The sequence below is a fragment of the Ursus arctos genome, unplaced genomic scaffold (assembly GCF_023065955.2).
Source record: "Ursus arctos isolate Adak ecotype North America unplaced genomic scaffold, UrsArc2.0 scaffold_8, whole genome shotgun sequence".
NCBI classification, from domain to species: domain Eukaryota; kingdom Metazoa; phylum Chordata; class Mammalia; order Carnivora; family Ursidae; genus Ursus; species Ursus arctos.
This window is the reverse complement of record NW_026623100.1, coordinates 85297707-85441302: the sequence shown is the minus strand read 5'-3', so window position 1 is coordinate 85441302 and position 143596 is coordinate 85297707. Positions and strand designations below refer to the sequence as shown.

At 44.2% G+C, this 143596-nt stretch overlaps 4 protein-coding genes, 1 long non-coding RNA gene and 1 pseudogene across 9 annotated transcripts; 3 read left to right on the top strand and 3 right to left on the bottom strand.

Annotated features, from left to right (window-relative positions):
- Positions 1-50384: 50384 nt before the first annotated feature.
- Positions 50385-89175, bottom strand: SH3YL1 (SH3 and SYLF domain containing 1). The gene is made up of 10 exons (XM_026517894.4): positions 88492-89175; positions 74755-74865; positions 71966-72079; positions 69914-69978; positions 66906-67018; positions 65884-66012; positions 64125-64293; positions 63383-63461; positions 57649-57705; positions 50385-51229 (listed from the first exon to the last, which is right to left on the bottom strand). Coding segments are annotated over exons 1-10 (1029 nt in total). The 5' UTR covers positions 88493-89175; the 3' UTR covers positions 50385-51038.
- A 208-nt stretch (positions 89176-89383) lies between these two features.
- Positions 89384-106386, top strand: ACP1 (acid phosphatase 1). 3 transcript variants are annotated; one of them, XM_026517932.4, is made up of 6 exons: positions 89384-89491; positions 94982-95055; positions 95304-95417; positions 103687-103748; positions 105881-105986; positions 106144-106386. In XM_026517932.4, the coding sequence occupies exons 1-6, from the start codon at positions 89449-89451 to the stop codon at positions 106219-106221; spliced, it is 477 nt and encodes a 158-aa protein (XP_026373717.1). In that variant the 5' UTR covers positions 89384-89448; the 3' UTR covers positions 106222-106386. The 3 variants fall into 3 exon arrangements, with proteins under 3 accessions (XP_026373717.1, XP_026373710.1, XP_048078621.1); XM_026517925.4 differs by lacking the exon at positions 95304-95417 and adding an exon at positions 95143-95256; XM_048222664.1 differs by lacking the exons at positions 105881-105986; positions 106144-106386 and having other exon boundaries at positions 95143-95417.
- Positions 95424-103663, top strand: LOC130543131 (filaggrin-2-like). Its single transcript, XM_057309156.1, has 2 exons — positions 95424-100053; positions 100194-103663. Exons 1-2 carry the CDS (start codon positions 99224-99226, stop codon positions 100357-100359), a joined length of 996 nt encoding a protein of 331 aa, XP_057165139.1. The 5' UTR covers positions 95424-99223; the 3' UTR covers positions 100360-103663.
- Positions 95633-96021, bottom strand: LOC113269209 (60S ribosomal protein L35a-like; annotated as a pseudogene).
- A 1574-nt stretch (positions 106387-107960) lies between the features above and the next one.
- Positions 107961-116404, bottom strand: ALKAL2 (ALK and LTK ligand 2). Of its 3 annotated transcripts, none has more exons than XM_057309158.1 (6): positions 116094-116404; positions 115101-115387; positions 113675-113728; positions 113515-113595; positions 110695-110760; positions 107961-108620 (listed from the first exon to the last, which is right to left on the bottom strand). In XM_057309158.1, exons 2-5 carry the CDS (start codon positions 115351-115353, stop codon positions 110696-110698), a joined length of 453 nt encoding a protein of 150 aa, XP_057165141.1. In that variant the 5' UTR covers positions 115354-115387; positions 116094-116404; the 3' UTR covers positions 107961-108620; position 110695. The 3 variants fall into 3 exon arrangements, with proteins under 3 accessions (XP_057165141.1, XP_026373698.1, XP_057165140.1); XM_057309157.1 differs by having other exon boundaries at positions 107965-108623; XM_026517913.4 differs by lacking the exon at positions 116094-116404 and having other exon boundaries at positions 107964-108623; positions 115101-115595.
- On the top strand, positions 115684-123575 carry LOC130543132 (uncharacterized). The gene is made up of 3 exons (XR_008958213.1): positions 115684-115844; positions 121945-122058; positions 122505-123575. It is a non-coding gene; the product is annotated as an uncharacterized LOC130543132 (long non-coding RNA).
- The last annotated feature ends 20021 nt before the right edge of the window (positions 123576-143596 follow it).

Here is a 143596-nt window from a genome sequence, read left to right as displayed (position 1 = left end):
GTAGAGCAGGCACAAGAGAGATGATAAATTGTGACCCAGGATGTGTCAGGTCTTGAGGTAGATATCATGGGATACCGAGAGGAAGACAAGACAGAATTCTGGAAGGAGTTTCAGCTGTGGGCCGGCTTTCCTAGGCTGTGCCCGAGTGTCACCGAGAACAGTAAAACACTAAATGACCACAGGTTGCCGTGACTCGCTGTGTATAAAGAAATTGCTTAATTGAAAGAAGATTGTGCCAGAATTCTCAGAGACAGTCCCTTTCAGCAAGAGGTTCGAGGATTTGCTTACCCTTCTCTTCTTCACTTTAACATCAATAAAAAAGTCCTTCCAACTGATTTTTAGTTAACGTTGTTAAAGGCCTAGAACTTGGAAAACGAGGAGACCTCTGCAAAAGAGCTGCGTGGAAGATGTGCTTCTCGGAACAATCGACGGAGGGCAAACTCTCCTGATTGTAGACCCAGCTTTGTCTCTAAATAATTACAGGACTTTGGAAAACCCCTTGGCACTCCTCTGTTAAAGGAAAGAGTTGAATCAGATTTTCCTCACCCTGTCCTCCTACCTAAAATTTCTGGAATTATTTGACTGACAGGCTTCAAAGATTACCTATTAAAATGGCCAAGGGGACTTTGAAAAGAATGTTTGACTCTGGGTGTTGAAAAATCAGAAATAGCTGAGCTGGCAGTTCTGTTTTGTTTTGTTTTATAATAATATTTTTTATTATATTATGTTAGTCACCATACAGTACATCCCCGGTTTCCGATGTAAAGTTCGATGATTCATTAGTTGCGTATAACACCCAGTACACCATGCAATACGTGCCCTCCTTACTACCCATCACCGGCCTATCCCATTCCCCCACCCGCCTCCCCTCTGAGGCCCTCAGTTTGTTTCTCAGAGTCCATAGTCTCTCATGCTTCATTCCCCCTTCTGATTACCCCCCCTGGCAATTCTGAACTACAAAACCGCCTTCTGTGCTGTCCCCACGAATGCGGGTCTTGTAGGTGTCACTGAATGAAAACAGTTTTGTTCTTTTTATGGTTCTCTGATTCTACAAAACTCCTTCTCTAGATATGAGCCACATAAAATCAGAATTTGAGTATTATCCACATTAGTCATTAGGGTTCTAATTTATCAAGCTCTTTATGTCCTCTGTTTTACTAAAACTAAGCCCAAGAGCAGGGGTTGTCTTTCATAAAGACAAATATCATTTTGTATTCACGGCGTAACAAGCTTACTCAGTGACTACCTCTAGTGGATTTCCTAAAACACTGCTATTCCATCTTTGTCCATAGTAGATGGATTGAAGTACAGAAGGAAAGCACATAAAATGGTGCATTTATGAATTCAGTGCTCCAAATTCTTCCTGCACACGAAACCCTTGACAGCTTCACTTACTTTGTGTTTGGGTGAGAGGGAAGCCTCCCACATTTAATACAATATTTTGCAACATAATTTTTTTAATTGTGACTATGTTGATATTTAAATTTCAGGTGTGCCTGCAAAAGATCCTCACAATCTTGGTTCAGTGGAATTGTTAAATCTAGCTTCTGTCCACTTGCTCAGCTCTAACAATAGCCCCCACTCGTTGAAACTCTACTACATGTTCGATGGTGTGTGAGGTATTTGTACCCTTTGTTTGCTCACAGCAACACCACAACTTGGGTACTATTATTCCCATCTTGCTACTGAGGACACGGGGGTTTCAATGATTGGCAAGTTCTTCTCCATACCAGGTAACAGTTGTCAGGAGATGCTGTTGGGATGCTTTTCTGGATTGCATGACTCTGAACCTTTGCACTTCCCCATGCTGTGTTCTAGGATTTAGGATTACCTATTAGAGTCAGGGACACAAACAATATGTGACAAGGTGTTCTCCTATGTAACACCTTGAACAGTTTGGGAGCTGATAGATAAACATGCTTGAAATGTGAAATAAACAGTGGGTGGTAATTATAACTAAGAATCAGAAAACAATTAATTCTGAGGAGGTTGACATGCTGGGAGCTACGGTGGTCCATGAGGACCCCACAGGGGAGGAATGAGCTATCCCTTGACTTCATGTAGGATCTAGACCAGACAGCAGACCAGGCGTCTCTTCAGGAGTGAGGAGGAGAAGGGGGAGGCGGGGTCAGCCTGACGTACCCCCAGGGTCGTAAGCAAACACATTTGCCTTGATTCAGAATTTGTGTTGAAAAGTGAGGCAAATTTGACTAATACTGGTTAGATCACAAATTAGCAGCCTGAAGGCTGATTAGGACTCACAGATGTTGCTATTATGGCCAACACAACATATATATATGCAACTTCTAAAAATCGAATCTCTTTAAGCAGGATGTGTACCTTCTCCTTTGCCAGAGGTCCTTTTCTTCTGTGCATCTGGTCAACTTACTCATTTACCGGCCTGTACACCTAGCCAACTTAAACAGTACTTTACCTGCCTTGGTCCTGAGGACATTTAATTTTGTGACATCTAACACAGACAATCACGGCACATCCATAGACTTGGATATCAACTGGTAACAGTATGAAAAGATCATTTTCTTCTAACTTCCAGGAGATCTAAGAGTCATAAAAATAACAAAAACAATAATCCTTATATTTTCTTAATGTTTACTTAACGTGAAATATTTTCACTTATTTTTTTTCATTTACAACATAAAAATTAAATCTTTCTTTTAGATACATTTAAGAAATAGGAACTTAGACTCAATGTACGTTTTTTATCTACACTTTCTTTTCTCTTAATTCATATATATATCAATATATAATATATAACTAAGATCCAGAAAATGAAAAAAAACACATGCAATCAAAGTAGATGAGCTAATTCCAGGCTTGTGCTAAACACTCAATGAACATTTCTTTTTTTTTAAATATTTTTCTGTATTATGCTTTTTTTTTTAAGATTTTATTTATTTATTTGACAGAGAGACAGCCAGCGAGAGACGGAGCACAAGCAGGGGGCATGGGAGAGGAAGAAGCAGGCTCCCAGCGGAGGAGCCCGTTGTGGGGCTCGATCCCAGAACACCGGGATCACGCCCTGAGCCAAAGGCAGACGCCTAACGACTGCGCTACCCAGGCGCCCCTCAATGAACATTTCTTGAATGATTGAATAAGTGAATACACAGGTAAATGAACAAATGAATGAATGGTTAGAAAGATGGTAGGATTTTAGTTAGACTTTTAAGGAAGGACCTTTTTCCTGGAGAAGAAGATGAAAGGCATTCCAGGTTGAGATGCGACACAAATGAAGGCATAGAGCCAAGAACAAAAAGCCCGTGAACATGCTCAGTGATTGATGTGAGGTTTACAAGCAGGAGATTGGTGGTGAGAAGCTCAAAGTGAAAGTTGGGGCAGATCGGAGAAGACCTGGGAACAAGGCCAGCAGTCTGGGTGGAGGTGCAACCACTGGAGCATTAGCCTTGAGTAATGATGAGGATGATACTTAATCGTGTGGACATGACAAGATAGAAAAAATAAACTGAAGTGGGGATGTCTGAGAAGCAGATGACCTGCTAGGACACAGCTCATCAGGGACCCAGATGCAGGTGATGGCAATGAGAAAAGGAAAAAAGATTGACGGCTGTTTTAAAGGAAACACATAAGAGATATTTCAGCAGGAGGAACAGAGGACGCCTGGAGAAATCCAAAGGAAGATGCCCCTTATGTTTCATTAATTGTAGTTCTTATTGTGATACTTACTAACATTCTGTTGTGATTCTTCAGATCTTCATTTGAAGAACTAGAACATACACACATATGGAACACGGTTCTATCTTCTTTTAGCCACAGCAGCTCTTGGCTCTGATCGGCAAATGAAAATCAGAAAGCATAGGGAGGCACAATTGTAATTTAGGGTTGAGATATGGAAGGCTTTTTGCCTGATGTAGGCAATCCCATTATTTTTTTAGCAGAATGATTAATAGATGATTAATAAAGGATATTGAACTCTTCAGATAGTTGGCAACACAATGCTTAGATTTCAGCATGGGCAGTGCAAAACTTTGCTGGCGATTGTTCAGAGATTCACCTAAACACGTAAATAACTATATCAGAGTATCTGAGGAAGGGATCTGGGCATTATTATTGTTTAAGTCTCCAGGATAATCCTAAATTGTAGCCAGTTTGAGAACCATTGGTCTATATGTCACCCAGATTACTTTTCAAAGGCAGTGAGAAGTAACCAGTCAAGATGTCATGTTCTGATACAAATCTACTCCTTCCGTTTTCTGAGTCTCTTCTTACTCTTAGGTTAGAAGAGGAACCTCAGCCAGGAACTTGCCACACTCAACCCCAGGTGACTGGAGAGATTTCAGTGATGGCAGCAGCACACATCGTGACAACGGTAGTGTTTGCATAATGACTTGGGGTTTCCATGGCATCTTACCATTTCTCTTTTTTTGCTAATCTCCTAAAGCATATTTTCTTATTATGGAGAATCTGTGTTTTCACTTACCTGGAATCATCTCAAAGCACAGCATTCTGGGAGCAGAAATGAAGTTCACTTGCAGGGCCATTCATGTGAAGAAATACATCTGGAACTAAATGGCTTCAAGCTACTCATGAAGTGGAAGGTGCCCTCAGGGACCCATTGTCGATACATGACCGTTGCCTGTTCCCGACACCTAATACTTGACTCGCACTCCACAGGTGCATTTCAAGCTATGTGATGACAACATCAGGACTGGCTTAGTCGGATGGTGCAGTTCATTAGAAAACCTGTCATCAAGAGCACCCTACATTTTCCTTGGACTGGGTCGCAGAACTACAAAGCCAGGCTGGGACCAAAGCTGCCAGGTTGCAGGTGCAGCATTGCAGAGCGAATTCTGAATGGGAAGCATGTGCTCTGGTCTCACTACCACAAACACCTCGTCCCTGGGCAAGCCCTTGCTCTCCACGGGCCTCTGCCACCATGTCAGCATTGCTTATGGTTCTAAATATCTAGGAGTATTAACTTTAGAAGTGTGTATTTTCTGAAATAAGCTACAGTAATTCTGAACTGGCTCCTCAAAGTAACTTTCTGGATTTGGGTGTAAAAATATCTCACTCCGTCTGTCTTGTTGAGGAACGTGGGGAACGGGAGCTTGAGCGAGGAGGCGAGCAGGCAGAGTATGCCTCAACAGCAGGGTGTGCAGAAGGGCCAGTGGGGGTTTTCAGTGGACCACGACAACCACACTTCTGCCTCGTGAGAGAAGCACAGAAAGCATTGTGTTTAGTCTTTAAAGGACATGAGGGAAATCAAACTTGCAATATTCATAACCTTGTAAAACCTCAAGATTTTAGACTTGAAATACAAGAATGGGAAAATCCTAGCCCTCCTTCTGAGCTACGGCTGTTTGGGCAAGTGTCAGGCGATGGGCATCAGGGCCTGTCTCAATCAGATTAGCGAATAGGAAGGGGTGCTTCCTCGCAAGGGCAGTAACCCTACTGCGGAGAAGCCACCCTCAAGGACAGTGCATGGGAGCTGCTCAGGCTGAGACACAGGTGTGGGTGGTGTGGCCCTTCAACACCAGCCACGGAGCCTGCACTTAATGGGAATAAGACATTCTGCAAAAAGTCTCACCGCCTAAACGCATGGACTGAGAAACCCTGCCCCCCTCTGGCACAGCACACTCCCCGGAGGGTGCCTCGGGCCGGCCAGTGAGAAAACCTGCTCGAGTAAGTAGCTCGAGTAGCTATGTTACCAAAGGTCAAAGCACTCTGTGATTTGGGCATTGAAGCTGGAATGGGGACAAGAGAAGGGGGAGACCCAGAGAGGACTCTGGCCACACCCATTAACGGCTGCTACCCATTTCTTGGGGCCAGAAGGAGGTGTGACACCCAAACTTCTGTGCACCCCTTAGAGCTTCATTGCACACACCTGTGGAGACCTATCCCATTAATTAGGTTCTCATCAGAGTCTAATTAGTTTTGGGGCGCCTGGGTGGCTCAGTTGTCTAAGCATCTGACTTCAGCTCACGTCACGATCTCGGGGTCCTGGAATGGAGCCCGTGCCAGCTCCCTGCTCAGTGGGGAGTCTGCTTCTCCCTCCGCCCCTCCCCCGCCACGTTCTCGCTCTGTCTGAAATAAATAAATAAAATCTTTAAAAAAAGAGTTAAATGTGCTAAAATTTTATTAATCAGGTTCTTAAAATGTGCTAGAGAATGACAAGAAGGACATAAATTCTGAGGCTTTACTTCTTTTCTACTATGGAGTTGTGAAGAACGGGACACAGGCAGAAAGTGAAACTAAGTGCTCCAAGTTCGTTGACATGTGTTCATAATGGTCTTTCATGAAACTTTTCAGAGAGAATGGGGTAAGGGGAACAGGGTTATTTTTTAAATGAAATTTAGTAAAATTATGACATTTCCTGAGAAAAAAGTGATGGAGACTTTCTTGTGGGAAGCAAATTTAAACTCAGTTGAAAGCTAACCCTAAGTACAGATTCTGAGCCAAGAGAAGGAATAACCTGGTAGTTCCTCACTTTGGTTGAAATCCAAAGTGGTTTGGATCTGACCTTAAAAGGGCAGACTTGGTTGGCCTGTTCTTGACTCCTCCCGCTACCCAGTCCTTGAAATTACAGAAGAGATACAATAAAATGAGAATAAACTTGTGACATAATAACAAATGAGAAAGAGTGTGATCAGTGAACATTTAGAGAAATTTCTGGAAGATAAAAAGCAGATGGGATTTGATTTAAAAAGAAATACAGTGTGAGCAAAGAATGATAAAGAAAATGGCCATAGACTGCCACTTCTGTGGGAGCCTTATTCCTGGGATTCAGGCACAAGTAAGGGGGAATGTAGGTGGTGGCAGGAACCGCTCTCATAAATTGGGGGCAGCAACCCAATTCTGGTGGATTACAGAGAATGATACAGAAGATAAAAAAATTTTAAGATTACCCAGCTGGAATTATTCACAAAGGGGATAAACCCTTATCTCGGGTCACCAACAGGTAAGAGACACCCCCCCCCCCCCAGTGGAAAGCCAGTATGTCGCTATTGTAAGAAGCCAGGACCCTGGGAAAAGGAATGCCCAAGGAGATTTAGGGAGAGTCCGTGGCTCCTCCGACGGCTATTATTCTGTGATGGACTTGCGTCCCCCTGTCTCTTCTATACCTTTCACTGAGGAATCAAAGTTCTTCTTTGTACTTACCTAGAGAGGCTTTCAATGTTTATGGCAATGGGTCCTCAGATTTGCCTGTTGTAATTTTTAGGCACTTACAAGAGAAACAACAGAATTTTCTCCACCTTGAGGGTCCATTCTAACTCAGTATGAGGATGATTTATTGATAGCTGCTAACACTACATGCTTGTAGATAAGATACCTTAGCTTTACAATTTAGCCTCTTTGGATACTTGGCAATATTATCAACACGAAGTCAGGTACGAGAGACATCTGTTCCGGGTTGGCAGATGGAGAATAGCTCAGTCCTGAAGTCAGCCTATTTTACAAACGAAGCACCCTTCGAACAAAAACAAACAAAAGCCTGTCAATTTGAGGGGTTGGTTTTCCTTAAAAGCTAAGCCTTTCTCTGAAATCTTACGTGATAAATCAGAAGAACCTTTATTGCGGCAAAAATGAGCAAAAGAAACCTTTCAAACTCTTTAGAGTGGCCATTGTTTTCCACCTGTGCTGGGAGTGCGTAACTTGGTAAAGGCCTCTCCTGCCATAAGGACAGGAGAGTCACTGGTGGTGTGCCCTGTGAGGCTGCAGGTGTGTGCATAAGTCCAGCTACGTCCCTGTGTAAGGAGACTCTGTTGGGTGCTCATGGGCTGCAGGCAGGTGTCCCTCTGACCACAAAGGCTCCAGCTTCAACCATGAGATGTTTAGCTTACACGTGCTACAGGGGGCTGCTGCTAGTTGACAAGGTCATAAGACGCGGCTCGTCCTGCAGCGCCAGATCAGCTATGAACAGGCCTGTGGTCGACCCTGATGCTTCCTTTTGAACCCAGCTTGTATATTGCCAGATCTTGACCACCTCACAGCCCTCAAGGGAGATCCTGGCCTGGGTCTGGATCCTCTGTCGTTCCTGGTCCCAGTGCTGACTTGACAGTGCTCAGTGGTGGGTCTTAGGTGAAACACATGGAAAAGGGAAGAACATAGTGCAGTAGTCAGTCTCCATGTGGTTTTAGGGGCTTATGTGCTCCTAAACATAAAATCACTACGAAGGCCAGAAATCACAGCTGTTGTGCCAGCTGTTGAATTCGCCACTGGTCTTCGTGTGAAAACATACACTGATGGTTAATGTGTTGGCGCACTGTCATGCATGGGCCAAATTCGGAAGAAGAGAAGCTTTCTAATGTTGATGGGAACTAAAATACCACAAAAACAATATTGTCAACAGTTTAATGGCGAACCATGCACGGGTGCAATACGTCTGAAAAACAAAGCAGCAATATAAATTTGGACTTTTAAAAAGTTTATATTCTTTGGCTTACTCATTCCATTTCGCAATATCTATCCAAATTAAATGATCAGATTTGCTTACACATTTTTCTATGAAGATACATACATAGCAAAAAGAAAGTGAAGAAGATAGAGTTATTGAAGGACGCCCAAATAAAGAAGTGACTTAAATAAGTTTGTTCTTACTAAATGAGATTTGATTTAGCCAATAAATGATGCTAATATTTCTGGTTTTAGAAAGTGTTTATAGCACAGTGCGAAACAAGAAAGCAGAAGACAAAATAGAATACAAAGCCTAGCCTGGAAGAAATCCTGCCAGATGCTGACAGTAATTCCTTTTCAGATGGTGCTGCCAGCTCTGCCTTGGGGATCCCCACTGAAGAGGAATTCCTGCCCTGCCACATCTGGGTGGTCAGGAAGCAGAGGGGCAAATTCCTCCATCCTCCTGCTTTCCTTTTACCCAGCCCTTCAGCAGATTGGGTGATGCCCACTGGAGAGAGCTTTCTGCTTTACTTAGTTCACAAATTCACATGCTAATCTCATCCTGAAATACTCTCACAGACATGCCCAGGAATGATGTTTAATCTGGACACTTCCAGGCCTCGTTAAGTTGACACATACAATTAACCATCAGGTGTTGTGAATTAGAGAAGCGTTATCCATATATCACATAAAAACCAATGTGGAAAGCAAACAATGGAAGTTCAATTTTTATCAGGAAAAGTGGTAGAAATTATAACACCTGCTAAAATATTCAGTGTTTTCTTCCGTGGACGGGGATTATTTCAGTTGGGTAAACTGAGGAAGAAATAGGCCATGATAGTTAAATAGCCATAAAAACACAAACCATAACCTATAGTAGGTCTAGAAATAGAGTATTTAGCTAATTTTTTTCTATTGGTTCTTATACAGGAATGACATTTTAATTGAGGACAACAACCAGAATGACACATAGAAGCAAGGCTATTGCTGTGATGGAGTCAAGGTCATGAGCCCCAGAGTAAGGACAAGAGACAGAAAGACCCCACGCAGGCAAACATAGGACTCCAAGTATAATGCTGGTCATGGTTGAAGAAGAAAAGTGCCGCCCACCTTTTCCTTCTAGATTAATTTTTTAGCTGACTTTTCTGTCCCGGAAACCTTTTTCCTTGTGAATATACAATGGTGAACTATGTGCTTTTAACTCTCTTTAGCTGGTTTTAATAAACTGATGCTAATGGGAAGTACACTAGATTCTAGGGACAGAAGTTTAAATGGCAATCAGTCCTTGCCCCTCCCCACACTGTGCACGTTACCACATACACACATAAAGTTATCGATTAATTTGAGATGATCTTTGTCCCACCATGTTAAGTGTTAAAAAGAAAGAAAGAAGAAAGAAAGAAAGAAAGAAAGAAAGAAAGAAAGAAAGAAAAGGAAAGACTGTGACTCTATCTTAACCAAGTGAAAATTCTCATTCAAGTAGATTTCGGACTAAACCCCACACAGACATCAGTATTAACCGTGTCCCTGGACAGTCTAAATGCAAGTGAGCAGACGGCCGCGTGCGCCGGCCACACAGCAGGCACTTAGCGCCATGTCTCTGGCGTCCGAATCCCAGCTCTAGATCTTGCTAATGATGGAGACTTGGCATGTCATTTAATTTCAGTGTTTCTAGCTTCCTCAATTCAGGACACATAAAGCATGTGCCTGCACACGGTGAATGTTTTGCTGTTATCACACCTTAATCAAGTCTGTGCCTCAAAGCCCTGGGTTCTAAAGATGAGAACTGACATGGAGAATGTGGAGAAGTTCAAGGTCAGGTCTTAGTTTACTGAAAACCAGCTAAACTGGGTTTAAATTCCAGCTCTATTGCTCAAAACTAAGTTAGTTTGAATAGTATAAACCCATCCTTGGCTGTAAAAGAGGAGTAACAAATAAACAGGTTATGATAAGGACCAAACGAGATCATATTTGCTCGGAATGAAGAACAGGTTAGCACACAGCACGCGTTGTCTTAGCTGTGGAACGCACACCACATGCTGCTCCTGATTTGCTCTGCGTGCGACTACTAACCATAAACAATATAAGAAGAAATAATTGCTCCTTGGCTACGGAACTTCAAATTTTAAAGTAATAACATAATATTTTAGACTTAAATAGAAAAATGAGAATTTCTACAAGCCCAGCCACAGGTTAGAAAAGCAGACACTCCAACAAATAGAATACTGCCTCCAATCTTATTTCTGAGTTTAATCTCCACAGGGATTTTAAATGAGTATCAATGAGAATAATATTACACAAGGTATGTTAGCTCCTACCCCTCTCATATGTCGCTACCCCATTTTACGGATAAAGACCCTGGAGGCTGGAGGGGTCCCCCAGGGTCTCACCGTGAAGTGGCAGCACCACCGTTAAGTGATTTCCAGCGTCGCTCTCTTTCCATGGCATCATATCTCCAAAATGCAAAACATCGTTTCCGACATTATTTCGATATTCAAAAATTTTTAGGCTTTTGTCTTCATGCAGTCATATTTGTCGTATTTGCTGCTTTCATTCTGAAAGTGCCAAGTCTCCAAATGAGATGAATAAAATCGTGGCTATCTTCAGCACAGGTGCTCTATTTCAGTGTCTAGTTTCCAAAATAAAGCTAGGTCTACGTGAATCTAGGGTTTACAGTTCGTGAGGAATTAAAAACACTAATAACCAATATAAACACTTATCTCTTATTCACTCATTTTTCTGCACATTTTGATTTATTTCAATGTAGTGAAAAGTAGGATTCGTGACCACTATCCCAACTGTTTAGTGTTCTTCAGGCCAAAATAAATTTTAAAGACAGTTTTCTCTAAGTTAAAAGATCTAGAGGGTCTCAGTATCCTAGCTCTATCAACAGCCAGGTACATATGTTTGTTCATTTTGTATCACATGCAAACATAGCACTTGTTGAGATTTACTTCCTATCTTTTTCCAATTTTTAAAACTGTGGTAAGATCCACAAAACATGAAATTTACCATCTTGACCATTAAGTGTACATGTCAGTGGCATGAAGCACATCCTCGTTGTTGCGTAACCCTCCCCACCATTTGTCTCCAAAACTCTTCTCATCTTGCAAAACTGAAACTCTGCCCACATTTGGCAATAGCTTGCTATCCCTCCCTCCCCTGGCCCCTGGCAACCACCATTCTACTTTCTACCTCTATGAATTTAATAATTCTAGGTACCCCACGTATGTAAAATCATAGATATTTGTCTTTTTGTGACTGGTTTATTTCACTGAGTATAATATCCTCAAGGTTCATCCAAGTTGTAGCAGGCATCAAGTTTTCTTCCTTTTTGAATGAAACTTGACCACTCTCTCACACCATACACAAAAATAAACTCCAAATGGATGAAAGACCTCGATGTGAGACAGGAATCCATCAAAATTCTAGAGGAGAACATAGGCAGCAACCTCTACGACTTCGGCCAAAGCAAACTTTTCATGACACATCCCCAAAGGCAAGAGAAACAAAAGATTGGGGCGCCTGGGTGGCACAGCGGTTAAAGCGTCTGCCTTCGGCTCAGGGCGTGATCCCAGCGTTCCGGGATCGAGCCCCACGTCAGGCTCCTCCTCTATGAGCCTGCTTCTTCCTCTGCCACTCCCCCTACTTGTGTTCCCTCTCTCGCTGGCTGTCTCTATCTCTGTCAAATAAATAAATAAAAATCTTTAAAAAAAAAAAAAAGAAACAAAAGATAAAATGAACTTAGGGGACTTCATCAAGATTAAAAGCTTCTGCACAGCCAAGGAAACAGTCAAAAAAACTAAGAGGCAGCCCACGGAATGGGAGAATATATTTGCAAATGACACTACAGATAAAGGACTGGTATCCAAGATCTACAAAGAACTTCTCAAACTCAATACACAAGAAACAAACAAATCAAAAAATGGGCAGAAGATATGAACTGACACTTTTCCAATGAAGACATACAAATGGCTAACAGACACATGAAAAAATGTTCAAAATCATTAGCCATCAGGGAAATTCAAATCAAAACCACACTGAGATACCACCTTACGCCAGTTAGGATGGCAAAAATAGACAAGGCAAAAAACAACAATTGTTGGAGAGGATATGGAGAAAGGGGATCCCTCCTACATTGCTGGTGGGAATGCAAGTTGGTACAGCCACTCTGGAAAACAGTGTGGAGGTCCCTTAAAAAGTTAAAAATTGAGCTACCGTATGATCCAGCCATTGCACTACTGGGTGTTTACCCCAAAGATTCAGACGTAGTGAAGAGAAGGGCCCTGTGCACCCCAATGTTCATAGCAGCATTGTCCACAATAGCTAAATCGTGGAAGGAGCCGAGATGCCCTTCAACAGATGACTGGATTAAGAAGTTGTGGTCCATATATACAATGGAATATTACTCAGGTGTCAGAAAGAACGAATTCTCAACATTTGCTGCAACATGGACGGCACTGGAGGAGATAATGCTAAGTGAAATAAGTCAAGCAGAGAAAGACAATTATCATATGATTTCACTCATCTATGGAACATAAGAACTAGGAAGATCAGTAGGGGAAGAAAGGGATAAAGAAAGGGGGGTAATCAGAAGGGGGAATGAAGCATGAGAGACTATAGACTATGAGAAACAAACTGAGGGCTTCATAGGGGAGGGGGGTGGGGGAATGGGATAGGCCGGTGATGGGTAGTAAGGAGGGCACGTATTGCATGGTGCACTGGGTGTTGTATGCAACTAATGAATCATCAAGCCTTACATCGGAAACCGGGGATGTACTGTATGGTGACTAACATAATATAATAAAAAATCATTAAAAAAAAGTTTTCTTCCTTTTTAAGACTGAATAATCCTCCACTGTATGTGTACAGCACGTCTTCTTTATCCATTCATCTGTCGATGGACACTTGGGCTGCTTCCATGTTTTAGCTATTGTGAGTAATGCTGCTGTGAACATGGGGATGCAAATATCACTTTGAGACCCTGCTTTCAAATGTTTTGGGTATATACCCAGAAATGGAATTGCTGGATCAAATGGCGTTCTCCTTTTTTTTGCAGGGGGCGGGGGACCACTGAAACTTTTTCACAGCAAGTGCATGATTTTACGTTCCCACCAAAGTGTGTGAGGGTTCCAATCTCTCCACATCCTCATGAACACTTGTTTCCTGTTTTGTTTTCTATTGTTGTTGGTTTTATAGTAGCAATCCCAATATGTGTGAGGCAGGAGCTCAGTGTGGTTTTGACTAGTGATGGTGGCCATCTTTTCATGTGCCTGTTGATCGTTTGCATGTCTTCTTTACAGAAATATCTATCCAAGTCATCAGCCCATTTTTTAATCAAGTTTTCTTATCGTTGATGAGTTTTAGGAGTTTTTAAAAATATATTCAAGATATTAATCTTTTTCCAGATGTGTGATTTGCAAATATATTCTTCCATTCTGTGGGTTGACTTTTTACTGTGTTGATAGTGTCTACTGATGCACAATTTCTTTTAATTTTCATCAAGTCCAATTTGGCTATTTTTCTTTTGTTGCCTGTGCCTTTGGTGTCTAAGAAATCATTGCCATATCCAATGTCATGAGACTTTTGCTCCGTTTTCTTCCCAAGATTTTTTACTTTTAGGTCTTATATCTTAATGTTCTTTTTCGAAACATATCTTATTCTCAATTCTTCATTCTTGAAGGGTATTTTCATTGAATATAGAATTATAGGTTGACTTTTTTCATTGAGAATTTAAAGATGCTGTTCATGGTCTTCTAGCCTACATAGTTTCTCATGAGCAGTTCATTGTTCTTTTGAATCACTGTTATGTGTATGTAATGTGTTATTTTTCTCTTGCAGTTTTGAAGATTTTCCCTTTATCTTTGATTTTCAGCAGTGTACTATGATGTCCCTCCTCATGGCTCTTTTTTTTTTTTTAAGATTTTATTTATTTGACAGAGAGAGAGAGAGAGAGCTAGCGAGAGAGGGAACACAAGCAGGGGGAGTGGGAGTGGGAGAAGCAGGCTTCCCACTGAGCAGGGAGCCTGATGCATGGCTCAATCCCAGGACTCCAGGATCACCTCCTGAGCCAAAGGCATACGCTTAGGGACTGAGCCACCCAGGCGCCCCCGTGGCTCTCTTTTTATGTATCTCAATTGTGGTTTGCCAAGATTGTTGAATCTGTGAATTTGTCATTTTCTTTCCTGTCCCACAGAACTTTTCTTATTACCCAGCACTAATGGCCATGAAATCCATGTTCAAAAAATCACAACACTGTAAAAGAGAAAAAAACCAACTTGTTTTAAACTAAAGCAATACTGGTACATAATCACTACCTTGCGGGATTTAGTGAAAGGAAACCCCTCTGGCCAATAAATCTGATATTCTTCCTTAACACTTTGGCTTCCCAAAATCTTTAACAAGTAGGACTTCATGGAGGTGGGCTCGTTGCTCTTCGCAATGCTGTTCGGGGATATATTAGTTATAGCCTTTGACGTGTGAAAGAAGTAAATCAAAATTTGACTTTTGCAAGGACAGTAAACTTTTTTTTTTTTTTAAGTGCAGAGAAAATTTGGAAGAGACTGTGTCTTCACATACCTGCTGCCGTGGAGCCCTCCCTCCACTGGAGTATTCGGAAAAGATGGTGAAATGTTCCTTTCTATTTTGTCATCAATTTCAAAGCAATGATTAATCATTTTTAATGTAATATTCCCCAAAAATATGATTAGTGATTTTGAACATTGTAGTTAAAATTTGAAAATAACTACATATCAACAAATTAAACTCTAAGGTCCAGGGTTTAAATCTGATTTCAACACATTTCCACACTGGAATGGGTGTTTGATAATGCAGTTGAATATTTGACTTTTCAGGAGCATAAACAATGACATTTTTCTTGCAGGAGCATGTAGTCCCCCAACACTGAATGCGCAGCTATGCAGAAAAGTCACATGGACGTTTTGCGGATGAACAGAGGCCTGCCAGAGGGAGCCCAGCTTCAACGCCACGCAAGGAAAATTTCCCAATAGTTAGACTTAACAGAGGTGTCTTTCCTCCCTCGAAATTGCTTTAGGAAACCCTGAGATGTGTGCAGCATATGAGAAGCTTACCATGGTAACCTTAAACAAGTACTGGGTTAAGTTGCACTTAGGTTTCACTGAACTTTGTTTAGAGGTAAAGAAAAATCCATGCGACACTTGTGATAGTACCAATACACTGACGGGGATGTCACGTCTCCCACTATGAAGATGCCCAAAAGAAATTTCTTATAGTTCTTGGTAAATAAATAGAAAATATACAATTCTGAATAAAACCCCACACATTTTAGAATGAAAATTCAAGTTTTATAGTTCAGAGTTCTAATACCTGAGTCTTTTCCAAAGTTTAACATTTTATGATTTCCCTAAATATAAAAATAAAATTTAAAACTTCTATTAAGAGAACGAAAAGACAAGCCATGGAATGGGAGAAAATATTTGCAAAACATATCTAAGAAAGGATCTGTATCTAAAATATGCAAAGAACTCTTAGAACAACAATAAGAAAACAGGTAACTCAGTTAAAAATGGGTAGACCCTGCACAGATCCCTGCAAGATATGCAGAGGTAGGCAGATGACAGAGAAGCCCGTGAAACGGTACTCACATCAGCCGTCACCAGGGACATGAACATGAAAGCCGCGGTGAGATAGCACCGCACACTCTTAGAATGGCTGAAATCCAGAATGTGGACAACACAGGTGCTGGCGAGGCCGTGGACCAGCAGAATCGCTCTCTTGTGGCTGGTGGGCACGCAAAGTGGTGCAGCGACTGGGGAAGAGCTTGGCCGTTTCTCACGAAGCTCGAATAGATTTATCATATGATCTAGTAATTGTGCTCAGACTTAACCAAGTGAGTTAAAAGGTTATGTCCACACGAAACCTGTAGATTAATGTTTAGAGGAGCTTTATTCATAATTTCTGAAAACTAGAGGTGAGGGAGATGTCCGTCAATAGGTGAATGGATAAACCAAGTGTGGTACACCCAAGTAACAGGGTGTCTCTCAGCTGGAAAATAAGCTTTGAATTCACAAAAAGACATGGAGCAACCAGAAATGCATATTACTAAGTGATACAAGACAATCTGAGAAGGTCACATACGATCTGATTCCAACTATGTGTGGGTCACACAAGTGTCCCGTGTTCTGCTGGAGAATGTGAAGAGGAAACCCTGTGAGCTGGAATGTTCCACATCTTGATATGTGGAAGCTTCTGCTATATATAACTTAATTTATATTAAAAAAAGAACTATAATCCTCATGCATTTAAACATTGTGGAATGGTTAATGATCGTAAGCTGGATGTTTTTGATTCTAAGATTCTAGTAACTGAAACCTCATGATCAATGAACTTCCATTTTTCAGAGCAAAGAGAGACCACCTCACAGGAAGTGCAGAATGGCAGTTGTAAGATGTGTTGTGACTTCAGAAATATGAAAAACTGTGTCCTAGAATGGAGGAAATAAAGGGGTTAAACTGTTTTAGGCAGAGTTTAAATGTAAAACGTGTAAGTTATGAAGCTCCTTGAAGTTCCCCCAATACATTTTGAAAACCACTGGCTCAGATGATGTCAGAGGCATCTAACCTCTCAGATCCCCCTAATCTGATTGGATAATTTGCCTTTCTCCGGGAACCTGTTTGAATGGAGGCAGGAGAGTCTAACAGAAGCAGAGGGGTCCTCCTGGCGACCTTGAGCACGTCCCTTTGGCACTGGGATCCCGGCCACCAGAGGGCCCTCTGCCACTGCCGGGGAAGGACCCAGGCCCAGGCGGGCGTGCCGCACCCTCCAAGCCCCTGGGAACGCGGTCACACGGAGCCCTCTCAGAACCACCGGCACAGCACACAGCAACAGAAGAAAAGAGAGAGAAAAGCATGTGTAGCCTGTTGAGAGCTTGCATTCATCATCAGTCAGCCTCAGCCAAGAAATGCGTGCACAAGGGTGGGTACCAAGGGTGTGAGAGGAAGGACATTAAACTAAAATAGAACATCAGGTTCTACTCTCAGTTTAGCCTCTTAAAGAAATTTCTGAAGTTCGGTTTCATCTCTGTGCAAGGGAGGTAGTGAGAGCTACCCTGTCTTGTCTTCTACTAACAAGGCTCCAGTACTTTCCTGCCCGGCTAGACGTTAAACAGCAACAATAGGGTAAATAATCTGGTCATTTTCTTTCATCCCAAAACTTCAAGAAAACCAAGAAAGATACAAGAATTCCCCAATCATATTTTTTCAAAATACACTATCTTCTTTTATATAGAGAAAAAGCGTCCATTTTGTCTCAAAGATTTAATGGCGCCGCAAGGAGGGCACTGAAACCTAGTTACGTGATTTCTTCGGAGAAAACACTGTATCAAAACTTGGTCTGCACTTTCTGAGTGTGGATAATACCACGCAAAGCTGCGTAATAGATTTAAAACAAAGCACAGGCTAAATAATTAATTATTCCCTTATAATCATTTTCAAGAAACTCAGGAAGTTAGTGACTTAAGATGTACATATTGTCCCAAAAACTTGAGTCACTGAATATTTTTACTTTTTTCCCCATGCTTTGCTATTAGTGAAAAGAAAAAGACTTCTGAGTTAATGATGATACACCAAGGGGCGCCTGGTTGGCTCAGCTGGTTAAGCATCCGGCTCTTGGTTTCAGCTCAGGTCATGATCTCGGGGTCGTGAGCTGGACCCCCCCCCCCCCCCCCGCCCCCGGCGTCTCTACTTGAGATCCTCTCTCTGCCCCTCCCCCCACTCGTGCTCTTGTGCTCTCTCTCCCGCTCTCTCAAATAAATAAATTAATTAAATAAATCTTTCTAAAAAATGAAATAATGTTAGACCAAATGCTCACACATGCCGCCCTTCCCTCCCCAGAAACCATTTCTGTGACAGTACAGCACAACTGGGAAAAGGAAGCCACAGGCTTGCAGCATCAGAGGCTGACATCGCAGGGCCCTGGCCTAGAGGAGAACGCAGACACCTACCCGAAAATACAGGGATCAATAAAATCTGCACTTCAAGCGGTGCACCCCATTACCCACCTCAGCCCTCTCTGGCACTAGAGTGTAGGACACCAGCCAGCAAGCTCCTGCCTGCCTTTCAGCGAGAAGAGAAAGGACTTTTTTCCAGAGAAAGGACACAGACTAGACCAAAGACCTCACTTTCTGATGTTCAGGAAATCACTAGCCTAAGGATCGACTCCCTATGAAATTACCCCAAAGAAAGCCCCTGAGCAAGCCTTGCTAATGACAGCACAGATTCTGTTCAGCGTTTTAAGGGGCACTGTTAAATGTGAACAGAAAATAAAGGATCGCCAGACATTTGAGGAAAGCTGCCTCCAGGTGAAAAGGACATGAACATAAACCAGCAGATAGGATTTTTCTCAAGAAACTAAGCCCCCAGCAAAACGAGACGCCAACAGCACCCGTGTGTAATTGCTCATCTAGGCATGTAAATATATCACTTCGGTGTGTTTTTAATTAGTAGGATAAACCATATGAAATTGCCACTCATATAGGTAAAAATAGTCAATATTACCAATTTCTCGTGTCCAACATAACAACTTAAAAAAATAGAAAGGCTAGAATTAACTCAATATCTAGGCCAGCAACCAAGGAAGAAGCAAGGAGGGGAAGATTTTAAAATCGTATAAGAATAGCCAGATCTGAGCTTTAAAGTTTACAAAACAGGCTGATATACACTGTCTTATTTGACCTTTAAACAACTGCGTAATTACAATTATTATTAACAAACATAGAAATTTAACTAGTGAGAAATCCAGGACCAAATAAATGAAACTACCTGCTGGAACACAGCTTTATTTCGGCAAGTAGTTAGTGGAGGGGGGACCAGAGCTCCGGAAGACCGACTCCATGCCCTTGACTTCCATCACCGAAAGTAATCAGGCAAGATGGGAACTTGGGGCACCAGGAGACAGAGCCAGAGGGAAGGGCATAGTAGGGGACAATATGCAAACAGGGGTGAAAGAAGAAAGCCTGAAACACAGGAGCTTATGTTCACGGAGCCAGAACTTACACGAATCCATGTAATTAGAGAGCCTTGTGCTGGCAGCAGACTCTTGAACTGACCCAGGGGAAAAACACTCAAGACACTGATTCCAAGAAGGATAAACTTGAGATATTCCAGATGTGAAGCAATTAAACCCTCACTTGGAAAGAATGACCCACATAACTGCAAAATGTCCATGTTAAGAAATTAAAATGTATATACCCACATAAAAATACAGGAAAGAAAAGACTCTAATCAGATTTCTGGAGACTAAATTAGCAAATGTGGCACACATACATGCACACACACGTGCACATGCACACACATCGGGACACCTGTGTAAGCACAGCGTGCACACACTCGAACACACATGTGCGTGCCCGTGCGTGTGCGCACAGTGTCAATACAAGCACGCACACACATACCCGCACACGTGCACACACCCACAGTTTGCCGTGCAAAAAAAGGTCAAACAAGGCACTTGGGCAGCTGGGGGTTTGCCCTTGGCAGGACGATTGTCTTCTTCCTGTCCTCCTGTTCTCCTTGTCCAGAAATGAATCCCATTCACACACTAAGGCCTGTGTTCCCTGAAACTCATTCAGCTCCCTTTGGAACCGAAGGACACCTGTGTGACCCATGAGACCTGATTTCGTTTTCTCTTTCGCATGCAGCTTCTAGGACAGACAGAAAAAGAAAATGTAGGCAGTGGATGGATGGAGATGGTCCTGGAGTCACTTCCAGTGCGCCCCAGTACCAACTGTTTACAAATATTCACGCGCAGATGAAAGAACCTTCTGCAAACTGAGACTGCACGGGGTGCACTTTCCCGCAACTCGGAGCAGCAGCAGGCCGACGACGTCTTTGAAAGAGATCCAAGGCAGGAAGCACCACCGCGGTGATGACGCTGCTCGGCTGAGGTCTGCACGAATTCCGCGTTCCCTGCCCACCTGTAGACCTCCGACTGCACTGGACAAGGAGCAGTGTCTCCCCGCCCAGCGGGTGGCTGGGGCTCTGAGCTCTTCCCTGCACCGGGCACCTGGCGCGGCCAGCATGTCCGCGGGGTTGCTGGGTCCTCCTCCGGGGAAAGGGAATCACAGCCCACAGTCCGGGGTGCGGGGCAGGGTCCCTTCCTTTCCTCGCGGCACTGGGAAGGCACACCGCCGGATGGTCACCAAAGCTGTGCTCTGACACCCAACTTCGCCTACTCGCTTCAGATTTTTCATTCCAAGTGAATATAAACTTCTTTGATTCTTCAAATGATGTGTTCGGGAACGTGTAAAAACAAAACAAGTTGAGGGGCGCCTGGGTGGCACAGCGGTTAAGCGTCTGCCTTCGGCTCAGGGCGTGATCCTGGCATTTTGGGATCGAGCCCCACATCAGGCTCCTCTGCTGGGAGCCTGCTTCTTCCTCTCCCATTCCCCTGCTTGTGTTCCCTCTCTCGCTGGCTGTCTCTATCTCTGTCAAATAAATAAATAAAATCTTAAAAAAAAAAAAAAAAGAAAACAAGTTGAAATTCTGTGACTCCCAAGAAACAACCATTCAGTATCAGCAGACAGGCCTTGTGACCTGGGCAATGCTCTCATGCGCTGGACACTACTGTAGAACAAGGAACAGGACGGGCCCCTCGCTGATGCTCTTGTAAACTTCGTGAACGTCAGCAAGTCCTCAGGCTGCTTGTTTCTTCTTTTGGAAAAAGGAGGTGCCGTTTGCTGGAGTCTAGATCCTGGGAAGATGGATGCAGGCAAGGTCATAGAGCACACTAACTAAAATGTGCAGCCCTGGGGATCAGGGTTGGTTATTTTTAGATATCATGACCTTGGCTTTATTGACACCTTACATTAAACAGACCTTACTTGCCAAATGCCACGGGACGCAGGGCTGTGGACGTTCCTTTGGGCCGATGCTGTCGGGTAAGCCAACGGCGATACAAGGAAGGACAACGTCCCAGACAGAGCAGCCACCCCGAGAGCCCACAAATCCACGTGGCACCCTTCTTTCTTTTAGAAATGTGTTTGCATTTTAAAGATTTTTGCTACATTTTGTTACGTAAGCTTTATGTACTGCAAGGTCCTAATTAAAGACTTTAAAACGTTGAGTAAAACGCTCACCAGTCTAGTTTGTAATATATATAATAAACCTGTCATATAATTTATTTTTTTTAAACAAGCTTCTTATACGAATTGCCCATGGAACTTTTATTTGGAATTTAAGGTCATTTGGGGCTTAAGGTAATGTAAACAAAATTCTCCAAAATGCTAGGGTCTCTTTTTGGGGTGTTGCATTCCTATAAACCATAATCAAGCCAGGTTTGTCAGCTATTGGAAAACAAATCTGTCTTGGTCTGGGAGCTCAAATGCCTCGGGCTATGCCAGATGAAGTTTTCATTAGTGAGTCATAAATTCCTAAATGTGGTGTATTCTAGAAAAACAGACACACCTTTAACATCAGCGTTTTGATCTGACGAAGACCTCAAATATTTCTCTTGCAATAAAAGTTACAAAAAGATGCCCTTGATTCAAAGAGGAAACTTGCAGAGGATCTGAGCTCTCTCTGTGCCCTTGGCTTACGGAGCGCGTGAAACGGAGCGGGTCCTTCAGGAAGCAGTGGGACTTGAGCAGAAAGAATCCAGAGCCCCTTTCTACCTGTACGAGGTTCTGGAAGGTGGGCATACTTTTCCAAGCTTCAATTTTCTTCCCGTTAACAGAAAATAACAGTATTTACCTGTTAGGGCCAATGTGTGAATTAAATGTGTTGCTTGTTGAGGTGCCTAGAACAATGTTTGACCCAGAAAGAGAAAATCAATACATTGATTTACTCAGTACCAGGTGCTGGCTGAGAAGGGCAAAGGCAGAAGGTACTAGAACTTCAGAGAGCCACATGTAATTCCCTACAGCAGTGTGCCAAGAGTGCGTGAGGAGAGCTGTGACTGGGGAGCAAGCAGGAGTCAGATGCAGAGGGGCCCAGCGTGCCATTCCCACCGCTGAATTCACGATTCTGGACCCCGTCTTCCTGTGGTCATCTGTGCACACCTGCGACCCGACAAGGCCGTTAGGTGTAAACATCCCTAATTTGCTTCATTACCCTAAGAGCAACTTAAATACAGGGACAGCCCACCAGGCCTCATTCACGAATTCCCTAAATGCTTGTAGAGTAGGAGAATAAACGGAAGGAATTAGTAGGCACAACTCAATGCAGAAACATACCACCTGTCTCAGAAGCATCAAGGCGTTTGGAGTGTGAGTCCCAAGCGCCCCCGGTGGGCAGCGTGTTCTGTGGGAGACACGACCCGCCCAGGTCTCTGTAGTTCCGTGCACACTCTCACTGCCCACACAACGTGCTTGTCTTTACACATCAAGCTAAGGAAACGACCCATTAATCTAATTGAAGGGGAGGTAAAGAGGCACTAGGTACCCAACACTGTTTAGTTCTATAAAACTCCCGTTGCTTGTTAACAGGAAACAAACACAATGGTATTTCTTTCAAAGAAAATGTGCAAGTTCTATTACTGTTGCCAAATAGTCACTGTTCTTTACCGGGGAAAAGAAACAGCAATGAGTGGGACCGGTACCCCAGTTCCTCCAGGAGCCTGAATGCAGACTAGTCTAAAGAAGACGAAGATTCCGGGTAAATTATTCATCAGTAGAAATATGTCTCTATTGTAAATATTTGAAAGTACTGTTTTCATTTTGTTGCTTTTTGTAACATAAAGCACACATGATCAAGCTGACCTGGGATGTGCGGTGGCCCTCAGCCCCCGAATAGTTCTTGCTGGAGATGGTCAGTCAGAACTGACTGAATCCTTTCTGGGGTAGGCAGCCTCCGAGATGGCCCCCAAGTGATCCCGTCTCCTGGTATTCACGCCTTTGTGTAAACTCCGCTCATTAGGGTGGGCTGAACTTACTGACCTACTTTAATAAACAGAACGTGGCAAAAGTGAGGGCAAGATCCTTCCAAGCTGAGGCTGCAGAAAGCCGGGGCTCCATCTTGCTTGTGCTCTCCCCTTCTCTGCTCGCTTGCTCTGACGGACGCCAGCCGTCATGTTGCGAGCTGCCCTCTGGAGAGGCCTATGTGTCAGGAAACTGAGAGGGGCCACTGGCAAATAGCCAGAAGGCATTGAGGCCCCCGGTCCGACAGCCCCAGTGGAAGCGAATCCTGCCAACAACCTCGAGTGAGCGTGAAAGCAAACCCACCGCCAAGCCTTCCGAGGCAGTCACATCCCTGGCTGACAATACGATGGCAGACGCGTGCAAACCCAGGGTGACAGCACCCAGCTCTGCCACCCCTGGACCCCGAAAGCACAGGGATGCTTGTTTTAATCCACAAAGCTTTGGGGTAACTTATTGTGCAGCATTAGGTAACAAATAGATTCCTCCACCGAGTTTCCACCGTTGGGAAATAGCTGTCAAAGTACCTGGAGATGCAGTGACGCAGTGTCTCCAACTTACTCCAAGTGGCTCAGGAGCAATAATGTGCACATATGGGGCGCCTGCGTGGCGCAGTCATTAAGTGTCTGCCTTCGGCTCAGGGCGTGATCCCGGCGTTATGGGATCGAGCCCCACATCAGGCTCCTCGGCTGGGAGCCTGCTTCTTCCTCTCCCACTCCCCCTGCTTGTGTTCCCTCTCTTGCTGGCTGTCTCTCTGTCAAATAAATAAATAAAATCTAAAAAAAAAAAAGTGCACATACATGAAAACCTCTAAAGATGTATGAAACAATAAGCACATGGGGAAAAGGAACACAACTGGTGGGAAAGGGCAAATCGGAGCTGAGAGCTCCTTCTACTATTCTTGGAATTATTTCAACTTACATCACAATAAAACATCACCAATAAGTTCAATAAAAAAGAGCAGTTTAAGAAAGGAATGGTTAAAAATTATAAAAATGAATATTAAAGTTGTGTGAATAAACAAAAAAAAGTCACCAGAAAACAAAATTTTTGTAACCATGTGAGGTGATGAATGATAGCTAGACATACTTCAAAGATCGTTTCATGATGTTTACAAATATCAAATTGTTAATTGTCCACCTGAAACTAATATGTTATATGTCAACCATACCTTAATAATAACAATTTAATTTAAAAATGTTTAAAGAAATCACATTAACAAAACAAGTAAGCTTTTGTGCTTTGATTAGATATGAGTATGTGACAGCTTACGGAATCCCGTGGCCAGTGTATTAAAGGGTAACAAGATTTTCAAAACCCTGCACCGTTATCTGGTCCATAGTAATAATAGCTATTAAGAAAAAAACCTGACTTGGGGCGCTGGGTGGCTCAGTTCCTTAAGGCTCTGCCTTCAACTCAGGTCATGATCCCAGGGTCCTAGAATCAAGCCCTGGGTCAGGCTCTCCGCTTGGCAGGGAGCCACTTCTCCCTCTGCGGCTCGCTCCTCTGCCCCTCCCCCTGCTCCTTCTCTCTCTCTCTCTCTCATTCTATCAAATAAATAAATAGAATCTTAAAAAAAAAAACTGACTTGCATAAATAAAGAAAAATCATACAAGACAAAAGCATCAGACAGTGTTATTTTATAAAGAAATTATTAGTCGTAGCTTAGAAAATCTTAAAAACCTCTGGGAAACACATGGATATTAGCTATTTCAACTACTTCTTTGTTTCTTGGAGACATTTTTATGAACAAAAATGTATTCACCTTTATACCCATTCCTATATAAGTCTATCAGCTGCGTGCCTCTGTGATTTTTTTGAAGACACATCTTACTAGGAATACATATGTCTACTGAGGTTAAACACATTTGTACAACTTCGTTAAACAGTTTGCTAATATATATCAGAAGTTGTAAAATATAACCTTTGACTTAGTGTTGTAGCCGTTTCTCTGCCCAAGTGGGTGCTACAAGAAAACCCTTAACACAAAGTTGTGCATGACGGTGTTAAATGGAATAACAGAAGCTTGGAAATGATCTATATGTATAACCACAAGAAATTATTTAAAAGTGGGAGAAACATGGGGAAATACTAAAATCTAAGAAGCAATATATAAAATAGTAATGCAGAGTGTGATTTCAATCACTTTTTATTTCATATAAAGACTTGGAAGGAACACTATTTTTTTCTTACTACTACCACATATTCCCAAACCCGCCTGTGCAAGTCTCATAGCCCTGCGTCTGCATAGACGTGTACAATTAACAAACAACACCCCATTCTCTTGGAGGACAAACAGGAATGGCTTATCTGACATTTTCTTGAATAATTAAGACAATTAAGAAGACATGTCCTTTGTGTTAAAATTTTTTTGGTAAACTATAGACTTAATTAGCTAAAGTGGACACCAGGGAAAAATTAAAAAAGAGTTTTTGTTGTCATTTTTAAAGAATATGCATTTGTGCCAAAATTCAAGAGCAATTACATACAAAGTTTATTTTTCTAAGAATATTTATAAATGGTCTAGAGAGATGTTTTATTTTTATATTCTTAGGATATGGTACACATGTCAAATGTAATTGAAATAATACTAAGTTAGTTGTTTTACAAACAAATTGTATTTCCCTGTTGGCTTCAAACCACTTGCTGATAAGATGTTTTAGGTAAAAACAAAGTTTAAATTCCTCCACAACATCAGAATTTTCCCTCAGAGTCATTTGTATCCCGTAGTTTAACCAACAGACAATCTTCAAAATGAGAATTGTTGGCTGTCTTTCTTCTTTCTTGCACGAGGCATAGGAGACCTCCGCCCCAGGGCACAACATTGCTTGGGTGAGAAAGGGAGCCACGGTCGTCACCGTCACCGTGCTGGGCAATACCCAGACCAGCGATTCCAGGGACACCATCATCATCACGAGGACCACATGACTCTTACCCAGGGTGCTCGCCCTTGCTCCCAAACAGTACCAGTGTCTGCAGACATGCGTGTCACAATGGGCATCCAGCAGGCGGAGGGCATGCCCAGGACCCCGTCCCACACAGAACAGCCCGCACCACAAAGAATTATTCAGGTCAAAATGTCAGCAGTGCTGAGGTTGAGAAACCCTGAATTCAATGAAACCTCAAAATGATACGGTTTTCTCTCTCTCTCTTTTTTTTTGAACCTTCGTATACTCCCTAATATCAGATGACAGACTCTAGGCTTACGCATCTCTTAAGCTTTCTTCATTAACCTAATTGAGTGTTAATTGTGTGATTTAAAAGCACATTTGCTTCAGCCGCAACAACTAAACAATCTGGTTAAAAATGAGCAGAGGACTTGAGCAGACATTTCTCCAAAGAAATATGCAAATGGCCGAAAAGCACAGGAAAGTGTGCTCAACATCATGAATCATTAGAGATATGCAAATAAAAACCACATTGAAAGATCAGCTCACACTCATTAGGATAATGATCAGAAGAATAGAAAATATCAAGTGTTGGCAAGGATGTGGAGAAATTAGAACCATTTGCACTGCTGGTGGGATTGTAAATTACTGCAGCCACCGTGGAGAGCAGGAAGGAGGGTCCTCGGATGATTACGGATAGATCTACCATATGATCCAGCATCCCACTTCTGGGTATATACCCCAAAAATTCACGGCAGGATCCCCAAGACACATCTGCACTCCCATGTTTTCATTGCAGCTTTATTCCAATAGCCAAGAGGTGGAAACAGCCTCAAGGTCCATTGACAGATCAGTGGATAAAGAAAATGTAATCTGAACATACAATAGGATATTGTTCAGCTTTAAAAAGCGGGGGTGGGGTGGTGGGGGGTGGGGCGGGACTTAGGACACACACTACAACACAGATAAGCCTCAAGGATCTTACATTAGTGGAATAAGCCCTTCACAAAACAACAAATGTTGGTGATTCCACTCACACGAGGTATGTAAAGTATTCAAACATTCCAGAAACCCAAAATAGAAAGGTGATTGCCCAGGGCTGGGGAGGGAAGGGACGCACAGTGTTTAATGGGCACTGAGTTTCAGTTTTGCAAGACAAAGAAGCTCTAGAGAAGTGTTGTGGACAACTTAGGGTTAGTTAACACGCCTCAGCTGTGCGCTTAGAAATGATTAAGATGGTAAATTTAATGTCACGTGATTGTAAGAGCAATGGGAAATGAAATCTAAAGTTTCTAAAGAGTACACGTGCTTACCCAGTCGTGAGGCATAATCGGGCAGCCCAGGGGAAGCTGTGATCTCAGGTGCAGGGCCAGCAGTGGGACTGAGGGTCCTCTGATACCTGCCCCACAACCGCATTTGTAGATTTTCTGTCACTGCCTATTCTGCCAGATGACAGCCAGCTTTTCTCTCCTCTATTTGCACCTGTTTCTCTCCACCTCCCCTCAAAACCCCACGCCATACCCACCCAGCCACTCCCGCTGGGTCTGACGGAAGCAAACCTGTCCAGTCAGTGCAGGGGAGCAGTCAGCTCTGCGCAGCGCTCCTGGAAGCAGGCTCTCTGCTTTAAGGAATAAACAGAGGAAACATGGCACTGTTTTCTCAGCAAGAGACCTAAGAAGAAAAGCAGAAACATGTATTATCAGTTATACACCCGCCTGTTCTAGGTACTTCTTCATAACCTGTGAGAACCTGCCGGTCAACACTGTCAAGAGTCTCGCCTGAGGCTTCCTCGCTCCTTGTCCGCCAGGCTGTCCGAATCCTGCATCTGCGCTTTTCCCACCTCCAGCTGTTGGAACACCCTGAGCCTTTTCTCCATTGTAACCAAATTGCCCCTATCAGACCGGGGAGGGTGCCCTGCCGGTAGCATTAGCACTGAACGCCTGCAGGACCCTGTGCTCATCGGGGAACCTCCGGGCCGGTTGCAGTTTGGGGGGATTGTGAGTAAAGCTGAAAGAAGTATTTGCGTGCCTGTTTGCTTTTTTACATTTGTATACACTACCTGATATCAGATGACAGTCTTCATTTTCCCCAGGTAGATACCTCAAAGTGGATCGTTGGTCGCTGGGCTGATGTTTGAGAAACTGCGGGACAATTTACTCAAGTGGCTGCACAGTGCGTTCTCAGCAACCACGCAGGAGAGGACAGCTCTCGTCTTTGCCGTGGACACCCGGTGTCGTCCTGGAGAAAGCCTCCTAGAGACGGCGCATTTCCTCAATGTCGGGATCCCCGGGTCTTCAGAGGGCCCGCTAGCTCTCACACGGCCTCCACCACTTGGCCTTCACTCCCTGTGTCTCAGGAAAGCTTGGGGCTCGCTGCTCCTCACTCCTGGAAGGCCAGCTGTGGACGTCACTTGCTGGACGGTGTCACAGGCAGACCTACCTGCGCCTCAGCCCAGATTGCGTTCCACTCCGTAGTTTGGAGAAGCGGGGCACTGAGCCCATTAACCACACGGGTCTTTTCTGCCTCTGCAAAGAACGTAAATCCTTAATCGTGCCTACCCAGGCCTGGAGGCTCACATCCTCATGGCCGCCTCCAGAAGCTCCTTTCAGGGCACCTTCCTCACCCAAAGCTCAGGGCGACCATAAATAGGCCAGAGAGGCACAGCTCTGTTACTCAGAATTATAAACAGTCCTCCCTGGGACATTATTTCCCTTCAGAAAACATCTGACTCCTAAAATTTTCTAGCTTTGGGGGAAGCAAAGAAAGAGAGGGTTATTTTAGAAATTATTTTTAACCTTCCAATTTTACACAGTCTTGGCCCTTCTGTGGCCCATATGGACATTTTCCCATAACTAATAACATACCATGAGCCTGAGGAGAAGGTTGGTTTAAAAAAAAAAAAAGCACCAAGACTTAAAATGTATTTTCTCTTATAGCTCACAACCTGTGTTTAATGAATAACAAACTCAATAGAAATTGATTCTTAACTGGGACCTGTGGCTGTTTTGATTGGCTCTGGGCACACAGCAGGGTCTGGAGACGGGAAGCACAGACCGTGACTCTCTCGGCAGGTCTCAGACCGGAAGGAACTGGGCAGGACAACGCCTCAAGGATCAGGAGCCGGCTCTCGTCTCTGACACGGTCTCACGACTATTAGTCTTCGAAGAAAGAAGCCTGGGCAGTGTGGACACAGACGGGGGCATTCCTGTGTAGATATCACCGGGCGTCACTGCTGTGCCCGCCGATCACATGCACCTTTGACCAACCAGAGAGAGAGAGCACGTAAAGCTTTAAAGAGCATCTAATGCAGAAATAATAATGCTAAAAAAATCCCCTCAAAATTCCTTCTTATTGCTCACATTCTCTCTGCCCCAAATCATTTGTTCGTATTTCCATGCACCCTTCTAGTCCTGTTCACGTGGATAAATCGCGTTCGCCTCCCCTTCACCGTTGCTTAGAGGAAACGTCGTTTCACTTCCTGCTCTGATGCGTTGCTACGCGGTAGCATAGACCCACATTCCTGCACAACTTTCTGAAGACTGACTTTCCATGATTCTCTCACACTCGCTGCCATCACTGGCGTTTAGGTCACATTACGATGACCCATACGGAAATGAGTACCTGTCATTATCATTTCATTCTCCCTTTACTTTCTTGAGATGCTTGTCCCTGTCAGAGATAGTCTAGCTTTTACAAACTAATGCACATTTAAGGGCTTGAAATACTATGATTTGAACCATCCACATACCTGGGTGAGAGAAACATGGGGCTTCTCTGTCTCCCAACACAGCTCTTCTCCAGCCGCCTTTCCTCCCCTTCCCTGCGCCCTGAACCCTGGCTTGTCTCCAGCCCCACAGCCAGGCCTCGCGTCTCTCCCACACTTGCTCTTTTCTCGCTGTCTGCTCCTAAATGGGCCTCTAAGCTTCTCGAAGCAGAAGCTGGTCCCTGCAGGAGGGGCTCACCAAATAACACATAACCAAAAATCAGCTCTGAACTCAATCTACACAGCACGCCTCAGTGCCCCACATTAATCACCTAGAATCTTCCTGCTGGATCAGGGCTGGCACCCCTTGTTGCAGGCACCCCACCCTGGGCCTCCCCGGGCAGCCCAGTGAGGACTCAACCCCAGACCGTCACTGACAGCTACACTCCATTTCCCTAAAACTGACTCCCAGTTTCCACAGCCACCGACCACGCTCCGCTCCCACCGCCCCGCATCTCCCACAGAGACTGCACTCCTTCTTTTTTATGAGAATAGAAGTCAGATAGGACAGCCCCGGTCTTCTGAGCTCCAAACCTATCGGTCTGTCAGCATTTGAGCTCAGCCGTTCCTTTTGCTTCCCAAGGCAGGAGATGGACCTGGTCTGGACGAGCTGCCCTTGCCCGGGCCTCCATCCTGGGACTGTGCCCCCACCAACAGCATCGAACCCCTGCAGAAGGGCCTCCTGGTTCCATGTCCACTGCTTCTGCCTTCCTTTTAGCACCTCCACAGCTGCCTCTCCCTGCTTCTCATGTCTTCCTCTGTGAGATCCCCCATCCTGTCCTCAATTCACCCCTGGAATGGCTGTTGCAAGACCGTCAACGGCTTCCACGCCAGTGACCCAAGGGCCTCTCTTCCACCTTCGTCTTATGGGACATCCCATGGCAGCTGGTCCCACTGCTGTCGCCTCTCATTTTGACTGTTTTTCTTCCCTAGGTTTCCTTTCCTTAAATCTTCTGCCTTTTCCCTTCTTTGCTGACCACTCCCATCTGCAGTCCTGCTCAGTCCAGCACAGAGCTCTTGCCAGGAACTGCCTCTCTCTCTTCCTCTGTATTTTACTTCAGGTAAATGAAAGTGTCCTGACCTCAACTCTTCCTCAGGCTTTAGATTTGCAGACCCAGCTCTCCCCTTGAGATCCACTTGCTAACAGGCATCCTCAGAGAATTACGGTACAAGTCGCCATTTAAACACACACATTCCCTTCCTCCCACTGCTTGGGTCCTTACCCTTACCTCCCTCTGGTCTTCACCTTTCAATCCATTAGGAATTTGGGGGTTTCCACAACAACTCCTCTGTGGCCTCTACTCACTCACCTTTGCCCTTCCTTGACCACCACTCCCCAGCTGGGGTCAGTCACCTACCTGGAATCTTGTAAAGGCGTGAAACTCAAGGTCTTGGCCCGTATGAACCTAAACCTGGGCCATATTCACGGCCCTTTGTCCCAAAGAGAATGTGTGTTTGCTGTGCCTGGTACCAGGCTTTACACTTTAGAATTAGGGTTTGGGGGCCACGATTGTGAACTGAAACCCCAAGTTGAAGCATTGTGTGATTTTTTTCTCTTTTATCCTGTTTTCCTTCCACTAGAGAGAGGTGTGTACGTCTGCAAGGTCGGCTTCCTTCTCAGGTGCTGGAGGTGTCCCCCTTCGGAGGACCTGAATTTATGAAAACCATTGCCACCTCCCAACTGTAAAATGAAATCCACACTTCTGGCCACTGAGGACTAATGTTCTCCCTCAGCCAATCAAGACTTGCCTCTTCTTGCAGATCAGACTTCCAAGTCTCACTCTATGTTTCTACGTGCTCAGCCATAAGTTTTTAAATGTTTTGTTTGCATTAATTTTTTCTGGCATCTTTGCATATTCTGTGCTGGGGAGGGTTCCCTGGTCCACAGATATTGGGAGTGAGCCCTCTCTCTGTCATCTATTGTTCACTGTGATTAAGGGCTTTGTGTGATTCTCAACCAGTTTAGTCAAATAAAATGCAAAACAAATACGAATATACTGTATATATAGTATATATATATATATATATCTAACAGATATGAGTACACCCTATAGAGAGCATATATCTAACACGGACATACTCTACAGAGAGATACATATAGCACATATGAATACACTCTCTGTATAGTATGTATCCATCCCTAAGCAGGTAAGGAGAGGCTTTATTTGAAAAGCCTCTTTCACAAAGCAGAGGGGTTGTCATAGCAATAGGGAGGGTCTCTGGCCCCGACATCATTAAACATCTCATGGTCCAACACACGGGGGTTCTTCCTTCCTGAGGAGGAATAAACAGGCCAGGAAGAACAGAGCGGGGCGTGGACAAGCCTGATGGGCAAGAGGTCAGAGACTGTTGTATCCCCAGGTCAGCCCTTCCCCAGGGAAGCAGTAGGGGGATTGTTCCTCATTCCAATGCTCAAGGGAAGGCCAAAGGCCCTTTCCTAAGGGAGAACCTTAGCCAAGGTTTGGCTAAGAAGCATTTTGTTCCATACATCGGTGGAGAAAAAGCAGTTCAGCTATATCGTTTATGGGACCAAGAATGGGAACTTGGAGGGTGTGCGTCTGGCCTTGTCGCTGGTGACCAAGAGGCACTGCGAGTCTCATCTAAGAACGTGAGGAAGGAGGCAGCTCTTTCCTGGAACAGGAAGGGGGCTGCCTCACCATTGCCCTTTTCCGGGAACATGGGCTGGAGTAAAGAACAACATCAGCAGCTACAGAAATAACTTTTGTCCAGGGTGGATTTCATTCTGTGTCCAAAGTCTAACTTTCATGGACTTCTCTGTGCTACGATTTTGTTGGTTCTCATTTCAGCTCCCTTATCAACCAAATAAGAATTAACCCACGACATGTCTGTAACCCTGTTGGTGGGTGCTTGACCCCTGCAGGGTCGGCTGTGCTCACTGCAGAGGTGGGTGGAGAGAGCATCTTCTTTGGTGGAAAGAACACTGCTTCCCTACATCTAAACTGAAAATGGATTTCATTCAGCAGAGCACGGGAACCTTAGTGAAACTATTATAATCCCTGGGAAGCAGAAGTTAAGGATTTTAATTACTTTGTTTCTAGAATTATGTGGCGTGGGCCTGTAGACATGTATCGCACACTCAATCTTTTTCAACTAAACGTGTTATAGCTTTGTAAAGTCCTGTGTTTATGAAACCCTTCAAATATAGTTGAAGATTAAGAACCTGGTCCAAGTGGGACCTACCCCAGTCAGGCCCGGGCAATAGGCACTGCTCGTTTCAGAAGAGGGTCCGGACAAGGGTTCCTCCTTCAGTCCACCACACAAGCCGAGGAGTGAGAAGGAACTCCCGTGACTCTTTGTTACTTCTATTGGGTAAAAGATACTTGCTTTTAACCATTTAAAATTAAAGGCTATCAGGGTGCCTGGGTGGCTCAGTTGGTTAAGCACCTGCTTTGGGCTTTGGTCACCATCCCAGGGTCCTGGGATCAAGTCCTGCATTGGGCTCCCTGCTCAGCGGGGAGCCTGCTTCTCCCTCTCTCTGTCCCTCTGGCTCACGCTCTCTCTTTCTCTCTCTCTCTCAAATAAATAAATAAAACCTGTAAAATAAAATAAAAGGTTATCTGTTGACATGTGCTCCAGGGAAGTTATTCTGCAGTGTGTGGACTGATGGGGCGGCTTCCCGGCTTCGTTTTAGTGCTTACGTAGCACTAGCCTGGCCGTATTGTAGTGCACTGACCCTGCTTCTACGGGGTCGCCGATTTCACGGGAAGTTCTCTTTTTCAGGATTTACATTATAATTATAATCTCCTTAGAGGTGCTAGGGGAGACATTCCGGCTAGTTCGGCGAAGGTCAGCCAGAGCAAAGCAAGAGCACGTGATACCGTGGTTATGTTTACCTTAATCCTTCAGAAAAAAATTAATTTCTACTTGAATTCTTATTGTAGCTGTTACCATTACTAAGAAAATAAGACATGCTATAAAATGTTGGGCAAGAAAAAGTCTCAGTGCACAACGTCAGCACCCAGCACACAAAACATGTCCAGCTCCACTTTCCTTCCAGTTCCTGAACGCGCACAGTTTACTCAGCGGAGGCCAGAATGCGCATGGAGTTGTGGGATCTTGGTTTCCTCTGGACAATGAGCACTTGTCTATGCTGGTATTTGGTTGTCATAATCATGATTTTAATGGCTGAGTAATATTTCAGTGCCTCAATACTGATTAATAAAAGGTTAGGATGGCTGTGAAAATAACACTGTACCATAGCGGAAGAAATAGAGCCTAAAGCTTTAGGCGTTTAAAAAGTTAAATGTCATGACATGTACGGCCACAATAGCCTATGCTCATATATTTTAAAATTCATTGAATATATTAGAATAAAATCAGTTTCTCTCATTGTTGCACCCTTAATTTCAAGTCGGCAACATGAACTCCCCCTCGCCTGGGTCCTGCTGCGTCAGCACATTAAAACAGAGATATTGAACTCATTCTCTCTGTCATTCTCAGGGTCCCCTGCATTCCCACAGTTTAAAGTTTATTTTAGGCTTTATCCTTTCCCACATTCTTTGGTTTTTTTAGATAACGTGCATGTAATTAGGAAAATAAATTCAGATGGACGCTGCCTTTGCAGGGGTGGGTACAGTGCAGAACAGCGAAGGTCCGTGGAAGGGCACATTCCTCCTCTGCCCATGCTTATTCTTTGGAATAGTTAGGGAAATGAAAATCCAAAACACTGAGTAGAACTTTGTCCTGCCAACCTGTTGGTTGTCTTTGAGTAGCTCAAACATACCCCCACGTGCATTTAGGTCTTACTCAGCCTTAACGTGGTTGTCGCCTTTTTTGCAAGGACGCAAGCAAACTACAAGACTTGCTTCAATTCCGTTGAGCATATTGCTGACCTGACATGTGCACTGGGACGAGAATGGAGAATGGGCACAGCCCTGCCATTGGGAGCCCAGCCTTGGGAGGGACACACAGAGGAGAAAGGCTGTCAACTGGCAGGTTTGTGCCTGGCTTCCGTGTGTCAAGGACAGGAAGGAGACGGTCCTTCCTGGAGGCTAAGACCTAAGTGAAACCAGATGAGTTTCACTTCTATTTCATAGCATGGCATCACCAAGTGTTAGTTCCACCAAATATTGCTTCTAAGGCACTCTTGTGCTACTTTTCTAGGCCCTGGTAAGTGACAGGAATGAAGCAACTTCCATTGTGCACCAGGTCCACAGCCTCCGGGCATTTCCTCAGTAACCCTCACACCATCACACAAGGGCAGGAGCGTTTGTCTCTTTTATTCTCTGCCTGGAATGGTGTCTGGAGCATAGCAGGTAATAAACACATGTCAATCGAATGAATGGATGATTGAATTGGCATTTCACATAATAAATTCTTAAATTCTTATAGGAAGTGGTCTTAATATATGATGTAGGTATAAGATTTTAACATGGGAACTATAAAACTTACCCAACACCCAGTTATTAACTGGCATTTACTGCTCATCATTGAGCACGCTGAGGTCAGAGGGCACAATGACACAGCCGCTGTCCTTGCAGGGAGCTACCGCTGTCTGCTGGGAGATACGACATGGAAGCTGGCACAGAAAATACAGTGCAAGCTAGAGGTAAGCTAAGTTAGAGTGAGGACCTCCAGGGACTACGCTCATGGCCCATCCTCAATAAATGTGTGACTGAAAGTACAGTTAGAATCCTTGGTACAGGGGTTCCTGAATCAACAGCCCTGTGTGATGCTCCATGGGCTCCTCCAACTTGTTCTGGGAGGCAAGAAGTTCTATCGATGACCACGCCAGAGGGTGGCAGAAGATGAATAAAGCACCATGTCTCCATTCGTGCCTGGAGTCTGAATGACCCGTGTGTTTACGCGTGTTGGTGATCACCAGCTCAAGTTGGAAATTTATGTGGCAAGAGCAATAATACTTCAGTAATGCTGTTTGGGCATTTCCTGTGCGCCAGCCCTCACTGAGATTATCCATATTCATTTTCTTGTCTTGTACCTACTTTGTAGATGAGAAACCAGGATTCAAAGATGGCAAGTGGTCTGGATGAGCCTTGGAGCTGGTGGGCAGCAGGGCCGGTGTCCCACCCAGGGTTTGCGCTCCAGATCCCGTTTCTGTCTAATCGCAGCCTATCATGTTGACTGAAAATGTAGGTGCATAGACTCAGTCACTCCAAGCGCAGGCCCTGGAAGGGCTATGGTGAAACAGCGCCTGGAGGTGTATGGCTGAGAACCGTAGCTGAGAAGAGCTGGTCCCCATGGTGTCCCAGCTGACCAGAGACAGCTTTGAAACAACCCGGCAGAGGGCTCTGCAGCTCTGCTCTGTGCTCACTGGTGGTTTCCTCACCACCAATATTTGCACAACAGTCCCACACTCATTCAGTCATGAAGGCTCAAAGAGAATGGTTTTAAAATAATGGGTAAGCCATGAACCCTGAAACACACATGTAACACTTGTTTGATTGAAATGATACTGTAGACATTTTTACGTGTTAAAGAAAAACATTGCTCACCATTTTTAACTAATACAATTACATAAGTTTTAAAATTTTGTTTTATTGGTGTCTTACTTAGATTACTTGGTCACTTTCTTCTTGGGATGACGTAAGTCGTATTGTATTGACTTAAACTGTGACCAGTAGGGACTTTTGAGGCACCTGATGCAGAGATTAGACTATCAGAATCTACACTGGTCCCACAGAACTCAAGCAAGTGTGGGTCTTAACTAACAAGGAATGCCAGCTTCTCGTAACTGCAAGCCAGATGAAGTGTGGAGAGACGGGCCGGCAGGACCTTCTGAGCAAGGGACAGTGTGTTCACAGCATGGCTTTGACCCGGCCGAGAAAGAAAGAAATCACTCAAGACTGGCTTCTTTTTCTTTCAAATTTATCACCAAGTCTGGGTAGCTTTCCCAGAAATATTGTTTTAATATTTGCTGAGCCAACAGCCTAAGGGCTGGAGACAATCTTCAAGTGGCCCTTGCGAAACCCGGTGAGAAGGGCCCCTCACCTCAAGCAAAGTCCTTGGTGTCTCTATTTCCCATCCTTTGCTGACGTGGCCTATAGGAACTTGTGTCTGAAGAGAGACAGCTTTGTTTTCACTGTTATGATAATAAAAATACAATTACGAAATAATGTAAATGTGCATATAAAACACACAGAAAAGCCAAACACAATAGTGACCCAGCCAAGTACAGCAATTTAGCCATGACCCCCAAGAATGCCAAAGAGAGACTCAGGCCTGAAAGGCATATTCAAACAGCACTTAAAAATATGCACACTTAAAAAAAAAAAAAAAACACAAAAACCTCTATGCAAAAATGTCAAATGCAATTCTGTATTTTTTCATTTTGAAATAATTTTAGGCTTATAGGAGATTTGCAAAAATAGTACATAGATTTCCCACATTCCCATCTTCCTCTCACATTAATATCTTATGTGACCACAGTACAATTATCTAAACTACTAACTGAATTACAGATTTTATTTGGATTTCATGTCTTTCCACTGCTGTCCTCACTGTTCCGGGATCCAGCTGCAGGCCGCACACGGCCTCTGGTTACTGCACTTCCCTCGTCTCTCCCTGTGTCAACAGTCCTCAGTCTCTCCACGTCTCTCATGAGAAGAGCGGACTTGTGGAGACTGTCCTTCAACATCTTACCATTGAGGGTCTAGTTCTGACCACTTGATAAAGGACTGTCTGCTGGGTTTCTCTTACGCTCAGGTTACTGTTTCTCCCCTTGTAATCAAGTGTGTTGACTAACCCATTATACACATATTTGATGCCTCTGATTCTAATCCGAGACTTGGGTTTACTCCTTACCCTGGCCTGTATTTGTAACTTCTCTTTCTAAGGATGAGAAACATGGCCCTCATATCTTCAGTGCATCTTCCTGTTTCTTCAACCCTAGTACAAGCATGAAGTCTTTCTTAACGGCTATTCCACACCACTAAACAGATAATTCACCAACTAGAATATAGTACTTAGGTACAATTTTTAATTTCTCTGTTACATTTGCACTACCTGAACAGAATGCTGTCAGTGATGTAGGTAAGTTCCTTCTCTTCAGCCCTGTGGCTCACCGTAGGCCATTCCACTCGTAAGACGGCGAGTGTACTGTGCGGTTTTCTGCTCAACTTATGTCGCTTTCGTGATCTGTGATTCTGTTTAAAGTGAAGTTTTATTTACATGGTGGCTCTCCAAAGACCTCTGGTGAAGTTGGTGGAAAACCGCCCTGTGAGGTGAATGTTGGCTTCAGGGCACCTCCAGTGTTCATCTGGGCTCTCGTGTGGTGCAGAAGCCTTTCTGAAAACACTCTGAGCAGAGACTGGACTCCAGACGGGCACAAGGTCTAATCGCAGATCATGCCAAGTCAGACACGTCCCACCTCTTCCTGTTGCACAGACACTCACAGGGACGTTTTCGTGTACGTGGTTTGTTTCTGTGGTCATTGGCCAAGGGCAGCTTCAAGTTCCAGCAGAGACTAGAAGGGTGAAGTCCAGGGGTCAGCGTGAGGCTGGTACAAGAGGAGAAAGTGTGTTTTGTGAAGGTGGACACGAGCAGACTTTCAGATCTACAGGAATATGTGGGGCTTACCAAGGCTCTGTGTCCGTCCACAGACCCCCCTGTGCATGTTCTGGACTTGTCTGTTGTTCTCACCATTGTCCCGCCTTGGGCACCTGGGGCCTGACCTCCCTGATGGCTTTCAGGACAGTGCTAGACTCCAGCTTTTTCTGAGGGCTTCCGGTGGCCACTTGAGGCCCTTGGGGGGCAGGACTGGCAGTGTCAGTCCAACCCTCTGTTTTTACCAAGGTTCAGTAGTTTTCCTTGAATAAACGCTTCTTAGCCTGTCTTATGCTTATGGTTAATTTTCAGAGTTCAGAAATGGTTGTTTTGGACAATTTTGTCAAGCTTTTTCTTTGCTTTTTGGAGAGAGAATTATGCTGAGCTTCTTACTCTGCCTTTTTGTTAATCCCTGGCCAACACAAAAATGTTTTCTTTTCTTTGCCTAAAATAGATATTCCGCCGAAGACCGACTGTGAGTTAGGGGTATGGAAATTCCTAAACCCCCACGTTTGCTTTTTTAAGCTACTCTTTGCCACTCTAATTTATTCAATTCAGGGAGTGGGCTGTGGGGAGGGGAGAAAATGTTGACTTGTTTTTTCCTTAAAACAGGTTGGCCTTGTGCTCTAGTTTGTGAAGATATTTAGAGACTGAAATATCATTTTACACATTTGTGATCCCTGCCAAATCTGCTTAATCTAGGAATATGGTAATCAAGACTTTTATAGTGAAACCCAACATGCTAATGGAAATTTTGACCAGGAATAGGCCTAGGAAGGCCAATTATTATTTCAATTTTCCGTAGTGTTCGTGCTACAATGTAGCATTCCATTTCTCAGATTAGGTTTATGTTACAAGCCTCCCAAAAGTGATGTCAGTGAAATTAAATCAGCAATAGTTTCATAGATTGTACACAGGACTATTCGTTTTGTAGCTTAGAGAAGATCAAACACCGAAGCGGACTTCCAGATTCATCTATACAGTCCGATTTGTGGAATCTCCGAAAACGGCTCTGCTGCCCTAGCAGACATCCTTCTCCTGTACCGGGAGCTTCGAGACTCCTGCAGATCACAGACAGTTGTCATATTTGCATGAAAGTGGGTGTCGAGCTCTCCTACATACTATTTCCCAAACATCAATCATTTCAGAAGAGAGTTCAATTTTTTGGTTTTGATGTTAAGCCATTCTCCAAAAACCAACTCATGTGTTTGAAAAATCACAATTATTTTCTCTTCTTATTATTAAATTTTTATTAATTTATAACCAAAATCAAGAACATATTTTTAAAAATCCTTCTGTTTCCAAAAGCCTTCCTAAATCTCTGTTTCTAGGAGCAACGGATTGTTCTTCTGTTGTACCATGCTATTTTGTTATGTCTAGAAAAAAAGCGGAAAAGGCCTATTTTTCACTCACTGCTGCCACCTGGTTTGAGAAAATATTTATGAAGTAATGAAAATATTGAAAATGTTTCAACTTGAAATATTTTCAATGACTTTCTATAAAGCTGAGAACGTAGTACTCTGCTCCTAACATAACTCACAGTGGTCACTGTCACTTTAAATCTTCAGCCTGCTTCATGGTACACAGCTCAGGGTGTGAGTGGAAATGAAGCTTAGAAAATACAGTTTTTCTTTCGTTTTATTCATATTACCCAAAATTCAGAACAGAAGCAGCAGATGATTTAGTTACTGAAGTCTTTAAATATTTATCTGTATCTGTAAGTGCTCATGCCTGTATTTTGCATAATCTAGACAGTGTGGATTTTTACTAAAAGACACCTCTTGTCTTATCCTAACTAATGCAACTTGTGAAACAACGTGTTTGGTTTGATAATTCACACAAAAATACTGACACCGTAACATTTGAACAAGTCGATCCAGACTCTTGGTTTGAAGGTAAGTGAATAAGTGAACACTCCCCCTTTCTCCCCTGGGAGATCACTAAAAAGCCACAAGGGCAATGCATTTTTAAAATTGATGAAAACTCCATTTTCAACAAAACACGGCAGCAGGTATGATCTGCAGACTCCACAGGAATTCTACGGAATGTCAAGCAGAACTGACGTCAGACCACAGTGCACAGAGAGAACCCGAGGGCAGGTGCAGACCCGCTTCTTGACGCTGAGGAGCAAGACCTAGACAGGAGGCCACTGGGGAAGGTTCGCTGAACACCCAGCCCAACCCCGTACCAGCTCTTTCACACAGCAGAGAAGACGTGTGTGCACACGGAATCAAGAGACAAACCACATGTGCAGAAAGCAGTGCCCTTCTGTGGCAGAAGAAAAGGTGAGTTTCTGCATCTTACAAACCATGTGAGGGACAGTACAGCTCCTCTCACCTGACAGGAAACTCTAGAAAATACTGGCTCATGAAACACCCACTCATTCAACGATTAGGAACATAGAAGAAAAGGGACAATCATAACAAGGAAGGAAGGAAGGAAGGAAGGAAGGAAGGAAGGAAGGAAGAAGAAGCTGAGGGAGGGAAGGAAGGAGGGAGAGAAGGAAGGGGGAGGGGACAGAGGGAAGGAAGGGAGGGAAAGGACAAAGGAAGGGAGGAAGTAGGGAGGAAGGGAAGGAAGGAAACTCAAAACTAAGTAGCATCCCAAATTGTTTCCAACAGACTGGCATTGCAACTAAACATTTCGTCCATCCCAAACATCAGTGCTATGGTAAAATCTTAAGGAAGAGATAATGAGAGAGCAGAGAAGATGAAGCGTGAATGGGCAGAAATCGGAAAAGCAGATTCCCTCCAACATGGTGGCAAACCCAGAAGCAGCATCAGAGCGATGAGGCACCTCAGGAACTCCATAGAAAGCAGAAAATTTAAAGCTGAAAACAAGTGAAGAAAGGTTTAAAAGACTCTATTTCCAACAGTGAGTCAGGCTCCAAACTCTTTGTGACCATGTGGATCAGAAAGAGGAGAAACAGGAGTGCCGTGGAAGCAGTGCTGACCTGGCACAAAGAAAGGATTGAGCGGGCAAACAAAGCGAGGGGTCCTGCTGGGTGGGCCACCCCCGGGCTGCCTGGACCCACACTGGACTCCACTGGGAGCCGGAGTTGCACGCGGAACACAGGACAAACAGCCAAGGCGTGGCCCCGAGGCCGGCAGGAGACCCCAAATAACTTGAAACTCCAAATGGTTACGCATTGCCATAAGAATAAGTGAGAAATGAGGTCTGCACACAGAAGGAAAGGAGCACCTGGGTCATACAGCCAGGCTTGGAATCCAGGCTCACACCACCCGCGTGATCCAAATCCCTCGATGGGGCCCTTCTGTGGAAAGTGCTTCTGGACGGTTAGAGCACCCAGGCCATCAGCAGACACAAATTTTCTCTAGAGGTCTGCAACATTAAGCCAAGACACAAATACAGTTGCCAGGAAATTGATCTGTTTCCTAGCAAAAAATGCAAAACCAGGTCAGAAACAAGGCATTGCGGGTGAGACACAGCGAAGAACTGAACGAAGTGAAGAACTTACGAAGGACTTCCAGCATGGGGGTATCAGCCACGAGATAGAAAGTCACGAATGGCCACACAAATAAAGCGGAAACTAGAAGATAGAAGCTAGGCCAAGAGACAATAAAGAGAGGAAGCACATTTGAAAATTCAACTAGTAAAAACTTCAATAAATAAAAAGGGGTAAGAATTGAAATTTAAAACTTGATGGTGCAATAGCAGCATTTGTCACAACTGAGAATGAACAGCAAACAAAAGGGTGTGTCTGAATACGTTATTCAAACGACAGTCTGATGAGACCAAGAGATGGGAAGATGAAGGAGTTTAAAATATGGTCACAGTGAGGAGGCGGGTGCTCCCCGAGAGCTCAAGGGAAAAAGCGGAATGAGAGAACATGACAAAACTTTGAGGAAATTTGCTCAGAATTTTTTCAGAATTGTTGAAAAGGCAGTCCTTGGGTCCAAGGAGCCCAGCGTGTTATTACTACCATATAAGGAAAAGAATCAACACTGAAAATAAATGAACAAAAAACCACAAGGATTTTGCTCCGTCCATTCTCACTATATACAAAAATGATCGCAAATGGATCATAGACCTAAACGTAAAATCCCAACCTATAACGCTACAAGGAAACACTGGAGAAACTCTGAGGCGGAGGGTTTGAAGACTTCTCAGATTCACAAAAGAAAACCTGACGAAGAGGACTTCATCAAATTAAAGCATCTGCTCTCTAAACTGCATTGCGAAGAGAATGAAAACATAAGCCACAGACCGAGAGAAAATACTTGTAAATCGGATATCTGATTTTACCCAAAATATATAAAAAAATTGCAGGACTCAATAATAAAAAAGAAACCCAAATTAAAATGAGGAGAAAATTGAACTGGAGAATTTACTGAGTATGAAGCATGAAGGGAGGTGAGCACATGAAGGTGTTCAACAGGACTGGTCACGGGAAAACGGAGCGGAGGCAATGACCCAGGGCTGCAAACCTATCAGCGTGACGGAACCTGTGACCCGCGATGCCCGATGCCCAGTGGGGCTGGAGCCCGGGTCACCGCGGCTGGGAGGGGACCGCGCACCGCCTGGTTCGCACGTACTGACTCCAGGGAAGTCAGGGACGTGCCCGTGCAAAGCACTCGGCTAACAATGTCGGTAGTGTTTTCGTTTTGTTCTCTTGAAGCCAAACCCAGGAAAGATGTTTATGGCAAAAGGGTGGAGACTGCCTAACCCGCAGTGAAGCGGGGGACCCCCGGTGGGCACGTCTGAAAAGAAATCGCGCTGCCTACACCCAGATGGGGCCACAAGAGTTCCTTCATACGAATGATTCTCTTTATGAAAATTACCAAAAAACCCGCAAAAGTGCTCCATTGTGACAGAAAGCAGAGGAGCGGCTGCCCAGGGAGGAGGGGTCAGAAAGGGCAGAAGGAGAGATGACAAAACCCACGGGAAAACTCGGAGGGGTGTTACACCCTCCACAGGATGCCTCTTGCAGGCCTCCCCTCTGCTTTGCTCTCTCACTCACCACTGCGCACACCTGCTGGGGGGCTTCTCACACACCTGAAGGGCTCCAAGTGCCCCCCCCCCAGGCCGGGCTCTGAAGAGCCTCCTCCCTCCCTGACTGGGGATCCGCCACAGCCCCCCCCAGAAGCTGACACACTGTAGCTGTACTTTTATGTTTGTTAATCCTGTGTGTGTTTTATATTTGTTTTCCATCTATTTTTACTTATTTATATTATAAACGTTTTACATTTTAAGCATATTTTTAACATTTTAATGTTTATTTTATTTACTGTGTGTCTTTCCTGAGAAGAATGAAGCTCCGTGAGGACATTTCTTTATCCACTTTGTGTCCCCAGGAACACACGGTAGATACTAACTGAATAGGTGCTGAGCGATGGAAACATGAGAAGTGCGTAGGACCAATGCGCTGCCTCGGTAAACTCTGAGACACGGAGCAATGGAGAATGTTCCAGGGCTTCTGATGCCCTCAGTGACTTTGGACTTTTACCCCCGCTTCTTGTCATTCCAGAAAAAGGAATTCCGATACATTTAACCCAATATTTCCATGTCTCCTGTTATTTGCTGTCACTTGCTGGGGCAAAATTATTTAAGCACAAACTTTCACCATTTCAGAAGGTGTTTCTTTGCAAGAGTAACTGCGTGGTATGCAAGCTCACGAGGGTCACAGGCAGGTCGTGCCTGGTCAGAAACAGCGCCGAGGCAGAGAAAACCTGCCCGAGAAGGGCAGAGTCTGGAGAAAGTACTAGAAGGGGAGGCGGGAGGGAGGTTCTGAAGACAAATGGTGCGTTTCCCCCAACCTGATGTAGGAGGAGGCCTCCGCCCCATGACCAAGCAGCGGTCGGTCTGTCTGCTACCCTTTCACCCTGTGCTCGCCCGCTCTCCCGCTCGCACGCATCCAGATGAACGCCCGCGCTCAGGGCGCCTCCAGCCCAGCTCGTCTCTGCTTCCTTCACTCAGGTTTCCACCTCCCTGATGTGCGTTTCTGCGGGTGTAACCAAGCCCGCAGCAGCTCTTCCCAAGGACAAACCTCGGAGCAGCTTCCCGACGCTGGGCCCTCGTTCCTGAGACCGGGTTGTTTCCTCTCAAACCAAGGGGCGCCCCCACCCCCGCACCGCCTGCAGACCAGGCCTCGTGCGGGGACGTGACCACAGCGCAGAGCAGTCCGGCCCGTGTGCGCCCTGAGCCTGCGAGGCCGGTCCGCAGGGACGGGGCCCAGCGGCAGCGCTGCCCGGGCTACAGGTGCCCGCCCCGCGCAAGAAGGGGCGCCGGGGCAGGGGCCCGAGAGAACCGATGACCCCCGCTGGGTTCTGGCCCTGCTTGGGCGTCCTCCTCCGCGCCCTGGGGTCAGGCCGCGCGAGGTGGGCGCGTCGGCGACTGGGGTTGGGGCCTCAAGACTGTCTGCTCTGAGGAGCTGGGACCTGGAAGCATAAGGGTTTCCAAGGAAATCCACGCGAGCTGTCAGTGCGCCAGAGGCCTCGGGGTCGGACACACAAGGACCGGATCGCGGCGCAAACTTGCCGGCCCGGCCTCGCAGATCCGGCCCTCGGGGTCCCCGACTGGGAACAGGCTGCCTGCCCCCCAGCTCCCGACAGTGCGGGCCGGGCCAAGGCCAAGGCCGAGACACTTGGAGGCACAGCGGTCCGTCCCCATCCCCCTCCCCCTCCCCGACGCCCTGGGTGGGGACAGGAGGCCAGGCTAGTCGGATTTCTGTCTTTCAGAGAATTCCTGTTGTTAATAAACGTTGACCTCCAGTTGATTCCGTGAACAGTTTTCACTTTCCTGTCATATACTTTTTTCAAGTGAAATGGAATCGTATTGACACACCATTTTGTATTCGGATTTTTTAAATTCAGTATTATAGTGTAATGTTTTTCTCAATTGTTGATTATTCTTCCTCATTTTCATAGGTGAACGTGATGTGTGGCCAGTCCTGAGGACCGCAGGTGGCCGGTCTTGGTGGCCCTCGCCTGGGCACACAGGGAACCCCGGACTCCACCCCACTGAACCTCACCCATATTCCAAAACCACATCATATGCAAAATGGTAGTTTATTAAAGCAGGAGGACAGGACCCGTGACAGAAAGAGCTGCTGCCCCTGGTTGTGAGGGGGGCAGATTATATACTATGGGGTTGGGGGAGGTGTGGAAAAGGGAGGTTTCAAAAGGATTTTCATATGTTAAAGAAGACTCACAGGATCCTGGAGCCCTGGCCATTGTCAAGTTAAGGTTGTTTACCCCTCTAGGAAGGCATTAATGTGAAGAGAGCTGGGAACCTCCTGGAGGGACATTATAGTCTGCCCTCCTCAAGTATCTTCAATGGGCTGCAGATTATAAGGACATTTAATTGTATCTGCATTTCCTTCTGGGAGCTAGTTATTGATAGAAATGCTTTGTTCTTGTAAATTGCTAAGACATTTGTAAACTGAGGGGATTCAGGTCCTGCAGGATTGTGATCTCCATAAATTATTTGTTTTTCCTTTCGAATTAGCTTTAGGGCAGCCAGGAGTGCCTGAGGAATGTCACATACATCCCATGGGGTGGGGGATGTCAGCTTCTGATTTGTGCTCAGCTTGCCTCTGTTCCCTCATCATTACAAAAGTCTAGGGCTGAGCTGAAGGTGGCTTAATTTAGGGTGGTAATACAGGTCAGTTTGGTATAGAGTGCAAGATAAAAAGAAAAGTCAAGAATGGCTCCTAAGTAACCATGTGGCCGAAGCAAATGGATTAATGGAATTCTCATTGACTAAGAAGGAATGTTGAGGGAGGATGAGGCCTAGAAAAGGGGAAAGCAAGAGTTCAGTTTTGGACAAGTTAGGTTTGAGATGCTATTACCTGTCCAAACAAAGCCGTCAAGTGTGTGGTTGGAGATGAGTTTGGAGTTTGAGGAAGAAGTTAGAGGGACCAAGATAACACAGGTAAGCTCCTGAATTTCCCTTCTCCCACAGGTGCACTGAACACATAACTATTTATAGAGGAATCCCTCTGAGAGAAATCCAGAAACTAATCCTCCACATTGGGGAGCTAGGAAATGTCCACATCAGAACAGGTAGGAAAGGCTGAGACACATTGTCACCATGAAGCCTACCCCCTGGCACAACACCACGCAATCAAGGGGGAAACCCCAACTCCCAGCTTCTCCCTGAAGAGCAGAGGTTTTGGACCAAACCTCAAGCACCCCAGCTTTACAGCTGCCATTCAAGGGATGAGCTCCCAAATCAGTGAGCTCTGAAAGCCAGTGTGGCTTATGTTCGCAAGTCCCACAGGACTGTAGCACACCAAGAGGCAGTTCTTAATGGGACCACGAGCACTCAGGGCATCTGTTCCCCCAAGGGCTCGGCTCGGAGGGAGCAGGCAAAACACCCATCTCCCATGTTCTCCCATGTTCCCCTTTCCTGGAAGAGACTTGATTGCACACTTAGAAGGTGCTGCCTGAGGGCCTAGCATCTAATTAGCTCACACCTGGGTGCTGGCTGTTGTCCTCTCTGGGGCCCTGGGGGGCCAGCGGACACTACCCCTGCTTTCTCCCTGTGGTTTATTCCAATAATGAAACAAAGCATCTCTTTGGAAGACTGTCCACGCATCAGGCACCCCAGCTTTTAAAGCTGCCATTCAAAGGATGGACCCCCAAACCACCACCTCTGATAGCCAGCAGGGCTTGCATTGACGTGTCCCGAAAGACTGTAGCAAACCAAGAAGCAGTTTTTAAGTGGGCACAGGAGTACTCTGCACCCCACACTAAACATCCAGGCTCAGTGCAGAGGGAGCAGGTAAAAATGCTTCCTCTCTCAGTTTCTCCACAGAAAGAGATGAACTACATGTTTTCTCGATGCTGCCTGAGGGTCCAGCTTCCAATCAGCCTGCATCTAGGTGCTGACTGGAATCTTCCCTTCTGCAACACTAGTGGTGGTTGGCACGCCCTCAATCACTAGAGGTCACCAAGAACGAAGTAGGCAGTTTGGACAACCACAGAGTTTTTAGAGATGACCTGGAGCTCTGGTAACAAGGTTCAGCTCCTACACGAGACCATCAAAACTGGGAGAGGGGGTGTGCAGAAACTAGAGACAGGGAAGACGAAGAGGAGTCAGGGGAGTGTATTACAAAGAAAAGAACAAGGTACATCTCCAGAAACTGAACTTAATAAAAAGATCTGTATAAACCCAATAGAAAGTTTAAAATAACAGTGGGAACGACGCTCACTGAAGGCAAGAGAGCAATGACGAACAAAGTGGGAATTTAAATAAAGAGAGAAAACATAAACGTACAAGACAGAAATCACAGAACTGAAGAATGATGTGATGTGGGGCCCAGCACTGAACAGTCAGAAAGAATTCTTGAGACATTTTCAGTGCAAAAAGCTGTTTTTATTAGAGCACAGGGACGGGACCCATGGGCAGGAAGAGTTACACTGGGATTGTGAGGAGCAACTGATTACACGCTTCTCTTACGTTGGTGCGGTAGAGACAAAGGAAGTTTTCAAAAGGGTTTTCCTGTGTTAAAGAGGACTTACAGGACCCTAGAGATGTGGCTCTTGTCCAGCTAGGGTTGCTGTTTGCCTCTGGCAAAGCATTAACGTGGAGACAGTTGTGAATTCTTTGAGGGTTATCATACTCTGCTTGTCTCAAGTATTTGTCAATGGGCCGCAAGTTGTAAGGAAATTTAATTTTAACTACATTTCTTTTACCTTTGTTCTTCTCATCAAAGAATATAACAACTGAACTGAGAAATTCAGCAGAGGAGTTCAAGAGCCAAGTACATGGAGCAGAAGGAAGAATCAGCAAATCCGAGGGCAGGGCAGTGGGGTCCATCCAGTCAGAAGAGTAGAGAGAAAGATAATGAAAAAGAGTGGAGACAGATTAGGGACTTACATGGGCCAAAGAATGCATTAGAGGGGTCCCCAAAGTAGAGAGCAGGAAAGGGGGAATGCTTATTCCAACAAATAATGGCTGAAAACATCCCTCACCTGAGAAAAGAAACAGACTCCAAACAAGATGCATCTAAAGGTCCCTGCACTGAGAGACTTCATGTTTAAATTGCCAGAAATTAAAGACAAGGACAGAATCTTAACAGTAGCAAGAGAAAACCAACTTGTTATGTAGAAGGGAAACCCCATAAGACTATGAGCAGATTTTCCGGCAGAAACACTGTAGGCTAGAAGGTCATTCTTCGGGTGATATATTCAAGGTCCTGACAGGAAAAACAAAAAACAAAACCCAAAAAAACAGAAAACACCTGCCAACCAAGAATACTCTACCTGTCAAAGTTGTTCTTCAGAACTGAAGGAGAGAGAACGAGCTTTCCAGACACACAAAAGCTGAAGGAATTCATCACCACTAAAGCAGCCTAACAGGAAAGATTAAAGGGAGTTCTCAAGCTGAAATGAAAGGGCGCTAATTAGTCAGAGGGAAACATGCAAGAGTACAGCTCACTGGTAAGGGTAATTGTATAGTTAAATTCGGAATATCCCGATACTGTAATAACTCCAGTATAAACATAAAAGAAAGTATTAATAACTATACAATAGTGTTAATGGGTGTGCAGTGTAAAAAGATGTAAATTGTGACATCAAACACAAAACGAGGGGTGTAAAAAAGCTTTATATGCATTCAAAGTTGTTACCATCTTAAAATGGACAGTTGTAACTCTAAGAGGTTTTGTGTAAGCCTCACCGTAACCACAAGCAAAAACCTATAGGAAATGTACAAAAACAACGGGGGGGGGCAGTGAGGCAGGGGGTGAGGAACTTCAATCGCCCACTTGCAACAACGAATAATCATCCAGGCAGAAAGTCAGTGAGGAAACCCTGGACTTGGGCTACATGTCACACCAGATGGACCCACAAACACATGCAGAACGTTCCATCCTATGGTAGCAGGATGTAGTCTGCTCAAGGGCACATGCAACATTCTCCAGGACAGATCAGGTCACAAACCAAGTCTTAATAAACTTTAAAAGGCTGAAATCCTATCAAGCATCTTTTCTGAACACAGTGGTACGACAGTAGAAATAAATTACAAGAAAAAAACCTGGAAAATTCATCAATATGTGAAGATTAAACAACATGCACACATCTGATCAACCCACAGCTGTTATCATACTCAACAGTGAACATCTAAAAGCTTTTCCTCTAGGATCAGGTACAAACAAGGGTGCTCACTCTCGCACTTCTGCTCAACATAGTACTGGAAGTCCTATATGTGCAATGAGGCAAGAAAAAGAAAGAGAAGGGGGTGAAGGGGAGTGAGAGATACAGGCTTCCAGTTAGGGAATGAATAAAAGGCAGCCACATTGGGAAGGGACAAGCACAGTTATCTCTGTTTACAGATGACATGCTATTATATATAGAAAACCTAAGTGTTCATTAACAGATGAAAGCATAAGGAAAATGTGATATATATATAGATACAGATATACATGGAAACCCTGGGATTTGAGAAAATATGGATGTACCATTATCCTAAGTGAAATAAGTCAGTACCAGACACTGGATGTCCTCCCTTACGTGGGAGTGTAAAAAAGCCGAACTCAGAAACAGAGTACAGTGGCGGTTACCAGGGGGAGGAGGTGGGGAAACTAAGAGGGACTGGTCAAAGGCTACAAGCTTCCAGTGTAAGAGGAACAAGTTTTCCATGGTCTAACGTGCAGCATGGTGACTAAGTTTAATAATATTGTTTTATATAATTGAGATTCACTAAGAAAGTAGAATATCAGTGTTCTCACCAAAAAAAAAAAAAAAGGTAACTGTGTGCAATGATGGGTGTGTTTCACACCCTTTCACAGTGTGCATGTATTCCAAATCATCACATGGTAGCCTTTAAATATTCTACGGTTGTGTTTGTCAAGTATATATTAGTAAAGCCAAAAAGAAAAGTTAGGCAGCCAATCACAGTGGTGGGTTTTAACCTTCAGGCCAAGCACAGGGCCGCTTGCTTTACACAGAGAAAGTAAGAAAAACAAAATTAAGACATTAACTTATCATTTAAAAAAACGTTTATTTAGGGACAACAAGGCCATGTCAACATAAGTCGATTCTCCTACTAGAAATGAATAAACATAACCTCACGCAGAAGCAAAGTTAACGTCATCTTTGTTCAGTGCAGAGTGGCTGGACTTTGCAGCAGCATGTTTCTCCCACCAATATACATACGTGTGACGTTTGAAGAAACAGAGATCATTCTTAAGGGTTCATATTCTAGCTTGTACCTACAACTAGAAGGGTTACTTAATACCTTTGTTAAGCTGATTCCTTCTCTAGTCTCTTTGCAAATAGAAATACATGAGTTGGGATTCATGCCCTTACCCTTAAGATTCTCAAATTAGAATAAGCAATGACCATATACGGAGCCAATCACAGGTTTAGTGATGGTTGAAAATGAACACAAAAGGACTGTGACCATATGAATTGGAGCATATTAAGTAGTATATGTGATAAAATTAGTACAAAGTATTTAAAGATATGTAAGTTAACCATTTATAGAGATAAAAAATCTTTTACATATTAGATAAAAGTTTATAGAATAAAGAGAAGTATTTTAAAACTTATATTAAACACTGCTTAACTGGAGAGCAAATCCTGCCAGTGGAGAAATAAATGTTTTATAATTCTCAAAGAAGAAAATAATATAAACTTTAATTCATGGTAACATAGTTGGCTGGAAAAATGCCAGTTTGACCTCGGAGCTTTCCTTCCCACCAATCAAAATGTGAATCTGTTTTTGATATAACTGTGATTCTGTCTCCAGCTTGAAAATTCAAATCCCCTGGCTGTTGTCCTTCAAAAGAATACAATGCAGTCACTTCAATGGGTTGATTCACATGGCCTAAAACAAACAAAGTATTTACATTATTCACAGTTTTAATGGGAAAACCTTGGAAGGTTGTAGGTAAAGATATAAATTAACTTCAGTACTTGATATCCTAATGCCTTAAAGCGTGTGGTCTGTGTGATTTTCATCATATTATTAAACTTACGTTTTTCTTCTTCGAAAAGAGCAAATGTTTGGTAATAACATTTCCTAAATCCATACAAGTCGAACTGCATATTATTATATATTTAACTATGTATTTAGCAAATATCCGTGGTTATAACCATTTGAATAATCTATAATACTACAAGTTAACCCTTGAACAACACAGTTGTGCACTTACACATGGATTTTTTTTTGATAAACAGTATGATACCATAAATGTATTTTCTCCTTTTCTTTTTTTTTAATTAATTAATTTATTTGACAGAGAGAGCAGGAGAGAGCACAAGGAGGGGGAGCAGCAGAGGCAGGGGGAGAAGCAGGCTCCCTGCTGAGTAAGGAACCTGATGCGGGACTCGATCCCAGGACCCTGAGATCATGACCTGAGCAGAAGGCAGACGCTTAACTGACTGAGCCACCCAGGCATCCGTCTCCTTATTTTCTTAATAATATTTTCTTGTATCTAGCTTCATTTGTTATACGAATACAGAATATGATACATACAGCATACAAAATATGTGTTAATCTACTATTTATGTTTTGGTAAGGCTTCTGGTCTACAGTAGGCTATTAATAGTTAAGCTTTGGGGGAGTCAAAAGTTATATGTGGATTTTCAACTGCATGGGGTTTGGTGCCCCTGAACCCCCCCACCCCATGTTGTTCAAAGGTCAACTGTATTTACATTTTTCCCCTTTTAACAGAATGGTCATCATGGTTTCCATGAAGTGTAGCTGTTAGAGAAAAACACACTCACGGTCACGATTATATCATAAAAGATTAATTGAAAAACCACGCTCCAGGATAGAGCTAGAGAGTATTAGGCTATGGGAAATCAGTCAGTCAGGGAAAGACAAATACCATATGATCTCACTCACAAGTGGAATTTAAGAAAAAAACAAAACCAATGTGCAATGGAAGAAAAAAAGAGACAGAGACACAAACCAAGAAAGAGACCCAGACTCCTAACTATAGAGAACAAACTACTGCTACCATAGGGTAGGGAGGCCGCAGGATGGGGATTAAAGCATACACTTATCATGATGAAAAATAAAACAAAATGTTAAACAAAACAAAACAAAACAAAAGCCAAGCTCTGTAGCCTTTGGCTTCGAGGGTTCCAGCTCAGATGCATTTTGCCGATTCGTCAGCAGACATTGTCTCCATAGGCTTCATGGCTGTTTTTATTTCTGTGCTTACTTTATACTTTCTCTCAAAACAGATAAAACCCAAATTAGCACAAGAAGTACATTTGCATAGGGCTAATAAGAGTTTCAACACGATGTGTAGAATTTTCTGTACTGTATTAGGGAAAAAATACCTTGGGAGTTGAGGAGTTAATAGGAGTAAAAAACATTAAATACTATAAACTGTATAATGTCATAAGAAATATAAAGAAACAGATACTCTCTGTGTATTCAGCTACATGGAATGTTATATTTGTTTCACATATTTTGTGCACATATTAGACAATTAGATGCTTGTTAAATGCATCTTAGTGCAGATACACTGAAAACATAAATAACCGAATTCTAAAAACCAGTTACTCCTTTGAACCTATAATACTATAATAATAAAAGATAAACCAAATTTGGCTTGTCAGTAAGAAATAAAAAGTCAAGACTCTAATTACACTACGTTGACGGAAACACGGAATTTGTAGTTCACACAAGATGGTGCTACAGTTCTTTCTGTAAAAGCACGTGACGTGTGGTTCTCTGAGTTCTCCTAAAGAAATAGCCCTAATAACAACTAATGGAATTACATGAGAGATATTCCTGGTATCATTACTTTTTTCTATCATACAAACATGTTCTGCCTGTTTTTATATTTTATACTATATTTACTTTTAGTCTATCAATTTTAAGGAAGATTAGAAGTGTATCACGGAAGTGTAGAATTTTGATAAAGTCGGGATATCATCGAAACCAGCTGAGTAACAGCCAACACACATGAATGAGCAGTCATTACCGTGTATGTGACAAGCAGCTGTGATCCCGCACCGTGATGGGACACACAGCAAGTCCTCACCACCGGCCTCTTTGTCATTAAATCAGAGGAATGTGAGGTAATGTTGGAGGAAAAAATCATTCTGAACATCATTTTCTAATCAATACTTAATAAGTACCACCTCCATTCATAAAGCTCAACCTCTTTCAACCAAACTTAATTAATGAAAACCCTCAAGTAACTCCTCCTCTCTCCTGTCTCCCAGACACCTTGGATAATGCAAAGAAGCAAGCAAGAAGAGTCCTAGTGACCATCAGGGAATGTTCTGGAAGTCACAGCTATCTTAGCAGCCATACATGTGTACATTTGCGGCACTAGGTACAAAAGTAAAACGCATGAAGGATGATCACAATGATAACAGGTGTCAGCCCTGAGTATACAGCAAGAGCAGCCACTGTGCACAGTCAGACACCGTGACAGCACCTGCCGTGTGCTCAGCCCGCCCCCCGTCAGCGAGGCTGTCACCCCACTTTACAGAATGTCAGGCAATTTGTCCTGCTGTCACCCCACTGTACAGAATGTCAGGCAATTTGTCCAAGGAGGTGAGACCCGAAGCTCAGAAGTCTGTCCCCAGGGACTCATAATCACTACTGACATCACACCCCAAGGGTCTCTGCAGCCACACAGGTACCGAACTGCGTTCGACAGACTGAACTTAGGGTTATCAGAGCATTTCACTTTTGTTAGGCAAATTTTCAAGGAGAATTAGCATATTTTTCTGCATCACTGAATTATCTAGACTCTATAAATTATAAGAATGTTGGATGATGATCCTGGTTAATCGCTGATAACTGACCTGGTTCTTACTGGTTTTAGGAATATATTTTGTGATGAATAACTCGAGGAAGAAAGATACTATGAACTGAATGAAAGGCAGACAAGGTCACAGACTTGGTTCAGTCCCTGCCCTTCCCGTGTAGGTGCTGTCCAGCTTCCTCCGAATCAGAGTTTCTAAGGACGGAGTGGTGACGGGAAAGGGGGTCTAAGGACAGGGCAGGTGGTTTCTGAGATGCAGCAGAGAAGAAGGCAGTCCTGTGGGCTTCGAGGAGGTTGGTATTCAACATTCCTCCTCTCCCCATCCAAAGTCTGAGCAGAGATGAGCAAAGTTTGAGTAGAGCTGGGGAAGAACACAGGCAAGACAGGCAGACAGGGTGTGCCCAAGAAGAGTCAGGAGTTGGAGGGGTTTGGGCGAAAATTCACCCACGAGAACACCAGGCCTCAATGAAGACCAGTGCTCCCTGGGGGTAACGGTCTGCAGGCCATTTGACACCATGCTCTACTGTTAGTTTTTCCTTCAAGCAAAATGACTCAAAGTTCTTTACTGTAAATATTAGGGATACTTTCCATAAGGAAAAGTTTAATGCCCACAAATAGCTTATTAAAAAAAGGTGGGCCTTTTTTTTTTTCTTAGAGGGAGGTATGTCCTTCCAGAAAGGGAGAGCCCCCTGGGGACCGGGAAACAGGCCCCACTGCTAACTAAAATACCTGGCATTCACAGATCCCTTCCCTTCTGAGTAATCTATGCCTTCAAGTTTTATGTTTCTATGTTTAAGAAATATGGGGGCTCTTGGAAGCAACTAGCCATTTTCATCGTAATATTCAACTTTAATTCAAATACGGGTTCCTTTTCTCTCCCGAATCAGGACTACACTTCACAGGAAACAGACTAGGTCTATAGGGTGTCACTCCTTTACTCCCAGCTGCTTTCTCCATGGAGTCCGCTAATATAACCCACACGTAACCCACGTATCTGGCCCCAGACATGATTCAGGAAAGGAATCGCAGTCTTTGGAAGGTCCATTTCCCGGCAGAAGTAAGAGCACAAACGCGTCTTGGTTTTGTGTACATTTAATGTAGTGGTGAGTTGCATGGCTGACTTAACTCTGGTACCACATTTCCCCAGGCCGGGTGTGGTGCCTGTCACTTTGGGGACCACGTCCTCCGGAAGACGGTGAGAGTCACTGGTGAGTGAGGCAGGTAAGGCCACTAGGGGAGGTCGCCAGAAAAGCAGTTCTCAAAAGGTGAAGTCTGCGGCATGTGTGGTCGCTGCAACGGGGGAAGGAGTACCATTGGCACAGAGTGACTCGGTCCAGGGCGTCCACGCAGCACGGGGTGGCCCCACAGTGCATGTGCCCAGACTGTCACTGAAAATTACAGGGTCGACAGGAGGCGGGTGGTGAAGCCTGCCACAGGAGGACGCGGGCTGCGACAGAAAGGTATGGTAAACGAGGCTGTGTACTTGCAAGTCTGTCTGGCTGAGAGGCCCACGTACCATGTACCTGGGGAGCTTCCAAAGTGTGCAAAACAAAAGTACACGCAATTTGGAGAATTACTGCTTTGCCCAGCAGCCCATGCAAAAGTGAATCTGGTCAGTGGGTGTGGGACAGGCTGAGAGCAAGCCCATGGGGGGCCTGGATGTCCTGGTAGGACAGGGTTAACTTGAGGCTCCGGACTGGGCCCTGTGCCTTTTCTCTGCAACAGTGCTTGGCCAGGATGTGAGAAAGTCCTTGTAAGAATTTAACTGGTTCCACAGCTGCTTTTTAAAAAAACACAATCATGTAAAGTAAGTTTTATTTCAAAAATAGACTTTTTAAAAATCTTCCTGTCCATTTTTTTTCTTCAAAATCCCTTATATTTGAAGAAAGGACTAAAATAAATTAATATTATCCTAGTACCTACTGTTTACACAATTTAACTCATCCTACCCTCAAATATGAAAACAAAACCTGACCAACTGACCAACCACGGGCTGGTAATTTCTGGGAATCGCTAGTGGTCAAAGTATCGAGTTCAAGTCCGGTCCTGTTTCCAGAGCCCACCCAGGGTTTGTTTCTTATAACTTCACGCTGCCCTCAGCGCCTTTTAGGGTATTGCTAACATTCCCTAGGCACCAAGCCTGTGGGCACACGCTCTAGAGAACCATGGAAAAGCAGCTACTGTCCCCACTGTCACCACAGCCTCTGTTGTCCCTTGTCCCTCAGTGCCCTGCTGGCCCTTCTCCCTCAGCAGCTCAGCTTGTCTGTTGACCTCAAATTTAAGAACTGCTTTAATTGCAGGATACCCAAGTGTAGGTCTAGTTCTAACAGAGTCTTTAAAAGACTGCTATATAAAATTCTAGATGCGTATGCTACTTGGGTATAAATATTTACATGTTAACCACTTTTGCTTCTGAAGGGTGTGTATCCAAAGGTCCAATTATGACAATCTCAGTAATCTCTACCATGGTCGTAAATCACATTCACGAGAGCAAAATACATTTTTCAAAGCCTCTCAGAGTTTTCTCACTGTGCCTGAGACCGCAGCACAGCATTCTCTCACAGTTAAACCCAGGCCATCAGACTGCCTCTGAACACGGGACTCTCTCTACCCGAGCTCCTGCGGGAACGGCCGGCCGGAAGTGGGCTCCACACGATGGGAGCCAGGCTGGAAGCAAAAGGAACGTCAGAAACCCTAATCCATCAGGAAAAGGTCAACTTCTGTTTAAGGAACTCTGCTTAAGAGACATTTTGAAATATCTTTATAAATTTTAAAAAGAAATGGGTACTTAGTTACCTTGACATTCTGTTTACATGAAACAGGTAATGCCCTGTAGTTTACTTACCCAGGAATGTATGGTTCTGTGACTTCAGTGACAAAAGACGATGTGAAAAAATAAACAGGCTGCTTTACAGCTGGTTAACCTTTGCTTTCATTCCGTGTCCCATTCAGATTTCTAAATAATGCTTAACTCTTTAAGGAATATCTTCTAAAGAATATTGAAGTAAGACAGGTTGAGGGGCTGTTTTCATCACAGCAAATCCTAATAAGCTTTATGAAGTAGTTCCCAGTAACAGCAAAATATCAGAACATGAGAAATAAAAAATCCCTTGAAAATATAAAAATATTCATGGGTCTAAAGCCCAGGAAAAAATGTGATGATGACTATAATTCACAATGAACAAACCTTGTCATTCTATCATGACAATATTTTAAAAGATCCTGTGGTTTGGTCCTCGGACGAGCCCCTGGGGGTCCGCGGCGCGTACTGCCAAGCTGGGTGCCCCTGGCAGGCAACTGTTCCCCATCGCCCTCCTTACCCTCAGATTCAAAGCAAGTAAGAGAGCAAAAGCATAGCATTTTTTACATGAAGTACTTCTCATACCCTATAAATCAAAGGGGTGTTCAGCACCTTCCCACGGAGTTTTACAGACCGCCAGACTAATTAGAAAGTCTGTGATTATGCCATGGATATGAATCATTTTTAACACATAGATAGGTTAGTTACCGGCTCTCTCCTGATAGCTGGCAAGTTCAGGGTACAGCTTATATTTGTTTCTGTTACCTGCAAAACAGAAAAAAAGCAAAAGGAGGGAGGCATTTAGAAGACTTATTAGCATATCTTATATAAAGTAGCCAAGAATGGCCAAATCTTGCTTTTGCGAAGCAGGTATTTTAAATCTCTAAGATTGATAGAAATATCATTATTTTATCACACTTTACATCAAGAGGAATGCCTGAGTAAACCCAGAAAGTACCCCGAACATGAGGCAGGGGGTTAATATCTGATACCTATAGGGTTAGAAGCGCTGAAACTACAACTCATGACCTTGGAATTACACGCTCACGGGTAAGACACATACATCCTTTTTTCCAGAAGCAATCATATGATACCTGAATTTTAAAGAAGTTTGTAGCCCCCAAGCCAATGATTTTCAAACATCCTTGTTTGCTTAACCCCTAAAATAACTTTTAAACAGTGTGTATTCACTCCTATATTTTTAAATTAACACCTAAAATTGTTCAATATAAGCCTAAAAGTTGTAAAGGACACACTTTGTAGCATATTTCAGTTTTGTTGTTTAAATTAAATAATTATATCTCTTTCTGGGATAACAGAATCTAAATATCATAGCATAAATATGAATCATCATTATATCTATACTCTCCATCATGAGTTAAAAAACAAGTTTTTTTAAAAGTCAGAAATTATGTAATGTTCATTTTAACCTTCAAGTCATATATCCATTCCATTTGTCCCAAAGATTTTATACTAATGTGTTAATATTATATTTTTATGTAACAGCTTCTAAAACAAAAATTTGTACATAAATTTATTTTTTATATGTTATTTGAAGTAAGTACAAGGCTCTATTAAATAATTTCTTATAGATTGAATTATTATAGTAATCATTATTGGTACACAACTGATCAAAATCTTAAATATACTATTATTATCTCGTTAACTTACTAAACATGAGAGTCAATTTTTATTTGAAATGCATCTCCATAAATGGGTAAGACATTTAGCTCATATACACAGAATGATTATTTCTTATTTCTAGAATGACACAGGTTCAACGTATTTTAGTATTCTTTTTTAAAGATATAGGTGCTAGAAAAGCTGGTCCTTATAAAAACTAGAGAGGGGCAGAAGGGTACATTTTACAGCCGTGTAACACAATTATTTTATATTCCTTCTGAGATGGAGGTAAAAAAAATCACACTTATCTCTAATTAAAACAACAATAATAAAATAGTACTTCTATAACTTTTTTGGTGATACCTAGCTATGTGATTTTTAAAATAAGAAATATATAATAATAATAATATTAGCTACCATGGTTATTCTACGTTATATGACAATTCCATTGTGTCTCTTCGGTTTTGTTGAAAGCAGAGAAACAAATCACAGATTGACAAAAGGATCTGGTACTCGTCAGAATCATTCACTAACTACGTCAACATCTGTATTTCAAATTGGGTCACTGTTCTTACATTTTGGAGGCAATGTAGCATAGTACGATTCAGGATGATTTGGGGGCTTTTCTTACTCAAGTGTGAAAAAAAACACTGGGAAGGCTAGAAGACAGAGAGGATAGCCTGCATGTGGTGTTCTGAACGGAGCCAGCTTTCACAAAGAAGGTAAGTAGGAGCGAGCTCTGGAGATGGGGTTCCCTACACTATCTGTGCCCGCGAACCCTGGGGAGTGTCTGAGTACCCCAAGGACAGATGCACGCCAACAAGAAGGCTGCTGGCCTAAGAAATTTATGACCTAAGAATATACGAATAAACATTGGCAGCATGGGGAAGGGGGTATAAATATTCCCAAAGAGTCTATTTTTAAAAACTGACTAGAAATAACAGATTTGGGGTACTGATCAGATACAGGACAAAAAACATGTAAATTAGGACTTTCTCAACATAAAAACAAGCACTCTGCAATAGAAATGGGAAAGTACAGGGTTCCTGGGCGACCCAGTCAGTTAAGTGTCTGCCTTTGGTCAGCTCAGGTCATGATCCCGGGGTCCCGGGATCGAGTCCCACGTTGGGCTCCCTGCTCAGCAGAGTCTGCTTCTCCCTCTCCCTCTGTCCCTCCTCCTGCTCATGCTGTCTCTCTCACGCTCTCTCTCTCAAATAAATAAATAAAATTTTTTTAAAAATTTAAAAAAAGAAAAGAAATGGGAATGTACATTCCATTCACCACAGCAAACCAAAATTATAAAGTACTTAGGAATAAATTTAACAAAAAAGGCACAGAAAACTATGAAATCTTAGGAATGACAGAAAAATACCTTAACAAATGGAAAGCATAAAATGGAAAGATTATCACACAAATGCCAAATTAATTAATTTATACATGTAACGTTATTGTAATTAATATCCCAAATCATAGAATCAGTATAAGTTTATAATATTATTTTTTAGAGTTGCATGTTGCATACAGTAGTCCCCCCTTATCTGCAGTTTTGCTTTTCAGTCTCAGTTACCTGTGGTTATACAGCCCAAAAGTGGCTGATTCTCCTTCTGATTTATTGTCGGAAGGTCAATAATAGCCTAATGTCACAACACATGCTTGTATCCCTCACCTCCTCTCATCTGACCACGTAGGCGTTTCATCATCTCACGTCATCACAAGATGATGGGTAAGTACAGTACAGTCAGATATTTTAAGAGACAGAGAGACCACATTCATATGACTTTATTACAGTATGTTATAATTATTCTATTTTATTATTATTTATTGGTTAATGTCTTACCGTGCCTAATTTATAAATTAAACCTTATCATAGGTCTGTATGTATAGGAAAAAACATAGTTTATATAAAGTTCAGTACTATCCATAGTTTCAGGTATCCACTAGGATCTTGGAACATAACCCCATGGATAAGGGGGGACTATTATGTATGAAAAACAAGACCAACAGACAAATGCTACATGTAGAAAAAAAATGTAACCCAAATGATAGTCAAAGTTCTTCTTCAAATGGAAAAGACAACAAACACTCCAACGGAGAAAATGGACCAATCAGAAAAGATTAAATCTAAAACACCAGCAATTATATGAAGAAATCTTTAGGTCACTAATAGGGGCAAACACAATCTAATTAAAAAGGAGATACAACCAACCCTCAGACATGGAAATACTTCAAAACACTCTAACACTAATAGTGGTGAGGAATATACATGGTGGGAAAAGCTATGGTCAGGGAGTGTGCATGGTGGGGGGTGTGCCTGGTCGGGGAGTGTGCATGGCAGGAAGCACTACAGTGGGGAATGGCCGATGAGTCTCTGCAGCAGTAAAAGCTCAAAATATAATCTACCAAATCTGTTAAAGTTTAAAAATATATCCATTGACCTATCACATCCACTCCTGGTAATTATCTCCAAAAATAAATAAAAGTGCCAGGATGTAGACACATCAATTGAGAAAGATGTAAATTGTGGAGCTGGCTGGCATGGAAAAAAGCTGAAATAAAGAAGTTAGTACCTATTAATAGGAGAGTGGCTGAACAAAATATGTTCATTTGTACCATGGAATATTAAAGAGCCATTCAAAAGAATAATTAGAGCTGGACCAGTTGACTCAGGGATTTCTGTGAGGTGTTGTTCAGCTAAACAAACTAGCAAAACTCACAAACAAGACAAAGTTAAACATGTGTAATATGGCAGCATTTTTATAAGGCAACAAAATATTCTGTCCATGCGAATCTATGTGTTTGTACGTGTGCCTGTGTATAGGAATATACAAGAAAGATATATATGGGGGAAGTACAGACGTCTACACTGCATGTCGTCAGCATGGGTTTCCTGGGATGAGAATGCGTACAGGTGCCATGTGAGTTAAGAGGAGAAATCAGGAAGGGGAGCAACTCACAAAAGAAAAATCAATGCATTAAAAAATTTACATGAACCATATATGCACTTATGTAAAATGATATGTGAAGAAGATATGTAAAGAAATTAACAATCAAGATTCAGTTTTTTAATTAAAAACTTAGGAACAGGTGAGATTTAAAATAAAAGGTTAAAAATAGATACCAATTTTTAACTTTCCTTTTACTGAAACAAAAACTGGTGTTCAAAACTTGGGATGATACGTTGTCTGAGAAAGACGGTATGCGTGAAAAACGAAAACAAATGGTAGGGACCTAATAGCAAATAAAGAAACTGAAAAAGCCAAGGGAAAATGAAAGTATTCACGAGAAGGTGTGGTAAGGAGAGCTAGTGTGCAGAAATGTGGACAGACCAAAAGGTGAACCGGCAAGGACACAGTCATCACTGTGCAAAGTGGGGAGGGCACCATCTGTCTGCACAAGAAAGGTCCAGAAGACGGGAGCTCCTAGTGGGAGACAACAGCCCAAGCTGGCACAAGCAAGGGGCCTGGGGACCCCAGGGGATCTTCAGGCGTGTGGGTGTTAGAACACATGCTCATGAGGAACACGCAGGAGAAACAAACCTTCTGAGATCTTTCCGTTGTGTGAAAGGGGTTCCTGGAGGTAAGATGAGTAGTTTTTTAATCTACACTGACAAGGAAGCGACATAAGATTTTTATACATGCATCATACAGATATCTATTTTCCTAGTGAGGACACTTCAGAAATATGTATTTTAAAACTTACACACAGGTCCAATTTTATGTAATCACTCAGGTTTAAAATAAAAATAGATCCGGTGCCCACATTTGTTACTCCCTGGAAATATGAGTGTATGCAAATGAATCACCTGAACATGAATCAGAAAGAGACCGCTCTTTTGGAAGAAGAATGCGGCACCCGGAGAGGAAGGTGCAGACCAAGTTACAGGAAGTGTGGGCCATGGAGAAGAACAGGGCCAGTTCCTGAGCACTTCCCGGGGCAGGGCGGGGGGTGCATTTAGGCAAGCTAGAGGTCTAGCCGGGAGCCAGTGTGAGGGCCGTGACTCCGATTTCACGCCCAGGTGAGGGCCGGCGGGATACAGGGCACCAAGGAGGGGGCCACCCCCCTGCCCTCTAGGGCACTTCGCTATGTCTACTCCTCCTCCCAGAACTATCATGTGCTTCCTTACAGTAATGGCTGTTACTTTTCCACATGCGGTATCTCCCCTCCTAGATTGACAGTCCTTCAAAGACAGGATAGAAGTCGGACTTGTGTCTACACTCTCAAAATCCCCAGCACTGTGCTCGTGAATAACAGTGGATTATTATATGAAACATCACCTACTTTAATATATTGCTACTTACTGTTACCCTCTGTGCCTGGAAAGCACGATTCCAAGAATGACTGTCCTACAAACGTGCAATGGAAAGAGGGGTAGAGGCCAAAATCTCGTGCTTTATAAATTTGGTCTATTTTAAAACCACCTTATGAAATCCTGAGCTCCCAAGAATATATGGTAAACTTAATATTCGGAATATAAATCCATGAGTATACAAGAAAAATAGGCTTATTTTGTTCCCGTTTCAATTCAGCATGATAAATGTCTTTGGAAGAAATGACAAATAAAATAAATGAAAAAACTTTAAAGATAAATCTCCTTGTAAATTGGAGAAAGCATCTTCTGAATGAGAACAGAAGCTTTCACAAATTATAGCAATGACAATTTGTCTTCTGTATCTAGAAGAGGCTGAGCATTTATTTTTCTCAACACCCATTAGTTCTTCTATTTTACACTAAAGTTTAACAATGTAGCTTGACTTCTTATCAATAATATTTAATAATTGCTTAATTATAATTGTATTTGAATTGCAACAAAAATATTTACCTTGGGAGTCAGAGTTCGGCAGGACTTGTGCAGACGACTGCTGTGGTCTTGACAATGGTTTCGGGGGTAATTCTTTAGCCTGGGAGGAGCAAAAAAATGCACATAATTTTAAAACACTTTTTTACCTTGGAGCACATAAGGCTCTTTTCTTCCGGTGAATACACGTGGCCAGGTTCATCCCACGCACCTACGAGCAAAGCGCCCTAAAGGAGCACGCGCACTGCACGGGCCACACTTAGTGGAAACGGATGCCACGGGCAGAGATCGGCAGAGATCGAAGGGGATGGTCTTCTGCAACGGAAGCTTGCCTCATCCAGGCACCTCAGTCACGCGGTGACCGGCTCAGCGGTCCCTGGGAGGGCAGTCACAACTGAGGCTTTGTGCGTCGGTTTTCACGTTGTACCATGGGGATCACTCAGCTCCAAAGGGGTGTTGTGGAGCTCGGAGCACAAAAGCCTTGAGGCTACAGGGCCTCAGTATTAGCCGCCATTGTCAGCATCATTATTTAGTATTACAGAGTCATACCCTTGGAGAGACGCAATTATGGAAAACAAGCTATGTTTCCCCTTGAAATCTGTACAGATGACATGTCAAAGTTATATGACATTTTCACAAAAACTTAATGTAAGTGAAATTATGAGGGAAGTTTGGTGGTTATTGGGAACCTGGTATCAAGGACAGAATATTCTATATAAAGAAATGTCCCGGGACGGCTGAGAGAAACGTAAAAAGCAAGCATTACAGCAGTCTTCCTCTGTTCCCTCGCTGCTTTTCTTGCATTGATCCGTTGTCCTTCGTTTTCGTACTTTTCAGTAAAGGAATCAAGAATTTCATAAAGATCTTCTGCTTGAGCAGGCCGTGGTATTTCTCCAAATAAAATGTCATAAGCTCGGATGTCTTGACAATAAAATCTAATAAGGAATATCAGATTAAGAGCATTTACAGACATAGGTCTTTTCTAGAGTTAAAAGTAGGACATACACTGTGTGTAGGCATTTACTCACATCTAGTAATTCAGATATACTATTTCTCAAACACTAACTACAAACCATAACCCATGTTAAATCCCTAAATTCATTCCCCCAAGCTCATCTCTAGAGCCAATCACCATAAATAGTCTGATATGCATATCCTTCCTCCAAAATATAAAAAGCAAATCACATATACATAAAACACCCACACATACAAACGTATATATAAACATATATGTGCAAATACACCTGCACTTATGCAAATATACCTAGAAGCATATACATTTTTATAGATTTTTATTTTTTAAGTTTCTTACAAAAATGGTGCTTTGTAATACGTAATAAGTAATAACAAATATGGCTTTGTAATTTCTTTAAAATGTTTATTTGTATCAAAATTATATAAAGATTTGCCTTACATATTTAGAAGCTCTGCAACTGAATAAGAAGTATATTTGTTTTAGTTTATTCAGGATTCATGTGAACTTCAACGAGAAAGGTTGCCAAAGGCCTAGAATCAGAAGTTTCTAAAAGAACTCTTCATTTTAATTCTAAAACCAGTGGTAAGAACATCTCTCTCGACTATGAGACGCAAAGCTCTGCAAACATTTCTTTTTCCCTGTTCCTTCTATTTTCTAGTTGCTGTGGCTTGCCTTCACTATGGTCACCTGTGCTAATGAGCTCTTGCGTGAACTGGCCCAGTCACCTCTGCACAGGTTCTCCTCAGGAGCAGGGGTGTGTGTCTGCCAGAAGCACGCTGCACTCCCAGCTCCCACCAGGCTCACAGCTAGTGGGAATCTGCCAGGTTCTGGAAGAAGTTACTCTGTCAGTCAGCCTTTCAGCCAGACATATTTTAGTGGAAATTTAGAAGAGCAGTTTGGGGAAAAACTAGTCAGATGCCAGTTTAAAGTAGAAGTTCTTCTTCACCTGTTAAAGTACTTCTAAATCCCTTTTTTAAAAAATCAAAATTTGTCTCTATTTTATGGAAGAAAGACAAAGTCAGAGTGTAATAATAGACAACCTCTCATAATAGGAATATTTTGATTGACCTACAAGTTGTAACTGTTATGTACCTTTACAGATGTTTGAAAAACACTTAATGATACAGCCAACTAACAGAATATTATGTAGCCATTAGCTCATACTCAAGAGTCTTATAACGCTAAGTGGAGAAAAAGGATTTATAATTGGATCTGTTATGATTTCAATCATATGTGGCAAAACAAGGGGAATTATGCTTAGGAAAACATCGTAAGGCAATGAAGCAAAATGTGAATAGTGTTAATCTTAAAGGGGTAGAATGCTTTATTTTTCTTGTAATTTTTTTTTGTTTTCTAGATTTTCTCTAAGTACTTATTACTTTATATTGAATCTTTAAATAAAGAAATAAAAGTTAGAGTCAAATGCTGTGTTAAAAAAGAAGATACAGGGTTACTCTATAAACTCTGAACAGCTATATGAATCTATAAGGTATTATTTTTCTCATCCCACTTTCCTGAAGTCAATTAAAATTATTTGGCTTGCACTTACTTTCGATTAGTTTCTTTCCTTTCAATCAAACAGCTGCCTTCTAAAGATATGCCAGCAAAGAGTCCTCTTGATTTGCAGTATGTAAAGACAGCAGCAGAACTTCTTAGGGCAACATTTCCTTCTAAATTCCTGCAGAATAGAAGATTTTGCATCATGGAACCATGAGAGGATGGGCCCTAGGATGACTATTTGAGCAGCACTGCACTTCTCACTCAAAAGAGTGATCTTGTCCCATACTGACTTCACTTGTTTTTATGTTTTACTTCCTGTTGGCCTGAGCTAGTTGCGTGGAGAGTGGTCTAGAGCAAGGACAGGGCACGGGGAAGGACCCGTTATTTAAAACCGTTATAAAAGGGTGTGATAATACAAAGGACCACATTGCACTGAATTCATGGAAAGCTGATGCTTACCAACTTTGTCTTCCTTTCTTAAAACAGGAATGTACCTTTTAGGAGTACTAAAGACTATGGGTTCTTTTTACACTGAGTATTTCCATGGACTTTAGAAACCTTTTTGGATGATTGTATGGTCTGAGTTTTCAGTATTTCTACGTTGTTCAAATGACCCAAAAATAGTTGTTTGTAACAGGGACGTAAAATGTACTATACATACTGTGAACAACACTCTAGTGAAGCACTTGTATTTCAAATTTTCCATAATTGAGTTTGAAGAAAATCTTTTTTCTTTCATGATCGATGCTGCCCTTTATCAGTTAATTCAATTGGACTTGGCTCCTTCAGAGCTTAAAGGTAAATTTTATGTTCCATCCCAGTAGATACAATGGCCTACATTTCGGAAGTGTTTAGTTTCTTTTTGTGTGTTCCAGCTTCAAATTTTCTCATTTTTCACACTGGCTGTGCTTTATAAATTTCTTATTTCCAAACAACCTAAACCTTCTGGGACATATATAAATCATAAATCAGTTTCATTTCAATTCAAGCTTCCTCTTGTTGCAAAACTGTGTATAATTTTTAAACCATTACTATCCAACAGCTGTTCAGAAAGTACTTTACAGGACTCACCTTCCCAGGGGCCCAACTGCCACAGTAAAATTCCCTCCAAGTGTCAGGTTACCACCTTTTGCAAAAGCTTCTACTGCTCTGTCATAATTCAAAATTATTACCAAATCTGATACCTGAAAATGAAGAGATCCATTTATTTAAACATAATTATGTATAAATGTCATTTAAAATATATGCTGATTAAAACTCAAATACATACCATATAATGTAGCAAGAATTTCAGTGTAGACAGTGAAAGAATATGAGAGAAGAATCATTTTTATTTTGAGCTGAGGATGTAAGCAACGGATATTTGCACAGGTAAGTACAACAAACACCTCTGAGCATTCACTATGCACCAAGCATATACTGTGGGGCTCTGTGCATACCCCCCAGTCTTCTCAACAAGCTTGTAATGTAGGCAGTGACAGAGGTCTAGCGAGGTTAAGTGGACTGTCACAGTGCTAGCCAGAATAGATCCAACAGAGGTAGGCCAGAAAGATTACAAGTACTGCCTTAAGCTAAACATGTCAAGAAAGCCAAGCTAAAGACCGTACAACCAGGAGTAAGGGCATAAGATCCGGGGTTCTCAATGACATTTCCACACTGAAATCCCTGGCATGGCCATGTGTCTACCACTAATAAAGTGCATACTGTCCACTTCCTTTTAGGCACAGAAATTCAAAATATCAGAAGGAAGCTAGTTAACAATTAGTTAATGCCTCCTACTGAGTTAATTCTCTAAGTAAAAGCAAAAACTAGAATGTGGGAAGAATGCTCAAGACCAACATGGACAAGGCCACTGCTGTCCACAAGCCCAGTGAGAGCCCAGAAGTACGGAGAGCCCTCGGCGGTACAGGCCTGAGCTTCAGCCTAGCTCCCTCCTCGAGAGCGGTGTGACCTGGGGTATTCTGACTCCTTTTGGATCTTTCATCTTTTCATACGTGAAATCTGAAAAATAGGACCCACCTCACTCATCTCTCTGAAGGTCAAAGATGCGTGTCACACATACCTCGAAAAGGGAGGGTGTACTGACTGATGCTAAGAATTTGGGCCAAAAATTCTACTTCTGCTTCTAGCATATTGTGTGATCTTGGGCAAACAATTGAGCTGTTTGAAACCTTGGCTTGTTTCTCTGTTTTAAGGTGGGTGTAATAATAGGGGCCACATTTGTAAGTAGACTCTGCATACATGTGTATACGTGCACAACATACATATAAGGTTGGTTAAAGGACTAAGTGAAATCATTTGTAAAGCCTGGCATATTTACCACAACTCAATAAAATATGCAAGCAGACTGATGTTTAAAAGATTACTTAATTTATTTAGTTCTTTAATGTTTTATGAGTGTTTTAAAATCAATGTTTTCATTTGACCCACAGAATACTTATGACCAAAAGAGATTGCACTTGAAAAGACCTAATGTAGATCCTGATACAACTAGATTCTTTAAAAAATGTTTAATTTGAATCATTTTATGAAAAAAATGCACTTAAGTTCCATAGGACAAACTAAATTTATCAGCTAATTGACCCATATGAAATACTTTACCTTGACTCATATCAACTGTTATTTCCATTTTATTTTATTTTATTTTTTTAAAGATTTTATTTATTTATTTGACAGAGACAGCCAGTGAGAGAGGGAGCACAAGCAGGGGGAGTGGGAGAGGAAGAAGCAGGCTCCCAGCGGAGGAGCCTGATGTGGGGCTCGATCCCAGGACTCTGGGATCACGCCCTGAGCCAAAGGCAGACGCTTAACGACTGCGCCACCCAGGCGCCCCTGTTATTTCCATTTTAAATATGGACAATTTCTGAAGATTGTGGTGTTGAATAATACAGAATTACTTAGCATTTTTATGCAAAATTAAGTAATTTTGCCAGTGATTGTATGAGCTCTATCTTATATACATTTTTAGGTAATATACATAAAATTGCTTTGCATGATGCTTGGTATAAACACATGCAGGAAGTATAAATCCCCTGCCATGACCATGTAAATACCTCACTGATATTGTCCCCTTCTGCTTGGTACTTCTTAGTAGAATTAAGTAAGGTAAAACCCTAAGAGTCAATTAAAGAAAAAAGTAATCCTTTAATTTCTGTCTCATCTCAATTCAGTTCTCTCTGAAATAAGAGTAAAATAATCCTGTGTTCTTTGGTGATATTGCTAATGAGAGAACCAGGTCAAAGCTCTGCACGATTTAAGGAGCAGGACAGGGGCCAGCAGCTCTAGATTTGTTTATGCACCTTAGAGTAAAAGCAAAACAGATTCCCTGAGAGAAAACAGGAGCAATAGAGCAAAGAAACAGTATAAGACAGACTTTTGAAAATTTGATAAGGTTTTCTAAGAAGTTTGCAATGAGATGTAAGTATAAATAAGACGTCAGTTCTGTATTAAAATTCAATTCTTACACAAAAGAATGAAGAAAGCACAACTACTCTGCAGGAAAAGCTCGGAGAGGAATGTTAACCCCTGGTCACCCTGAGTAACAGACCTCAGCAAACAGGTATAGGGTAGTGTAGCCAGGAGCCCACCCCAGAGGCCATAGTCATTAGAAGCAAAGTTACAAAATGAAACAATGCAAAGTCAGCATTTGAAGTAATTTGAAGATGGGATGTAACACAACTGGGTGTTGCCACACGTGAAGATACACTGTGTTAAGCCAGGTATGCCCAGGATCTGAGCTCTGGTTTATTCAAAGCCCACTGTGGAGATAAGCAGCTTTGCAATCAGCAAGCCATACGTGGCCAAGGACAGTCCGTCCGATTTGAGGCATATTTGTTCTACAGATGTGCCAAAGATAGAAAGAGAGCAAAGGGTGAATGAGCAAAATTTTACTCTCAATGAAAGAACACTGGTAAACATCAGATAGTTGTAGGTGGGGATCTATCCAGAAAATGAAATATGTGGAATAAAATATATTTCGTTGGTGGTGAAATAAGGACAGTAGCTGGTCTCTCAAGTTCTATGGAGTAAAGTTTCAGCTGCTTTTAGAGAAAATGGCAATTGTATGTTTACACACTTACCTCAATTCCTATTTCAAATCCTCCACCAACCCCAGCTATCCCAATGGCTGAAGGTGCAGACCATTCTAATAAAAATAAGAAACAAATGTTACCTTAACATTAAACCCCTTAGCACACACATATGGGAAGGAAAAATGCTACACTGAGAATGAATAATGTTTCTTTTAAAAATAACAAGACTTTGGCATTTCCCCCTGTGTTTTTAATATTCGTTAATAAGTTTATATAATTTTTAAGTTAAAAATGTTTGAAAGGAATTAGATATCGAGGCTCACAGACTCACAAATCCATGCCCCTAATCTTTCTCTATAAACGTGTATAATATATCAAACTATTGAGTCCTTACCTACTAAACACACACAGCATTTGATCATTTCAACTCTCAATATTTATATAATGTTTCACAAAATAATTGAGCTGTATAATTCGAGTTTTTAGTTAGAATCTCATCATAGATATAAGAGAGCAAAAGGGTTAAAAAAAAGTTTATTATAATCACTTCTAAGGGGTAACATGATAATAAACTGTTTCTATTGTAAATCTGAAAGCAAAAACTGGTCTTTTTGTGCCTAGAAGAACAAGAAATAGGTTATAAATTCAAGATTACTAAGATTTTAACAAGATAAATTTCCTTATGTTTGAAAACTAAGTACAATAATTCCATTTGAATTAGGAAAAAAATAAATTTTATGGGGGAGGGCGGGATAGTATAGATAAAGTACTTTCTGAATGCTTATTAGCTTCCTAAAGCTAATTTTGTGTTCTAGATAACAGGATATTGCTTGAATATATTCAGAACTAATCCACCCAGGCTTAGGAGAGTTTTGATTACAGAAATTAGTGTCATATAATCCCAAAGTTGTTTTCCATTTCCTATGTTAGGAACTGTCCCTGTTTGAAGACTGCCCATCTGGCCAGGATCTGGGGAGTTTGCTGATTCATTTGGGCAATTACCCTCTGCAGACTGAGCGGCTGACACTCAGGAAGATGGGAGAGAGAAATGTAGGTATTCGGCCCAGTAGAAATGTCCCCCCAAGGTTCTGAGAGACCCCAGGCGTTGTGAGGCCTCCACCTTTGCAGACAGCCTCTGGATCAGCCACCGTGGGGCACTCCTCACAGACACTGACGGGCCTTTGAATGTGCCTCTGCTTCGTCTGGTTGTGCTGCTGGAAGTCTGCTCAGGAAAATGTGGGTAGTGCTTGAGAAGAGAACTGTGCTGTTTTCATTTCATAGGCAAAGACTGAACCACGAAATGCTGAGCCACACCTTCAGGGAGAGGCTCTAATTTACTGTGGGGACACATCACAGGACACAGTGGACCTGACCACTGAGGTTCCGTGGCCATGTGTCCCACAAACACCCAGATGTATCTATTGTCATTGTTTTATGTTCTCTTTCAGAACAAAATGAAATTATCTACACTAAAAAACATCTATTAAGAGAGAAATACGTTCAATTATATGAGTGAGCTGAGGTGTTAAATTGGTATTTTTTTACACCAATTGGTTGGTTATGACACATCTACATACATTTCAAATATTACTATAAATGTTGGTTAAATATTGGGAATTAAGGGAAATATATTTTGTTTTCATCTTTGAAAAATCAAGTATTAGATTTCACCCCAGAAAGTAAAACCAAATTGTGTTGACCTTGGGTATGGGCTTTAAAGAAAAATTTTAGTTTTTATGGTTTTCTACGGGAACAGTAGAAAGATTGCAGATGCTTCTGAGTTTCTTACCAACTTCCATGTAACAAAAGAAAATTTATACCACGAAGCTGAAAGATAAGATTTATATTTAACATCAGAAATGCAAATATTGTCATGTTCAATATTTGCTCCATGGAAGAATTCCAAGATGTGCATACGACAGAGCCAGATCACTGCCCCGAGTCTTGTCTAACAAGCTAAGAGGAGGAGAAACGGGAACGCTCGCTGTCCTTGTTGACGGGACATCCAGAGTGCACATTCCAGGATGACAACGTTAGGGGCATGAGGAAACCTATCATGTTCCCTGCCAAATGTGTCCAAAACGAAAATAATCAACTTACTTCCATCTGGAAGACGTGCCAGCACGACCCCACTGCCTCCTCTAGCAGTTACCAGAAATCCAGCTTTTATCACAGACAGAATCGCAAGGCCCTTGGCTTTAGCAATTACGTGGGCTGTAAAATGAAGACACGGGCAGGTGAGCATTTTTGGTGGACTTGCCTGAACAGATGGGCAAGTTTAGCAGATTGAACGCACACAAAACTCTGCAGGGCAGGATCCCGGGTTCTCAGTACCAGCCTCAACGGCACGTATAAGCCGAACACACTGCCGTAGCCGCGGGCCACGCCCTCCACGCCACCTGTCTTTGGGGCGTGTTTCCAATGCTGCCCACAACACATTGAGGGCTCAAAACTCCCTGCAACTGCTATAGCAAAGGAGATACGTGGGTGAGATTTTTTTTTTATTGACATCTACTAGCAGGAGAAATAATTTGGAAATTTCAATGAACTGAGAATATAACTCATAAAAACGAGTTATTGAATTAAGATCCATACAGAACTAAGTACTAAAGAGAAAGCTGACAAAAAGACCGTCATCCCGAAAACAGCAGAGCTTTGGTCTTAAAGCCCTAGGGTTAGTTCACCTTTCACGAATATGAAAATTAGATTCAAATACAGAAAAACCAAGTGATTTTGCCACTTTAAAGGATTTTTAACTTTATAAAATGACCATTCAAGTATTCAAGTAACACATAACTACTAGTGTACTGAGAATATAATTTAATTTATACGATATTGGTTTATTCACATTTCAGGGAAGTTCATTACATAAAATGAGTTATTAATATATGTACCCCCCAAACACTGCACCTCCCTTTTCACAAACAGTACATCTTTCAAATAACAAGGGAAGCTCGAACATCGGAAGTTACACTTGGTCCCCGACATCACTTTTAAGATGGTCTGATTTATTGTCTTTAGTCAAATATTCCATCAAGAAAGTCAAACCAGACACCATACTCAAATACATACAAATGGTTTTGTGGGAATCCCTAGAAAAACACTAAATTTCTAATATAATTATGCACACCACTTCAAAATTTTAATTAACAACAGGCTCTGGGAGAGAACTCATCTGAGAGCAGGCAGTTGCGTGCAGACGTGTGGAGTTACTCGTAGTGAACAATGCACAGGACACGAGGGTGGGCTCTTAGACCACTGTGCCACCCAGGCGCCCCTCATTTTGTATTTTAAATGGTTGTAAGCATATTGTGATGAGGTTGAAAGCTAATTGTATATCACGTAGGTTTATTTATACGACCACGTTTGGGCAGAACGTCTTCCCCTACTACCTCACACTCCACTCTCAACGCGCGTGTGGTCAGGATTGCCTCTATTCAGATAGAACAAAAGGAGATGAACATATTTTAAATGTCAGGTTTGTTTTTATAGATTTTCCACACAAATTTGGAGACACTAAAATACCAATAATGCCTAAATAATTTGTGAATTAGCCTTTCACTTATGATATAGATGCACTGATTACAGATTCCCTGATGGAATTTTACTGCACAAAATCCATGAGAAATGATCCATACTGAGATGTTTCCATGTCAGGAAATAGAATTTATCCATAAACTGGGCTAGCAGGCTGTGTACACAGATGCTGATATGTATCAGGAAATTCCTTCTACCTCCTGCTTCAGAATATTGCTATTGAAAATTCAGTTTTTCTGGTTGAATTTTCTTCAAGTCTTAAAACAGTACTTATCAAACTGGTATGTGCATACAGATCACTGGAGAGTTTGTGAAAAATGCAGATTCAGACTCCCTAGGCCTCAGTGGAGGCTTGAGGTCCTGCATTTCTAACAAGCCCCCAGGTGATGCCAGCTGCTGGTCCAGTCTGCACTTGGAGTAGCAAGGCTCCATGAAGCACTGTTTTCTCGATGGGAGTAGTGGCTGGACAAAATAATAATAATAATAATAATAATAATAATAATAATAACAATAATAATTATTATTATAACAACAGATTAAATTTTTTTAACATTTAAAGTTCTGCTAAATAACTTAAAAAACTGGCTTAAGAAATTAAACTAGTTTTTAAAAAAGAAGTTAAACTAGTTTTTGTAATGCAGGATCAGTTCCCCACGCCCATGATTAATTAAGACCACAGCAGCACCCAAGCTAATTTGCATATGAATCTTTGGCAAAGAGGAGTACTCCTTGAACCACCTCCTAGAAATAACGGGGAGTGGCAGAACAGGTAGTGCTTCCAAAAGCCCATCCCTAGACTCAGGTCTTCTGTGGTCCACCTTGCATTAGCTAGAATCCCATGAGAAACAGTCCCAGCCACTCTGATCCCAGGGTCTGATTCGGCACATTTTGGGGGGGAGGGGGCGGTTTAAGCACTATATTTTAATGACCCAAGGACTATGACACACAGCTTGGTTAGGAATTATTGATTAATGCCTTCTTCAACCACTATAAAAAGTAAATATCTTACCTCAAAAAAGAAAACCCAAAATGAAAATTGGTTTATGAGATTAGCTAGTGATTTTGCAAGATAAGCTTCTAAAGGCCTCAGGAACTGAGGACCATGATAGGTGAGTTCGGGGAAAGCCAAGGGCGCACTAGGAAGGGGAAGCAGGAAAGGGAGCCTCCACAAAAGGTAGAGGCAAAGGGAGGCGAGGGGGCCCCAGGAGACCGGCTGGGAGATCAGCCGGGAGGAAAATGGTGCTCTGAGGGCTTGCTGCTCTTAGGGGGTCCTCTGCCTGAGGTCTCGGAGTGCACCAAGTAACTTAGACAACAAAACAAATTTAGAAATGAGAGGTACATATTTTATTTACCAGGAATGATCTTATCAGGTCCATTTCTGGAAGTTATTTCCGTGAATTCTCTTAGAATTTTAGCAGCCTTTTTTGCTTCTGATTTCAAATTGGAAGGTATAGGGTTATTCACTGAAAGATCAAAAAAAAGATTTCAATGAAAAAATCTAGTAAATAGGAGTTAGAAATTTATTATACTTTCATTTTTTTCTCATGCAAAATTGAGCACTAACCAATTGTATCCTTCTAGACAAAAGAAATGAACTGTAAATCCTCAAATTATTGTCTCATCTCTATTTTCCTGATAAATTAAATTCATTCTGAGATTGGGAAACACTAAACTCTCAAAATCCCAGAAATTATAATATCCTGGGATTGAAAGACCTTAAACAAAATCTGGTCCAATCTCCCAATTATGCATCTGCTCTCTGTAATTCTTAACTCGCCTCAATACTAATTAAAAAACTTTAAAATTTAAAGAATTAACAAAAGATGTAACTTACAATGGTCTATAATAAAAATATAAAATGTACTATATCTAGGTATTTTTGTCAAAATATTGAACTGTCTGTATGGATTGTCCTTATTAGTGAAATTCTAAGAGACTCGGAACGGAGTGATTACTCCATGTGTTTGTCTTGCTTGGGTGTCCTCTAGTCATACAAGCACGAGTGTGACCCCACGAATGCACAGATAACCCTCCCAGACCTGAAGTGTGTGGGGACGGATCGTCCCTTTCTCACAGGAAAAAGGAATCCTGAGAGTCAAAGAGATCAAGAGGCTTCAATGTCAAGTCTGTGGTTTAGGCCATCAGATGCATTTTTCATTTCAAAGATGATGTTTTCAGCTCCGAAAGTTCCATTTATTTTGGTTCTTCCCATTTCTGTCCTCAGTAGATTTATGTTATTCTTTAAATACTGGAGCATATTTGAAAAGGTGCTTTATCCTTGACTGATAATTGCATCATCTCCGGCCTTTCAGGATCTGTTTTTGACAGATTTTTCTCCTAGTTATGGGTTAGATTTTCCTGTTTCTACCCATTTCTAGTAAGATTTAATGGTTGCTAGAGATGGTGAATTTTGCCCCACGGAGTGTCTAGATTGTGTTTCTTCTTTCGGGTTGATGCCCTTGGTGGCAGGCACTGTGGGGAGTTACTTGCTTGTCACCTCAGTCTTTCCAAGGCCTGCTTTTGTGTTTAGCTTGGGTGCCTGTAAAGTATTTTTGACGTGAGCCCTACCATTATGGTGTGACTCTTTGGGTTCTCTCCCAGCGTCCTTGGGTTTTAATGAGCTCTCTCCCGTTTGGATGGTGGGAACTGCTTCCCCTCAACCCTCACTGAATGGAAGACCGTTCACCTCATGGCTTCCTGGTAGCTCCACCTTGGAAGTCCCACCCATACACACGGGGTTTGGTATGCGGCCAGGGATTCGTGGGGTCCCCTTGCACATTTCTTGAGCCCCTCTCTTCCGGGACCTGCTTTGTAGGTTCCAGTTTCACTGGGCTCCCCAAAGCCTGTGGTCTCTTTCATGCAGCGAGAGCTGCCCCTGGAAGGTGACTTCGGGCAGGAAAACGGGCAGGCATGGGCTTCACCTCACTTCTCCCTCCTCCCTGGGGCCCGAGACACACTCAGCCGGCATCCAACATGTGAAAGCAGATCCTCGCTGTATTTTGCTCAGTTTCTACGGGTTTACAGTAAGTGGCAGTAAGTCTTTTTTGTCATGAACTTCTCAGTGTGCTTTTATTTGTTGAGTAATGTAAAATATCTTTCCATTCTTGTCAAATCTCTCATATTTTCTATAAGGGGGGTATTTCTCTGTTTCTTATTCATTTATAAAGTAAGGGAATTAACCTTTTTCTAGAATATAAGTCACAAATATTGATACACTGTCATTTGTCTTCTGAATTTTCTTATGATGGTTTCTTTTTCTTTTTTTTAAGATTTCATCCATTTATTTGACAGAGAGAGAGAGCGTGTGAGCACACAAGCAGGGGGAGGGGCAGAGGAAGAGGGAGAAGCAGGGTCCCCACTGAGCAAGGATCCCCACTCGGGCCTTGATCCCAGGACCCTGAGATCATGACCTGAACGGAAGGCAGACGCTTAACTGACTGAGCCACCCAGGCACCCCTTATGATGGATTTTCTACTTTTGTCTTAATGGAATCAAGGTCATCTTCTCTTTTAAGTTTTACAAGTATCTCTAATTAAATGAAATGACTCACAAGTTCACATGGAAAATAAACAAGCAAGAAAATAGAGGGAGGGGCGCCTGGGTGGCGCAGTCGTTAAGCGTCTGCCTTCGTCTCAGGGCGTGATCCCGGCGTTCTGGGATCGAGCCCCACATCAGGCTCTTCCGCTGGGAGCCTGCTTCTTCCTCTCCCACTCCCCCTGCTTGTGTTCCCTCTCTCACTAGTTGTCTCTCTCTGTCAAATAAATAAATAAAATCTTTAAAAATAAATAAATAAAATAGAGGGAAAAAGTATGTAAAAGAATAGTAATGAGGGGGGACAAGTGCTCTGCCAGAAGCTGCAACATATTATAAAGGCTCCACAATTTATAATAGATACAAATATAGGCAGAAAATTCAACTTTACAAAATGGAAAATTCAGAAACTGACTCCTATAAAATAATTTAGTATATAATAAAGATAGCACCTTAAATCATTGTACAAAAGGTGTATTACACAATAAATAGTGATCTTTTGGGGGAAAACGTTTATCCCCTGCTTGTTACATGGGGATAAACTCCAAATTCATCAACGATTTGAAATGCCAAAAAACAAACCATAAAAGGACCAGATATTATGTGAGAATTACTTTTCAAATTCTTAATACAAAAGGCCCAAGTATGACAAAAAAATCTCTATTTTTAAATGATCAGAAATTATGGCATAAGCATACTGTAAACAAAAAGGAAAATGTATATATATGCAAATATTGAAGGAAAAAACCACCCCTACTGGTAATATCCACCAGTACTACGGTCTGCATTTTAGTGTCTGCTTCAAATGATCCCTATTGCTACATAGGTAGATTATTTCCATTTTCAGCTTTCATAGATACCACTGCTGGCTGGCAATCATCTTCGGATAGAGTCTTAAGAGTTGGAATTGATGAATCAAAAAGACCCAAAATTTGTTAGCTTTTTATTACATTACCAAATTGTCTTCTAAAAACACTACCCAAGTTAAACTGAGCCACCCAGGCACCCCAAAATACTACCCACGTTTAGAACCACTGGGTATTACCATAAAAAATTCCACTGTTAAGGCGACATTGGGGAAGTCTGTACATCAGAAAAACAGGATGACAAATTTTATTTGAATTTATCTGAAGACTAGTGAATTTTTCTTTTGCTTGATTGCATTTCCTGTTCTGCGTATTTCTGCTTCACATTCTTGGACTGCTTCTCTGGTGCCGTACTCCTCTTGTCTATAATTCTAATCATGTTGCAAGTCTATGTCTCTGCTTGCTTTTTAAAAAATTATTTATAGTTTTTCAGCGTTTGTTTTTATTTATATGGCAACATTTCTCTGGGCTTTCTACTGTTTTCATCTTTCTATTACTGTGACTAAAGGCCTTGATTAAAAAAAACAAAAACAAAACTAATACAGCCATTACTCTATATTCTCTTCTAGAGCTTACATTTTACATTAAATATTTGGCCAACCTCAGACTTATATTGGTATAGGATATGAAGAACCTAGTATTTTTAATATACACAACACAATTTATTGAATAATCCACAGTACTTAATTAAAAATGTCACCTTCATGACAGAAGCAAGAAAAATATATTCATATATATACTTGCATATTTAAATATATATGACAGAGATGACATGGTAGTTTAATAAATTATTCTGGGACAACCGGTCATTCAAATAAAAACAAAATGAGATTATAATATCACATCATACACAAAAAATTTCAATAACTGATCTCCTTAATACTAAAGGCAAAATTTAGTACTTTTAGAATAAAAGTAATAGAAAATATCTTTATTATTTGGGCAATGGAGGAATGCCCCAGACAGTGCACAACAACAACGGGAAGCCACAGCTATATTCAGCTACATTAAAGTCACGACAAAGTTGGGTCAACATACATTTGAAAATAAAAATATAAGTGACAGGGGCGCCTGGATGGCTCAGCCGTTAAATGTCTGCCTTTGGCTCAGGTCATGATCTCAGGGTCCTGGGATCAAGCCCCGTGTCAGGCTCCCTGCTCGGTGGGAAGCCTGCTTCTCCCTCTCGCACTCCCCCTGCTTGTGTTCCCTCTCTTGCTGTGTCTCTCTCTGTCCAATAAATAAATAAAATCTTTAAAAAATATATATATATATAAGTGACAGACTGGAAGATACTTGTCATACGTATAAACGGCAGAGATACAGGGTCCAGAATACAGAGAGATCTTCAAAAATCAATAAAAATACAAGTAGCACAACAGAAAACTGGGCAAAGTGTTCAATTAGTTAATTCACAGAAGAGGAAAATTCTGTGGCACACACTCAAAAAAGGAAACAAATTTTCCTCAAGAAGAGGATGAATAAATAGCTTGGTGTAGCATTAAAACTGTATTCTATACAGAACTTCAAACAAATTAGAGACCCATGCATCAACGTGGGAAAATGGGAATAACACAGAAAGGGAAAACCAGCTGCATAAAGATATGTGGAGTATCATAAGCTCACGACACTGTTTCAAGGCATGAGCAAAAATAAATATATATATTTTTATATAAGATTTATGCATAAAATATAAAATTTATTTATAATAGAATACACATAATATTTATGTGTAAAAATTATATATAAAAATAAATATATATAATAAAAGTATAATGAGACTTGATTTGGGGGTGGGGTGGTCTTGGGGAAGGCTTCTCTAGGGGGCCTACTTGATGTTTGCACTTTTCTTCCTTAGGCTAACATAACGTGCACATATGTTATGTTATCCTCAATAGTCCCTTGTGTGTCTGAAATATTATATCACTAAGATTGTTCAGCATAAGCTGAATATTAGGTGATGAAATATTTAATAAATTAGTGGCCCCTTATACCACTGCTGTAAAAATGTGCATAATGGATAATGACTCCATAGGGTGTCTATCATTTCAAATCTGACCTCTCTGGGCCAGCAACATTTGTTGCACGAAGAGGCGTGGAAAAGTAAAAACTGTATGTTTACCTTTTCCACATTCCTGTGCACACACGGCCTCCCCCTGTCCTGCACACATACGCGCAAATAGGCACCAACAAAATTCAAAGGCCAGGGATGTGGTGAGAGGCTGCACATTAAATATTTAATTGTTACGGTCTGCATCTGTCTAACATAGCTACTTCTGGAATTTGAATTTCTAGGAGCTAATGTAAAGTTACTCCTCATCTTCTCAGTCATATACTTATTTAAAAATGGAACTATCCCATCTTGATGACGGTATTGAGAGACTGAAAGCCTCATACTCTTTTGGTATTGCTCCTTTTACGGGCAATGGTTTCTTTTAAGTACAGAGATGAACACAAAAAAGTTTTCAAAAGCACGTAATTTTTCTATAGGGAAAGAATCGTAAGACAACCATTCAAAATTATGTCAATTTACTAGTAACCTTTGAATTTGTCCTATTATTAAGGCTTTGATTATACAGTTTGGATTTAGAGGGTCTCAGAAAAAACTAGAAAAATTCCAATTTCCATGGTTATAAAGACATTTGGGCCTTTAAAATACATTTTATGGAGTTAGTTTTTAGCCATGATTCCAGGTGACACACTAATGACATACAATTGTTTTTTGGTATTCCCTAAGATCTAGAAAATAAATATATGGCGAGGGGCATTTCCAATTTTCCAAATTTCCAGTACGGTATTGGTACAATTGATAGATTTTAAAAGCCATGTTTGGGGGCGCCTGGGTGGCTCAGTCGTTAAGCATCTGCCTTTGGCTCAGGTCATGATGAGGCTCCGCTGGGAGCCTGCTTCTTCCTCTCCCACTCCCCCTGCTTGTGTTCCCTCTCTCGCTGCCTGTCTCTCTCTCTGTCAAATAAATAAATAAAATATTAAAAAAAATAAAAGCCATGTTTGGTGAGCATACACTGAGATAGGAGTGGCTTCGTTTCCATTTTGGCTGCTGAGGGAGAGGAGGTGTGAGTCAGCAAACCCGAGCACACCTGCAAAGCTAACACAAATTTGTCTGCTCACAAGGTACATGCATTGACTGTAATTTGCATTATAACTAGATGAGATTCTCAATTTCTGTTGCTGTCTAAGCCGAGCCCCCATACCCTACCTTTCATAGGATGAATGAATCGCATGCAGACGTGCAACTTTACAGGTTGTGTGGCTGGGACAGCGGGTTGCCCACCCACACTGTGCGTCTATGCTGCGGTGCGGCACTGTCCCCGGGAGGCAGCTGCCCAGAGAAGGTGACACGACACTGGAGAACTACATTTTTCTCCACCCACTCTCTCCTGTCACCATCACAGTCCCAAGAGAGACGGATGGAACATCACCCCATGGGGAAAGCCACCCACTACCTACACTGGACTATGTTATTTGAAGGAGAAGAAATTCTTACGGTATTAAGTGATTGAGACTTGGAGGCTTTTTATGGCAGCTAATATTACCCTAATTGTTACATTTTAAAAATTATCTCTGATCTCTGAAGAAGTAAGATGGTGGAATATTTGCGATTTTCATTTTCTGACTTCAGACTAGATTTGACTTGTTTTATATATATTCTAATCACTTAATTGGTTTGGAGAGGTGGAAACATGGGTAAAAACACTTTCTAGAGACAATCATACATATGTTAACATTCTTATCTCTTTGATTACATAATATTCACAGTACACTATTTGCAAGTCCTTCTAAAAAAAGCAAAGCAGTGGTTTTGCCTTTCTATTAAATGTTAAAACATTTAAAAAGACGTACCTTCTCTATACCCGTACCTCCTGTTAGTGTACACCGTAAAACAGTTCAACGCTCTGGGGCCCCGTCTCAGCTCTCCCGTACCCCAGCTGTGCTGCCCCTGCAGCTGTAACCCCTCCTGCCGGGCTCCAAACAGGACGTGGAAGGAAACAGCAGATTGAGAGGGTAGTCTGCTGTGAGAATTATTTGTTCTGGATGGCACCTGAGGCTGAGAGAGCCCCAGCAAGGATGGGTTTGGAAGAGTGCGCACTCCGTGGAGAGGACGGCAGAGGGCCACGTTCCCCCAGGCCGCACCTGCTCAGGGGCTCTTGGGACACCTTCCCGGGTGCAGGCAGTCAGCAGCTGGTGGCGAGGGCCACGGTTGGAGTCTGGGTGCTGGCAGGAGCTGTGCAGCTCTGGTTTCTGAGTAGAGGGGCCTCTCCTGGGCCTCTCCTGTGGCTGGGTGCGCTCCCCTGGTGTCCTCTCACCACATGCTGACACCTGCCTGTCCCTCTTGCAGTGTTCCTCCCACACCCACTACTGAGGAAGCTCATCACTGGGCCCGTTTGAAAGAAGTAATACTTTGAGGAACGCTGTTTCCCACAATGGACCCCAGAGCCCACAGTGAAGGGCGTTTTCGGAGGTGAGGGGCAATAAATTGAAAAGGGACCCCCGTCCCCCCAGGGGTTAGCTGACTATGGCCCTGGGCCAAGTGCAGCCACCACCTATTCACCTATGGCCTAGGAGGTAAGAACAGTTCTTACATTGTAATGGCTGAACAAATTAAATCAAAAGAATAATAATATTTTGTGTGAAAACACATTTTCAAAGATGTAACCAGTGAGATCACATCACAGACCAGCGTTAATAGCTGACATTTATGATTTATTTTGATGATAAGGAACACGAACCTTGAACCTCACGTAGCAAAATGTTCTCCCATATAATCACATTTGTCTCATCACAAGACTTGTATTACAAAAAATAAAAAGTTCTCAATTATATTTCAGTTTTTATCCAATAAAAAAAAACTGCGGTCATTGTTTTCTGTCTGGTTAAGTGTCTACATACACCCTCAAAGCTTAATATATGTACCATCTGGCCCTTTAAGAAAAAACATTGCCGACCTCTGCCCTCTTGAAATGCAGCTCATTCTTCAAGACCAATTTGAAATGCTGCTTCTGAGTGAAGCCAATGTGCACACCCCTTCGGATCACTGAACTGTTGCCAGGGCTGACCTCATGGGCACGCTGTCTGAGCAGGCTTACGGGGGTAGGTCAGCAAGGTGGCCTCCTGTCTCCTGCGGCTTCATGACCTGTCCCTTCCTGGGGCAGCAGAGGGGGGCTTCTCCACTGTGGCTTTGCACAAACCAGTCAATGACCTGAGGAGCTCAGGAACAAACCTGCCCCCTGGTCTGGTTTCAGGGTTCTCACAAGGACCCAGAAGCCACCAAGGCTGCTAGCACTGCCTTGATCCACCTTCTGGACAGCATGAAGAGGCAGAGGCCAGTCCTCCTTTTTGGTTTCCTACCAGGGTCCTCTTGTCCCCCAGGCCCCATTGTTTTCCTCCTCCCCACCACCAGCCTGGCCCAAAGATGATCAGTTCGGGTGGTGTCGATTCAAAGCCTCCTGACTGGTTTCTCTGTTCCTAGTCTTGAACCCCTGTGGTCATTTCTCCATAGAAATGTTCCATTTAAGTAATAGCTAAAATAACAGTACCCCATTGCTTGCATCCCTCAAAGTTTTCCCATCATATTTAGTCTTCACCATAGCCTATATCCTTACTCTGTTAACCATATAGATCTGTCTGCATCTATATCTATCATATCTGTCAATCAATTATATCTGTCTGTCTGTATCCACCATATCTACCTACCTACCTACCTACCTACCTACCTACCTACCTGTCTACCTACCTGTCTACCTGTCTACCTATCTACCTACCTACCTACCTACCCACCTACCTATCTACCTACCTATCTACCTACCTACCTGTCTACCTGTCTACCTACCTACCTGTCTACCTGTCTACCTATCTACCTACCTACCTACCTACCTACCTAGCTATCTCAGTCTTCCTTGTACATCTCCTTCATAACAAGGTCAACACCATCGGGGTAAGTACATCGACTATTTTATTTTATGAACTGTAATATCGCCAGCACATACACCATAATGACATATAGTTACGTGCCCAATACATGTGTTAAATGCATATTTGTGTGGCTTTTGGGAATTAGAGGTTAAATCCCTGTGAGGACTAGACAGAGTCCATTTACATACAAAATCCAATGGATTTAGAAGAAAATGTGCCGAGTAATAGAAAATTTCTCTGCCTCTCAGATGCTATAATATTTCCCAGACCTTATGAGAGACAAGAGCCAGAGGGAAGCAAGGGACAAGTCGATGGTGCAGCACCCTAAAGCAGTCCTTCCCAGGTCCTCTAAAGAAAGGGAGGATGAAAAGAGAAGGAAACCCAAGGAGGTGTGACTGCCATGAGACCAGTGCTGCAGCCCTGTGCACGCCCAGCGCCAGCATGGCTCACCCCACGAAGTTCCTGTCAGCCCAGGAGGCATGAGAGGGCCAGCAGTGCTGCCCGCAGGAGGGTCAGCCTGGACTGTCGGAGCCTTGTGAATGCAGCAAGGGGCAGCTTAGCAGAAGCTCCTGGACTAGTAGGCACTGAAGGCCAAAAGCAAATCTAAGTGGGCAGTGCTAGCCCAGACCTGGCATCACCCTGAAACATGACTGCCTCCAGGGAGAATGAAGACAGACAAAGTTGATAGAAAACAAGGGTTCATGATACATTTTCATATTTTTGGCACTTGAGTTTGTGATTTCAGGCTCACACCCACCCAAGTGTCTTTTCTTCCTACTTCCTTTGTGTTCCCAACTTTTTCTTTTTGCACCACTAAACTACAACCCTTGCAGGGCAGAAGCAGGACGTTTTACTGACCTCTGTGCTCTGCAGTGCCTTGTTTGTATGTCTGGACGCTCAGTACAACTTACTGAATTGGATTAGCAAACTGTGGCAGAAATGTGTTCCTTCTCCCCCTGAACACCTATGTCTTATTTCAGAACCAGCACGGTTTGCACCTTTCATTGATGCTACCCCTAGAATGGAGCAGGTGACCCGAGTGTGCAGATAGGAACAAATCTCATGCCACAGCAGAGCTTCAAACCAAAGCGGACCTATCAGCATCTCACCAAGTGCTTGTGTGGAACTGCCAGAACTCCTCTCTCCCAAGCACTTCCGTTTGGACGTGCTACAAGATTTTGTCCGCACAAGGGGAGAGCCTGAGAGCAAAGCTACGCAGAAAGGCACTGGACAAGAGCTGCAGAGAGAAGCTGGGCTCTGCGGCCCTGCTGGAGCCCAGGACTAGGCAACAGCTGAAGCCACAGCAGCTCAGGACTGTCCAGTCACTTGGCCCAGCACATTTTCCCTTTCTGCTAAAGCCAATTTGGATCAGATTTTCTAACACATGCAACTAAAACTTAGTAAATAGTACATAAATCTTACCCCCAGAAGACTTTCTGCTGTGAACCCTATCAAGCAAGCAGAATCGAACCAGTCAAATAAGCAAATTCCACAGTTGAGAGCTGCTATTGCAAACATCCTGCTGTGGAGAAAGGTCGCAGCCTTTTTTATAAACACGGGAAGGGGGCTATTGGACTTGGGATTCAGACATAGCCTCCAGCGCACCACAAAGTGCAGTCTCTAAGCCTTGGTCACGGTCAGGATGCCTTCGTGTTCAGCTCAACTATACAAGACTCTGTTTACTTTGTTTTAATAGCACAGATTTTATTAAATTTCTGATAAAATCATATTGCCTGGTCATAGTTATGTATAGTGAATTTCTCTGTCAGAGCCAACAAATAATAACAATTTAGACATAAGCCTCAGTTCCCGTCCTCAGCATCAAATCATGGCTCACCCACTTTCCCTCTCCTGTGCCGTAAGGGATGTAGAGAGCGTGGTCTGGTCAGAAGTTATGAAGATACAGGTCATTACTAAAGAAGCCTTTTACATTTTAAATCATGGGTAGCATCTGAACATTCATAAAAGTCTTGAGTCTTGGGGCACCTGGGTGGCACAGCGGTTAAGCCTCTGCCTTCGGCTCAGGGCGTGATCCCGGTGTTACAGGATCAAGCCCCACATCAGGCTCCTCTGCTGTGAGCCTGCTCTTCCTCTCCCACTCCCCCTGCTTGTGTTCCCTCTCTCGCTGGCTGTCTCTATCTCTGTCAAATAAATAAATAAAATCTTTAAAAAAAAAAAAAAATCTTGAGTCTTGAATCCCGAGGCAAAGCAAATTCTCTAAGAATATTTGAGTTTCCTCTTGAGAGTGAATGGCTGCCAAACCTCAAGCTAGGAAACTTAGCTTAAAACTTTCTCAAAAATGATTAAAACTTTTGAAAATGTCCATACTAAGACAATTTTATTGTAAATTAAGAGTTTCTAAAATACTGGGAAGAAAATTTTTACTTTGGAAACCTCAAAAGCTTGAAAGGAGCTTAAGCTGTGGAAAAAATTTACATATGGGCAATAAACTAGGGGCTGGGTCACTTTGGCAAACTTGCCACCTGCGGGGAGAAACTGACCCCGGTTAAGCACCCCCCACCCCATTACTCAAGGCCAGGACTTCCCAAACTTTCCTTCATATCAACAAGCACCCACGATAATATTTTCCTCAGTGGATGCTCTTCTCTGAGAGAGGTACGTACAGGAAAAGTTTAGAAGTTTAGAAACAGTTTTCCAAATGTCCATTAATTAGATATTAACCAAATTATTAAGCCTTATAACTTACATGAAATAAAGGTTAATTCACTGAATTGATAAAACCCTAACCCAAATCAAAGGAACTAGAATGCTGCTAAGGAAATATATAGAATAAATAGATTAAATCTTAGTCAAAGTAGAAGAAACTTCATACATCTATATAATTTTTTAAAGGCTTAGACATACTGCCCTTAGCTCAGAAGCTTTATTAGAACATTACCATCTTGAACGCCACTGTCCGACAACGATGGACATTGTTTCTTAAGTGGACTCTTACCTTTCTGTGACCTTGGTTTAACTACATCCTTTGACTGAAGCAGACAGAACTTATCAGTTTCAGAAATCAAAACCGGTCTCTCTGGTCACATCAGCAGCCTTCATAGTCCAAATGTTAAACCAGACTGGCCATTTGAACCCCAGATACTGGTGTACCCTGTGCTTCTTTTCTCCTCCCCCTGACCCCAGGCTGCAGATGGGGGACAGAGTAGGGAGTGGTGAGAACTTAGCTTTCAGCATAAGGAGACTCTTGATTTATACTCACTTTATCTCTTCTTAAACTGAAGAGTGATCCTGGCTTACAGCCAGACTACACATGCCACTCTAGTCGGATCATGTGGTGTAAAAAATGGACTCCTCCCAAAGAAAACAGAAAATTCAGCATGCTTACGTTTGAAACTGCATAGGATTATGTCTTATCACGACACAGTTGCAAACAAGGCAACAGGTGACCAGCAGTCAGTCCAGCGACACAGCCAGCCAGATTGCCCTCTGACCCATACCAGCTTTCCATCTGAAGCGCCACATCCTCCTTCTTAAGTGGAATAAAAGCATCAAATCACTCTTGATGAGCAAAGACTTATTATTATCTTTTAATCTTACAAAAGATAAAGGTTAGTATTTTCTCATTTTACAGGAACTTTGTTTAAATAGAACATCAGCAAACCAAGCAGCCAATTCTCCTTAATTTAAACAGGATGAACAGGATGGAAGTTATAACTGATGTTGATTATTCTAACCTCCAACATAGTAATTTGCAAACACCTCAGCAGTCAGGCACTGCACAGGTATTCCAAGAGCAGGCCCACACAAGAAGTAAAGGCTCCTGGGAGACCTGTGATTTCTCTGGAGTGCATGTATACAGATCTTCTAACTTATTATTAATTAGGCATCTCCCACATCTCAATAAAAACATTCCTGAGAGCAAGAACGCAGGAGAGGCATGCTCTGTAAGCAGAGGAAAACCTGAAAACCTTCTCTCCTACGGGTAGAACTTTCTGGGCCCATCAGATTCTGACTCCCTGGGGGCAGAGGGCCTTGTCTGTTTCATTCTTCCCAACTCAACCCTGGCAGCAGCAGTGATAACATGGAAACATTTGTTGAAGTGAAAAGGATACATTTCTGGCCAGCAGTACATCTCCTCTCCTTGTGGTCACCCGCCAGTTCACAGCCCTTTCATAACTTGTTTCAATAGGGAAAATCCACCGCAGCCACTAGATCCACAGGCGTCCTGCACTCTCAGGGCCAGAGAAGCCACCCCACCCAGCGCTTTCTTTCTCAGAGACCTCTTTACTCCAAGTGGTTCCCCAAACCGCCTGGCTGGTCCCAGGGATGGCCACGTGAGTGTGTGGAGGGCTTGGCATACTTCAGGGGAACTCCCAGGCTGCATCTTCCCGACTTCCTGCCCCCACGAGTCAAGCACACAGCACACCCACACCACCGTGACAGAGCTCTAGTGTCATTTATTGGAACAAAGTGGAACGGAAAAGACAGTAACTAGTAAGTGGCTTTTCAAACATTAGATAATTACAAATAACATAAAGTGAATTACAATTGTTAAAGGTTGGAAAGAGCTGTTCTGTGACCGGAAACGACCGTGGTCGAGTCCAGAGACCTGGTTAATCTTTGACAGTTTGCGGGGCGACCTGTTAATAGGTGCGCAGCAGCAAATCCCAAAGACACCCTCGTTTCTCGCCCTCCTTCGCCAAGGATTTACCCTCTCCAGCAAAACTTTTTTAAAGGGGAAAAGGGTGGAAGTGACCCCGATTCTAGGTGAGGCTCAGTGGCGTGACCGACACCTCTACTCACTTGTGACCCCCGAGCCTGGTCCTCTGCGGCGCCCCTCGAGCTGCGGACACCCAGCCAGGAACAGGAAGGGCGCTCTCCGCTTAGCCCCGCCTCGCAGGGCAGGGAGGGGCCCAGGCGAGGCGCACACCTGAGATAGGTAAGGGAGCAGGTAAACACCCCGCTTTTGTCCAGTACAAAGCACCTACGTTATACATATTCTCTGGACAAAAACAACACAGCACTCGGGGTGGCAACCAGGAAAGGTCTGCTCTCGACCTCGTCAGTCCCGCGGCGGCTTCTAAAGCAACCCATCTTAGGATCGGGATAACCTAGGCCGACTGCCCCTGTCCCAGAACGGACGGTTGTGGGCGGCAGGGTGAGGCAGGGGTCTCGGGTCCAGACAGGTGCCCCCTGGTCCCGTGCGGACTCCGCTCACCCCCTGATCGCCCGCCTCGCGTTTGGGCCGCGCGGTCCAGGTCTGGGGGGACGTTCACCTGAACCCCAGGAGGGAGAGGCCTAACCCTCGGGCACCCGTTCAGGACCCCGCCCCTCGGGTATCGGTCAGTAGTCCCACGCACCCCCCGCCCGGTTCTTCGGGAGTCCTCCCCCGCCCTCAGGTGACCTGGGTCCAGCCCCCACTGAGACCCTCCCCTTTCCAGGTGACTCACGGCCCCGCCCCCATTCCGCCCCTCTCCTCGAAGCCCCTCCCTCTCCCCGAGGCCCCTCCTCCGCCTCCTGACCCTGTGCCCCCACCCCCACCCCCACACCGCCCCCGCCCCCGTGCCGCCCCTTCCGTCCGCCGGAGGGCTGCTGTCCCTCGCCTCAGTACTGCGCAGTCGCAGGGCCCGGGCCCTCGCTCCGGGGAGGGGCTGAGGCTGTACTGCGCAGGCGCGCGGGGCGGGACGCTCGATGTGCGCATGCGTCGCGCAGGAAAGGTTTCGACGCGCTCAGTGGGCGCCTGAGTGTGCGCGCGGGAAGATGGCTGAGCAGGTGCCGAAGTCTGTGCTGTTCGTGTGTCTGGGTGAGACAGCGCTGATCTAGCCCCACTCTGGCTTTTCCGAACGGTCGGGGTGGGTCTCGTGCGTTTTGGGCTGCGCCGCTGGGCCAGAAACGGTGGTCGGGAGGAGACCGGGGACCGGGAAACCGGATGGTGGGATGGAGCGCCCTGGGCTCTTCCTCCGCGCCGCGCACCTGCTGGGCTGCTTTCCAAGCTGGGTTCCCTCACCAGCCCAGTCCACTCTCCAAGCAAGGTTCTCTCTTACCTGCCCGTTCTGCAAGCGGGGACCCCTTTACCCTGCTTAGTCCGGTGCAGGCCGGGTAGCCTCTCACTTGCGCAGTCTTGTACAAGCCGGATTACCTGTCACCTCAGTCTGTTCACGTAGCCGTCCTCACCTGCGGCACCGACACTGCAAGCCAGGGTCCTTTGCATTGCATCCGCCTAGCATCCCTGTTTCTCCTTCATCGAGTAGACCCAAGGCGTCTGGACTGATATACTAGTCTTAGGGGTTTCCTGATGCCCCCAGACCCGTTACAACCCTGGTTTGCTGGCTCATTTTCTTGGCCTCTGCTTACAAATGGATGTAAGCTAAAGGCAGATGGAATGCAAGGATTCTGGATTTCTTACCTATAAAAGCCGAACCAAGGAAAGCCGATTCTCCAGGTGTCTATGTAACCAGACTCATGGACCAGTGTTCCAAATTAGAATTCACTTTCCCTTTAGTTGTCGGCATTCTTCCTTTGGAATAACACCACAGGGTTATATGCTCTCAGTGTTTGCACTCTATCTCCTTAACCTCCAAGAGAGGAAGGCCTAAATCATCAATAGTCCATTTATTTAAAATCTTCTGATGAGTCTGCATTCCCTATGGACTAAAGTTTCCCCTCCTTTCTATGTTGCCCCCTTCAAGAAGAGGATGGAAGTCTGCCCATGTGTTTCTGCTTCATCTCCATTACCTTTTCCTGCCCATACCCTGTGATTTGCTGTCTCCCAGCAGTTCAGGTGCTTACTGCACCTTTGTGTGGTTGTTTCTGGGCAGCCATATTGCGTTTTCCCTGGAAAGACTTTCTGTAAGGTTAGGTCCAAATATTCTCTTCTTTGCTTTTCCCAGATCCTCTAAGTGGAGGTAGTTTACATATAATCCTTTATAGACGGCTTTCATTACATGAATTTTATTATAATTACTTGATAGCCTCTTGGGATCACACCTAGGTTTAGCCCTCTTGACGGCATTACCTGCAGCTTATTTTTCTGTATTTTCAGCTTTAAGACAATATGTGACGATAACTAGGTATTTGCAGAGTTGAATTTTTGTCAGGGGAAAAGTAAAAGGGCCGCCGTGTTTCACTTCGGTAGTGGGCATCATTTGGTTTTTAAGCTGCCATGAAGGCTGGCTGACTTACAGAATCAAAAAATTGATTAAAGTGCAGTTCAGTTCATGTTGGGCATCTAACAGGATTCCATTGCCTTGTTTCTTTTACTTGTTGTTGTCGATTATGCTGACATAATGCACCATGGTGGTTATTAACAAGGGATGTATACCTGTGTATATTTATCTTCCCTACAATGTTTTTCTTAAGCAACTGCTATGTTACTAGGCCCTCTGAGTGATAGGGTGTGGTAGTGAGCAAAACAGACAAAAGTCCCTGCCTCTGCGGAGCTCACTTTCTGTCACCAGCAACCCAGTACTTGGTTACTTAATAAGTTGGTGATGTGTTAAGAACTGTAGAATGGGGAAGGGGGTGGGGGTGGAATGCACCTTTACGCAGTGCAGTCAGGGACGGCCTTATCTATAAGGTGACGTTTGGGCAAAGACTTGAGAGTTGAGAAAGCAAGCCTTGGGTCTTTGGAAAAGTGTCGGGCCTCAAAAGAAAGTGGGTGAACAGTTTTGAAATGAGAGTGCTGGTCCTATTCATATTGGCAGGGAAACTACTGTGGCCTGGCCTAGAGACCCAGTAGCCTTTTTCAGCCAGACCTTCATCTGTACCTGAACTCGAAGGTAATTTGAATGACTGTTTTCTCAATGCCACCAGAAATACGTAACTAGAACTATTCTGGATGTATAGGAAAGTTAATTCCTTACAGAAAAATGAGCGCTCTGGGGCAGGAGTCTGTGAACTCCTTATGTAAAGAGCCAGAAAGTAAATATTTGGTGCTTTGGAAAAGCAGGCCTAGACAATACATAAACAATAATGCTTGACTGTGTCCCAGTATAACTTTATTTATGGACACTGCAGTTTGAATTCCGTGTGATTTTCTCATGTCACAAGATATTCTTCTTTTGAGTTTTTTTCAACTATTAAAAAGGTAAACATTATTTTTGGTTCCGTGGGCTGTACACAAAGGGTGTGAGCAGTGGGTCATAGGTTTCAGATGCTGTTTTAGGGCCTACAGAGGACATGTCTGATGAGGCCATGTAAGGGCACGGGCTTACTCTGAAGGAGATAAGCCACTGGAGGATGAAGCCATTGAGCAGAGGTGGGACATTTAGAAAGAAGTGTTCAGCTGCTGTGTTGAGATTAGACTGGGCAGGGGCGAGGCCGCAGGGGTGAGGCCAGGGGGTGCAGAGGAGCATGTGCTGGGTCAGAGAGAGCATCACTGGTGGGGCTGCTAAGTGGTCAAGTTCTGGGCAGGTTTGAGGAGTCTATGAATAGCCTGTATATACATAGAGCAGTAGGAACGGTATATTTTTGAAATGTAAAAAAATCATTCCTTCAGAGCATTTATATGGGCTCTTTTCAGACTGAAGTGTAGAGAGGAGTGTCAGATGTTTTCCATTGGTAAGGCTAATGGCAGGAAAGAACTGCACTCCTTATTTTGGCAAGATTATTAAACATGTTGCGTGTTTTGTGCTATAGAGATATATTGCTCTGTTGAAGGCATTGGTGCCTCTGCGGAAGCCAGCATGGTTGGGAATGATAACTGGTAGTGGGGTCAGGTCACCTCTCTCCTACCATTAATTGGTATTTATTGATACTTCATATGTGCTGCACATGGTGGGGGGTAGAGACACCATCCCTACCCTTGGAGAATTTCATTTCTTCCTTTTGTGAGTCTCAGCCCTTGAATCACAGATATTGAGTAAGAGGGCGTATTAAGCCCCCTAATTTGGAAAAAAACAAACTTGAGACTTCACAGATTGAGCTTTTTTCTGAAGAAATCTGAAGATGACATTTTAAGTTTTTAGAACTTTTCCAAAGGTGGACCCTGAAGTACTTTGTTTTACTATAAGCTCTATTTTTAAATAATGCGTTAATTTGGTGATACCAACTTTTGAAATCAAGAGAGTAAGTTAAAAGGAAGCAGGATTCTGCTAATTTTATAAGTATGACTTCTAATTTTTGTAGTAGTAATTTTTTTTCCCCATCTGTACTTATACATACATCCTGCTGTAAATATAAATATCTGGGAAAAAGTTAAGTGTGGATGAATATGCCTTGACTTTAAGGCAGTAAATAATCCTAGTATTTGTCTTGTGGGGAAGCTAAGCTGTTATTTTGCAGTTAATTATTTGTTAAGGGATGAGACTAGTCTTTTTATTATGTCTTTAGATGTGAGATTATAAGTGTCTATTCTAGAGTTTTAAAATAATAACAGTTGTCTTGAATAGAGTGGTTGCAGATGAAAGTATTTCCAGAATGTATGGGAACAGATAAAACAATTACACATCTATTGGAGCCTTTCAGTAATTAACATAGTGGGGATGATAATACTTGTTTTAAAAACTAAACAAAAATTCAGAATGTGGTAAGAAGAAACTTTACAACACAAACTAGCTTATAGAAGACATTGGGAATTAATTCCTGTCCCTTTCATGGTTGAGTAGTTGATAGACTTCACTGTTGTGGAAACCACAATGTCTGTGGGGAAAAAAGTACTTTATAAACACAGTATAAGGCCTGAGACTAATGTGGACAGTGAAGAATATTGTAGTAAAGTCAGTGTTGGTTTTGTGTAACAGCATTAATTGTGTCTCACAACACTTCAGAAGATACAGTTCTACGTATTTATCACAAACATGAAGATTCTAATGTGGGTAAAGAGTGACCCGTGTCTTCTTAACTTAGCTCCCGTCTATTCCTAGTGTTTCTTGTGTTGGCCTCTGTAGGCAGAGTCTCCACCTTGAATTCCAGGCTCTCCAGCCCTGCAGTTGTTTTCCTAACTTGTGGGAAGGGTCTTTCTCTTCAGGCCCTTGCAGAGTGCTGGGCTCCTGTGTCACAGACATGCGGAATATGTTTGTTGAACATTCCCTTCCTACTGGACCCACTAAGTCCATATCCTGCACGCAGTTACGGTTCCTGTAACCCAGACCCACCAGCACACGTTCATTGCTCTCTTATTCATACAACCCCCTAATTTAAATGCCCAGTAAAGTCCTCTTCCTAAGAGATCAATTCCAATCTTCCTTTTTTTACTGTAAGTAATTTTCTTATTATCTTGTTTTGCTTTTAGCATAATTTCTTAGGGTAGTGGGCATGTTTTGTTATTCTAGGAGGTCTTTACAGAGTTCGTGCATGTAGGGTGAGTCAGGGTGGGGTCTCTGAGGCACACATTAGGGCCAGGGTGGGGGGGGCTGGACAGTTAGTTCAGCGGCAGGCCCATAATTCCATCACTCATGCCTACTTCATGAAACTCAGTGAACCCTTGGCATTGGAGCTCTGGGGAGCATCCTGGATTGGCAATACCCTGAGTATTGTCTCACATGGATGACAAGAGGGTGACGTGTGTCTGAGGACCAGAAAGCTTTAGGTTCAAGACTCTTCTAGAATCTGCCCTATGCTTTCTAACTTTGGCTCTTTCTGCTTTGAATCTTTTTGTTATGATAAAACTCTAATCCTAAGTCTGGCATTTCCTGAGTTTTACATGTTCTTGTAGAGAATTATTGAACGTGTGAACGTGTAGGGACTCCTGGATCTGTAGCCAGCTGCTCTGAAGTGTGGGTGGCCCGTGGGGAATCCCTGAACTTGCAGCCAATGTTGGAAGTTCTGGGCAGACTTGGCGACCTGGAGGGCAGCACCCTTAATTCAGCCGACCAAATCCCAACAGACTGCTCCCCGAAAGTTTGTGTCAAACTACTGTTAGGCTGAAATGTATTTGTGCATTTTATGAAAACAGTATTCATCCTTATGTGCAATATACTTGAAAATACATTTTTTTAATCCTGTTGTATTTCATTTTAAAATAGGCTCGTTGCAACCCACTTCACTGATTTCGTGAGTTACTTCTAGGTTACTGATAGCAGCCTGAAAGACAGGGATTTCAGTTGTAATTGATTTTCCTACGTCTTGGTTATTTGTACTTTGAGTACTTGGACAGCTGGTGTCACATCATTGAGCTTGGGTTTGGTCAGCTGTTCTCCAGAGGTCCTACTGTGCATGCACTGGTAGGATGCTGGCCTCACTTTCCCTAGGGAAGTGCTGTTGCTGTGTGTCTGTGGTGAAGTGGTCGCTGGAATTCAGCATTTGCCCCAGCATCAAACCTGACGCCCACTCTCTGCCTTCCCCTCTCTTTAAGGTAACATCTGTCGGTCACCCATTGCAGAAGCAGTTTTCAGAAAACTTGTAACTGATCAAAAGCTTTCAGATCATGTAAGTACCATTCTCTGTCTTAAAGAGGCCAGCCTGACTGCCTTTGCAGCAGGAAATTGCGAAAAAAATTCTTTTTTTCTCCTGCAGTGGAGGATAGACAGTGCAGCGACATCCACGTATGAAATAGGAAACCCCCCTGATTATCGAGGGCAGAGCTGCATGAAGAAGCATGGTGTCCCCATGAACCACACTGCCCGGCAGGTACTGTGCTGGGACTTGAAGGCATATATGTGTGTTCTGTGTTGCAGTGGGTCACTGACAGCGGCGCTGTGTCTGACTGGAACGTGGGCCGGTCACCAGATCCAAGAGCTCTGAGCTGCCTCAGAAATCATGGCATTAACACAGCCCATAAAGCAAGACAGGTAGAAGAGATCTCATTTAATTTCTAATACTGGAGTCCCCTAACTTGAGAAGTTGTGAGCTTAGCCACACTGACATGCTAATGGGTGTTTACTCCGGGTCCGTTTACATAGCCACAGCGTACCCATTTTGTTTCACTGCTGGTTCCACAGTTCTGAAAGGTGGGCATAATCTTGGAATTTATTTATTAAAATGCATTTATTTTTAATTAATTTAACAAAAATACAAGAGAACAAATCTACACCTTTATTTATTTACTTTTCATTGAGTTTAAATCCTTGAGGGGTACAGCATCACACGGACTCTGTGGCCAATGGCTTTAGCAGGGAGGTTGCTTCGCGGTTTGGCACGAACCATGCCACTATCTCCGTGAGCTCGAGTTCCTTTTCCCCAGATTACTCTGGTTTGTTCAGTTTGCCACGAGGCGTCACTGTGGTGTCCTTTGCTTTGTACACATAAGCACATCTCTTGCCTAGATGGAATTCAGTTTCATCTCAAGCATAAACACCTTCGATTTTAAGAAGAGCTGTGTGCTCCCTCTGGTTCTGGAGACCCCGCGTATAGCCAGCAAAAATGGCCTTGGACCACAGCCTTCCAGACATAGTTGGCGTTTTAGGAGTCCTTTTCCCAGCAGGCTTCTGTAGGCTCCAAGATGGAGGAGAGAGAAAGGCTAAAATGCATTTATAATCACATAAGTGATCCTGGTGAGAGCCTTGCCTCGGACCTGGAGACCTGAGTTATAATCTCCTTTTTCATTTCTGTCTGTGTGATTGAAACATTTAAGCCCTGGTAACTAGTCTGCTTACATTACAAGTTTGTTGCTAGAATAAAGTTCTATAATGTCTACAAAAATGTATTTTCAACCGTGAAGTGTCTTGGAAATACAGGGTAGCACCGATCCTATTATGGGTGCATAGCCTGCATCCCAGCCGTTGGACTTCTGGGTTTGGATTCTGGAGTCCTGAGCAGTAGAACATTCTGGGATAAGGCAGGTGCACTGTATCTGCTCCGTAAAGTGTGGAAGCCACCAACGGCTATTGTACATTTGAAATACGGCCAGTGTGACGGAGGAACTGAAGTTTACATTTTAACTTAAGTAGCTGCCTGGAACTGGTAAGCAGCTCAGTGGGCCACACAGTTCTAAGAGTCATGCATAAGCACCGGGGAGAGCGTGAGGGTTGTACCACCACAGCCTCAGTGAGACGTCGAGCTCAAGGGCAGGCGCGTAGAGTTCCATCACTAAGAGCATGCTGCAGGGGGCGCCTGGGTGGCTCAGTCGTTAAGTGTCTGCCTTCAGCTCAGGGCGTGATCCCGGGGTCTTGGGATCAAGCCCCGCATCGGGCTCCCTGAGTGGCGGGAAGCCTGCTTCTCCCTCTCCTACTCCCCCCTGTTTGTGTTCCCTCTCTCGCTGTGTCTCTCTCTGTCAAATAAATAAAAAAATCTTTAAAAAAAAAAAAAAGCCTTAGAAAGGCGCGTGCTGCAGTTGCGCCCTCCGGCACCTTCTAGAACCCAGGGGCTAGCCGCTAAAATGTGCTTAGTTTCTGATACAAAACGCCTCACATGCCGTTATGCAGGGAAAGTTACTTTTATCACTATCATTATTTTATGGAGACTCAGTTGAAGGTTTAAAACTTCTGGCTGGGGCGCTTGGGTGGCTCAGTCAGTTAAGCATCCAACTCTTGATTTAGACTCAGGTCATGATCTTAAGGGCGTGAGATTGAGCCCTGTATCAGGCTGCCCACTCAGCAGAAGTCTGCTCTCCCTCTTTCTCTCCCTCTGCCCCTTCTCTCACTCACTTTCCCTCTAAAATATATCTTTAAAAAAATTTAAAAAAAAAATTAAAAATCTGACTAAATCTTCTAAGTTCTTTTGTATCCAACCTAACAAAATATGCAGGCTCTGTAGGCCAAGCAAGTCTGTGGATTGGCATCAGAAACAACAGGCTATGTCTGGTGATGAGCTTTTGAGGCCTTTAAAATGAGAAGCTGCCAAATGTTTTGAAAATGAGTTGTCAGATATATTATGTATTTAGAAGTATGGCTGGCAGTGTGAGAGCTACAATATAGTGTTAGTGTTTGAACAAGAACTTTGTATAAGACTGCACAAAGACTCTAATCATTATTATCTTAAACCATGTCTTTACTGAAAGCTTTTCAGATTGCTTTGCCATACAGCATTGCATTTTTATTTTTGATCATCTTGATTTTTGTTCTCTCGGTTACCTTGTTAGGGAAGGGAGTAGTTGGCAAACCTGTTTTGCACATGGAGAAACTGAGTTCTGGAGAGAAAATAACTTATCAAAGGTCATCCAGCTTCAAAGTGGTAGAACTGGGATTTGACATGGGCTTATTTGTTTGTTTTAATAAAAACATATACAGGTGCGAGCCAGAAAGTTCACAGAAGTGCACAGAAACACTGCTGATGCGTTAGTGATGTCTCAGAAGCTAGTAATACACATGTTATTTTGGCTTAGACAAATTTACCCTGGAATCTGTGAATTTCTCATTTCTGGCTGCCAGTTGACTCTGTATGTTAACAACTAACTATTTAAGTTAACTGCCTTAGGCCTGACCTGTTCTTACCTCGAATTCTCATTGGACAGAATAGTACACATTTTTTAGGTCACATGTCCTAATCTCCAGGATTTGCACACCTTGTCCTTTTCTACTTTCTGTGTTTCAGAGAATGCGGATTTATTCTGAGTAGTCATTCATGATTTCAAGCAGTCACACTTTCATGTTTTCTGTTTTTAAGATCGGATTATTTTTTGTACACAAGTATGTAATTTGGGTAAAAATGAAGTATTTTAATATTTAAAATCTTAAATCTTAAAAACTAGAAACTTGTAATTTTTAAAGATCAATTGTAAGTGTTGGTTTTAGAAGTAATATTCCCACACAGTCTGTTTCTTTCCCTTTTCTGTTTTCCCTGTTCCTTTTTAAGAAAAATTTCTCAATGATGTTTTTATTTCAAAATGCTGACAAGATGTATTTTATAAATAAGTATCATTTAGATCTTTGTTACCTTTTAGCATCTTGTGATCGTTCACAGGCTTTTTTTTTTTTGAAGATTTTATTTATTTATTTGACAGAGAGCACAAGCAGAGGGAGAGGGAGAAGCAGGGTCCCCGCTGAGCAAGGAGCCCCACTCGGGCCTCGATTCCAGGACCCTGGGATCATGACCTGAGCCAAAGGCAGACGCTTAACTGACTGAGCCAACCAGGCGCCCCTATAGGCTTTCTCTTTAGCAGTTGTCAGAATGTGTAAGAGAACTGTTCTATTTCTTAAAATTTTGATTTTCCTAATACTTTCAACGTGGGTTTAATAAATAAAATATGTTTAGGGTGCTTCGTGTTTTTTGGGTGTGCGATTGCACATCCAGTTAGTTCTTTGGAGATACTTGCTTTATTATACACTCGTTCTTCTTTTCAGCAGCCCTTTGACAGCTGACAGGTTGTCGGTGGGTACTTGGGACCAGCGCCACTCCCTCCACTCCAGAGGTCACTACTCAGATTCTTTCTACTTTTTAACTTTATGGCCTTGGAACCCTACAGTGTGTGCTCTTTCTGTCAGCTTTTCTCTGTGAGACTCTCCACGGCCTCTCTTGTAGCACTCCCTCTGATACCTTGTTACAGTCGTGCTGCCGCTGTTGAATCCATTCTACTCCGGATGGACAGGTGGGCTGTCTCTCCTTTGCGCTGAGGGCCTTGGTGAATATTTGTGTTTCTTTTGGGGAACACTTGTGTGCGGTTCTGTTGGATGCACACCCGGGGTCACACACGTGTCAGGGTCACACATGTCAGGGTGGGATGCACACCTGGGGTCACACACAGTGTCAGGGCCACACACAGTGTCAGGTTCACATGCACACCTGGGGTCACACAGAGTGTCAGGGCCACACACAGTGTCAGGTTCACATGCACACCCGGGGTCACACACAGTGTCAGGGCCACACACAGTGTCAGGTTCACATGCACACCCGGGGTCACACACAGTGTCAGGGTGGGATGCACACCCGGGGTCACACACAGTGTCAGGGTCAGATGCACACTCAGGGTCACACAGTGTCAGGGTCACACACAGTGTCAGGTTCACATGCACACCCAGGGTCACACACAGTGTCAGGTTCACATGCACACCCGGGGTCACACACAGTGTCAGGGTCACACACAGTGTCAGGGCCACACACAGTGTCAGGGGGGGATGCACACTCAGGGTCACACAGTGTCAGGGTCACACACAGTGTCAGGTTCACATGCACACCCAGGGTCACACACAGTGTCAGGTTCACATGCACACCCGGGGTCACACACAGTGTTAGGGCCACACACAGTGTCAGGGTGGGATGCACACCCAAAGTCACACACAGTGTCAGGGCCACACACAGTGTCAGGGGGGGGATGCACACTCAGGGTCACACAGTGTCAGGGTCACACACAGTGTCAGGTTCACATGCACACCCAGGGTCACACACAGTGTCAGGTTCACATGCACACCCAGGGTCACACAGTGTCAGGGCCACACACAGTGTCAGGGTGGGATGCACACCCAAGGTCACACACAGTGTCAGGGCCACACACAGTGTCGGGGGGGATGCACACTCAGGGTCACACAGTGTCAGGGTCACACACAGTGTCAGGTTCACATGCACACCCAGGGTCACACAGTGTCAGGGCCACACACAGTGTCAGGGTGGGATGCACACCCAAGGTCACACACAGTGTCAGGGCCACACACAGTGTCAGGGGGGGATGCACACTCAGGGTCACACAGTGTCAGGGTCACACACAGTGTCAGGTTCACATGCACACCCAGGGTCACACAGTGTCAGGGTCACACACACTGTCAGGGTCAGATGCACACTCAGGGTCAGATGCACACCCAGGGTCACACACGTATCAGGGTAGGTTTTAGACTCTGGAGCCCACGTGTCAGGGTTGTTTAGCCTCATAAAACTGGTCAGTAATGTCCCCTCTTTCTCTTTTCTCTGAAGAAGTTTGGTGATTATTGAAAGTATTTCTGCTTAATGATTTGGCAGGATTCATTGAATCAGTTGTCTCTGTATCTTGAAATTGCTCTAATTTTCTTCTGCTGTCTTTAGGTTTTTCTTTTGTATTCTTTTTTTCCCCCAGCAGTTTTACTACGATAGACCAAAGTATGCTTCCTGAATTTCATCTCGATGATTTCCGTCAGTTTTGAAAAATTCTATATTGTTTTCTTTTTATATTTTCCTTCTCTTCATTCTTTTTTCAGAGATTCAACTTACCTGTAGTTTGAACAGAAATTTCTCCATTTTCCATCCTTTTCACCTGCTGGCCCTGGCTTTGTGAGGCTTGGACTGTGTTGGACTGGTCCTCCCTCCTGGGCCGAGCCTTCCAGGGTCCCCCACCTGAGAGCCCCTGGTGTGTAGTGGACAGGGCTCCTCCTCTTTGGCAGCTGCTCCCTCACTGAGTAGCTGCAGCCTCCCTGTGGCTTCTTAGCTTTGTGCCCTGAGGAGTTTAAGAACTTGGCAAGGGCTTTGAGAAGAAAGCTTGTGAGTGTCAGGCTCACTGCTTTCTGGGGTCTCTGTTCTGCCTGCCTTTATGTGCTGTTTTTCTCTCCAGCCTATGAGGTTGCTGACTGGTCCTCGGTGCTTCTCGTTTCCAGCAGTGGCCCTTTGCCCAGGCTTCTCAGCGTAGAGCAGGTGCTCGGCCTTGGCACTGCTGACTCTGCGTCTGGGTGATTCTTTGCTGTGGGGCCATCCTGGGCACCATACGGTATTTGGCAGCACTCTTGGTCTCTACCCACTTGATGCTGGAGCACCCCTTTCCTCTCCATCCTAGCAATCAAAGATGTCTCCAGACATGGGACGCCTGGGTGGCTCAGTCGTTAAGCGTCTGCCTTTGGCTCAGGGCGTGATCCTGGCGTTCTGGGGTTGAGGCCCACGTCAGGCTCCTCCGCTGGGAGCCTGCTTCTTCCTCTCCCACTCCCCCTGCTTGTGTTCCCTCTCTCACTGGCTGTCTCTCTCTCTGTCAAATGAATAAATAAAATCTTTATAAAAAAAAAAAAGATGTCTCCAGACATTGCCAGCTGCCCCCTTCTTTGAGAATCACTGCCCTCAAATTCTCAAAGTGTCCATGAGGTCAAAAGTGTCAGACTGACCAGTGGACTTGAACAGAGGAAGAAAAGCTTACGGATGTTTTTCCTATCCTGTAGTGCCAGTCAACTTTAAGAAACCACCGCTTACTGAGTTTTGGTGTAGTACCAAAGATTACCCATAGCTATCTACAGTAGCTGTAAAAATCCTCCTTGTAAGCTACATACTTGTGCAAGGCTGGGTTCACTTTATATACTTACCAAAGATTACCCATAGCTATCTACAGTAGCTGTAAAAATTCTCCTTGTAAGCTACATACTTGTGCAAGGCTGGGTTCACTTTATATACTTCGACTCAGGTGGCAATTTGCAGGTCAGGTACAGAGGCTCAGAGGAACCCTTCTGTCCTCCAGCAAGCAGACGTTACAGAGATACGCAGAAATGTGCAACAGGGCCACTCCTTAGGGACTGTTCCCATTTAGAAAGTATAGCTGTTTTTTTATCTTTAAAAATGTTATAATAACAGACAATAAAGGTTTAAAACTTTTCAGTTAGTTTTTTTTTTTTTGGTAGCGTCCTCACCCAGTGTGGAGCCCCACGGGGCTCGAACTCACAACTGTGAGATCATGACCGGAGCCGAGATCAAGTCAGATGCTTAACTGACGGAGCCACCCAGGTGCCCCTAAAATTTTTCAGTTTTAGTAATGGTATTAAATATTCAGTATTCAGTGGTAAATACTGCCATGTGTAACCCTGGGGGGCTCCCGTTGGGGTTCTGCTCTCCCAGGCCTCCCCAGGCCACGTCCCCACAGCAACGCACGCACGGCTCTGCAGAAGTGCTTGTTTGTTGGGCGTTTGCTCGCTTCTGGCCGTGGAGGTGGTTCGTCACAGGTGTCCGTGTGTTGTTGCAGACGTAAGTCCTTCGCTCCACACTCTTCCTGTTCCGTTCCTTCTCAGTCATTTTAATATCTAAACATCGCATATGGTTTTTATAGATGGCTGTCAGTTCTAAGACTATCTTCGACCCATAACTGCAGTAATTCTAAGATTAAAAACAATGTGAATCCAAGCACATTCTCGTAAACTGTTTTGGGGAAATAGCTAGTACCTTGGGAATGATGACAAACCGCAGTCCTCAGTACTTGATGAGCGCGTTACGTTAAAAGCTCGTGCAGGTTGTACTAAGAGCCGCCAGTTAGAATGTCCACCAGAGTAATGAACAGATTCATTGTTCGTCCGCTACACTGATTGTCAGTACTCTGTTAAATTAAAAAGTTAAAGAAAGTACACTGTTTGAAACAAAAGGGTTTCAATATCTTCTTTGTAGTTTCCTGGCACTCCTAGATTTTAGATGATTTTTTTAGTGGGGAAGGTTATTATTGAAAAATTACGTTGTTAGAGATTATTCTCGCCTTCATTATGTGGCCTGTTTATGTTCCCTCCTTTCTGTGTCTGCCATTATTTATAAAGGCAGAAATCATCAAATAACTTTTCCATTTACGTTTTAGTGGGCTTATATTGATAAATTATGATGTCAGAAAACTGATAGAATCAGTAAAAATACCGAGTGGCCTCTTCTGTATTGTGTTCAAATTGTGTGTGCTCAGGGGAGAGAAGAGCCATGTGTCCAGGTCCTTGTGTGTTTCCTTCTTAGGGACGCTTCCTTCCATGAACACCCTACCTAATATTTTATCTTCCTCTCTGCCCCCAAACTCTGCACCTGGCTCTGCCTGGTTTTTATCTCTGCCAGCGTGTTGCCTGCCCTGCACAGGAGGGAGGCTTCACAGGGACAGCCATCCATCTCTTTAGTTTGGTGTTTGTCACTGGGGCCTAGGATGTTATGTTCTTGCAGAATGAGAGCAGAATGAAAAATAGGGTAAAACAATGAAGGGGGTTAAACATGTGACATTTTAATATGTTAAGTGAATTATACTTTGTTACTAAGAAATTGCAGATGGAGTATAAACTTTGTGTTTACATATTATACTATTAGAATTATTCCCAGGAACTTAATAATGTAAAATTTCTTTGCAATATAATGTTACAAAAAATAGGTTAACTCTATTTTAACTTTAAAATACCCTAAATTATTTAAGTGAGTAACAAATTCAAATACAGCAAATTTTTTTTTTGACTGCTTTGGATCCTCTAGGCTTGATTATTATAAACAGTATGTTTTTGACTTATTTAATTTTAGGTTACCAAGGAAGACTTTGCCACATTTGATTATATACTGTGTATGGATGAAAGCAATCTGAGGTAATCATATTTTAAAGGATATTTCCGTTCAACTCTCAGTTCAGTAATAGGCCAATTGTTTGTTGTCAAAAATGATTTTTTTATTATCTTTAAGTTTTGAAGGTAGCGATGGTCAGAACATACAGAATTATCTGTTTAGAGTAGTAAGAAACCACGGGGGAGCTGGACCTGTCTCCCAGGTGTGTTCCTGCAGAGACGCTTTCAGGAAGGGAGAGCCTGGTTAGGGTATAACCGGAAGACTGGCTGGGCGGCGAGCAGCTTCGTTGAGGGTGGGGTTTGTTGTACAGGAGAGCAGCGATGTCACTGCTGTAGCGATCCATGGGCCGTGCGTATTATTTTGTTTCTCGTGTTATCCCCCCATGACTGCTGTCCCCCAGCCCCCTAGAAGGAAGATGGACAAAGAGGGAAACTTTTTACTCTGTGACTATGTTGATTGCCTTAATGGATATAAAAACACCAGACAGACTGGGTATTAGGTGACGCTGGCTGACTACGCTGTGGTGTGTGTTACGTGCTCTGCACACCAAAGCACTTAACCCTTGTTCCGCATCTTATCAGAGAGGCACAAGAGGTTAAGTTACCTGCCCCAGTTCACAGATGGAGCAGATTGGTGTGGTAGAATTTTAGCCTAGGCTTTGTGAAGCAGAGCCTGCTGTGTGTCTCTCGTGAGCCGTGCTCCCCACTGTGCCCTGTCGCCTTGCATGGGGACCTGCATTTGGGCAACAAGGAACTTTGTGGCGTTTCTTGAGTGAGCTTTTGTGTGCCTGGCACAGTGCCACGCACTGGGAAACAAGGATGAGGAATTGTTGATGCTGCCTACCCTTGAAGTATACGGTCTGGCGTGGGCCACCTGTATTGACACAAAATTAACTGTAACAATGATACAGTGTGATGAGGCCAAGAACAAGTGAACACAGTGTGCTCTACAGAGTTGAAGCTGTTGCAGCGTAAGTGACCCAAGAGAATGGATGAAGTTCCGGTTGTGAGGCCAGGGCCCCGTGGCCCTTTGCCACGCGGCCGGTTTACGGTTTACGGTGCTGAGAAGCAAGACTGCAGCCCTCCTGCCACCCTCTGCACTCTGCCAGCACAGAGAAGGGCCAGGACGTGCTCCCAGTAGAGCTGCAGGGATTCTTCACTGAAACCGTGCTAATTCACAAGGATGCCACGCGTTTTATGAATAGAAACGGTTTCTGCTTTTAATTGCCTTTGTAGGAGTGCGCAGATACGGTGCACAGCTCTACTTTTGTTTTTATGAATCAGGAACATCACTAAAATACATACATTTTCTATTTTTGTTTTTCAGTTGTTGCCTTGTTTTGTTCCCATTTTTCTCACTTTCCACAGTAGCTGACAGGTGTTGCCAGGAGCGGGACTCCGTTTATTAGCGCGGTCTCCAGGCCGGGTGGGCATCCAGAGCCGGGTCTCTGTGGAGAGCAGGTGAAGCCCACACTTCGGCCTCGGTTGCTCTGGGGACACATTCTGTTGCTCGGAGGCCTGGCCAGCCTTTCCCCCACACCAGCACTGTGTCTGACTCATCCTAGGTGCTCAGTGGAGGGTTGTCAACTGAGTGGAGGGCTGATGAGAACGCAGCTGAGGAGCCTGCCGCTTTGCTCGCTGCCATGTGAGCGCCGGGGGTGGAGGCGGCGAGCAGGGGCTGTGTTTCCAGCTCGGGCAGAGGCTGGAGGAATAGGAGCAGGAGAAGCGGTTAGACAGGGAGGCTCGCTGCGTGACGTGCTGTGTCAGGACACTTTGGGGTGGGATTGGCAGCCCTTTGGGACTTGGTTCACGTGGCTTTTTGAGTTCCATTCTGCCACCTTGTGTAGCGTCTGAAATAGGAGCTTTTTGATTCAGTTGTGTCAGTGTGTGTTTCACAGGAGGGTACATGATTATTGTCTGATGCGTATTTTGTGTAAAGTGTTTGTGAGAATATGCCGCTGTCGCAGACCCTCCTGCCGGAGTCGGAAACCTGTGGCGCGGAGGGTCACACAGGTCTGCCGAGGGTTGGATTTCCTTTTTAAATCAGGTCACTCTTGCTGGATTTTGATATGGATATTTCATAAAACCCTAGCAGATGTCCCTGTTTAACTTGAAACCATAGATCAGAAAACTAAGTTCATGTTTCAATTTTACAGAGACTTGAATAGAAAAAGTAATCAAATTAAAAACTGCAAAGCTAAAATTGAACTACTTGGGAGCTATGATCCACAAAACCAACTCATTATCGAAGACCCCTATTACGTAAGTACACCTCTCGTTTCTGTCCGGTGCTGGCGCGTAGCAGCTGTGGGGATGAGCCTGTGCGCGTGTCCTGCCACGTGCAGCAGCAGACGAAGGTTCTCCCGAGGGCGTTTTGTTACACAGGTTTTGTCATTTTTTTCTCCCCCTGTGCTTTCAGGGGAGCGAGTCCGACTTCGAGACTGTCTACCAGCAGTGTGTGAGGTGCTGCAGAGCCTTCCTGGAGAAGGCCCGCTAACGCCACGCCTGTTCTCCCCGCAGCCCCCGGTGGGCCCCGCAGCCCGGGCTGTAAGGCCACAACTGTTTCTTCAGTTGACCCTCTGTGTCTTACCGTACATAATTGTAGATGGAAATCAGTTATTGTATTTGACAGACAAATAAATAAAGATGTTTCATCCAGACAGTTTATGGGGTTTGCGAAGTGTTCTTAGACCCGTTGAACCTCCCACTTTGCCCCAGTTACAAAAACGGTGGAACACACAGAATAGAACAGGCACCGGAGCATGACGGCATCCAGCGTCCTTCAGGCACAGGAGCTCTACCTCTCCCTTGAGTTTTCGGGACGACCAGTGGGGACCACGTCCTCTGCTGTCTGTACGGCCTCTTCTCGCCAGGGCCCCTCCACCAGCAGCAGCAGCCCATCCACGGGAGCTCACAGCCCAGACTCAACCTTGCTCACAGCGCACACTGTTTACATAGAAGAGTTAAGGTGTAAGTCTGCAGAACCTTTCCTGCCTGCTGGTTTATTGATAAGTGAAGAAGAATTAGAAAACAGTGCCTGTATTGCCCCTTTCAGATGATCTGTTATGTTATATGTGCATATTTACCTTCAGCGTTAGGAAATAAAATGACAGAAATAAGTATATTGCTTCCACTTCTTTGTGAAAGAAGTTGGAGGCCCCTGTAGCCGTACGTGTCCTTGCCTGACCCCACCATCTGTGGAGTGTGGCAGTCTCCTCCTTGGAGCTGGCCCTCCAAGCTGGGCCTTCCTGGGTGGCACGGCCACATGAGTTGAGTTTGCTGCACTCCGTCTTCACCCTGAGTCACAGCTGGAGGCCCGGAATCCTGGGAGGACCCCTCAGTCATGGATCAGTCTTCATGCAGAGCCTGAGTGGATCCTTGCTCAGAAGGAGTTTAGAGGAACAGCTGTCTTCAGAACCTGAGGGTCCCGGGTGGGGGGTTGGGTGGGACCATTCAGTCCTAGAGGGTGAGCACGGTGACTTTGCCAGCACCTCTTCGGGACATGTGTCTGACTCCCTGTGGGTTTCCCAGAGACAGTCCTACCTGAAGGACTTGCCTCTTCTCAGGCGAGTAGGACCCTCGCGAGGTACGTGGATCGAGAGATCGGCGATGATGGTCCCGAAAGTGAAGAGCTCGGCTGCAGAGATGACGTCAGTAGAAAATAGGGCTAAGAAAGAGCACTTTAGTTACTCTCTGCCCTCATCATTCAGTAGTTGCTTACTAATCTCGAAGTAATTTCATACTCTGTTCCTTCGTGATCATGAATAAATCCCTACACTTGGTTTTCCATACTGTTTGCATCTGCATCTGAAATACACACTTCAGAAACCTCCTGGGAATCGTGTCTACTTTACCATTACAGCTGCATCCAGACTAGAGGTCCTGTGAACAGAGAAACTCAGTGTTGAACTCACTTGTCATGAATTGGATGCGTTCAGATAACCTGTAAAAATCAGAGCTGCTTAGAAGTCTTACCTGTTCGTGTTTTCATGATTACGAAGTCAAACAGGAAACTGCAGACGCAGCCTTACTTGAATATTCTCCACCCTATCAGGCTCTGTCTTAAGACATGCCACCATCACATAGCAGCATCTCCTTTTTAAAAAACGCCAGTTCAACTGTCCCAAGAACTCGTCGCCTTCCCCTTATGTATTTGTGCCTTTTATACTCCATGACGTTCTGGCAGAGTTGGGGTCTCTTCGTGGGTCTGTAAATGAGGAATTCCCACCGGCGAGCTTGTTAGAAGCGAAGAGTCACTCTGAAGACCTCGTTATAACAAACACTTGGTTTATTAAGTGTTTTATTTACAGTATTTACATATTGCACAATCTCTGGGTACTATCTTACATTTATGATACAAAAGGACAAATGAAATTAGCCTGGATATGTTCACAGACTTACACTCCACTGTCTCCAAAACATGACAAGTTTTTGTGTGTTTTTTTTTTTTCTTCATGCAGTTCCAAGTAATACTCTGGGAATTTAATTGTAAAAGTAACAAAAATATTAAATCATACCATATGCTATATGAAAATATAGTTTCCGATTCTATTTATGTTTCTGAAGAAAACTCTCAGATTCCGCCTCGTCAGGAGAATGAAACAGCTTTGTCTGTCGTTTTATAGCACTGCACCTCGAATGTGGAGCATTCACTCCCCCAAAATCACGAATGGCAAGTGTTACCGTCAGGTATGCTGATTTACTGAATAGGTGTCTGCCAACAGTGTCGACAACATACAAAACTCAAGTGAAAGGAATTATGGAAGAGTCTGTCTGCAAAAATAAATCTCTTGTCCACAAGGGGATGTGTTCGTGAAGGGTTGGGTTCTGTTCTCTGATGATTTCCAAGGCACTTCTCATGGTTCGTGGGCTGTTGGTCCTTTGCAGCTCTGCTCACTGCTGAAAAACACATTTGGTTTCATATAACTTCACACTTTCTTACCAATTCTGGAAGACCTACACATCGAATGATAATCTGAAAACACAAGGGTTCATAGCTGCATGTGTATTTCTCTGTGTTCCAAAAAGTTCAGTCTTTCATTGTGGAAATAACCAAGTCTACAGTTGTTACATGCCTGCTATGCTAAAGGAATGAAAACCATCATCGATACAACTGAATGCTTACTCAAGTCTAAAGAACAGCCCGCACACCTGACGTGTGTTGTCAAGTCCTCTAATTCGGACCATAGTGATTGACAATCTGGCAGTCCTGAGAAACCGCTCATTGGCCCTCATGCCTCCATCTGCACGAGCATTTGCAAAACTAAAAACCAAGAATAAACCCTTTTTTCTAGCACTCCATGCAGTTTACCCAAATCACTGGTACAGTGTTCATTAATTTTAAAAATAATGGTAAGCTCCAGGGTTACTAAACTTAAGCTGCATTTTGTGGACTGAACTAGGTACTTGTTACTCAAAACTCCATTTCTTTGGAAATATATTCCAAAGCTCAGGCTTCTAACTTAACTGAGCCTGCAGGTGTAGGTAATGAAGTGGTGTGTGTGAGAGGTCTCGAGTATCTCTGACTGAGGGGGAGTAGCTGGGAATCTAGTTTCTCTTTGGCTGGAGATGAGTTAGTGAGACAGGGAGTAGTTGTTTCGGTGGAGAGGACCACAGGGCATTTGGTCTTCCCTCCTGTAAGACAATGGAAGTTGTTTTTCCTAGGGCGTGCCTGGTTCATATCTGGAAACAGTGCTTTAACTATGAAGGAATGCTTAAGAAAAATAACATTCCCATCTCCTGTAGCATACCACCTTGAGAGACTTATGAGAATCCATTCATTGCTTTAAAAAGAAGTCTTTTCTTCTGTGTGCATTTCTCAGCTTTGGCATTAAAAGCTATGCTTGTACTTCCCCCACATAAAAAGTTCCCTACAAGTTTCTGTGAACCTTCAAGGATGTGGGTCTCGTAATCCTGCACTTAACCACATGCTTCACTGAACCGCCATGTTTCTCTCATCATCAGTGGGACTCCGGCGGGGAGAAGACGGTGCCCATGATGGCGCTGGCTGTACCTGCGTGGCCAGACGGCTGCCAGGGTTTGGCTCAGCCCCCTCTGCACTGTCTAGACCTTTATCTCACAGGCTTTCCCACAACGAGCATGTCTGTGTGAGAAAGAACACGACTCCCACCTCCACTCACACGAGACGAAGAGGGTAACACGGCACACACAGTATCCTATCCCCTTTCTTAATGTTCCCGGACAGCCATCGAGGACCAGAAGCATATCTTGTTTGTGGGGGTAAACGTGGCCTCTGGCAGTGCCCAGCACACACAAGACCCATCGTAAATAGATGACGAAATTACTGTTTTTTGACTGAAATCCATGGCATTTGTGTCAGGAAAATAAAACCTTTCCACCATCAGTATGGCTGACAGTTGGTGTTACATGTTGCTCATCAGCCCTCAAGAGGCCAAGGCTAAAAACTGAGTTCATAAACTCTCCATGTGCATTTAGATTTTACCATTGGAGGCTGTGGAAACATAACTGATAGAAACAGAGAGCATAGCTATTCTTAGTTGTTCCTTATAAGCTTCCTGGCATAATGACAGATTCCAACTCAAACATTAGCCAGATAGGTCTATAAAAGTTGCATGGATATGGTTAGTCATATACTCATTTTTGAGTGTAAATGAATGAGTGAAACCCTAAAAGTGAACAGGCATGATTTTAGATATGTATCCTAATTTATGCGCTAAGTCATGTGCTGAAATTAGTCCACTAATGGGCTGTGTTTCAAATTAACACACACTCTTCCAACTGAGTGCTCACCGGAATATTCACAGCAGCTGCCCGGGTACCTTTTATCGATGGCCAGTATTTGGAGATATTTTGAGTGTTATGTTAACCTTACTCAAAGTAAGGCTACTTTAGCCAAAGAGTGAGTATTTCTAACTCCCATGAATTTTTCATGTCACAAACGGGATTTGGGTCTTTGGTGTGTGTGCCAGCGAGGCTGTGGTCAGCTTACCTTATCCCTCCATGCACATTGGACTGACAGCCAGCCGGGTAAGAAGCCGGGCACATCTTTTATAGTCTGTGGTGAAAATAAATCGTGGACCCTTGTCAGTGACATCAACAACTCCTAAAGTATTTTTTAATATCAACTGCTAAAGCCATTTATTTCTTTAAATATTCTGAATTCCCTGGAAATGATGCGGGGACTGTCATCTGAAATCCTGAGCTTTCAGTTGTTGACGTAATAATTTACGGTACTTGAGGGGCTTTCGAGTCACCTGGCAGAAGATAAATAATGGGACTGGAGGCTGTGCAGGGAGGGGCAGATGCAGGGTCTTCTCCTGCCCACTTTCTTTTCCCAGCGGCTCCTCACGCTTGTCAAAACGACTTTGGTTTTGCTCCCTAGCAGACAGTCTCCTGTGCCCTGTGTGACTTAACTTCCAGGGCACGTGCAGGCTGGATCCCCACTTGGGTCGATCATACATAACAGTGTAAAGAAAGTGGGTCAACAGGTAACAGAGAAGAAAGACCCGGGTTGGATGGTGAAAGGAAGCAATACGCTAATTTCTGAGTACAGACAGGTTTTCTTTGATATCTCACCTAATTTCCTATTAAATTATTGCATAGGTGCTAACCTCAGAGAAACAAGTGAGGTTTGGTGATCGTGGCCATAAAGGATTTCATCAGTTTGAAGTTCTGTGGAAACCTACAGCAGTTTATAAATTACTAAAGTTCACTTCTCAAGAGTCTCAAAATCCTACTTAAGAATGGAAGAATTCATGCTCTTAACTGAAATTCTGAATGAATGAGTAAATTGACAACAATGAATTTGCACAATATGTCAGACAAGCCGCCAATCCTCCTAAAAATGCAGCTCCTAAATATTTAGATGACGTAATAGTTTGTGTTCAAAGGGGAAAAAAAGCCTAACAGCTGGAGGCTGGGTCCTCTGGATTCCCGGCATTTTCCCCCTCTTCCCCAGTTGCACCAAATATTTTAGGAGGCAGTTTTCCTAGATAGAGTACGTGTGGATGCAGTGTTGTGTGAGTTCAAGGTAAATACTTACATTTGCAGCACATCTAGAGACCGTGAAGTTGACCACCATCCCACCCCACCCACATGCTTTCCAGCCCTAACATCATCTGGGCATCTTGTGAAGGTGGTCTGGGGAGACTCTGAAGAGCTGCCCTTGGACCACACTTTGAGTTAGAAGGCTCTGGTTCCTTTCAGTCCTGACCTCCCAGGGTTCTCGTTTTCTTTCCTACAGCCTGAAGCAACACAGAAGTGGTCCGGCTTTGGCTCTCCACCTCCATATGGGTAAAGTGTAAGTAGCCACTCACCCAGTGCACGCAGCTGTGGGCTTCATGTCTCCCAGGCCCAGGGGAACTGTGATGGACCCTGATGGCCACCTCCCATAACGGGTGAGCAGGGATCTGGGTGGCATGTGGCTGAGTTACTCTGAGCAAAAGGAGGCAGTGAGTGTGGGCACTCATGGTGTCCTGGGGAAGGGTTGGCAGCGTCGAGTGTGTGGTGTCTGTGTCAGGGCACAAGGAATTTAAGCATGTTGTCTGTTTCCTCATCCATATATGAAAAGATTAGTAGATGTAATGACCCCAAAGATCACTTTCAAATTCAGAGTCTGTGATCCTATTATTGTAAGATGGCAGTTAAAAATACACATTTCAGCAATAAAAATGAGAAGGTTCTCTGGCCTCTGGAATAATGAATAACTCTCAAACAGAAGGCGATTCCATTTCAGAGGAAGGAAGGGGGAGAGGGACGTGCCAGGAGCATAGGGCATGGATGGGAGGGTGGACCAAAGCAGCCAGTGCTTGAAAAATAAGAATGCGAGCTCTGTGGGACACGTGTGCTGCTTGCCGTGGCTGAGCCCTGGCAGCGGTGAGAGCCCGAGGGCCTTCACGCGGAGCACCCCCGCTCCCTGCGGAAGGTGGTGCTCCCCGTCTTACCGGCCAGCTTCGGCCAGCTTCCTCAACGCCTCTCGACAAGGAGCTCCACACACGGCCGCTGCGATTATCTGGGGCAACCCTACTGCCTAAGCGGAAAAACTTCCATACAAAGTGGCTTGTTTTTTTTACTTTTCGTTTTTGGAGGCAGGGCAGGGAAGTCTGGTCTGGATGGTCTCTGAAGGCAGCTAGGAAGACACACAGGGTGTCTGCACCACCTTCCTCCTGCGAGCCTCATCCGAAGTGAAACCTGTAGTCCCTACGAGGAAACCTGGTTTAGGGCCCTAACCGATGCTGCTCTAGCTCGTAAGCCACTTGTCATCAGCACGTGTTTTCTGAAGAGCGGTAGCGGCCATTTGGGGGATGAAATACCTTCTCTTTCAGATACAATCAGAGAGCTATCGCTGAGCGCTAGACCGAGAGGGAGCTCCGTGTTTCTGGGTTACTGGAGAGCAGCGTCCGGTCAGGGTCGGGGGGGCCCAGGTCCACAGACTGTCTCTACTCCAGAGCACGCAACACCACGGCAGTCATCCTAGTAACTCACTCTTAACGTTTGTTTGTCCTATTGCGTAGATACAAATATAGACATCATGCCAGAATCCATAAACACAACAAGAATGTGAATGGAAGAGTTCAGCCCATTCCAAGAGTTGATTAATTCCAGTGAACATAAATAATTTTCCATTTGGCACTAGCTGCTATAGAATGCATCACCTTCTTCTATGGTCTGGTCACCCTAACCCTTAACTCCATAGCTAAGAGGGAATATATATTAGCAAAGAGGAGATTTAGAAGGCGGCGTGGAAGGACACGAGAAACACATCGACATGTGCCGGTCTTTCCAAAGCAATCAGGATGCTGTCACTTACATGCAGGGATGGTGCAGTCTCTGGTGTTGTGGTAAAGTCTGTGAAAGTGCTTGCTGCACTTTGGACTGAAATAAAGAGGACCTGGAACATGGAAGAAGCAGATTGTGAGGACTTGCGGGATGCCAGAACTGGGCACAGGTAAAGGAATGAGGACACTTACCTGTAAGATGTTTTAGGAACTTGTCCTTCATCCTTAGATCTCGAGGAACAATTTCTGTTTGAAGGGAAAGAGGCTAATTATCGCATTGCTTGAAAGAACCTTTTTTTTTTTTCATGTGATCTAAGTGAATGTTGAAGAAAAGTTATTGGAACCTCTTCGTTAGCCATGTTACATAGCTAAATAAAACAGATTGGAGCCCCCCTTGATTATTGTACACGACATAATGTGAAGACTTGTAATCAGGATCACATTTTTCTTCAGATAAAGTATGAGCTATTCACAAAGCTTCAATATTATTTGTCTTGTCTCTGCCACTAGTGTAAAGACAGTGACCGTAAGTTATGTAAGGGTGAAGAGGGGTGTGTGTTGACGGTAGCTTCCCGTATATAAATCACTTCTAGACATTTTCATTTTGGACAGCTTGGTAATCAAATACCAGAAGCTCTCAAAGTTCTAGAATGAAAACCCAATCCTTCAAACAAAAAAAACTTGTTATAAGACTTTTTTTCTAGGTATATATTTAGCAAAAGGGTTAAATGCCTTCAAAGCCACTGTTATGAAGGCTGGAGTAAATGCATGGAAGTAGACATTTACCTGGTTTGCAAGATTAAAGTACAACTCCCAGGGAAGGACAGCGCTCAGCTCCTACTTGGGAACTAGCAATGCTCCCACTGACATTCTTTCCGACTCCAGGCCTTGTTTTGCTTTTTTACAGTCACCTGTAACCAGTTTTCACTCCCTTGTTTTGGATAGTAACTTTTGCTGTGATTGCATGTGATGGCACTTTGTTTTACCAGCCATAGCCCTCATCTGAGGAGGGAGCGTTTCCTGTGGACCTCTTCACTTGCAAGGCTTAGACATCTCTTGAATGTCAGTCTGTATGAAATTGACCTTATCACATTTGACCTAATTGTGTCATGAAAGCATTAAAAGCTTGCCTGCTTTCTTTGGAAATTTCCCATGGGGCACCCACTCTGGGAAGGCTCTGCCATTGGCAGAGGGGGGTGGAGGGGTGACTGTCTCAGTTGAAAGTGCTTTGCTGAAAATATTTCCATTTCCTAAATAACAGATGACAGTTCTGTGCCAAAGCTCCCGACCTAGGTAACAACTCATGTGTCTTAGAAGTGGAGTAGGGACAGTTATACTAGAGGCGGCGTCATTGACCGACCTCCTGTTTTCTTCTTTAAAAAAAAAAAAAAAAAGCCTAGTTTTTTTTTTTTTTCAAACAATCGAAATGGTTTTATCTTGTTAAAAATATGTATATTTTCTCAAAGCCCATTCTATTTCCAAGCAAACACGAGTTCTAGTGTCTCCTGAGACATGACGGATACGCAAACATGTCGGACGTTCGGTCTACACTGCACACACCCAGGGAACCCTCGAAGGCAGGTCACTCGGTCCGCAAGCCGGAGGCAAGGGCACTCACCCACTCTCTGCTCCTCGGGATAAACCGGGTAGTCCGACACCTCCCTGCGGCCCAGAGTGTAGTCGTGCTGGCCCGAGAGTTGCAGCCTCTTCGACTCGCCCGAATGGTACTTCTTGAGCTCCTGGAGGATCTCCACGATGAGCCGCAGCAGGGTCTGTCTGTCGGCCGCCTCCCGGGGCTCGGCGACTCCGGCGCCCGCCGCCCCCAGCACTAGCAGCAGCCCCAGGAGGAGGGGGCGCCCAGGCCCGCGCATCGTGCGCTCGCTCGGCCGGAGGGAGCTCGGCTCGCTGGAGGGGGAGACCGGGAAAGAAAGTCGGCGGGTGCTGGCGGAGGGGAGGCGAGGCTCTCCCGCTGAGACCGCGGCCCCTCGCAACCCCGGGCAGATGAGGGGCCGGCGGCGGAGGCTGGGACACGGCGTCCCCGGGACCCGGGGAGGCCCCGCCGCGGTGATGCCGAGAGCCTAGCCTCGGGCGCCGCCGCCGCCCTCCTCTGCGCGCCTCCTCCCGCCCGCGTCCCGCCCCCGCGCCGGCCCTCCCAACTTTCGGAGGAATGGCACATCCGCCTGCGTTTCGCAGCGCACGGCATCGGCACAACTTTCTTAACCTCTAAAGCCAAGCGGCGCTGCGGCGTCTACTCCGCCGGCGGGGCGGGCGCGCACCCACCCGTCCAGGAAGGCTGGAGGACGCTAGGAGGGTCCTGCCCGCGCACCTATCTCCTCCCGACTGGGCAGCGTGGCGCTCTCCGGTGAGTGGGGGCCGCGCGCCCCGCCCGAGCGGCTGCGCTCAAGTTTGCAGCAACGCCTTTGTGTGGTGGTCGCCCCCTCCTCCCGCCGCGTGTTCCCAAAAGGCCCCCCGCCCCGGGACCCTCGCTCCAGCAGCCCGAGGTGCCCGGTTTTGGAAACCCCCCCGCCCTCGGGGAGGAGAGGGAGTCCGGCCCACACCTGCCCGGCGCCGCCCGTGGGGCCACCTGCGCGTCGGAGCCCGGCCGGATTACCTGTCCTCGTGTCCCGGAGCCGCGGGCGTCCTTCGGCTTCTGTCCCGGTGTCTGTCCCCGCGTCCCGGAGCCGCCGCGCGCCCCGCTACTCCATGCCCCGCGGCGACCCGGCGTGCGGAGCGCACAGGACGCGCGGGGATGGAGACGCGGTGGCTCGGCCGCTCGGAGCGCTGGACGCGCGGCTGCCTGGGCTGCGCTCCGACCGCGGCCGCTTCTTATCCCCGCGCCCGCCGACGTCAGGCCGGTCCCCGAGGGCTCCGCGCGGGGCTTTAATTAGAAGCCGCTGAAGTGTTCGTACCCCTGTGCGGATCTTCGTCAGACACCCCCCCCCCATCTCCTCCCATCTCTCCCTACCCCCGTCTGTCTCCCCCTCTTCCCTCTCCCCCTCCCTCCTCTCTACCCCGTCCTCTCTCCCTCTGCCCCATCTCCTCCCCTCCCCCATCTCCTCCTCCGTCATCTCCTCCGGCTCCCTCCCCTCTCTCCCTACCCCATCTCTCCCCTCTTCCCCTCCCCCGTCCCTCGCCTCCCTCCCCTTCGTCTTCCCCTCCCCCTTCTCTCCCTCAGTCTGTTTCCCTCCGTTCCTGTCACTTGTGACAGGATGAGAAGAAACGCCTTTACCAGGAACTCAGATCTGTTTTTGTCTAAATGTAGATCTTGGGCTATTAAAAAAGGAGCTGCCTGATTGCCTCGACATTTAATAAGTCAATTAGAGTCTATCCTTTTTGGAGGAATCTTCCGGCGTGGCTGGGGGCCACTCTCAGGACCCCAAGAGGTCTGCACCGCCCCACGGCCTGGAGCGGCAGGCCAGGTCCCCGAGGCCGGGCAGCCCCCAGGGCAGGGGCCTGGGTTCAGGGTAGGACACGGGCAACGCTCTGGTAACCTCGGGATGCACACAGTTACCTGGCAGGACACGTGACAGCCCCCTCCTCAACACGCTCACCCCCCAACCCACGCGGAAGGTCGAGCCGAAGCCCCTCCCGCAGGGGACTGCGCGGCCCGCACTCCGGGTTGTGGGGGCTGGTCGCTTGCTCGCCTTCCTCAGAAACGCCCGCAGGAGACCTCCTGGGGCACCCCCTCCAGGCCTAGTCTTTCCGAAAGTTTGAGTTCTTTGGATGCAGGCAGGCACATTTGTGAGGCTTCAACAGTTTATCTCCTTTAATTTTTTTTCTTGTAAAATGTATTATCAATCAATTGCGTGCTTTCCCATTTTATTGGCACTTTCTGGGCAAGAGCTGGACATCCTCCAAGTCAGCGATCTGATGGGGAAAGGTGTTCTCAGTACAATACCAGAAGGGAGGGTGCGTGCAGGAATTAAAAGCCTCCACCCTTAGAAGGACCAGCACACAGGGCCCCTGGGCAGAGATGCCCCGGGCCAGCGGTGCGGACCCCTGAGCCAGGCCTGGGGTTCCCAGGGGCGGGAACCCCCAAGGAAGAACTCTCAATCTGTATCTCTTTGTCTGTGTCTCTGCTCTTCTCTGTGTCCATCTCTGTGTCTCTCTCTATCTGCTCTGTTTCCGTCTCTCTGTGTCTCTATCTCTTCTGTTTCCATCTCTCTGTGTCTCTGTCTCTGTTGTTTCCATCTCTGTCTCTCTGTCTCTGCTCTCTGGTTCCATCTCTGTCTCTCTGTCTCTGTTTCTGTCTCTGTCTCTGTCTCTGTGTCTCTCTGTATCTGCTCTGTTTCCGTCTCTCTGTGTCTCTGTCTCGGCTCTCTGTTTCCATCTCTGTCTCTCTGTCTCTGTCTCTGTCTCTATCTCTCTGTCTCAGTCTCTCTCTGTCTCTGTTTCTGTCTCTATCTCTCTGTATCTGCTCTCTGTTTCCGTCTCTCTCTCTGTCTCTTCTCTGTCTCCCTGTCTCTGCCTTGTCTGTCTCTGCTCTGCCTCTCTGTGTCTCTCTGTCTCTATCTCTCTGTCTCAGTCTCTGTCTCTGTTTCCATCTCTGTCTCTCTGTCTCTGCTCTGTCTCCCTGTCTCTGCCTTGTCTCTCTGTCTCTGTTCTGTCTCTCTGTGTCTCTGTCTCTATCTCTCTGTCTCAGTCTCTGTCTGTTTCCATCTCTGTCTTTCTGTCTCTGCTCTGTCTCTCTGTCTCTGTTTCCATCTCTGTCTCTCTGTCTCTGTTCTGTCTCTCTGTGTCTCTGTCTCTATCTCTCTGTCTCAGTCTCTGTCTGTTTCCATCTCTGTCTTTCTGTCTCTGCTCTGTCTCTCTGTCTCTGTTTCCATCTCTGTCTCTCTGTCTCGGTCTCTCTCTGTCTCTGTCTCCCTTTCCTCAGAAACACAAAGTGAGTTTGTCAAAGTAAGGCTGAAGTAAATAGAATGGAGACAGAAGATACTAAAATGTAGTCATCTAAATCCCCTCCCCACAACTTTTGGGGGGATGTGTTTATACTCTGTTCTCTGTAAAAGAAAATGGGTTTATTTCTCAGTGAGCACTTCTTTTGGCAGACAATATGACTGAAATGTGAGCGTTTCTGTTAAGATATACTCCAAAAAAAGGGGGGGGGGAGAATTCTTATCAGATAGTTCTTAGGCAGGGGAAGTAGGATTTTTTCTTTTCCCTTTCCCCCAAGGTGGGGTGAGCTTCTTTTGCGGGAGCGCCCCCTAGTGACAAAAGCCTCCAGCTGTGGGCACCCCGCAGTGGCCCAGGGGTTCAGGAGCCTCTTTCCCACCCAATAGAAGGAGCACGGGGAGCTTCTGTTGTTAAACATTTTGGTGTAAAAATTGCTTTTGGAAATAAAAAATATTGCTATAGTAAAAAAAAAAAAAAAAAACCAACCCACAAGAATTTAGCCTAATCACATATTAAGTTTACATAGAGTCTTTCCTTTTAAATACTGTTTTACAAAATCAGGTGAAATCAATGAAGAGGATTAAGAGGTACAAAGCTCCTGTTATAAAATAAATAAGTCTCAGGGATGAAAAGTACAACATAGGAAGTACAGTCGATCATATTGTAATAATTTGTATGGTGACAGATGGTAACTACACTTATGGTGAACATTTTCTAATGTATGTCATGTTAAATCACTATGTTGTACACCTGAAACTAATATTATATGTCAACTGTACTTCAATTAAAAATAAGAAATTAATTTTAAAAATTAATTTTTTAAATTAGGTTTTTCTAAAAAATACCTGTTAGAACTATTCCCCCCTCTCCAAATTCTACCAACCAAGGAAGCCTTGCTAGTAATTAATATTATCCTTTTTCTCTTTTGTGGTTTTTAATAAGACAAACGGATTTTTTGAATGACTCCATTCTACCACCCAGTTGTATATGCCAGTGTGTTAGCCCAGCTCGTCAGATGCTTACATGCGTGAACAACAGCAACAAAACTAGTGCTTGGTCAGTGCTCAGTTTCATGAGATCTGGCAATTAGGAATCAGACCAGCATGTTTTAATTCATTCATTTTTGCAAAGCTCTGTACTGAAATGATTTCAGGAGCCACTCATTTTGTATAAACCATTTTATAGACTTTCTCAACTAAATAAAAAAGTGCACTGAATTATAATCTCTACTGAGCTGTCCAGTTTATGGTATTGTCAGGAAGAACACCTCGGAGTTCTCCAGTCACCAGAAATATGGTTTATGTATCCATTGTTAACACTTTCTTATCGGCTAATTGTCTGCACTGGTCGATGCAAAGCAAAGTGTATGTGAACTGGCTTACGTGAAAATATAAAGTTATATTTGACAAATGACTTGGGCTCTCCACTTCTTCCCTATAAAATAGGGCGGTTGAACTATATGGTCTCTGAAGTCTAAAGCTGTATAATTCTGATCATTACCAAAAAAGTCAGAAAACAAAAAATGCAGTATTTCTTCAAAGAGCTGAAGTGAATTAATTCACTAAAATAGTCACTATGAGTTTCATCATCTGTTTTCGTGCAAGAAGAGGTGATATATTCATCTTACATAATTTAATTTCCTACGTTAGTGAACAACTTTCTATTATGAAGGGTCCAAAAGAGATAAGTTAGCAACACTATATTCTAAGCATTATTGGCAAAGGTAACTTTTGCTAGATTTGGTTTAGTTGTTTCCTTTTTGAGAAAACGATGTTAGATCGTAGAAGACTAACAAGAGAGGGGAGAGTTGTGTTTAGCCCACTTTTAGTATAGATCTGTGTTGTAAGATGGGCAAGTTATTGTTTTTCAATTTATAAATAGGATAAAGCTCCAGTGTTTCAATTACAATGACTTTTCCCTCTTCCTCAGAAGGTATAATTTTTTTTTTGAGAGGACTATTAACTACCTTCAAACACTTCTAAAATAGATATATATTAGCTACATGTTTTTAAATGAATTATTATATTAGTTCAACAATTATGTTGATCATTTAACAATCTAAGATCCCATTAGAGAGAAAAACTATTACCTTTCGTGAAGGATAACTTTATGTGCTATAAAGAAATGTTACTTAATATTTAACTTTCATCAGTTCTGTTATTGTTGCTATCAATATATTATTAGTACACTGGGAATGTATTAGAAAGTATATAAAGCATTTAGGAAGACAAGATTTCTAACAGGACCGATCTTTCTGGTATAAAGGTAATCAGTGTAATCTCTTATAAGCAATAACATGCATGCTGTCTAGCAGTTTATTCTAGATGAATGAAGTACAGCCTTCTAGCAAATTCTTTCTCTCATATGTAGAGGCAGCCCACAATTGTAAGGGTATACAGGTCATCCACCTCCTTTTCACTTTTCGATACGCGCTTTTGCATCTGCAAACCCCGCTGCAGTGCAAGTCTAGGAGAGCTATGAGCCCAAGGTTCTGTATGAAGTCTTGGGATGCTCTGTAACGTGACTGATTTCCTCTTGCTCAGTTTTCTTATCCCGTGGCCAAGAGGAAGAGGACCATTAATGGGCAGGCTTGAAGGGAGCATGGACTTGACCTTGTTCCCTGGCACTGGTTTAGTTATGAAATCCAGCTAGAGAAGAGGTCTTAAAGCTTAGTGACACTTACCTATCCCTTAAGGGTCCAATATCACACTTTTTTTTTTTTTTTTAGATTTTTAAAATTATTTGAGAGAGAACATGAGCGCAGGGGGGTGGGTGGCAGAGGGAGAGGGAGAAGCAGACTCCCCGCTGAGCAGGGAGCCCATCATGGGGCTCAGTCCCAGGACCCTGAGATCATGACCTGAGCTGAAACCAAGACTTAGTCACTTAATCGATTGATCTTGTCAGGCTCCCCAGCTCTGCCCTTTCTAAGAACCTGAAGGTCCACACTGGGTCCTCTGCCTCCGGCCTGAGAGGAGGTTGTAAGAGCCAGGGCTGGGGGTGGCCTGTGTCCCCTCTGCCAGTGCTCCACTCGTCAGCTGAGTGCCCCTCAGCAAGCATACAAGTAGGTTTAAATCAGTGTAAGAGAAACCCGCTTTCTTCAGAAAACAATACTTGTTGGGATATTTTCTTTTCCTTTAAGCAATGTTGGAAGGACCAATTCCTAACCCCGACCAAGAGTCGGTCTGGGACACTGGCCCCTGTCCCGGACAGCTAGGCAGGGAGAAGCACGGACAGCAGTTAATCCCCATGGCTCCGTGTCCGAGTCTGAAGGGCAGGACTGCGGGGCTATGCGGCCTCCCCGAAGCCAACCCCAGTTTCCAGATTTGTGCTCCAGCTTCACGGAGCTACTCAAATTCTTGCCCCCAAGACTTTTATTCAAACGGCTCTTTTTGTCTGGGACAAGTTCCCTTCCTTCTGCCACTTGCTTTCGTTGAGTAACTCACCCTATTTCACCATAGACGCCAGACCTTCTGGGAACCCTGCCGATCTCCCTCCGCTTTGCCTCTCGTGCTTGTTGCCATCATGGCAGCAACCCCACTTACTCAGTTTAGTTTCTGCACGTGTCCCAGGTCACTGTTCCGGACCCTCCGTGGACTACCACGTTTTTGGAGGCAGGAGCTGCCTCTTGTTCATCATTATATCACCAGTGCTTCGTATCATGTAGGGAACATCGTATACACAAAGTAAGTAATGTTGAAGAAATGAGTAAGCGTACTCTTTATGTATTTTTACTGAGAGATGCTCAGGAAGCATTACTGAGACGGATATTTATCGGGTACTTGTTTTTGAAAACCAATGTTTGTAGAATTACAGAGATAATCTGAGCACGGATCGGCCCTTTGGATAGTACCCGATCATACGGTAAAGATAGGGTCGGTGGAGTGTTAATGACAACGACGATGTCCGGTCGGAGCTCTCTCAGAAGATAGCTGCAGGAAGTGTAGACTCCGTAGCAGAAGGGGTATTTGTAGTGATGGGGACCGTCACGTTGGGTTGGGGCCGAGCATCCTAGACAGAGGGAGACGCGTGTGCAGAGTCCAAGTGAGCCTGTTTGGGAAGAACAGACTGTGTGAGAGGGGGACGGACAGACTTCGGAAGGACAGCTTTACCAGTGTCCACTTTCTTCCAGGAAAGCAGCATACAGAGTGAACGTGGACGTGGCTGTGGATCACAGACGCTGGCCAGCGTTCTCACTCCCGCTCACCAGCATCTGAACTAGGGCAGGACGGTGCCTCTGAGCCCAGTTTCTTCATGCCTAAAAGGGAAATGACTTAGTATTGTGTGTACTGGGTCCTTTTCAAATGCTTTAAAGATCTAAAGGGGTCTAAAGGCCATAGGTTGCCACCCTCATCCTGCTGTGGACACCTGGCTCATTAGTTGGGCATAATGTGCCTTCACTGGTCGTCCCGACTTTCCTCTATTTTTGAGCGTTACTGAAAACCTGAATGCTGTGATGATGACTTTTGCCCTTATGTGTATGATACAGTTGATAATGTTGTTGCCTCACATGTAACCATCAGTACATATTTATAAACACACCATTAGAAGATACCCGAGTGGGGACAAGAAGGGCCTAGTCTAACAGTGTTTCAGGAAAGATTGAAACAATATCTTGTACAGCAGGATTTTGGCAGATGGCAATGGGTGATTATTTTCTCCCCACAGAGTAGGAACATTTGAGTTTGAGAAGAGATCCCATCTTTAAAAAGGGCATTTTATTTTTGTGTCCTTAAATTGCTATGACTTTACTAAGATCAAAATATATTTCAATGGCCTTGCAGTTTTTTGTTTTTGTTTTTGTTTTTTTAGAGAGAGAGAGAGAGAGAGAGAATCTTAAGCAGGCTCCATGCCCAGCACAGAGCCTGATGCGGGGCTCGATCCCACAACCTGAAATCATGACCTGAGCTGAAATCAAGAGTCGGACACCCAATCCACTGAGCCATCCAGGCACATCCTGCCTGGCACATTTTAATAATTGATATCATATTGTGTTTATATTATAAAATAAAATCCAAATATGTGTATAGCAGAAAGTGAGTACAGCTTTCATTACTCAGAATCTTTGACATCTGACTTTCTTCAGATAGGGCCCTTACTAAATGTTATCAAACATTATCAATAACCAGCATGTTAATGAGGATATAACCAATGTAATGGAGGTCTGGATTGAAATAGTCATTTCTGGAATTGGCTGGTGTCATTTTAAAGGCATTTCTAGTTGAAGTGTTAGCAATACACAGTTTCAAGGGATCTTTTTTGCTAAAATTAACAGATAGATGCTGAAGGGGTTGGCAGTTCTTATTTCCTGTGACTGTGTTATTACTCAAGTCCCGATGAACGTTTCTGACAAGGAGTTTCATGCACACATCACAATATGAAGAAATTCCATTTTTATTGTCAGCATGCTGAAATCACAGAGTGATGGGATATAGTGGATATAAATTTACATCAATCCCAAAGCTTTCACTGGGCCCAGCTGTTTTCTAATATAATTTGTATGTACAAGAAGGAAAGAGCTCTTTACATTTTTGACTTTGATTTGAACCCTTACATTTAGCAGGTTTGTGAAAGAATAGTCCCATATGTAGGGGGTTGGTAATTATAATTTCCTCCATCTTTTAAAATGCATTTAATTTTGAGAAACTGAGATATACTATAGCAATATCTACTCTACAAAAGGCAAAAACATTCAGATGAAAATGAAAAATGGAATCAATCATTCAGATGCTTCCAAATGTTTGGCATCTGTAGAAATTCCATCTGAATGACTGGCTCAATTTTTTATAAAGTATTTTTGCAGAGCTGACCCTGAGGATATGCTTGTAATTACTAATGTATATCCCTGAGAATATGGGTGAAATTTAAGTTGAATTGAATCTTAAATATGCTAAGGATGTTTGTTATTTAAAGAATCTGTGGTTAATATATTTTTAAAGCAAATAAGCACTTCATAAGGAAAATTCATTTTTTCCTTCATTTTTTTGGTAAATTTAAATTTATGTCACTGTAGACATGGATATTTAAAACACTTGTGGATATTTTAGAATTATTTTCGTTATTTCTTTTCCTTTTATAATAATTATTTTAAAACTAATTTGAAGCTACAATAAGCTGCATAAGAACATTGTGGTATTTGCAGATAAGCAATAATACTGTGTTTACTGCTGTGGAATCCTGCATTTCCAAGCCTCATCATCACCAAGCTGACTCTAGCTAGACTTGAGCTAGGGCTTTGGGGAGTGAGGGCAAGAGGTTTTGGAAAAGTCTGTCGAAGTCTGCTGTAACCATTTATGTTGCTCAAGAAAGATGCGTCTTTCTCATCAGCGTCATCATCACTTTCTAGAAAATCTTCTCTGAAGGAGACACTTACTTCTACACTGCTACCCGCTCTCCATGCACACGCTGTTCTTCCCAAAAGTTGTTGACTTGTATCAGTCAGATCAAGTCAGCGAGTCTCAAGGAGGTCTAAACCAACACCCACCCTGATGCTGCTTACACTCCCGGGGGCTGAGGGACCGCTCACGCCGAGACTCCACTCCCACAGTGTAGGGGCTCCTGCCAGCGCTGCCGATGCCATGGGCGCCTTGCTTCCCCAAACTCACCGGCCAGCTTGGCGTCCTCTGGGAACTGTTAGAAACGCAAAGTACAGACCCCCGACCCCACTCACCTAGAGATTCCGAGTCTGCATTTACTGAGATCTTGTTCCCATTAAAGGTTTGAAGCACTGATTTACATAATTTTAAATACATTAGATGATGTTAAATGACGCCCCTTGATTTCTAGGTATGGTCAAGACCCTCATCAACTCTCTTCCCCTCTGTCCAATGCAAATGTAATATTTCTTTGTTTCTTTCTTCTCCATTGTTTCCACTGAAGGTTCCACAACACACACAGCTTAATCGTACATTCAGTACAGATAATATCACCTGGGGGCGCCTGGGTGGCACAGTCGTTAAGCGTCTGCCTTCCGCTCAGGGAGCGATCCCGGCGTTCTGGGATCGAGCCCCACATCGGGCTCCTCCACTGGGAGCCTGCTTCTTCCTCTCCCACTCCCCCTGTTTGTATTCCCTCTCTCGCTGGCTGTCTCTCTCTCTGTCAAAATAAATAAATAAAATCTTTAAAAAAAAAAAAAGATAATATCACCTGATCTTTCACCCCATACACATTTTATCCCCTTCTGTTTATTTTCAAGGTTGACAACCCATACCACCGATGAGAATATCGTGTTCGGACTCTCGCTGACCTAGTTGAGAATGAATGATTTCGCGATGATTTTTAAATAAGTTACAGGAAGTTCAAAAGTAGCTTGAAAGTGTATATGTGAAATACACAGACACACATACAATGTCACAATGCATATACATACACACACACAGCCACGCACACGCACAAGACGTCAGGGCGGTAGCTTCCGGGGTTCGTCAGCGGCTGGACGTTAGGTCCAGCACCCCGGTCATTCCTTTGGACATTTCGTCATGGTCACAAGTTGGCTGCGTCAGACTGAGGGTTTTTCTCGCCATCACCAGGGAGAGTCTTCTGTCTGACTGGGGTTCATCGTGCGCTTTCGTGCTGTTCTTCCTGCACCAATGTGAGCTGGGTATGTTGAGAGGGCAGCTGGTTTTCTCTGTTAAGCTAATGGGTTAGTGGAGTGGAGGCGCCTTATGGGCCTCAGGAGGGTTTTGAACTGAAAGCAATGTGCAGGTGAGAATTTTGTAAAGGTTGAGGAGGAATGTGTGTGGGTGCCTGTTGGTCAATAGGGGACACTATGCTAGAGGCAGCTATTGACTTACTATCTTATTCATCATTAGAATCGGGGGGAGAGTTCGATGATACGGTTATTTCCCAAGTTATGGACAGGTTGTAGGGAAACTGCAGCGCCATTGCCGTACCCAGGGCTTCTCCTGCCGCCAGACCCAAAAGGGTGAAGTTGAGAACAATGAGGAGGGTATGACTTTTGGTGGGAGGCAAATCACTCTGAGGGGACTGCACAGGGAAGGAGCAGAAGACTGGTAACCAATCCCTATTTTCCTTCCTCCCTCTGATGTTCCGTTGGGCTTCCCACTGGCTGGACCTCGCTGGAAGCTGGAGAAGGGGTCACGAGGTGCGTTGTATTTAGTCCACTGGAGCCGACATAGGGAGAAAAGTTTGCAGAGCCTGTCGGAGGTCAGACAGAAGCTGTTTGGTGCACCTGCCTCATGCGTATTCTGCGCCTCTTACTAACCGACACCCAGTTATGAGCAGCTACGCACATATTTCTTATGCTCCAGGAAAAAGCCAAGTTGAAGCCATTAAAGCAAAAGTGAAATCCAGGGTGTGTGAAGCAGAAAAGCAGCGGGACCTTGGTGGCGCCGTGGGCTTGCCGTCTGCATGGTGGGTGCGCAACCGTGGCCTGCTTGTTTATGCAAAAGTACTTCCCCACTTCGCCCCTGGCCTTCCTGCTGCATGCAACTAAACTTCGCCCTACCAGAGATTACTTGGACGTATCAGTGAACCAACCTGCCTGCCAGTCCGTGAATCGTGGTGACTTGGGGCTGCTACTGTGAATGTAAATCTAGGTTATTCCCCATGTAGATTACAATTTACTCTTGCCTTTCATGTCCTTCATCAAGAACTGAGGCATCTCCATTTTACAGACATGTCTTTTTTTGTGTGCTTGACACGTCTTTGTATGAAAGTCTCCGTTTGTTACTCTTGTTTCTGAGTGAATTGATCAATTGTAGAACATTGCCCTGGAACTAGTGTCCACGTTTCAAGTGCTCCAGGGAGCACCATGATTTACAGGGAAGTCTGTGCATTCTGATATTAGGTCCTTAACCCTTGCTTAATTTTAAACAACTCTGCTTTCATTTTTAAATTGGGCTTCTGCCTAATTTTACACTTAGCAAAAAAATTTAGAAGTTTCACTGCTTAATAAAAGTTGAAAATTACTGATCTAGTCTCACGCGCTCCCTGAATAGAGAGGTTAAGTTTCTTAAGATCACACAGTTTATTACGTAGGAGATTTGAGGCCAAGATTCAAGGCTTTTGACGTGTGCTCCTGTACCTTCCACTTGGCTCCGTAGCTCCTTATGCTAGTTTTAAAAGGTAACTGTGTAAATAGTCTTATTTTACCAACAGAACAAGAATTGGGCATCTGAGTGGTTAACAGTGTTCCTGGGGGACCAGCTGCGTAAAAGATGGATGAGGGACCGTGCCTCCCACACCAGTCTCACAAGGCGACGGTGACAGTCGAAGGCCCTGGATGAGCTGTCGTTGGCCTGATCCGGGCTCCGGAGACCCAGCCTGGCGAGCAAATTCGCCCAAGGCCACAGTGCCTGCTGGAGGTCAGTCATCACTGACATTCAGTGAAATGAATGACTTTTCAAGCTGAGATTGCCTGGGAAATCTCAGTGCTCTTTGGTGGCCAACAAAAATTAATCTGTCTTATATGTATTTGGTATTTTATTTTAGTTTATTCCTTACTGTAATCTATGAAATATGCTTTGGTCCCGTGTGGCCCAGTCCTACCCAGACAAAGTGATCGGTGAGAATCTTGCAGTGAATTGTCAAGATACATTTATCCAACAAGTATACCAACCGCGACGTTACCTGTTTTTAACGCAGGGTACTCTGGTCCCTTAGACTCCCTTCGTTGCCATGGTAACCACTCTGTTAATTCATCCTCCCTGTTAAATGGAGCTTTAATTAGCATTCAATTTCAGTCTTTCTGCTAGCCATGAGGCTTCAGTCTGGGGTTTCATAGCCAGCCATTCCTCTGCTTACGATTTTCCTGATTCTTTTTTTTTTTTTAAACAGATCAGCAGTTTTTGTGCTGTTAATGGCTAACTTTCACTATAATATATCTAAAAGTACAGTATGATATAGTATTTCTTTTTGCTTTTCACTGTGAAAGAAAAACACAGTTTGTGTTTATATAGAGTAAATCAGGGTCCTCTTCCTGCCCCACTTGCCTCCAAAGTAGTTTGGAGGGTCCCTGATTGTTTTGACGCATTTCCTACAACCTGAGAGGCAGATACAGCTCTCTTGCTCTCTGTCTCTGGCGCTCTCTCTGGCGCTCTCTCTAGTATAAACCCCTGAATCTTTTGTACATTTTTAAATAAAACACAGCTCCTTTATTTTGCCTAAGGGTTTCTACTGAAAGCCTCTTGCTTATCCAGAGATCAGTACTTCTCCTTGGCAGGCGGTCACTCAGAGTCTGATTGGAAGTCCATGTTGAATGAGATTGACCACTTAATTGAAGAACACATCTTTGATGTACAAGATTTTCCTCTACTAGAGGCTGAATGTCTCCTTAAATAATTCCATAAAGATTTCAAAATAATAAAATGAAAAGTGCACTAATTGCTCTATGCTAATAGTTGTGTTGATATAATTCTGTGGGTTTGACGAAGTGAAGAGATTCCTTTGGGAGCACGATGGTGGACCCTGGTCTAGGCATGAGGCATTGCTACACTTCCCAGTTTATTTCAGATTGTCAGTAGTTATAGGAAGCGGCTTGTTCTCAACAAAAATGTTAGCCTCCTTCTCCAGAATGAGAGACTGGGATGTTTTTCTTAGAGTGGGTCGGAAACGGCCAATGTTGGTCTTAGGAACTGATCAGCAGTACCAGGATCAGTTCAAGTATGAGATCGTCAGCCTGTGACGGAGAGTCTCTCCCCAGACGATGAGTGGCACGACTCCATTGAAGGACTGCTTGTGTCTTTGTAAACTACGAGCCCCTATTGTGAAGTGACCGCCTTCCTGAGATCTCTGCGCTGTGTGGTCGCACTGACGGGTTAGCCTGTGTGCGACAGCTGGCATACTGTTAATTCAATGCTCATAGTTATTAATGACCTAAATTATTACAAACATAAAAATAAATATGCCTCCAGAAAGGTATTTTTAAAAATTCTTTACATTTTTATCAAAGTTCTAACCACCCAAAGTGTTCAGCTGTGTTCCCTTCAATCCCGCTGAGGGAATGGCCCGTCTTGTTGGGAAATGGATACCTTTTGCCATAACTTAGTAACAAATAGTTACTATAATTTATTGGGATGATTTTTTTTAAAGATTTTATTTATTTATTTGATGGAGAGAGAGACAGCCAGCGAGAGAGGGAACGCAGCAGGGGGAGTGGGAGAGGAAGAAGCAGGCTCCCAGCGGAGGAGCCCAATGTGGGGCTGGATCCCAGAACGCCGGGATCACGCCCTGAGCCGAAGGCAGACGCTCAACGACTGCGCCACCCAGGCGCCCCGGGGTGATCTTTTCTTAGCTTTCCCTAACGCACATGTAACATTATGGCTGGTGGCTGGCTGTTTGATGATGCATTTCTGGCTGTGGATATGGATGAAATTCTTCTAGAGAATGAGGCTCCTCGTAAGAAAGCAGTGACCGAGGTGTTGACTGTGTTTCAATGGTACGAACTGGTTCATGATCTCTGCAAAGTGGGGAAGATTGAACTGGGGGTAACTGTAGATTCCTACGGCAGATCTTTGCTGCTTGTTGTTGTGAGGCACCTGGGACACCTCTGTCTGCGTCCTGTGTCTCAGCAAGACCCCGATGACCCACACGGGGGGGCAGGTGAGACACTTCTGCTCACAGGCCCAGCCTCCCAGATGGCCACGTGGCTGGTGTCAGCGTCACCTTCGAGAGGAGCCGCGCGACTGCCTTTGGCGCAGCTTAGAGTCCGAGCCGGCTGTCGGAGACGCGACTACGGTCTTGTACGCTTTGATCAGTCACTTCTCTGCTCCGACTAATTACGGTGATTCTCTTGTTTGTGAACGGGAACAAAGAATGGTATCTTTTAATGTAAAACGGTTAACAAGTATTCATAGAGTACCTTTTACACAGAACATTGGAACTTTTTAAAATGTGCTCTGACAACCATTAGTGTCAGATAAATTGGCAGAGTTTTTAAATGCAGATTTCTAGGCCTGCACAGAACTGCTGAATCAGTGTCTGGGTACAGCCCAGCTCTTTATTTTTCAAACAAGCAGGTCAGGTGATTCCTGTGTAAACTAAAAATGATGTGAAAGAGGAAGAGGTTGCGTTCTTATCAACAGTGAATTCAAACATATATATTCTTCTTTGCTGGATAGACAGGTCTTCAAATCTACACCTCTATATCTCTATCTAGAGAGAATGAAAGAATAAGACAAGAGAGAGTTATTTTTATACTAATAATACCATTTAGAGAAACAAATGGTGTGGCTTTGGTTTAAGATGGCCAGGTGAACCCATGTATTTATCTTCTCTCCTTGTTGGTTTCCCCTGAAATGGTAGTTGAGGTTACACTTAGAATGACCCTCCAGTCGCAGAGAGCATGGTGTTTGGTCAGATGCCTGGGAGGCCCACGGCGGTGTGGCCACAGGGGTTATACCGCGTGGGTGACCTGAGGCCCTAGAGAGACACCAGCTTGTCCAGGCAGGTACCAGGGATGGAAGAGGCAGGAGTGGGCAGCGGGCTTGGACAGGGGACCGACTGAAGTTCTGAGCAGACAGGTTGCCCTTCACCTTCTCCTGCCTCGTCCAGTCTGCACGGGTTCCTGTGCGGAAAGGCCCGGTGGTTCTTCTGTCAGGGAAAGGGGTGAAGCATGTGGGACAACAAGAGCAGCGACAGTGGGTGTCAGCTCCATCCTGACGTCTACCTCATTTTGGCGGGTAAGTCACTGCCTTCATCTGACAACCCTGAACAGAGGACAAACCTGCCTGTGGCCAGGGCACCTGGGCTTCTACGAGGCCAGTCTGGCCCTGTGACTGAAGCAGGAGGTGTACCTCGACTCCGAGAATGAATACAAAGTGTTGCAGCTGGACGATGATTGTGTGGGTCTGGGTATAACAAGTGCAAGGACCTCAGGTTCCCTGGCCCGGTTAGGGGCTGAACCCCACTGTTGTTCCACAGCCCCAAACACTCACGGGTGTGGGCTGCATACCAGCAGCTGCTCGAAGCTAGAGACAGACGAACATCTACTGAGTGCCCTGTTCGGGGGGCTGGAAATACAGCACTGAGTCAATGGAGCTGGCATGCTAGGGAGGGGAGAATGGTGATAAACAGGTAAATGAAATCATGTGTCGGATGACGAAATGCTGTGAGCACAGAAACGGAGGGGTGTGTGCAATTTGAGGGGGTCACGGGGTCTCCCTTACAGCTCCATGCGATAAGTGTTACGATTATGCCCGCTTAGAGACACGGAGATCCTGTCTGGGAGTGTTAATGACGTCCCCCGTGCTGCCTTAAGCAGCCAGTGGCAGAACTGAAATGCGCCCCCCCCCCCCCCGCCCCGTGAGTCTAAGAGGAGCTTTAACGCTTGAGAAAACGGAATGACCCCCTTGGCAGTGACTTTGTCCAGGAAGATGTCACAGAAGCAGATGGGACACATGGTCGTGCTGTGTCGCCCTGGGTCTGAAAGTGAGTGTTTGTGTGAAGACGATCTGCGCTCAGTCAGCTCGTGGACGTCTCATGGCTCCGGCCTCCACACCATCAGCTGCGTCCCTTTTCTGACCAGAGGACAACACAGATCTTTTGTGCTTGTAAAACATCTGGAATTGAGTTCAGATGGAAAAAACATACGCGTAGGCCATATTTGTCAGCCAGTTGGCTGTTTGAGACAGTGCTCGTCCTAGGAGGGTTCTTACTGAAAGTAGCCTTTCGTGCAGTTCAAAAATAGCTGACGATCCCCCACTTAAATGAGTCCAGAGTGAACAGAAACGTTACAAAGTGCCGCTGAGGCCCAGGGTCGGGAGGAGCAAGACAGCGTGCTTTTGTTCATCTGGGCAGGAGCCCCGAGTGACCCCTACCTCCTCGGTCGCCAGGTTCAGGTGAGCAAGCCTTCCGGCTGTGATTGCCCTGGGCCGTAGCCGGCTGGACCCTGCGTCTCCCTCATCACCTCCGCTCCCCCTGAGCGTGTCCAGAGGTGTGGTCTGCTGCCTGGAGAGGGCACAGGTATTCCCAGCTTTCGTGGCACGTTTCTGTTCCCCAGACTGAAAACACATCGAGGGGCTAGTCTGCAGCTGGGAGCCCGGCCTGGCTGGAGCAGGGTGCCCTGGCCCCTTCCTGCCCACGCAGAGGCCTCTCTGGTGCCTGGGCTGCTCCTGCTGCCCCAGATGTCACTTTGGTTTCAGTGTTCAGCTTTTATTCCTAAGTGCATTTGCTTAACATTTGTTTGATTTTTCCCCTTGTGCTTTATGGAAAGGATGTCTTTGAACTGAGGGGAGGAGAAAGAGGACAAATAGTAATTTTTGCACATAAAACTAAGGTCGTGCAATGCCCTCCGTAGTGAGCCTTATTGTAAGTTTCTGCCCCAAGTAACTCGTGGCAGAAAATGATGCCCTTCCACTCCTGTTGGACTCACTGAGGAGTAGGAAGGTCGCCGCCCCCCCCCGGCCAATAAGCCCCGAGGAGCGGGGCGAGCCTTTGGGGTGTGCTGGGGGCGTGTCGAAAACATCAGAGCCCCTCTCTGTACCTGTTTCTGGCCATCACCCCTCACCTGCAGGCGTTTGTGGGCTACAAAGGACGAGTGTTTCGGCTCAGCCCCGCTTAGGGTTACCTTCCCGTAAGTGCCCACAGCTTGGGGTTGCTTGGTGGCAGCATGGGGTGAGAGCTGCCGGTTTTCGCTCTAGACTGTGAGTGCGTGAAGCGCAAGAATGAATCTGTTTTGTTTTCTAGAGACTACTCCATGTTCAGCTGAATATTTGAACATAGGAGACGCTCCATAAATGTTTCTGAGCGATTGAATCAATCAATACCTTTCCTCAGTTTAACCATCAAGAGTGAAAATTTTCTGACTTCTAATTCTTTTCAAATCGAAACCACTTACGTAGGTGATACTGGAAGTGCTACCCTGATTTAGGAAGAGGCTATTTAAGTAGCGTCTTGATGGCTATCACAGAAAGGTTCTGCAAACTGGCCTAATTAACCAAAATGACAGTTGCATTTGAAGACGAACGTTCTCTTTGGGACTACGAGCAGGTGCTTTTCCAAAAGATACCATATGCCCCGATTTTTGTACTTGTCCCGGGACCAGACCACACACCTGCACCAACACTGAGTGAGCACTGAGCGTCTAGATCACGGCTGGTGCTGTCGCTGTTGCCTAGTAGAGTTCAAACAGGTGTGTGGCTCATCGCTGGACAGGTATTTATAGAGTGGGAATGGTCAGTGCTCCAGGAACAGGTCCTTCACCACCCACCCTAGTCTGAGAGTATCATAGGGAACTTAAATCCAGATTGGCTGAGGAAAGCCTGGATGTTTTTTGTTTTTGTTTTGGGGGGGGGGAGGGGGAGAGAGAGAATCTCAAGCGGAGTCCATGCCCAGCGCAGAGCCAGAGAATGGGCTTCATCCCACAACCCTGAGATCACGACCTGAGCCGAAATCAAGAGTTGGACATGTCACCGACTGAGCCGCCCAGGTCCCCAAGTCCTGGATGTTCTCAAACCACCCATCTCGGGTCTGAAAGGATTAAAAGAATAGTGAGCAGTGGATGCGTTCAGCTGAGCACATCTCTTAAGCGTTGTGGGATGGCGCCTGGGCGTGAAGGGAGAGACAAGGTCCACGTTTTCAGAGCTGGCTTGTCTCCGGCGTGGGCAGCCGCGGGGCCAGGGGTCGCCACGCTCAAGCCCAGGTGTGGGTCCCAGGGCCACTAATTAGCTTCCGACCCTGACGAGCGGCTTGCCCTCTTTGGCCTCTGTGCCTCTATGGTGAAATAAGAAAATGAAATTGGAGCATCTCTTAGGACCCGTTCAACGGTGCAGTCTGATGACTCACCACTCAAGTAAATGGCATTTTTCACTTTTCAACGAAATGACCTTCTGTTGTAGTCAGACCTGTCACCCACACAAGAGGCGAGGGTTCGAGGCTTTCGTTTGATTGACCCCTTTCCTGTGATGGAGCAGAAGCGGGGCTGCTGCTATCAGCCCTGCTAGCGGCAGGTCTATAGGGGCCCCGTGGCCAGGGGGCAGTTCGGACGGTGAGATCTGGACTCCGCCTGTCCGGTGGGGCCGCTCAGGCCTGGGTGTGCACGTGACAAGGTGGGAAGGGCCTGCGGCCTGTGCATGGGTGCTGGGGCCGCGCCGGAGCAGGCAGGGCCACACGCAGCTTCCCGCCGCACCTCGGCTCGGCCTCCGTCACGGGTTGTGCTGAGAGCCGCCCTGCAGAATGTTTACTGAGTCAGAGGCCACAGCGAACCGTGTCGCATCAGGACCTTAACCCGGGTCAGTGCAGGGGAACTTGTCTCTGTCATTCTGGCAAAATGTTTTCTTATCTTTATGAAAAAAATTCTTTTTGGCTTTTTATCCTCCAAGATTCAAGTTTCCTATTGCATTGCAACTTGTCATGGCTGCAAAAGTGATAATCTGGGAAGAAAAGGCTAAGAGATCTAAGTTTTATATTGTTTTCAGAGAAGACTTCAGAGCCTGCTGTTGGCCACGAAGAGAAGCCTCTTCTGGGAGCAGGTGTAAGGGACCAGGAGCCCCCGCCTCTCCCAGCCGCAGGGTCGTCTTAGGCACACTCCCCAGTTTGCCAGCCCCGGGGGAAATCAGTGCGGAGGCATGCCGCCGATAGGAAGGGTGGGGTGACCCTGTGTCTGGTAGCCCTTAGATGTCCATGTTGAACCAATGCTGATTAGAGGACTCTTGTGTCATCAAGCCTCCTGTTCATAATAAAAGTCATTGTTTTGTTGTGTTCATGCACATGGACCAGGGCCTTTCTTTCATTGGCACCAAAATGGGAGGATAAAGTCCTTAGCCACCAAATTCAAAATTCAAAAAGGAATTTGAGCTATTCATCAAGAAAGATATTTTCAGCCTCCATTCATCTTGCTTGTTCATTTTCTTTACTCATCTGATACCCAAATAAAGGCAAAATTCCACCATCAGTTCCGCGTGGAGGGCCACTGGCCACTTGCTCGGCATCTGGCCAAATTACTTATGCATCGCCGCTACTAGAATTTTTCATCTTCCCCATGGTGGCTTAGTAAGTGACAGAAAAAGCACAGGATATAAACAGCCTCTCTGTGTTTGCAGGGAGGTTGGAGAAAGGCCAGCCCCCCCGCCCCCATGCCCCCGACACAGCGTCTCTTGATTTGACCCAGCATAATTCAGGCTCTTCATACTTACTCCCCTTTTGGACACATGCAATCAATACAGAGCGAGCTAGTTATGAAAGCGTGATTAAAGCCTGCGATTTTGTTTTAGATCGGACTTAGATTGTTCTCCAGGGACGCCGAGCGTCTAACCAAAGGCAGGCGAGGTCGCCCACTCCGTCTTGTTCAGAAATTCTCCACCTCGAAGTGAAGGAGAGGTCTCAGAGTCAGGAAATGTTTAAATTTCTAAAAAGTAGAATCCAGGTGGGAAACCCTGATGCCCGTCGTTCAGGCCAGGGCGTAGTGCTGAGGGTGCGGCTGGAGTCGGGGACCTAAAGCAGACGAACAGGTGGTTGTGGGACACAGGGCTGCTTTGGGGACGTGGGGTGGGTGCCTGTGGGTGCAGGTGGTGAGAGGTTCTTACCACACCATGTGGTGTCTTGTGAATTCCATACCACAGGCATTTTTTAAAAGTTTGATTCATTTTTTTTAATAAAAGTAAGAAAAAGGATCTACAGACTCTTGAGTAATAGGAATCCCCCTTTTCTATAAACTTGGGCAACTTTCTCTTCTGCCATTTGCAGCAAATGGAAAAGAAAGACACAGAAGTAGGACTTGATTGTTTCCATCTCCTGTTCCTCTGCTCAGATGTCCTTTGTCCTATGGGTCTGGGGGTCATGTGTATCTGATTCTAGGGCGAGCAGACATCTTTGGACTTGATTCAGTGACACGAATGACTGTGCCCTGTCCCCCTTCATTCATCCCTGGCTGTTTTCCCTGGTGGGTTTCACACTGGGACTTGTGCTTGGCTGTCAGGAACCACGTTAGCCTCCTGCGGACCCTGTCTGCAGTGCGAAGTGGGTCCCATCTGCTTGTCTATAGGTTCCAACTGCCGAAGGCTGATCACTTAGGATTATTTTTGGACACACCTTTCTCAAAAGTAAATCTGGTGTGAAATTGCCATGTTTAAAATGTCAGAATCCGCCAGCTTTCCCTCCTTCCCTTCCCATGTGGTCCCAGTAGGACTTGACCAGTAGATATAGTTAGACTCTCCGGCTACAGACGAGGTGAGACCCAGCCACCGAGAGCCTTGAACAGGTGGCCCCTCCTGTTGAAGTTTGGGTCAGGAACCCCCCACGGTGCTGAGAAAGGCTAGAACAGAGGGTCTGGAAGAGCAAAGCTCTGAACCTCTTCCGTATGCTGGGGATCGTCTCTCCATGTCTGTCTGACAGCGAATTTCCGAAGGTGTGTCTTCACTCCACGGAGCTAACACAGGGAACCCAGCAGTGCACACAGCAGCTCTCAGCCTCTGTGGATGCAATCCAATCTCACCAAGCTTGTGCTTGGCGCTGGGCTTGGGGACCCCGTAGGGGCTGAAGGATTCACCGCAGGGACGCAGCTTCTGGAGCCCACAGGACCCGTGTACACCTGGGATCACCCGTCGCTGAAGCTTTAGGTGAGGGATATCATACTTTCAGTAGAACATCTTACATTCATATGCAATTTTTATTATTTATTTATTTATTTATTTAAAGATTTTATTTATTTATAACACAGGCAGGGGGAGTGGGAGAGGAAGAAGCAGGCCCCCAGCGGAGGAGCCCGATGCGGGGCTCGATCCCAGAATGCCGGGATCACGCCCTGAGCCGAAGGCAGACACTTAACGACTGGGCCACCCAGGCACCCCTTTATGCAATTTTTAAACAGATAAAGTAAAAGATGTTTTATAGAAGCTTCACTCAAGTAATACACGCAAACACTGACACCATCTCCAAAGGAGAGTGTGTTCTCCCTCATGTGCAGGACGTTGGACCTCCTTCTGTGTGGTCGTAGTATGACCTGGTTTGTCCGTGATCACAGAGATGCGTGCTGGAAAGTCCTAGCTTTGCTGCTAATGAACAACATGGTCAAGTCTCTCGTCCTCTGCAGTTCCTGACCTCTACCTGTGTGAGTTGGAAATGTGCGTATGTGTCCCGGCCCCAGGAAAGTCGAGAGAAAAAGGCAGCTGTCATATGGGGGCTCACTTCTCTCCCTATTCATTTCTGAGAGTTTTATGTCTCCAGGTCAAAGAGGCCACGACCATCAAGGTGTGAAGGGCATGCCCACTGGGGACAGAGGAGGGGGCGAGGACGGGGATGCCAAGGTGAGGGTGTGGCGTCAGTGTCCTAGAGGAGCCTGGCCAGGAATCTGGACGTGGGACCTTGAGCGAGTTTTAAAGCCCTGCTTTCCTCATTATAAAACAGGAATGACACCCCCTAACACATAGGGTCATGTGAGCATGTGCCATCTCATAAAGGAAACATGATTTACACAGGGTCTGATAGAGGAGGGCAATTAGTGGTGATTTATCCCCTTTTTCAACATTACTCAGAGTGGTGTTTCTCAGTAAGGCAAAAAACTGCTTCAAAAAAATTTAAAAATATATGAAGCATCTAAAATAGTATTAATTTTTAGATATTAAGATAGATTAAGTTTGGATTTGAAATGAGATTAGTATACAAGGTGCCCCTTTAAAAGGAGGAAGCGCTTGCAGCACACCGTGGTTCCGGGCAGGAGCGGCCGGGCAGCTGCACACTGGGCGACACATCAGCCTATCTGGGGGGAGGTACTAGCCCGTTTGAGCATTGGCTGCTCTCAGCACCATCTTAGAAGGCTGAACCGGTCCATACAGAGTTGTGGCTGATCCAGAATGCTCTGGGTCCTGAGCCACAGCGTAGGAAAGAAGGACTTCGCATCTGATGTTTGATTTTTGGATCCCAAGAAGCAAAGAAGAAAGAGTAACATGTTGCTACTTTGGGATATGGGGGCAAAGGATGAGACTCTCAAGATGGAGGGAATTGCCTTAGGAGCCTGTTCCGAAGGGGATTATCAGCCCTGGGAAGATGTGTCTCTGGCTGTGGGACCACAAAGAATCAGCTTGATGTGTTATGGAAGAGAGCATTCGGCTTATCTCCACTGGGCCAAGCCTGCCAGTCACCTGGCACTTCCACTGGCCCCCAGGGGAAGCACTCAGAGTTCCCCACATTGGACACTTCATCGGGTCCCCTGATGCTTTTTCACTGGCCACCGTGGGCCTTTGCTTTTTCAGATCACAGCACCAGGGGCCTCGAGGGCTGATTCCATGAGTTTCAGCCAGAATTCTCAGGCTCTTTTCAACAAACGGTCAGTGCTTCATGGAAGGACCTCTGAGGCAGTTTCTCGGTTGAGTGTCCCGGTGACAGTGAAGCTTCAGTCATGAAGCTACACTGAATTGTTTGGATGGAAAAGGCGGTCAGACCTCTGTCTTACCACAGGGTACCAGGCACCGGTTCCTCCCAGGCTCCTCCCAGGCCCCAAGGCAGGGTATGAGCAACAGCATTTGAGAAGAGAAACCTTTAGAGCGATAAGGGAACCTTAGAACCTCTAGTCTGTTCATTTTGAACTAGGGTTTTTTTTGGAGGCCTAGGGATATTCAGAGTTTCTGGTGGGGTAGGAGCAGACTGGCCTGACCTTCAGAGCTCCACGTGCTGGTGCGATTCTGGGCTAGCGCAGTGTGCTGTTTCTGGTCTTGAACCAGGAGTGTGGTGCTGGTATGAAGAAGCCACCTACCTTGAAAACTGTGGGGATTTGTGTGAAGGATGAAGTGTTTGTGTTTCTATCCTCTGCATTTTCCAGAGTCCACATTTGTCTGTCACCTGCCATTCCCTAGATCTTAAAAGGAAATGGAGGAAGAGAGAGGTGCTCGGAGAAGGGTGAGCCGCGTAGTGAGGGAGTGGGAGACAGCACGCGGGAATCCTGACAGCTCAGCTGAGAGGACAGTGGGAAACTCTTTCGCTTTAAATTAAACTTTTGTTTTCTTTGTGGTATTAGTTGTTGCCTAACCATGAGTTCTCACGCTCTCCCAGAGTTCTGCAGTTTGGCCTTTTGTTCCTAGCACAAGACTCTAAAAATGGTGTAAACTGACTCTACTTGTCTAAGGGAAATTGGGACTACCTTCAGTCCTTGTGTGCATGTCTCCAGACTTTCCAGGGCTACATAAATAATTAGAACCTTCAGAACAGAATCTATGAAGGTAAATATGAAAAACAATCTTGGGTTGCTAACTGTGGCTTACGTCCTAGAGTTCCATGGTTGTGCCCAACAGCTCTCATGAGTAGGAGATGGATGGGGCGTGAGTTCTTCCTAGAGCCAAGCTGGCTGGCAGAGGTTGCTCATAGGCCTCTGTCAACTCCTCCACCTCTGTCTTGCGACACACAACTCAATGTTTCCAGATGTTCTGAGTTTCATGGTTTATGGATTCAGGACCTAGAAGCCAGAAATCTTATTTTCCACACCCTTGGGATGCCTCTTGCTGAACTGGAACTTGGAGTTTCTAACTATGTCAGGTCCAAGACAACAATTCTACTGCTCAGGTAAGAGTGACAATGGCATGTATGGCCCATCTTGGCTCTGTCTACCCTGATGTTGTTTTAGAAGGTCCTGTGAACACACTGTTGAACTGGTAAGTTTTGAACTCTCATGACTCAAAAGACAAACCATATCTGTTTGTTTTTGTTCAATTTTCCAAGTTTTATATAGAGTTCCCATAAATAAAACATTGTGCTTTGAGAATGTGAGGGCATGAAAACAGAGTTTAGCCAAAAACAGTACCTAATATTCTAGTCTCCTGGGTTGTTTCTTAGGAACCCTGATTTTTATATTAGAAAATAATTTAAGGCTCCAAAAGGTTACCAAATTTAATTTTTCATTTCTTTTTTATTTATACATGAAGTGTTAAAAATATTTATGTATAAATTCTTCTTGTTCCATATAGTAATAAGTAAGGGCATGGGAACTCCTACAGGTATCAGTAACATGACCACAATTTAGTGCCCCCTTCACAGGCTGTGGCAAAGTTGGATCCATATCCTGACTCAGCTGTATGGTGGAAGTGAGCTTCAGGGTTAATTTTTTACATCAGTGATACATATTGATGATGGTGTGCCCATGAGATATATACAAAAACTTGTTATATTTAAGATATTTGTGGATTAATGACCAATAATGTTTTTGATGGGCCTCATTCTTTCCCTGGTATAATTTTATTCTCTGCTAAAGCAACCTCAGGACAACCATATTTAAATATACAGATTTTTCTATATATTTTGAGACTAATCAAGAAAAAGAATAAAAACAGAAAATATCAGAATGGAAGTGGGAATATCACTGAATTTTAATATAATTTAGAATGAGCATAAGGAAATATTATAAACAAAGTTATTCCAATAAATTTGATAACTTAGATGAAATGGACAGTCTTTGACAGAGCTTGCCAAAATTGACACAAAAATAAATATAAAATTTAAATATCTATATGTCTAATTTAAAATTTAAGCTTCTATATTGAAAATTATTTAAAAAAAGCCTTACCTCAAAGATAAATTTGATCCCAAATGATGAATTCTAGAATGATGAAAGAAATAATATTACAAAAATAGGAGATGAAGGAATACTTTCCCACTGATTTTATTCGCATAGCCCACACAGCCCTAATACAAAACACGATAAAATAAAAGGATAGTATAACATTGCTAAGTAAGATATATTCCAGAAATCCAAAGATTAATGTTTGAAAAATCCATCAATATAAAACAACATATTAACAAAATAAAGAAAAAACCTATAAGATAATTTTAATAAATGCAGAAAAATATTTGACAAAATTAAACATTTATTTGTGATAGAAAAATTTTTAGCAAATGCAAACAAAAAAATAAAAAGGAACTTCTTCAGTCTGACAAAGGGCATCTATGAAAAACCTACAGATCACTTAATGGTAAAATATTGAAAGCTTTCCCCCTAAAATCATGAACAAGGCAAGGATAGTCTTTCTCATCACTTAAATTCAACATTGCATCAGAGTAGCTAGCCAGTGCAATCAAAAAAGAAAAAGAAATAAGGCATATGAATTGGAAAAGAAGAAAGAAAACTGTCTTTATTTACACATGGAACAATTGTTTATGCAGATAATTCTAAGGGATATATGAAATAACTACTAGAAATAGTAAGTGAATTTAGCAAGGCCATAAAATACAAAGTAAATATAAAAATTAATTGTATTTATATTTCTATATACTAGCATCAAGCAAGTGGAAAATAAAACAAAACTTAATTTATAATAGAATTAAGATAGAATATAAAATATTCAGAAGCATATTTTATGAAAGTGGGAAAAAATTATTCAGGAAATTAACAAATATTTAAATAAATGGTGGGAAATACTACTGTCATTAATTTAGAGATTCATTTGTTAAGACTTCAAATACCCACAAACTGTTATTTAGATTCAACACACTCCAACCAAAATACCAACAGGCTGTTTTTATAAAAATTTACAAGTTAATCCTAAAATTTATATGGAAATACAAAGGACCTGGAAAGGCCCAAATAGTTTTGATCATGAGGAAGAATGAAGAGGAGTCATCCTACCTAATTGCAAGACTTACTAAAAATCCACAGTAATAAAGACGGTGTGGTCTAGACAGTTAGATCAGCGCAACAACAGGTAGATAGCTCAGAAATAGATACCCATGTAGATGATAAATTGATTTTTGACAAATTTCTAAAGAAACTAAATGGAGAAACGGTGTTTTTAAAAAATGGTGTTGTAACAACAGAATAAACAAATGGAAATAACCAATCACTTCTATCCCTACCTCTCACTACACATATAAATAAATTATGGTTCATATACCAAATAAAAAGTAAACTTATAAAGCTCTTTGAAGAAAACATGGGAGAATATTCTGCAAACTTCGTGTAGGCAAAGATTTCTTGAAGAGAAAAAAAACAAGCGCTAACCCAAAAAGAACAAATGGAAAATCAGACTGCATCGAAATTTTAAAATCTTTAAAAAGTATTATTAAGAAAATACAAAGGCAAGTCATAGAATGGGAGAAGATATTCATAATACATATATCTGACCGAAGACTTATAAACAATATATAAACAACTCAGATGAATCAATAAAAAAGAGATAACCAAATAGGAATGATTCAATGACTCCTGCTGATGTTCTATAAAGAAGATATACATATACCAATAGAAACATGCAAAGGTGCTAAAAATGTTAGATATCAGGGAATGTAAGTTAATATCAGAATGTGACATTACAACTTGCTAAAATAAAAAATTTAGACACACCAAAGGTGGAGGTGGTTGTTGGGAAACAACCTAAACTTTCTATACGTTGCCAAGGGAAGGAGAAATGGCTTGATCACTTTGGAAACTTTCGGCAGGTTCTTACAAGGTGAAAGTACACCTGCTGTATGACTCAGAGGTACCCCTCCGGTATTTACCCAGGATGTAGGAAAAGTCTGTCCACAAAAGTCTGGCTCAAGAATGTCTGTAGTAGCTTCTCTCATGACCCCAAAGGCTGTAAGCAATCCAAATACCCACCAGTAGGAAACAGATTTTTAAACATTTGATGCAATCATACTAGAGCTGCCCTCAGCGACAAGAAAGGAGATGACAGTGATTCCCAGCGGCGGAGATACCCTAGAACGCTACGCCGGCTGAAGGACACACGCACAGGACAGTGTGTGTTGCCTTGCTCCCTTCACAAGGAAGGGGAAGAATGGACAATCGTGTTGATAGAAATGAGAAGCGTGGCTGCCTGGGGGGCTTGGTGTCCATCCCTGGTAGGAATGATACAACTTTCCGCGTGATAGAAATGTTCTGTATCTTGACTGGTGTGGTGGGTTGAAATGGTGGCCCCCAAAGATACCCAAGTCCCAATCTCTGGGCCTGTGTGTGTTATTTATATGGAAAGGAGACTGCAGATGAGATCAGGTTGGTGAACTTGAAATATGGAGACCGGTGTGGATCACTGCGTCCTACAAGCGTGGGCGGAGGGAGGTCTGAAGACAGAAGATAGCAGACGAGGTCCTGGAGGAAGAAGAGCGATGTGGTGCAGATGGGGACACCCTCCAGAAGCTGGAAAGGCAGGGAAATGGGCTCTGCCCCAGGGCCTCTGGAGGGAGCGAGGCCCTGCCCACACCTTGACTCTGGCCCCGTGAAGCTCGTTTTGGATTTCTGACGCCAGCCTGTGGGAAAATAAATGTGCCGAGGTGTAGCCACCGAGCCTGTGGTAACTTGTTGCAGCAGAATCAGGAAAGTACTGCACTGGCGTGTGGTTTGTGACTGGG

Excerpts from the sequence above, each read along its gene's own strand:
- ACP1 (XM_026517932.4), top strand. The coding sequence starts at position 89,449 with ATGGCTGAGCAGGTGCCGAAGTCTGTGCTGTTCGTGTGTCTGG. Across the intron at positions 89,492-94,981 it reads TGTGCTGTTCGTGTGTCTGG|GTAACATCTGTCGGTCACCC; the intron begins GTGAGACAGCGC and ends CCTCTCTTTAAG. Across the intron at positions 95,418-103,686 it reads CAGCCCATAAAGCAAGACAG|GTTACCAAGGAAGACTTTGC; the intron begins GTAGAAGAGATC and ends ATTTAATTTTAG.
- SH3YL1 (XM_026517894.4), bottom strand. Across the intron at positions 72,080-74,754 it reads ACCTGATAAGATCATTCCTG|CCCACGTAATTGCTAAAGCC; the intron begins GTAAATAAAATA and ends TTCATTTTACAG. Across the intron at positions 63,462-64,124 it reads GGGAACAGAGGAAGACTGCT|GCTAAAGAATTACCCCCGAA; the intron begins GTAATGCTTGCT and ends TGCTCCTCCCAG.
- LOC130543131 (XM_057309156.1), top strand. The coding sequence starts at position 99,224 with ATGCACACCTGGGGTCACACACAGTGTCAGGGCCACACACAGTGTCAG. Across the intron at positions 100,054-100,193 it reads AGGGTCACACACAGTGTCAG|GGTCACACACAGTGTCAGGT; the intron begins GTTCACATGCAC and ends ACACAGTGTCAG.
- ALKAL2 (XM_057309158.1), bottom strand. The coding sequence starts at position 115,353 with ATGCGCGGGCCTGGGCGCCCCCTCCTCCTGGGGCTGCTGCTAGTGCTG. Across the intron at positions 113,596-113,674 it reads GTTCCTAAAACATCTTACAG|GTCCTCTTTATTTCAGTCCA; the intron begins GTAAGTGTCCTC and ends TCCATGTTCCAG. Across the intron at positions 110,761-113,514 it reads AGACTGCACCATCCCTGCAT|ACTATAAAAGATGTGCCCGG; the intron begins GTAAGTGACAGC and ends TTTTCACCACAG.